This window comes from Convolutriloba macropyga, chromosome 10 (genome assembly GCF_964194025.1).
Source record: "Convolutriloba macropyga chromosome 10, txConMacr16.3, whole genome shotgun sequence".
Taxonomy (NCBI): Eukaryota; Metazoa; Xenacoelomorpha; order Acoela; family Convolutidae; genus Convolutriloba; species Convolutriloba macropyga.
In genome coordinates this window covers 12,679,511-12,823,689 of record NC_134477.1, presented here as the reverse complement: position 1 = coordinate 12,823,689, position 144,179 = coordinate 12,679,511, and the positions used below count along the sequence as shown (strand labels likewise).

Sequence of the window (144,179 nt, the reverse complement as noted above, 5' to 3'; positions counted from 1 at the left end):
GCCGCTATACATGTTAATTTTGGTTGCAATAGAAAGGAGGTGGGTCCTGTCATTACCGAGACTGACTTACAATTCATGAAAGAAAAGTTTATGATCAGTTAATTTTAAAAAATTTCTTGAAAAATCATTTTTAAAGTCTTAACAGCCATTAGCTGTCGCCTCAACGCTCTAGATAGTTTCAGCAAATGCTCTTTATGAAACCTTATGCACTTTTGTTTAACAAGTCTATGCCTCAGAACTCCAAAAATTTAGTAAAACCTCAAGAAGGAGATCAAAATTTCATTTAAAATTACAAAAACTCTGATTCGAAGCCGAAAAAAACACGAGAGATTCCTTGAAAAGAACGTTATGTTCATTGCGCTTCATTAGACTGTAAATCCAATTTGTCATTAACTATCAGAAGCTTGGTTTGAGCCTCTGGTCTTTAGTTGACTTAAAATAACAGAAAAATTATGAAAAATTTTCTAAAAAAAGCTCTCAAATAGAAATTGATTTTTTTAATTGTAAACTTATCCGTGAGACCAGTAAACTTTATCGCCTTTCCTGTATTAGGAACTCAAAATGGGTTCTTTTTGTGGCATTGAATGTAATTTTGAATCAGTATTTTCAAAAAACTATGCTAATTTGAAGAAAAATTACACTAAAAGTGAACAAAATCATGTAAAATATGACAAGTTCACAAAAAACTTCGAACCTCGATAACTCTTCGAAAAAACGAAATTCAAAAAATCTTTTTAGTTTTGAATTCTACGTTGGACAATCTTTTTAATGATACTACTCACATTTCTCTACGATGAATATATCGATCGGCCAAAATTGTCTGAACAAAAAAAAACCCATTTGAGTATATAGTTCCTCCCCCACAAGTGGGGTCGGAACAAAAAAGTTAATCTCATTATTCCAAGGGGTCAACTTTTTTGTTTCATTTTTTGTAAGCCCTAAATTAGCATGTGGCTGATAATAGGCGCAGACAAAAATTGAAATACTAGATTGTTTTTCCGTTTGTAGCGTCCAACAAAATTAACAGATACTTTAGAATATACCAGGAAACGCTACTCAATTAGCCTCATTAACAAAAATAAACAATGAGAAAAGTTCAATTTTCCAGTTTTATTGTTATTCTTATGAATCGGATAATAGTTAATGCAATAGAAAAAAATAACGTAAAGGCGGAAAAAATTATAGAGCTGTGGACAGCGAAACTTGGAAAGTTTTTAAATTCAATGTGATTGCCTATGTGCAAAAAGTAAACAAATATTAAATTATTTTCACAATTAGATATACCGTACGAAAATGAAAAGTATTTTTCAACAAAATGGAAAAATTTCTTCCTAATAACAGAGCAAGTGTTATTAACACAAAATAAGTTTGGTGAAATAAACATTTAGGTAAAAATTTGGTAAAAATTAACAACGAAATCTGATTATTAAGCAAATTGAGACATTTGTTAAAAATGCAAAGAAAAGCTTTAACCGCTACTCTAAGTTTAATTTCAACTAAAAAATTAATAATAGCAATAGCATACCTAGACCAGAAAAATATCACCGAATTTGAAAAAATTTCAAAAGGTTCAAAGAGCTCCAATTTTTCAGTTTTATGGCAATTTTTCTGTTTCACTTTAAAAAAATGAAATTCACAAAATGAAACGCTCTGAGTTTTTTCTAAGTTTTGTTATTACTTTGAGAATGTTAAATTCCATAGCAATAAAACTGAAATGAAATTGACTCCAAGGTTCCAGCAGAAAGAACCATTAAGAATAACTGAACAGACAGATCTTTATAATGGAAATAATTGGGCTTTTCCGCGGATAATGATCACTAGATGGAAAGACATCACTGTATTTGTTCCGACCCCTCTTGAGGGGGGAGCAACTATATACTCAAATGGGTTTTTTTTTGTTCAGACAATTTTGGCCGATCAATATATTCATCGTGGAGAGTTGAGACTGGAATCAATAAAAAGCTTGTCCAGCGTAGAATATGAATGAAAAAGATTTTTATGGTTTTCGTTTTTTTTTACAGGGAGTTATCGAGATTTAAATTTTTTAAGAAAATAGAGTGAATTCGGTTGATTTTATTCACACTTTCCGGAAGTTTTGACTAAAATTTTGCTAATTTTGATAAAAATTGTTAAATTTTTTGACGGAGGTGTTGTTGATTTTAGAGACAAAAAATATTGTCGGCTATTTTTATTTAATTTTTTTTTCAAAAATTCTGGCTAAATATTTCAAAAGTCAGATTTTTTCATCAAAAACAGTACGAAATAAGTTTCTTAAGTCCACTTTGATTAAATTTGCAAAAAGTACACACCCAAACACCTCTAACACAATCTTTGTAGACTCAAAAATAATTCGGATTGTAATCAAAAGGTCTTTTTTAAAAAAAAATCGATCTTTAATATATTAATTAAATAACAGAACATATCAAATCAAAGCTCACTAGTTATAGGTCCAATTCGCTTCCTGATTAACTCCAAATCATTGTATCTAGTTTAATACTTGCTTAATTAAAGCTTATGTTCGTTTCGACTTTTAAAGAATTTTTTAAAATAAATAACGGCTTATTGAAATTTGCGTTCAAAATAAAACTTTATCGATAATATTAAAATCCGTAAGGATATCGATTCTGGTTTTAATGGCTTCGACAATACCCTCTCGAAGAATTCAATTGAATTTTTTAGATTTATCTTTAACTCTCGTTTTTACTTTGTCTTTTTAGTCGTCCATTGGCTCTTTCTAAAAAAATAGATGGGCCGATATTCTGATTTTACTAGATAGCTGATGGCTTTTCATGACTTTGAAAACATTTGTTTTCCAAAATTAAAAAAAACACTTTTTAACTTAGCAATTTTGTTGCTTTTATTGTCTGTTTGCTACCTAGTCTCTTTAATTACAGACCAAAAATAACAAACTTGGTGTCAAGTGAATCTGAAAAAAAATTGGTGTCACAAAATCTAATGGTTTTATAGAATTCGTTATGACTTTACTGGCTTCGACACGGGTTTTTCACAAAAAAAGTAAAATAATTTTTGATATTTGTCATATTTTACTTTTTTGTGAAGACGTAAGATATATTCTGAATAATTGCAGGTCTTGAGGGTTTCTTTTGGAAGAATAGACGAACCTATTCAAATAATTCATTTTGCAATTATTGGCTTTCAATAATGTCTTTGGAAATTTTTTGTTTCGAAAAAAAAAACAATTTTTACTTAATTTTGCCTCTTTTCTTTGCTATCAACTTGTTACTTGGTTTCATTAATGAGAGATCACATAATACATTATGGGTGTTCAAAAAAGGTTCAATCGAACATATTTTGAGGGCCAGAGTATGGCTTTACGGCTTCGAAAGCGTTTTCTGGCAAAATTGAAATGATTTTTTGTTTGTTGTCTATTTGTTGTTCTTTTAGTAACCGCATAAAAAATGAATACGGACAGTTTTTAGCTCCCATCTTTAGAAACACTGGTAATCGTTAACCTACGGAGTATTTTAGTTGATTTCTAACGGTTTTCATTACTTTGAAATTATTTGTTTTTGAAATTAAGAGAATTTTTGAAATTTTAAGCGAACGTTAAGCGAATGTTAAGCGAATTTTTCAAATTTACTGTTTTTGTTCTCTATTGTGTAATTGTTACTCAGCCTTATTATGGACTGGTCCCATATTTTTTCTGATGAATTACAAGTTATTTTGTTAGTTTCAGTTTTATCTGACGCTATTTTGACTTTGTTTTTAAGTTTTGTTTTTCAAAACGGACATAAATTTTTTGATGTAATTATTGTTTGTTGTTATTTGATTTTGCTGTTTGTCTTGACTCGCTTTCTTAATATTCGTATATCTCATGAATCTTTTGCGTCATTTTTTTACTCCACTGAGTTATTTGCTTTGGAGACGATCTTTGTTCTTACAATTTTTTTTTGGTGAAAAATACTTGATTTTTTGGGGTTTTCTATCTGTTCCTCATTTGGTAGACATTATTATTATGCCAAATTTGTTGTTGAGCGGGGTTGGAACCTTATGTGCGATCGCACATTACCGAGCCTCCTTGTTGATTTTTATGCGCAAATCATACACTTAAACCCGGCAAATTTGGAACCCAAGTTATGAAATTACACTCTTTATAAATTATCCTGAACTTCGGCTGAAAATAAAAGCACTATCGTTGTGTTTGAGCTGACAAGAAAGAGTTTTTTTGCATGTTTTAATTTTGATGCCATGATAGACGATACAGCGGACATTGAGACATTGAACGAAACCAAGTTTGTAGCTCTTTTTGTTAATGTACTCAGAGCAGATTTTTTTGTCTGCGCAGTGTGGACAAAAAAGTAAAATAAAATCTAATGTTCAATTGTTTCCTCAGGTTTTAAGGCTTGGTGATTGAAGATGACAAAGATCACTTTAGGAGATCTAAAAATGGAAAAGTAAATGTTACTCCCGCTGGTGTCGAACAATCATCTAGACACTTTCATAGTCACCTCTTGGCAAATGTTTGTGAACAAACATTGTCCCAACTGATTCCCATTTATGAAAAAGTTAGCCTCAACGTATGTCAGTCTGCAAATGAAATGGGCCTGACCAATGAAATGAGCGGAAGTATTTTAGATTCAAATTCAACTAGGGCTTCATATTTTCCCCCATTATAAAAATAAAGTCTCAACAAAGGCATAGAACAAAAGTCCTCTATCAAAAACTGAACTTTTTTGTTTATGCAATTCCGGAAAATTTTAAATGTCGATTGAATTCTAATCTGCATGTTACTAATGATTTTTGAAAGCCCAATTTGAATGCTTTGTAAGAATATACAATGGAATGAATTGTGAAGTAAATTCATTATTTTGAGAGATTTTTTCCGTTTGTGCCCCCCGCCCTCAGCTTAGTGGGTGCAAATTATTTGCTTCCCCCCCCCCCCCCCCCCCGACGCACGTGCGATTTTCTTACATAGTGATATACTATGTAATGGCACGTGCTTCGTAACGGGGGGGGGGGCACATAACGTACTGGGGGATTGGGGGGAGGGGCACAAACGGAAGAGATCCGTTTTGAGTGAAGCATTATTACACTAAGTTAAGATTCATAGCATATTTTGCTGGTATTTCGTGGTTCAATTGGTTGCCCCAATCCAAAAAATAGAGAAACCTAAAATTAGACTCAAAAGTTTCACTTATAGAAGTTTCACTAAGATGCAATTGGTAAAATAAACTTTAACAATGGCCTCTAGCTTGAACACTATCACATGATTCAATTTTTGCCATAGACCCAAAGTACTCTTTTTGCGGAAACCTCATTTATGTCTTAATTTTTTTTCAGCGCATCATTATTGATGATCAGGAACAACTTCACTGGTCCCTTTTTAGGGGAACAATGATACGTGAAATACTGCAATTATTCGTAATTTTAATGCAGGATACCAAACTTGTTCACGCGAGAACTGTAAATTTGTTTATCTCAATTTGAGGGATAAATAAATTTATTTATCTCAATTGTGCAACTTTCTGTACAGTTGCTTCTTGACCTTCAATTTTTAAACGTTTGAAGCACTTTCTTATGCATTGCTAGTTTTAAACGTTAGCTCAATAGTTCTTTTTAAGCAACAGATTCTGCAACAAAGTTTTAATTGTAAATATCAAGAATTGTAAATTATTCCTGTAAATATCCTCCTGTAATATATTCCAATCATGATGATGACTGCAGAAAAGTTTAATAGTTATTCAAAAGCGGATCTTTATAAAATTTATTGCCAACTTTATCAAAAATTAGAAGAGAAGGACAGTCTCATCGCCGAGCATGTGGTAACAGTGAGTGAATTCCGAGTGAGTGAAAAAAAACAGTGAGTGAAAAAAACGGCACAGGTAACAACTACTTCGTCTATAATAACACCAACAATTAAGACGAGTGCGAAAAATAACGTCTTTATTCGAAAGTTTGAAACATTAAAGGCCGAGGAGAAAATAAATTTTTTTTATTGGTAGTAGTATCATCGAACACCTGACAAGAGATCGGATATTTCCTCAGGACTGCAGTATACATGCGTACCCATGCTCGACCACAAACGAAAAACTGCAATTAATACACGGTTACGATCAAAAAAAAGATGAAAACAGTTATTTTACAGGATGGGACCAATGCTATTATAAAACAGAAAAGAAAGTGATCATTTAGATGAAATATTAACAGATTACAAAAATCTTGTTTCTTCAATAAAGGAAAAGCATTGGTATTGATGGAAGTGCCTTTCTTAAAAAAATTGCCAAAAAACGAACAGACAAACAACAAAATTTATGAATTCAATGAAAAACTGCGCGAGTATATTACACAGGAAAACACTGAAAGTATCAAAATACTCCCTGTCTGCAACATGATGAGTCAAATGTCAAATTACAACGCTCTCTTTTACGATGATATACATTTTAATTTTCAGCAAGGAATTCCGTTCATTAAAAATGCAGTTTTAATTCATTTTCTTCTAACCTCTTGTTATCTTGTTTGTTTACAATCATTGCAATATTCTCAAAATACATGTGTGAGTAGGGCTAGTACTTACAAACCGTGGAAGCAAACATATCGTTATAAAAAAAGATTTTAGCTGCAGTTTCTGTTGTTTTAAGCTGTTTTGCAACGTGTAATGCTTTATAATCAGATTTTGCTAAAAATGACAGGTATTCTACTCATAGTTATACTATGCGTACTACTCAAGTCCTCGGATAGTATTACAGAAAATTTTTATTGCAGTTTTCTTTATGAATCTCGAAAATCTTCATTCAAAGGAAGCTCTAAGAGCAAAAAATATGCCTTAACATCCAAATTCAACCTTTCTTTCTTCTTGGTTGTTGTATGGTACCTTTTACTAAAAAGTGACGATATCGAAATAAACCCGGGACCAATTTTGCCATATGCACTTATGATGAAAGACTTAGAATAATTTGATTCCGGAATTGAAATTCTACAACAAAACGCCAGAAGTCTATCAAGACAACATATGCTGTTGAACATATTTGCGTTAAGTGAAAAATAGTTGTCACAAAATCATCCGGAAGAGTTTTGGCATGTAGAAAAGCAAAAATTTGACTGTTTTCAAAAAGATTGCATCCAAACAACAAAAACAAAAAGTGGAGGTATTATAATGTACATTCCAAAAATTTTAAAACCTGGTCTCCGCGATGATCTCAACTGCGTTCCGGATACAAATTTTGAACGTTTATGGGTTGAGATGAGCATACAAAAAATGAAATGCTTACTAAAATTATCATACTGTCCCGAAAAAAACATGTAAAAATGTTTTTCGAAAAGTTGGTCCTGGGAATGGATCTTACTATGGCTGAAGGAAAATCTGTCATAAATGCTGGAGACTACAACATGAATTGTTTTGCAAAACGCGACAGAAGTCTGCTACAATCTGTAATTTCTCCATATGATATTAAACCATCGAACATTGATACAGCTACAAGAATGAATAACTCTTCTTCAACTCTTATCAATTACATCATAACAGAGTATTACGAAAAAAGCATAGTAGCAGATACAGTTTTAAAAAGTAAGCATTTTGCAACAATCACAGTTCTTATATCTGTGATGCTAAAATCATAATCAACAAAGAAGAAAATTTTTGACAAAAAAAAACTATTCAGCCATAGCGTTCCAAAATTTTATTGAAAATTCAGACTGGAGACAATTTTACGGTGCAGTAACGGGAGATATGATGTTATTAGAATTTCAAGGAATTATTGAATGAGCGTTAGCACTATGTGCTCCAATTAAAGCCTGTTATATTAGAAAGGACAATACAAAGCTTTGCTTCAAGAAAATTGGCTATGTGAGGAAACAAAAAAACAGTTTTCAGGATTTAGCGACGACAAAACTAAAAACAATTTAATTCGTCAAAAAGGAAAACAACTTCTCTCAAGTTTTATGGAGTTAAACAGTGAAAAAGCCAGATGGAACTTCATCCAAGATCCTCGTAATAAAGAAACGACTCAAACAAGAATTCAATCTTAATTAAACAGTTTTTGTAATAAGATAACAACGCCTATGGAATTTGCAAACCTTCTAAATTACAGACTTTCTACTGTAGAAGAGTTCATTGGCTCAAAACAAACAAACAACATTCCTCTTAAAACTGCTCCGAGAAAATTTTTCACTTTCCGATATATAACAACCAAGGAAACTATTGTGCTCATAGATTCATTGAAACAAGTAAACCACTCGGTCCTTCAAAACTACCAGCTTGGGCAATAGAAGATACTAAAGCAGCGCTAGCAGAACCACTATGTTATCTCATTAATCAGTTCATTACAGAAGAAAAATTTCCAGAAGATCTTAAAAAAGTTCGTGTAACTCCACTCTTCAAAAAGAGAAATCCCGAAGACCCACTCAATTATAGACCTATTTCTGTCACTTCTGCTTTGTCAAAAATTAGTAAAAAGGCGTTCAGTTCACAGATCACAAGTTTCCTAGAAAGTGAGCAATTATTGTCTATTAGTCAATTTGGTTATAGAAAACAAACTTCAACAATTGACGCTATCTTGAAAGCGACAGAACAAATAAGATTGGAACTCAACAAGAGAAAAAATGTTACAGGTGCGGTTTCAAATTTTTCAAAGGCTTTTGATTCTATAAACCACAAAAAACTGTTACGGAGACTTGAGAATATTGGTTTTGACGAACATGCTACCAATTTAATAGAGAATTATTTGAGTGAAAGATCTCAAAGAGTTGTCCTAAAAGGAATTGAATCAGATTGGATAAATTTGAAAAAATGAGTTCCGCAAGGTCCTATTTTAGGACCTCTATTATTTAACATTTACGTAAACGGTTTAGCAAAGATTGTAGAAAAAGATTACACGGTCGTCCAGCATGCAGAAGACATATTTCTTTTTACATTCGACACTTATGAAATATCGTCAGAAACAAAACTTGAACATTACATCTCCAAAATAATCAATTTTTTGCAAAGTCGCAGTTAGTGGTGAACAAACAAAAAACAGTATATATTGTGTTCAGCATCAGGAAGAAGTTAACAAAAACTTTTCTGAATATCGACAACAAAAGAATAGCAGAATCAAATAGTGTGTGGCGTAATTATTGATAGCAGACTAAAATTTGAAGGAGAAGTGATAAAGATTCTTCAGAGAATGGCTTGTGGAACAAAAGTTTTGAATGCAAAAAGGAAAGTTTACCAGAGAAAACGAAAATCTTATTGCTTAAGGCAATAGTAATAAGTCATCTACAATGTTCCTATTTAATTTTGATAGGTTTGCAAAAGTCATTACTCACAATTTCAGGAAAACTATTGAATTGGGGAATTAAAACCAATTTTAAAGGAGAAAATACGATCGGTCCACAGATATCAAACTTCGCAACAAAATATTACCAGTCTCTTTTCTCTTGAAATATCATTGCTCAAAATATTTTTTTGCTTACTCAGCAAAGATCCTCCAGCATATAAAATTGAACCTCTCTCTACCATGAGAATAAAACAACATGACAGGTCAATAAAAATAACGTTCTATATAAGAAAGAACAATAATTTTTTAACTAATTCTTTTTTTGGACATACCATTCCAATTAATTATAGTCTGCCTTCTAATATTAGACTGAAAACAACATCAAAAGCTTCCTTAAAATAAGAATTGAAAGAATCTTTTTGGAAAGAATTTTTGATTGACTGATATTATGACAATAACAATGACTGACAAAATTAACTGATATGAGAGATGACATTGAGAGCTTTACATTTTAATTTTTTTTAGATCTTCATGATGTACATATAAAATTGTGAGAACATTTTATTATCGTATTTTAGGCCATTTTTTATATGTAATGTCGCATTTTATTTAAGTAATGTAATGATTTTATAATTTTTCATAATGTTATATTCTTATCTTTACATTGCCTCTTTTACCATTTGCTTTTTATTCTTATGTGTACCAGAGCAAATTAACGATGTTCTTTTTTTAATTTGTTGATCTCATATTGATCCCAATTTGTCAAAAAGTCAATTTAATTGGTTTGAAGATAGTTTTAGCTACCAAAAATACTCAAAAAATTTCTCACAACTCAAAGCTTGTAAGATTCTTGCAAGATTTTGAATCCAGGCTAACAATTTTTTTGATAAATTTCAGTTTTTTCAACTTGTTTAATAAACAACAATTTGCTGCAAAGGTGTTTTCTAAAACATGAGTACCCTTATTTAATTTTTTGCCTGGATAGAGATCTTGCAAGATTCTTGCAAGAATATTGCAAGTTTTTAATCATCTTGCAATATTCTCGCAAGATTTGAATCCGCTCATCACTAGGGTAGGCATATCTGTCACATTTTTCAGTGGTTATTACTGTAAATACTTGCAAAAATTGTACATTTCGAAGCATTTTAAATAAAAATATTTCTCTTAAAATACTTTTTCATTCGTGTTCGCAATCAACCACGACATTTGTGCGTATAACTTTTTTTTACGTTAGTGCTTAGATTACTGAAAAATATTTCGAACTAATGAATTGATATATTGATTGTATAGTATATCTTGTGTAATAAGCAATTGGTTTTAAATACATAGCAACACAAACTTGTCGAGACTAGGAAAAGTCCACAAAGCAGCAAATAACTACAAAAATATCCGAAATGATCCAAGAATACTCCTCCAATTAGAATCGAGCCAACCATTCTACCAAACGCAAAAGATCCTGCCAATAAAGCTGATGTGATTAGTCGTATATTGGCTTTGTTTCTGAAGCCTGTTATGTAGGCAACTTTCTCAAAAATTAGATAAATTGTCGAGAAACCGCCGGCATTTGTTACACCTAGAACAGTGAGCCAGAAAATGAGCCAGGCTTTTCTTCTGAAGAAGGCTGAAGGTTCGAGTAACGACAGCATCGCAAAACAAAGCGCAGCTCCAAAACAAGCTGATATGTATATTCGTCCAGCATAACCCTGGTCAACCCAAAAACCAAACAAGGGTAAAGCCGCGATGTAAGATCCTCTGAAGGCTAGAAAATAGTAACTACAGGTATTGCTGTGAACTCCAAATTTTTCCAGAAGGTATGGGCCTAATGAGACATCTAAGAACGAAAAAGCGGAAGCGTGTAAAATTATTGGAATAAATACTGATATAACAATCGGACGAGTTGAAAAATAGACAAAATTGTGGCCATCCGGATCTTTTAAGTTTGAAACTGCTTCCTAACCCCGCACCCTCTCTCGGATAATGTACACCGCCTTATATTTGACATGACACTTAAACACACTTTAAATGGTTTTGTACCCAGATTTTAGTCTGCATCGTTTCAGTAAGCAAGTTTAAATGCAAGTCTTGTTTTTCAATTTTCACCACTTTTGAAGGTTTAAGTACTTTTTTTAAATTTAGTTAGTTTTTTACATAGTTTATAGAAATTCCTAGATACATGTTTGACATTTCGATTGCCCAATAGACGCAAAATACGATACCGTCATCACTCCATGACGGTATCGTGTTTACACTGTACATAAACTGGCCAAGACGAAAACGTGGGGGGGGGGCAAAAGAAACAGTTTCCAAGATCTTCATCTGCTGAATTCCTAATCGTCTGAGATTCCTCAATATGTTCAGAATTTTCAACGTTGTAGTTTTCGTCATCATAAATTTTGTTTGGTACTACAAATACGCATAAAATTACCAACAAAATTTGAACAAATGCGCCGCAAATAAAGGGTAGTTCGTAACCCCCAATATTGAATAAAGAACTTCCAACTAAAGGTCCAATCAACATTCCTGTCCCGAAAGATGTCTCGATTAGACTGGTCACTCTACCAGACCACTCTGGGTAAATTGGCACCAGCAATGTCACTCCGGTCGCATACATCATAGCCGCCCCTATACCCATTGTAGCCCTAATTACAGTGCAAAGTATAATAAAGGGCGCGCCTCCTACGCTATAACCCATCACGCCAAAAAGTCCACTGCAGCATGCGGATAACATTGCCCCAGTGCAATAAAAGAATTTGCTATTTTTTGATGAAACAAAGGATCCGAAAATTAGAGTTGTTATAAAATTTACTAAATCGCTGCTTCCCGTTATGACTCCGATAAAAGTGGTCGAAACTTTTTTGTGAAGTGACGCTTCAGTTGGAAAAAATGGCCCAACTTGGGAACAATTGAAGGCGTCGCTAATGTATAAAGATAGCCCAAAGATCAACCCTCGAAGTTTTCTAACGTCGGATTGCTGCATGACAAAAATTATTCAAATCGCCAGTTGACAAATAATCAAAATAATCAAAAATAATAAAAAATAATCAAATAATCAAAATGCTGCCAAATTTTTTTTTTCACGAACTGATTAGAAATTGAAGAATTGTAATATAGTTATTGTATATCATCCACATCAATTAACGTATTACCGTAAACTAATACTCTTGACTTGCTTAACACGTAGATTGATATGACGATTTGACGTAGATCAATATTCCTAATAGTTTTTTTTATCATAGTACAAATTTTCCAGAAATTTTATGCCTGAACATCAAAAGCTGCTTTAAAATAAGTTCTGATGTAATTTAAGGGTTAGAAATGTCAAAATTCAAAGGTTTTGTTATCACTTGCGCGTGAAATCAAACGTGAAAACTACAAGATTAAAGAAAATAATCAGATGATTAATAGATATTTGGTATCAATTAGCAAACTTGATCACTATGAAGAAACATAGTTCATAGTCGCAACCAACTAGTAGGGTTTATATGTTACAACTTTTATCAGATTTTCCCTTCAAGAACTTTTCTCATTAATTAGTCTTTTGAGAGGTCTGTATCCGTGACATCAAATGCAGTTAAATGATATACCTTATCACTCATCGTCTAATGCCAAAAACGATATAACTGGGACGGATAATTTGTCCACAACTGTTTCAAGAAATCCAAAATTATGTCTGTAAGAAGTTGTAGAAATGGGTAGGCCTTATTATATTGTAGAAAACTTATTATCCTACATAAAATCTTACCAGATCATTATGAATCGCAAAGAATTAATTAATTATTACATAATTTTTCAATTAAGGTTTTCTTACTTTTTTCACATAGAAAAGCATAATTATGATGATGTGTCCACATTGGTTTTTTGACAATTGACCTGGTGTTGAGAAAAAACTATGAGAAGTTAAACGGATCACACCAAAAACTCAGTCTGTGATCAGTAAAAACTTGCAAACGTATTGGTGCTGCCGCAATTCATCGTATACAACCCATTGAAGAGCAAACCTATGCTATTAATTATCATTCCAACTAAGATATCTTGGCCGTTAAAAAATTATTTTTCTCCACTAAAATTTGTGCGGTATTCTTTGAGGACTGCAAGTTTAAGTTTGTATCATATATCCCGTACTGACCCTCCAGAGCAGATCAGAGTTCCTCCAGAGTAGGAGATCGGTCAGCTCTTGGCTTGGTAGAGTTTTTCCAGAAGACGTCTTCTCTGGGGTTAGTCTTCAGAGAGTTGAGCGCCGAGTATGTCTACGCTGGAGTTACTCTTGACAGACTTGATTGAAGAGTAAATGTTCATTACAGCTAATGATTCCTGATATCCCCACTAGGATTCGTGATTATCGCGCTTAAAACCAAATTTCTGTATTTTCCGTTTAGGAAAGGTGATTTCACTCTAACTTCCCAAAAATTCGCACTATGAAATCTTACAATTACTTGTCGTTCCTGATATATCAGAAACTTGAATTTTCCCCACCCCATCACTATATTTCAAGCCTTCAACGCAGTTCTTTTTTTTGAAAATTGTATGCTAATTAACTCTAAATTCAATCTTAATCAAATCATATCCTACGCGAATAAAATTTGTTTGTGATGCTATAACTTTATCTTTACAACGGTTCAATGCAGAGTTTTACTGTGTATGCAGTCTCTTGTCGGCAATTATGAATTTGATCATCGTAAATGTTACGCCCGTGCGCAGTCGAACGCTAATGCGATCTGGTCATGTTGGATCGGAAAGTACGTACCGACGCTTAACCGACGCTCTATAGTAGCCGCCCGTGCGCAATACTCTATGTCTATGGCTAATTGAGCGTGGTACTTGGTTAAAATGCAAAGTTAGAAGTTAAATTGTTAAGTAGATTAAGGTGAACAAAGGTTGGTTTAAATAGATCAAGATCTAATGGAGTGGTTAGCTCTGATGGTAGTTTTGGTGTCCAATGCGTAAATTTAATCCTCGCTTTGGTTGGTACCCAATATCGGTTCTATCATCGTGGTAAAATATCCAAGACAACAAAGATATGTCAGTTTTGTTGATTTCGCTCGAAGCCCGAGCTTTGTCTAATCACAGGTCTATTTTTTGTTCTGACACCTATCAACCTTGTGTCAGCCATAAATCAGGTCATAAATCAAGTTTTAAACTAAATCTACAAACTTGAAACCCAAGGTTTTTAGTACATGTTTTTAATATACCTGTGACACTCACACTGCGCCCCTCTTAACAAGAATTGAGTGCACCACTCAGTCAGAATCAAACAATGTTTTCACTCACAGATCTTTTTATAAGAACGTCTTACTACACAAAATGTTTGTAGATTCATATGGACAATTTAATCATCAATTTTGGTTGCTAATAGCTTTTTCTGCCTCGTCAAGTCCAAATATGTTGTGCTTCCCGTGCCGCATCGTTTGTCTGAATTTGATATGCTCGGTTGATGGTCTTGAAGAATTCTTCACCTCCACCAGCATCAGGGTGCGTCAACAGGCTCATTTTGTGGTAGTGCTTCTTGATCTGATTTTTTGAAGCAGATCTTTTTACCAACAAAATTTTGTATAGCGTTGCAGGCCGGTTCATTATGTTTTTCGTTCCGAATCTCAGATAAACTTTTCTCCGTGGCCTTTCTTTTGGCTTTTTCGTTTCTAAGAGTACTCTTTTGTCGATCAATGAGATGCTCTTTATTTTGGCATTCTTTGGCCAAATACTGGTTGTAGTGTTCCAGCTGCTCAAGCTCTGACTTCAATTGGTCATTCATTTTCTCCATATTTTCGATGGCTTTGCCCTTGTTAGCAGCTTTGACTTCCAAATCGGTCAACTGTTGCTTCAATATCTCAGTGGATTGCTCCTGTTCAGCATTTCTGGCTGCTGCTGTCTTCAAATTATCCTGAAACGCCTCACACTCGGCCCTCCATTTGCCCAAAGCTTCCTTGTTGCCTCTTTGGTCTTGTTGCAATAGTTATCCAGTTCCTGTCGAAACTCGACGAGGTCTTTTTGAAGTGAAGAGTTAGTACTCTTCAGCTTCGCTAGCTGTAAACACTGGTTTTGCAGTTCCACTTCAGTCTGCAGAGCACGCGACCGAATATTGGCTGGTGTCAGATAATCAGGCGTAGATACTTTCCGAGTGCGCGACAGACAAGAATCCACTCAGTACACTTCCGGGGAAATCTTGGAAATAGCTTTCCACAATTCTGGCATGTAGTACACATATTCACCAATCTGTAGAATCTCGTTACCCACTATAGTGGATGAAAAGCCCTTTTTGCTTCTGAAGTTTCTCGATATTTTCAATCTTGAACTCAAGACTTTTCCTTTTTTTACTTTCTTTTTATATGGTCTCGGACTCGAGACGTTCCGGTTTTTTTGGTCTTGAACTCAAGACAATTTGTTTTCTTTCTATTTTTTGTCCTCGAACTCAGGATATTTTTTTTGGTCTCGAACTAAAGACAATCCTTTTTGTTTTCGAAGTCAAGACAATTTTTTGATCTCGAACTCTAGACGTTGTCCTGTTCTCTTTTTTCGGTCTTGAACTCAAAACAACTTTTTTTTGGTCTCGAATTCAGCATGTCTTTTCCGTTTTTGGTCTTGAACACAAGACAACTATTTTTAGTACAACCGACTCTTTTAAGGACTCTTTTTCTTCAGTCATTTTCTTTTCTTCTCGGCGTTCATTTGTTAATCTGAGTAATTGATTATACAAACGTGTTCCCGTTATGGGGACAAGATTCCGCAATAGTTGTAGCCAAGACGCTACATTAATAACTATTCCTAAATAGATGAACAAATTAGGAAAATTTTTCACAAATTGAAAATTGAGGGAGATTGTTAAGACTGACACAGCAATGTCCTTCGCGTTTAACCAACCGTATAAACTTTCGGTTCTTAAATTCCGAAAAATTGTTATTTCATTTGTTAGAAAAAATTCCTGTTGGAACTGGTCGTTCTAGTGAATAAATTTTTCACGACTCTATTTTCCATCCGAATTTCGGAGTGCTTCCCGACTGATAATTCCTTTACTATTACGGCGAATTGTTTGAGCAAATTGACTCTGTTTTACGTCTGATGTAGAGAAAAGGCTGCGATGCAGGTTTTAATCACCTACATTTAAGTTACAATTCATCGACCACTGATATATCCCACGATTGAATTTCTTCAGCGTTTCTCCATATTGTTGAAAACTGCCGTCTTCTAATTTGACATCATTTGGGTACAACGGGTTGCATGCAGCGATTGTATAATTACGAAAGAAAATTTTTATAATAGGGACCATATATCTAAAAGAAGAAAAGTTCTGAACCTCTACTAACACAAGAACTTCTTCTGTGCAGAAAAAGAAGTATAGTTATTGTTGCTACCAGCTTGGCACACTTAGGAACATGTAACACAGATCCTGCTCTTTCAACGTCAATTCCTTTCTCGAAAAGCGTTAATGAGTGACTACCAACGTTTTTTGATATTTCAATCATTGTTTGAATTTTCAGGCGTTGAATCCGGCATTGGAGCGTTCTATTTTTCATTAAAAATTTCCCTTTCTTTGAGAAGTTTGAAATTAAAGGTGTCAACAACATTCGAAAGACACATTTCCATGATTATTTCAAAATTACCAGGTTTCAGTTCTAAACTTTCCTTGGAGTAAAAAACACCTGGAACTCCGGTTGTTTTCACCTTCTGTCCACACAAACAAATTGCTTTTTCTCTAAGATTTCTAATGCAAAATCTTCATATTTGTTTTTATGTAAAATTTTTCCTCTGATAAAAGTGGTCCTAATGTTACCAAAAATTTTTTCAGGTTCCTCTTTATTAAAGTGTTTGATCGTTCGACATGTTTGCCTACCTTGATTTTCATGAAAGGTTTTCTAAGTTGTCTTTAAAAAAATGTGGTTCTGATGAAAACAGTTTTCAACAAACCTAAGGGATCCTCAAAATTTAATACTTTTCTTTGTAGCAGCTTCCCCCAAATTGTTCCGATGTAAATTTTTGCATTGATTACCGCATTTCCAAAAAATTTTTCTACTGTAGGTAAAACCCAATCTACAGGCTCTGCAGGCATAGCGCCTTAGCGCCCATTTTTGGCCATGAAATTTTGACTATTCTCTTTGACATCAGTGGTATTGCTGGCCTGTTGTAAAATTGTTTCAGTTACCAACCTGTTGACTTCAAGGATCCTATCTCCAAAATCTGGTATGGCAAAATTTTTGTTCTGCCAAATGTTCCTACAAACTCCCTCATTTTAAGGGTATATTGATTATAGTAGTCTTGAATTTTCTGTGAGAAAAACGACATCGTTATATAGTTTGCTGTTTTAAGTGCCGACACTTTATATCCCGCTTCATAAAAGCAGAATTTTAGTTTTATCTCAAACTGAGCCTCAGCATAATTCAAACTATCTTCTTCTTTTGTCTTCGATACTCAAATTTTGTTATCACAGCTTGTACTCTGATCTAGGGATAGATTTTTGTTGATACAAAATTGTCAAAAAATGATAAATTACTTTTAACCTTGGTCAGTAAAGTAATTCTTTAATTTCTCAGACGCCGATTTCAATTGGCTGCTAGACCTTGTAGCCATTTTTGGTGCCTTGGGACCATTATTATTCTTTTCTTCTGTACTTTTTGTTTTACTACTAGACTCTTGTGGCTTTTTTCCTGGTTTTGGAAATTTTGTTTCTGCTGCTTTTTTCCCAGTGTACTCTGTAGGTTTGCAAGAATTTGCACCTCCTCCCTCGGCAACTTTTTTTGCCTTCTCTTGCCATTTGGAAGCTTTTTGCTCTAATTCCTTAGCTTCACTCTCAGACATGTCATTTGTAACATTTAGTGAATTGTTAACATCCTCAGCTTTGGATTAATTTTCTGTGTTTAGATTGCTTTCACTGTCTGTTGATGATTCTATTTAAATTATATCATCATCGTCTGAGCTGTTCGAATCGGTATTCTTCTGCTCCTTAACTGTTGTTTTTCGTTTGAGGCTCAGGAGTCAATGGCTTTTCTCGTGCTTTAAGTTTTTTCAGTTGGTCATAAAGAACCTTAATTGCTTTCTTCATCTTTTTATCTTCTACATTGAAATTCAAATCGTATATAATTTCAGCTATTATGTGTGGTCCTCTATAGAAAGAAGTAAGTTTTCTTGTTTCTTCTTTTTTAACCGTTGGGTTGAAAACTAACACTACTTCGCCAACTTTATAGCTTGGTCCATACCAACTGCGATCATAATAGGTCTTCTGGCGTTCTTTTTCGACATCCATATATTCTCGCGTCAACTGATGCGTTTTCTGTAGTTTCTGCTTCATTGTGAAAACATAGTCACTTGGTGTTGCATATATTGCGGTCTGTGGTGTCCTATAGTTGCAGTCTATAGGTGGGAACAGAGGGAAACCCAGTACCACATAGGCTGGGCTGTAATTTGTTACACTATGGATTGATGGTCGATAGGCGATCATCGCTAAAGGCAGAAGTTTGGTCCACTCAAGTTGATATTGGCCTTGGTATTTGGATGCCAGTTGGTATTTGGAGAGGCGTTCTTCTATTGTCCAAATCGCTCTTTCGGTCATCGCGTTCCTTGTGGGTGGTAGGACGTTGTCGGTGTCCTCTGAATTCCTAGTTCACTGCAAAGGTTTCGAAATAATTTTGACGGAAGTTCAAACACCGGTCAGTGTGTTTGTTGACTGGACAGCCGAATCTCACGATCCAGTGTTCAACAGAACGCTCTTGACACTGTTTTTACCTATTGATTGGGTATGGTATAGCTACGGCTTCGTACCACTTACTGAATTGATAACCGATAAGCAAAATTGTAATTGTTTCCCTGAGACTCGGGAAGTGCACCCATGACATCAAAAAATACTTGCCAAAACGGATGGCTAGGTTTCCATTTAGTGACTGAACGCTTGTGATTGAATGTTTCTGCATAGTGCCTTCCCTTTTTGGGCACACGTAACAGCTTTCTATCCAGTTTCTTACGTCCATTCTCATGCACGGCCAATAAAACCTTTCACAAGGCCTTTGGTATGTTTTCTCAATACCAAAGTGACCTGTGATAGGAGAGTCATGCAACAGCTCAAGCACGTTGAACACTCTCTCCCATGGTAAAAGCAATTGGTAAATAGTCTCAAGGTTTGGTTTGGTGTTTACAATACCAAAACCCGTCTATAAGATAAAGATTTCTTTAGTGAACCCAGTGTTTCCATAACTTCTTTGACGCTCCAATTTTCATGGTTCCGGTCTCTTTTCATGGTTCCGGTCTTCTTTGACGCTCCAATTCGTGGTTCCGGTCTCTTTTTGTTTAGTACCCAGGAGTATACTTCTTTCAGTGGTTTGTCATTTTGTTGCGAATCTCGCAGTTTTACTCTCTGCAGTTTGTCTAACTGCCAACCTCGACTACCATAATTGGCATTGTCGTGCTCTACGTCCATCGCAAAAGCGTTAACAAAAGCTGTTTGTTCTTTGTCTTCTGTGTTTATGCCCGACAGAGAGTCAGCGTTTTTGGATTTTTTGCCTGCTCTATGCTTGATGACAAATTAAAAATGCCCAAGTTTCTCTAACCATCTTGCAACCATACCGTCTGGTTCTTTAAAACTATAGATCTGCACAAAAGCTTGGTGGTCCGTTATAATTAGAAAGTACTGACCAAGTAAATAGTTTTTTAAATGTTGAGTAAATTTAATGATTGCAAAAATTTCCCGCTTAGTGGCTGAATAAGTTTTGCCGACTTTAATGAGAGTTTTTCTAGCATATGCAATAACTCAATCCTCAGTTCCCTGCTTCCGGGTAAAAATTGCTACAATTCTTGTCAACGAAGCATCCATAGTTAATGTATACGTATCCCTATTGTTTGGATATCCTAAAACTGGGTCGTCCAAAGCCTTTTTTTTAACTGGGTTACCGCATTTTTGCACTCTGTACTCCATTCAAATTTATTTGGCCTATTCAGGAAACTGTAAAGAGGTTCTGCTGTTTTTCCGAAACCAGGAATAAATTTTTGATAATAGCCCACAAGGCCTAGAAAGGCCCTGACATCTTTCAGGGATGAGGGTTTTTTCATTCTTTCTACCACTCTTACTTTCTCGGGATCAACCTCGACTCCACTCTCGGATATAATGTGCCCCAAGAAATTGACACTTTTTTGATAAAAATGCATTTTGTTCCCTTAATCTTTAATCCATTCTCCAATAAAGTTGAAAAACCAGTTCTAATTGTTTCAGATGTTCGTCGAAAATTCTTCCGAAAAGATAACGTCATCTAGAAACACTAGAGCCATTTCGTAAGAGAGGCTAGCAAAAATTAACTCCAATAGGTTTTGAAAAGCACCCGGAGCAGACGCTAGTCCCATAGGAGCCTTTTCCACCTATACAGGCCTTGAGACGTTATAAAAGCTATAAAATTCTGTCTGTCTTCTTCGATCGCCATCTGAAGGTATCCCGGCAAGAGATCTATGATCGAGAAATACATGTTTCCCTCCAGTCAATCAATAACCTCATTAATTCTTGGTAAACGTCAGCATCTTTTTTCTATTTGTTTGTTCAGACCACGATAGTCTACAATCAAGCGATAGGTTCCATCTTTTTTGATACATGTAATGATGGTGCTGCCCAGTCGGAATTGTTGATTTGACTAAGTCGTATCGTTCCAAGTCTTCAACAATTTTTTATTGCCTACTATCAATTCAGTTTCGTGAAAATATTACCTCAAATTTTGGTGCAAAGTGGCCTCACTTTTGTCATTTCCTCACAAGACAAGCTCATTGAACTTGCGTTAACATGCTTCTCAAAATTAAATTCATCTCTGTGTTTTGTATTATTGTTATGGTTATTTTGTTGTATTCTTGAAGTTTTATCAATAATTTCCTCACAAGCGGTTCTCGCATTTTTGTAAACTTTCCTTGGTTCTAATGTAGGGTTCAGAACTCGAACCTATACGACATCATCAACGATGTCTTTCAGCAATCTCGCTATTAATAAATGTGATTTGATTTCAAACTCTTTCATGGGTTTGACTGTAATTTCTGTTTGCTCTCTTATGTTCCATTCAACCAAAACTTTCTTAGCGACCAGGTAATTCGTGATCCTTAGCAGCAATTAAAAACAGATTCTTATTACTCTGTTGTTATGAGGACAATTGTAATATTTTATCAATTGCCCCGCAAAAGTGTTCGTTTTTTTCTGGTGCTTAAAATTAAGTCAAATTTATATAAGAATTCCATGCCCAATAAACAAGGCGTTATCTCACTTTTGGTCACTAGAAACTCACCTGTTATCTCAGATATAATTTTTTGAAGTTGGACTTGAATAGCTGTTGACCTTTTTACAGGCATTTTTTCATTGTTGGCAGCTATTGTATTTTTTATTGCACACTATGATCTAGCTCGGTTCTCCCAGTTGCTGGTAGTGTGATCTAGCTCGGCCTCCACTGGGCTGTTTCCGCCACGCAAAGTTTTTACGTAGCTAGCTGAAAATGAAGCCCTGCCATCTTCAGCTAGTTTTCTTTTAAATACGGGCAATTTCGTTTGAAATGATTTGGACTCCCACATTCAAAACTTTTCTTGTATTCCTTAGATGCGTGATTTCGCCGACCGCAACGGCTATATTTTTCTCTCTCAAAACTCACCGCAGTCTGTGCTGCTCGGCACGGTTCTCATGCGACCGATCTCGGCTTCTGTTCTGACCTCCTGGTGTTGGCGATCGCGCTCTACTGTCGTAATTGGTTCGTCTATTATCAACGCTGCTTCTTGTATAGCTATCATAGTTTCGATTTCTATATCCGGTTTCTCTTGAACTAGGCTCACTTCCGCGCTGAAACTATTTTGGCCTCGCTCCTGGCGATGAAAAATTTTGATTATCTAGCCTCTTAGATTGGTTAATCTGCAGTGTTTGCACTAAATTAATAATCGAATTAAATAGTTAAGTGTTTTCATTCGACTGGATGGCAGAAACCCGCGGCTCATTATCCTCCTCTTCAATTGTCGTGACTGCTTCAATATGTAATGCTCTTTCTAAAGCTGCGTCTGAAGTCATATCCGCGTCACTCAAGTTCTTTCTCAGGTCGAGTCACAACTGACTATTTTCTGTGCCTTCGAGGAATTCCCTCAAAATGAGATGTTCTCTTATCTCATTAGACTCCTGAGGGTACGCTTTCAAGTCTAAATTTTGCAAATCACCGAGAAATTCTTTTAATTTTTCACCAGCTGCTGGAGTCTCCTAGTTAGCCTCCCCCGGAAAACTACAGTTTTCTCATTATAATGTTGTCTGAAGGCTTTTATGGTCTCATCATTGCTCTTCCTAGTGTCGTCCGAAAGTGTACGATAGAAATCAATAGCCGTCTTTTGTAGCCTTAACGCAAAAAAAAAATGCGGCCGTTCATCAATTTTGGTTTCCGCGCCGTCTAATGTTTCTTTTCCCTGCACTTCTAAAATTCTGAAAAGAGCTCAAAGTGTGACATAACTTTCAAAATCATTTGAACCCGTAAAAGGCTCCTGTAACAGCGTTTTTGAGGAGTGACGCGCCATCAGCGTTTTATTTAAAAGCTGCTGTTTTTCAAATTATTTCAATAATTATGTTCAAAACGCGATTTTCTTTTAAACACTCTAACTCAGCAGCTTTTGAATCGTTTTGACATGGTCTTTTTTTCTTGAAAAAAACAAAAAATCCCGAAGTTCAATGGTGTATTTTAAGTCCAATTATGTCCAATTCTAATACGCTTGATTTTGAACACTATTTTATTATCGAAAAAACATGTACGAACCGATTTACAATAATGGAAATTTTAGGGAGTACTGAGTTGAAAGTTCAGAGGTGGCAGTGTTCCATGTCAAATCCCAAGACCAGTTGAAAATTCCTCTTTCCGATCGTGATGTTAAGACATCAGGCTGGTGTCGAAAGTTGATTTTCAAACCAAAAAGGAGATTTCTTTTAGAAACCAGTACAACGCTCAATATTTTAGGGTGCTGGTTTTCTAATTACTTTCAATCTCTTTCGCCACTATAGTAGCCGCCCGTGCGCAATACTCTATGTCTTTGGCTAATTGAGCGTGGTACTTGGTTGAAATGCAAAGTTAGAAGTTAAATTGTTAAGTAGATTAAGGTGAAGAAAAAATTTTTTAAATAGATTAAGATTTAATGGAGTGGTTAGCAGTGATGGAAAGTTTGGTGTTCAAAGCATGAATTTAATCCTCGCTTTGGTTGGTACACAATATTGATTCTTTCATCGTGGTAATTTAACGAAGTCAACAAAGATATGTCAGTTTTGTTGATTTCGCTCGAAGCCCGAACTTTGTCTAATCACTGGTCCATTTTTTCTCACACCTATCAACCTTTTGTCAGCCATAAATCAGGTAGTAAATCAGGTTTTAAACTAAATCTTTAACCTTGATTCCCAAGGTTTTTAGTGCATTTTCTTTTATATACTTGTAACACTCACAGCTCTAAGTGGCGGACGCCTGCCGAGCAACAAGTTAAGAGCGGTGACTTGGTTCGGATAGTTGAGGAAACCAACCCTAGGGGTTACTCCCCTACCGCTCGTATTGTGGCTCCGTTACAGTTGCGATAGCGTTCCATCGTTTTACATACGTCGACCGGCTCACTCGTCCGCCCGCTTGTAATACTTGTAGCAGTTTTCCCAACGTCTTCTTCCAGACCGGAAGATGTTACGAAGTTAATAAATAAGCGAGGACATATTTTTAAACAATCAGAATCAAGTATTGGAATTTAAATTCGGATACAAGGTTCTAATATACGTAGAAAGTTCCGAAAAAGTTTTTTTAACCTGATTTCAATTAAATATAACCACCATATGTATCGGTTTAGCTGGTTTTCGGCTTAATATTTTTAGCTTTTCTAGACAATTGATATATGAATATGAACCAATTTTGACGTCATTGACATCAGTCAAAACCAGTCAAAAAATATCAAAAAAACCTTGCCGTCTAATTTTCGCTTGTCAGTCTGAACTTTATAATGCTTATACGTTGTCTCTTTTGTTACAGTGCAAATACGTAGTCTTGATCGTACGAATTCCTTATATCGTTAATAATACGTTGCTTTATATACTATAACGAATTGAATTCACACTGATGAAACTAATACCCCATGAATCTGATTATCACAAAAATCTGAAATTTTTTTTTATTTTTCATTTGATTTTGAAAGCTTTTTTGAGTTTGTAAATGGTGCGTAAACCCATAATAATAATAATAACATTCGAACTTCAGTTCTTTACTGAGTTTATAGCAAACTAGGTTGACAAATTTGAAGATATGCAGGGCTGCAGTCTCGATGTTTTGATTAACAAAAAAACTTGACCATATAGAAGAAATTCGATAAGACAGACAGTAAGCTCGAAATTTGTCTATGGCAAACTCAGTCTGTTCTCAAATCTGTCAACTCAGTTTTGTTAACTCGTTCTCTTAACATCCTGAACGTAAGGACAGCTTGTCGCCTAAGTTGAAAAACAAAACAAATTGAGCCAAGAAAGCACTATAGAACACGCTCATTGACAGCTAAGAGAATTGACGATTGAGAATTGAGATCTGCATGAAGACGATTGTCCGTTCTCCAGAAGCCATCTAAATGGTTTCACAAAACTGGCAGAGGAATTGTTCTTCGTAAACACGGAAAACCAACAAGAGACAAAAATCAGAGCCCATATGACGCCGAGATATAGGAACTCTTCAACAGATTTTTCTCTGATGATTTTGGAAGGAGGAGTCAACTCAACGAGGCTCAGTAGAGCCTCCATCAACACTCATTTGTGAGGAAGAGGATATTGGAAATTCAATGAGTGCATTGGGCATTAAAAAAGTGCCGACAAGACGGCATTAGCAGCATAAATTTAAAAATGCCCCAGTTGTTGCCAACTCTATCAAACTTATTGTTCTGAATTGAGTCAGCAAAGACGGATTCCCAATATTATGGAAAATTGGATTTTTTACTCCAATTTACACGAGAAATCTCACAGCGGACATCAGCAGTACAAAGCACATAGACTCGTGACAAATATATCCACAATTCCCGTGAAAGTCTTGCATCAAAAGCTATATACTTTTAACCAGAGGAAGCAAAACTAGCTGTTCTAATCAATGACTAATTGCTCTTGAACGAAGTATATAGCAATTATTGTAAACGTGTGTGTCTTTTTTTATGCAAAATTTTCGCTTGACAATTTTGACTTTTTGAGTGACTTTTACGCCCTTGATTTTTGCATTTCGCGTGATCTAAAATTCTCTCTCAATCACAATTTCAAGCAGCTGAACTCAATTGGCGGCAATTTAATACTAAAAGTTAAATGAAAAGTGCCTCGAAATTGGTGCCATTTTTCACTTTAAATCTTAATAGTGGTATATGTTAACTTCTAATGTGGTTATTTAAAGCCAACTATTGAACTTCTTATTCCCCTTTAGGCTCCCCCTCCCTCCCTCCCCTATCCCGACTAAAGCAGGCTGCAATTCATTGGAGCTCCCACTAGTCGTTCGAGAGCAATTCTTCCGGCGTTAACAATATTTGTACGTTTTTTGTAGTCAAGTTTTCAGCGGTCTGATTTGTTGTGGCTACCTGGTTGTTTGTGACTTTTTGTCTGAACATTTTATTCTTGCGTTGCCTTCAGCATGCTTGAGCGGTTTGTCGCTTGACTTCTTGATTTTTGCGTGAGGTAAACAAAATTGTTTTCCGTTGTTGCGTATGTCGTTGAATAATTGGCTATTATAGAAACAATGTGCCGTTACAAAAAATTTCAAATGAGGCTGTTCTGATTTTATTTTTTAACACGTTGGCTAGTAGCTCAATTGTTTTTGCCCCCTAAAAGTGTTAATGAAACCACCAAACGTCATTCAGTAGTATCAATATGGCACTTTTCTCTTATTTTTTTGGGTTCGTGAAAGAGGGAACTGCTAGGCCTTTATTGAAAACATCAGGTTTTGATCCAAAAGATTTCGTTTAACTTTTAATTGCTCTCGTAGAGAAGAAATCATTGTAAACGTGTGTGTCTGTTTTATATGCAAAATTTTCGCTTGACCGTTTTGAGGTTTCGAGTGACTTCTACGCCCTTAACTTTATGCGTTTTACGTGATCTAAAACTCCCTCTCAACCACAATTTCAAGCAGCTGAACACAATTGGCGGCAGTTTAATACTAAAAGTCAAATGAAAAGTGCGTCGAAATTGGTGCCATTTTTCACTTTAAATCTTAATAGTGGTATATGTTAACCTCTAATGTGGTTATTTGAAGCCCACTATAGAACTTCTTCGTCCCATTTAGATTCTTCCCCCCCCCCCCCCCGACTGAAGCTGGCTGCAATTAATTAGAGCTTGTAGGAGTAGGGAAATCCTAACTTATTATCTAAATACGCCTTTCCCTTTAAAACATTAGGTATATATTTTTTACGGTAATGGAAGCATATCGAGAAATCAACTGTAATATAGACAATCAACAAAGCTTGTGAAGCTAAAACGTGGTTACATACAAATCATGACTTCTACTTTTCCAATTTCATTTTGAACGCTTTAACTTTTCCTTATATGATTATACTTGATATAATGACCTCTAAATACTGCTGTGTCCTACACTTTCCCTTTAAAACATTAGGTATATAATTTGTTACTGTAATGGAAGCATATCGAGAAATCAACTGTAATATAGACAATCAACAAAGCTTATGAAGCTAAAACGTGGTTACATACAAATCATGACTTCTACATTTCCAATTTCATTTTGAACGCTTTGACTTTTCCTTATATGATTATACTTGATATGATGACCTCTAAATACTGCTGTGTCCTACAAGCTCCCATTTGGCGTTCAAGAGCAATTGTTCCGACATTTAGTCGGTTATGTTTTCATAAGAGCTTTCAAATAAGTGTCACACGATTTGCTGATCTCAGAAATCTAAAAAAATGGACTTGAAGGAAACCTTCGACAATTAATCGCCAGCTACGCCAGCAGACGGAACAAAAGGTCATAATCGGGAACTCATTGTACAAAATACATCGGTGACCAGTGGCGCTTCACAAGATCAATTCTGGGACTGCCACATTTCTTAACCTTTGGAAACGACAGTCCTGACCACGAGGCTTTTCATTTGGTTATGCAGAGAATTTCCAGTTTATTGACCATAATGGCAAGCAAGCGAAATAATCGAGCGTTCAGAGCTGGAGATCCGAAGACAATTAGGAACTAAATATGAAAAAAAATTCCTCTGCGTAAAGGTCACAATTGAAGATGAACTCTCAAAACACAGGTGACCCCAAACTATGTAAACTCGCAAAAATTGTCAGTGCTGCTGAAAAATGCATTGTTGCCATCTTGGCATTGTCGCTGAAAAGTGCAACATATGAATCCTCAAAGCCTGAGAGTTCCTCCTGAAAGAACACAACTATCTTTTCCAAACTGAACGCATACGTTGGTTACGTGGTACTTGTCGTAACCCATGCCAGTCAATCGTGGTAAGCCTTCAAACCACACCTGAAACGGATAAAAAAGTGCAGCACAGAGCTACGATTCTCGGGTCGATAAGCGATAACAAGCATCGACTCGAAATGCTAACGATTTTGACTGTAGCTACATTCTTTGAGCAGCGGGAAGCTCTTTTTCATCTTAATTTTTAGATGAATTAACGTTATTTCTGAAATAGACAACACACAAATGAACCTAGCTACGAGACAGCTCAAAGATTTGCTCATGTCAAATTACAATTTCTTTTCAGTTTTTAGCTGGTGTGAAAAAGTAACAACTACGAATACTAATGAAAGTATAAACAAACTGACATGTAGAGAAAAGCAAATCGGCGATATTTTACGTGATCTAAGTCCAGACAACTCCATCGGACCCGATCGAATTAGGAACCTCATTTTAAAGAAATGCCACAAAACTTTGTGTATATCAAAGAAATTACTCTTCCAGGCATGCATAAACAAACAGTGGTTTCCTACATATTGGAGAATAAGCCAGGTAACGCCAACCTTTAAAGAAGGTAGTAAGGTTGATGTGACATGTTATCGGCCAATAAGTCTCCTCTGCTGTTCCTCAAAAATTTTTCAGAAACAAATTTTTGACAAACTTTACTACTTTTTTGAAAGTTGCACCCAAGTCAGTACGGTTTTAGGAAGCGACAATCTGCCACACTTCAGTTGATCACTTTTCTAGATCAAATTTTTGACTACAACAATATTGAAGAAAGTAGAGAATTAAGTGTACTGTATCTTGATTTTGCCAAAGCTTTTGACACTGTTTTGCATGTCGTCTTACTTAAAAAATTGAAATTTCTTGGAATTGGTGGAAGCATATGGGGACTAATAAACTCGTATCTCTCAAATAGAAAGCAATTTGTTCAAAAAACGGTCAAAAGTCTTTTTCCAAAATGTCACAAGCGGTGTAACCCCGGGGTCAGCTCCTGGGCCACTTCTATTTCTCCTGTTCACCAATGACTTAACCGAAATGATGCAAAAAGCTGAAAGCTACTGTTACGCAGATGATTTTAAAGCGAGAGAGCGCAACCAAAATGACATGAATAAGGTAACAGAAACTATTCCGAAATGGCTTAAGACCAACAAAATGAAACCAAATACAAAGAAAACTCATACAATTAACATAAAAGTGAGCATCACGGCAACAATTGGCGAGAAAGATCTCGAATCAGTCAAGTCTCAAAGTGATCTGGGACTTATTGTTCAGCAAAACTCAAGTTGGAATGAAAATTGCCTTAGTAGCTCTAGAAAAGCAATGAGCGCACTCTCTCAAATAAAGCTTAAATTGTCAAGCTCATGTGACTGGAAAGTGAGTCAAAAAGCCTACACTGGATATGTTGTGCCGATTGCCGTCTATGCCTCTCAAACGTGGCTACCAAGTAGAAGTAACCTCAATTAATTTGAAAAAGTGCAACATCATGCAACGAAATGGATACTCAACTCAAATCAGAAATACAGGAACCGATTAGCGACCTTGAAACGGTTACCTCTGAGTCTTTATGTAGAAATGAACGATCTTGTGCTTCTATTAACCATTATTCGAGGGGATTATGACGTTGTTATTAACGATAATGAAAAAGCAGTAGAATCAACACGTCAGGCTGAACGGGATAAATAAAGAATCACAAAAGCGAGAAATAACAAAACTAACCATAACTTTTTTAGGAGATCGAAATTGCTCTTCAACTACGTTTCTAGAGTTGCAAATGATTATGGACAGACCCTTTAACAAAATTACCTTACAGAAAATATACTGGATTTTTTTCACAAATCATTATTTTGAGGAGAAAGAATGCACATGGAAAGTGATTTGCAGATGTGGAAACTGCAACATACTAAAGAAGATAAAACTGATCTGAGCTGTAAATTGGGTGGAAACACAAGATTCGTGCTCTGAATCCTGCACTACTAATACTACAACTAAATGTCATGAAATATTTTTGAGTGCATGCAACCAAACTTGAATCTTTTCCAAACCCACTCGCAGATGGAAAACTGCCCTATCAAAAAATTGTCTAGAAATCAGCATGTGGAATTTTAACAGATGAAATATAACGTTTCGTGTTTGAAGAGTTCTATGAAGCTGCTGATATTGAAACCCAAATTAGAAAATTGATCAATTATTGTTCTCAGTTCTTCGAAAACAGAAAGTTGCGTAACCATTACTACTACTACAACTAAATGTCATGAAATATTTTTGAGTGCGTGCAACCAAACTTGAATCTTTTCCAATCCCACTCGCAGATGGAAAACTGCCCTAGCAAAAAATTTTCTAGAAATCAGCATGTGGAATTTTAACAGAGGAAATATAACGTTTCGTGTTTGAATAGTTCTCTGCAGCTGCTGTTATTGAAACCCATATTAGACAGTTGATCAAATATTGTTCTCAGTTCTTCGAAAACAGAAAGTTGCATAACCATTTGACTGGATATTTGCTGAAAATTTTGCGATACCGCGCCTGATTAATTAGATTTTTTTTGTCAGAATCAGCTCTAAATGAGTACCAGCTTTTTATCATTTGAGATGTGGAATGGCGCGATGGCGCTAAACCCAGAAGCAACGCTTGTTGACCAGAAAAACCGACCTGACCTAATCAGCTCTCTCAAATTCGTTATTCTCCCGTTGAAGTTCGTAATTCTTAAAGAAGATAGTCTAAAGCATCTGATCTTTTCCCTGCTAAAATTTTTTCCACTCCGACATTATAGTGTTGACCATTGTTGAACGAAATTTCCTTGCGCGCACGTTGCAAAAGTTGTTTTGCCTTCCTCTTCTGGTGTTCCGCAACGCTTGAAACAAATATAACTTTCTTTTCATTAGTTGTTGTTTTGGTAATTTAAGCTAGAAACTGGGAAGTGCCATAACAAAAATTAGCAACTATGGGTAATCTCGGAATCATCATTAATGTCATTTACCTAAAACTCATTCAAACATTTCATTGCAACTTTTTCTACGCATATCAAAGAATATAAATAAAGTCAATGCGAGTGATTTTTCAATGCGAAAGACATTTTCGACGGTTTGGTGATCTAGTAAAAACTCGCAAAAGTGCCATTCAGTTTTGGAAGGATCGATACAAACTAAAAAACAATATTTAGAATAACAATGATTTTTTATAAGATATTTGAAAAATTTTATCAATGATTAAATGGAAATTCTGATTGTTTGATTTTTGTAAATGCTTAAAGTGTTCATTGCTGTAAGTTATTTTTACACAGAAAAAGCTAAACGCACAAAATGCAATTTTACTTAAAAAACCGCCTGTTTTAGAAGTGAACTTTTCTGAACATAAATCTGGCCCTTTCCTTCAATTTTTTTTAGCATTTTTATATTAAAGCATATATAAAAATAGGCAACCAGCAGAAGTATATGATAATTTTTTTGTATCAACTTAGAAACAATTTAAATAAAAATCCCAAATGAAAGTTGACCCGTTTCCATGAGCAGCTATATATTGACTCCCACGTGAAATCTACCCGACTTGATCACGTAATTGCTAAATGTCAAGAACAGTTTTTCCATTCACAAATGTCTTGAATAGTAAAATGTTATAATTTACAAAACTTCATAAAATTTTTTTGGGTGCTTGCAACCAAGATTGAATTTTTTCTAAACCCATTCGCAGATAGAAAATTTTCCTAGCAAAAAGCGCCTTAACATCAGCATGTGGAGCTTCACCAGAGCAAATAAAACAAAAAAGTTTCGTGTTTTTAGAGATCTCTGAAGCTGCTGATATTGAAATCCCTAAGAAATTTCATTCTAAATGAATTAACCAGCCTAACTTCTCTCTTCTCTCTTTATATAATTGTTCTCAACTCCTCGAAAACAGAAAGTTGTTTGACTGGATACTTGCTGAAAAATTCGTGATACTTCGCCTGATTAATTAGATTTTTTGGTCCGAACGAGCTCTAAATGAGCATCAGGTTCTTATCAATTGCGATGTCTATTGGCACGGTGGAGCTAGTCCCAGAGGCTACGCTTGTTGACCAGAAAACCTGACCTGACCTAAATCAGCTCTCTAAAATTTGTTATTCTCCCGTTGATGTTCGTAATTCTTAAAAAAGTTAGTCTAAAGAATGTGATCTTTTCCCTCCTAAAATCATTTTCACTCCGACAACATAGTGTTTACCATTGTTGAATGAAAATTTTTTATCGCGTACGTCGCAAAATTCATTTTTCTCTCTTTGTTTGGTGTTCCACAAGGCTAGAAACAAATTTAACTTTCTTTTCATTAGTTGTTGTTTGTGTAATTTTAGCTAGAAACTGGGAACTGCCATAACAAAAACTAGCAACTTTGGGTATTCTCGGAATCAGCATTAATGTCATTTACCTAAAATTTATTAAAACATTTCATTGCAAATTTTTCTACGCCTATCAAATTATATAAATAAACTGAGTGATTTTTCAATGCGAAAGACCTTTTCGACGGTTTGGTGATCTAGTAAAAACTCGCAAAAATGCCATTCTTTTTAATGAAGGATCTATACAAAGTAAAAAGTAATTTTATAATAACACTGATTTTTATAAGATAATTGAAAAATTTTATCAATAATTTCGAACATCTTTCAATGATTCAATGAAGTTTCTGATTGTTTGATTTTGTAATTGCTTAAAGTGTTCATTGATTTAGGTTATTTTTAAACTGAAGAAGCTAAACGCACAGAATGCAATCTTAATTAACAATCTGCCTGTTTTAGAAAAAAAATTTTCTCAAGATAAATCTGGCCCTTTCCTTCACATTTCTTATCATTTTTATTTTAATTCATATATAAAATTAGGCAACCAGCAGAAGCATAGGATAAATTTTTGTTTATCAACTTAGAAACAATTTAAATAAAAATCCCAAATGAAAGTTGACTAGTTTCCATGAGCAGCTATATATTGACTTCCACGTGAAATCTACCCGACTTGATCACGTAATTGCTAAATGTCAAGAACAGTTTTTCCATTCACAAATGTCATGAATAGTAAAATGTTTAAATTTACAAAATTTCATAAAAATTTTTCGGGTGCGTGCAACCAAAATTGAATCTTTTCCAAACCCATTCGCAGATGGAAAGTTTTTCAAGCAAAAAATTGCCTAAACATCAGCATGTGGAGAACAATTATATCAAGGGAGGAGAAAGAAGTTATGTTGGTTGATTCATTAGGAATCAAAACTCTAATGGTTATCAATATCAGCAGCTTCAGAGACCTCTACAAACACAAAAGTGTTTAGTTATATTTGCTCTGGTAAGGCTCCACGTGCTATACATCAGCATGTGGAGCCTTACCAGAGCAAATATAACAAAAAATTTCGTGTTTGCAGAGATCTCTGAAGCTGCTGATATTGAAACCCATTAGAAATTTGATCCCTAATGAATCAACAAACCTAACTTCTCTCTCCTCTCTTACTATAATTGTTTTCAGCTCCTCGAAAACAGAGAGTTGCATAACCATTTGGCTAGATTTTTGGTGAAATTTTGTGATACCTCGCTTGTTAATTAGCTGTTTTGATCAGAACCATTTCAGAATGAGCTCTTCAAATTTTCTATTCTCCCGTTGACAATCGTAATTCTTAAAATTGATATTCTAAACAATCCGATTTTTTCCTAATAAAAAATTTTTGTCCGCGGACAAAATAGTGTTGACAATTGTTGAAAGAAGTTTCCTTTTACGTACATCGCAAAATTTTTTTTCTACTCTTCTGGTGTTTCGCCAGCCTTGAAACATATTTAACTTTCTTTTCAATGGTTGTTGTTTTGGTAATTTAAGCTAGAAACTGAGAACGGCCATAACAAAAATTAGTTACTATGGTTAATGCCGGAATCCACATTAATGTCATTTACTTAAAACTATTTCAAACAATTCATTGCAAATCTTTCTACGAATATCAAAGAAGATAAATAAAGTCTTGTTGATTTTTCAATGCAAAAGAAATTTTCGACATTTTGGTGTTCTAGTAAAAACTCGCAAAAATGCCATTCTTTTTAATGAAGGATCTATACAAACTAAAAAGTAATATTTATAATAACACTGATTTTTATAAGATAATTGAAAAATTTTATCAATAATTTCGAACATCTTTCAATGATTCAATGAAGTTTCTGATTGTTTGATTTTGTAATTGCTTAAAGTGTTCATTGATTTAGGTTATTTTTAAACTGAAGAAGCTAAACGCACAGAATGCAATCTTAATTAACAATCTGCCTGTTTTAGAAAAAATTTTTTCTCAACATAAATCTGGCCCTTTCCTTCAAATTTCTTATCATTTTTATTTTAATTCATATATAAAATTAGGCAACCAGCAGAAGCATAGGATAAATTTTTGTTTATCAACTTAGAAACAATTTAAATAAAAATCCCAAATGAAAGTTGACCAGTTTCCATGAGCAGCTATTTATTGACTTCCACGTGAAATCTACCCGACTTGATCACGTAATTGCTAAATGTCAAGAACAGTTTTTCCATTCACAAATGTCATGAATAGTAAAATGTTTTAATTTACAAAATTTCATAAAAATTTTTCGGGTGCGTGCAACCAAAATTGAATCTTTTCCAAACGCATTCGCAGATGGAAAGTTTTTCAAGCAAAAAATTGCCTAAACATCAGCATGTTGAGAACAATTATAGTAAGGGAGGAGAAAGAAGTTATGTTGGTTGATTCATTAGGGATCAAATTTCTAATGGGTTTCAATATCAGCAGCTTCAGAGATCTCTGCAAACACGAAATTTTTTGTTATATTTGCTCTGGTAAGGCTCCACATGCTGATGTATAGCACGTGGAGCCTTACCAGAGCAAATATAACTAAACACTTTTGTGTTTGTAGAGGTCTCTGAAGCTGCTGATATTGATAACCATTAGAGTTTGGATTCCTAATGAATCAACCAACATAACTTCTTTCTCCTCCCTTACTATAATTGTTTTCAGCTCCTCGAAAACAGAGAGTTGCATAACCATTTGGCTAGATTTTTTGTGAAATTTTGTGATACCTCGCTTGTTAATTAGCTGTTTTGATCAGAACCATTTCTGAATGAGCTCTTCAAATTTTCTATTCTCCCGTTGACAATCGTAATTCTTAAAATTGATATTCTAAACAATCCGATTTTTTCCTATTAAAAAATTTTTGTCCGCGGACAAAATAGTGTTGACAATTGTTGAAAGAAGTTTCCTTTTACGTACATCGCAAAAATTTTTTTCTACTCTTCTGGTGTTCCGCCAGCCTTGAAACATATTTAACTTTCTTTTCAATGGTTGTTGTTTTGGTAATTTAAGCTAGAAACTGAGAACGGCCATAACAAAAATTAGTTACTATGGTTAATGCCGGAATGTCATTTACTTAAAACTTTTTCAAACAATTCATTGCAAAACTTTCTACGAATATCAAAGAAGATAAATAAAGTCTTGTTGATTTTTCAATGCAAAAGAAATTTTCGACATTTTGGTGTTCTAGTAAAAACTGGCAAAAATGCCATTCAATTCTGGAATGATCTATACAAACAAAGAAGTAATATTTAGAATAGCAATGGTTTTTATAAGATAATTGAATTTCTTTTTGTCAAATTTTTTGATAATTTTTCAACGATCAAATGGAATTTCTGATTGTTTCATTTTGTAATTGCTTAAAGTGTTCATTGCTTTAGGTTATTTTTACACTGAAAAAGCTAAACGCACAAAAAGCAATTTTACTTAATAAATTGCCTGTTTTAGAAGCAAACTTTTCTCAACATAAATCTGGCCCTTTCCTTCAATTTTTTAGTTTTTTATATTAAAGCATATATAAAATTAGGCAACCAACAGAAGTATAGGATAAGTTTTTCTGTATCAACTTAGAAACAATTTAAATAATCAATCCAAATAAAAGCTGACCAGTTTTCATAAGCAGCTGTATATTGACTCCCACGTGAAATCTACCCGACTTGCTCACGTAATTGCTAAATGTCAAAACTAATTTTTCTGTTCACAAATGTCATGAAGAGTAAAATGTTATAATTTTCAAAATGTCAAAGAATTTCTCTGAGTGTGTGCGAAATTGAATCTTTTCGAGCCCATTCGCAGATGGAAGATTGTTCTAGCAAAAAATCGCCTCAACATCAGCATGTGGGGCCTTACCAGAGCAAATATAACAAAAAAATTTCCTGATTGTAGAGATCTCTGAAGCTGCTGATATTGAAACCCATTAGAAATTTGGTTCTTAATGAATCAACCTGCCTAACCTCTCTCTCCTCTCTTACTGTAATTGTTCTCAGTTCCTCAAAAACAGACAGCTGCATAACTATTTGGCCAGATTTTTGCTGAACATTCGTGATAACTTGCCTGATTAATTAGCTCTTTTGATTAGAACCAGCTCTTGATGAGCTCTTCAAATTTTTTTTATATTCCTATCGACGTCCGTAATTCTTAAAAATGATAGTTTAAACAATCTGAATTTTTCCCACTAAGAAACATTTTTCCGCTGACAAAATAGTGTTGACAATTGTTGAATGAAATTTCTTTTTGCGTACGTTGCTTAAAAAATTTTCCTCTTTTCTTCTGGTTTTCCGCAAACCTTGAAACAAATTTAACTTTCTTTTCATTAGTTGTTGTTTTGGTAATGTAAGCTAAAAACTGGGAACTGCCCTAACAAAATTCAGCAACAATGGGTAATACCGGAAACAGCATTAATGTCATTTACCTAAAACTTAACCAAACATTTTATTGCAAATTTTTCAACTCATATCAAAGAAAATCAATAAATCCTGAGTGAGTTTACAATGTCAAAGACAATTATGACGGTTTGGCATTTTGTGGAAAACTCGCAAGATTGCCATCAATTTCTGGAAGGGGCTCTACAAACTAAAAAGTAATATTTAGAATAATAAATGTTTTTAAGAGATAATTAAAATGTTTTACCGACTTTTACGAAAATCGTACAGTGATTAAATAAAATTTTCATTGTTTGATTTTGTAATGGCTCAAAATATTCATTTAGGTTATATTTACACTGAAAAAACTAAACGCACAATTTGCTATTTTGTTTGTTAAATTGCCTAGTAGAAGAAATTTTTTCTCAACATAACGCTTGCCTTTTCCTTCAATTTTCAAAGCATTTTTAGAGTAAAGAATATATAGAGTTAGGCATAACCCTCAGAAGTACCAGTGGACAAATAATTTAAATAATAAATCCAAATAGAAGTTGGCCCTTTTTCAATAAGCAGCTGTATTTTGATTCCCGCGTAAAATCTGCTCAAATTGCTCCTGGAATTTTTTTTCATGAAAATAATGAATAGTAGATGGCTGGATCATTTGGCTTGATATTTGCTGCAAAATTTATAACTGGCCTGATTATTATTATTATTATTATTATTATTATTATTATTATTAATACTATTATTATTATTATTATTATTAAAATTTTTATCGTTGTTATGAATCGTATCAGAATATGCCAACTGGCGTGCTATTTGTGGATTTAGTGTATTGTGAATAGGGTTAGACCAATCCAGTCGACTATCTGTTTCTGTGTTATTTTTGTGGGATGATGAAGTACTGGATGTATCTGAATCTTGATGTATATAACTCTCAGTAACTTGCAAAGGAAAACTGGATTGTGCACTAACGTTTATTAAGCCAAGAGGTGTCTATATCATGTCTATCTTTCAACTCGTCTGCACAGTTCTAATGTGCTACTAATGCTTTAACTGAGTAACTGACAGGTTGCTTGAAGTGAGCAGTTCACACCAATTGGTAACTTATGTACAAATACAGTAGTTAAATAACATATGCAATACGTGTTTATAAATGTATAGTTTACTGCTTGGTTGCTGACTCCGGGTCACTGGATACTCCTGTATCACATTTCCCCCTCTCTGAAATGAAAGTGTTACAGTGTTTCATTTAGTTGTTCTAACTCTTCTGTGTTTATGTCCGAGATATCGTTGTCTGGAGATAGTTGGGGCGTGCAGTGTTCTTGGGAAGTTGTGCTGCTTGTGACAGAGTTCTGTGTGTTTGTTTGTAATATGTTTACCAGTTGGAGGTCATTGACTTTCGTGTTCTTTGTGTTCGCTTCTTGTGTGATTGGTTCTTGTGTGTCATTTGCATTGTTTTTGATTGTCGTGTTGTATGTGTCGTCCGTCTTTTGATTGGCTGTTTTTTCGCTTGAGTGAGTTATGGTGAGTTCGTCCTGTGGTGTATGCTGTGTTGCTGGGGTGATTGAGATCAAGTTTGCCTGTTCCCTTTCTAGTCTTTCTTGTTCCCGTTGTATAGCCTTAGTTTGCGCTTGTATGTCCTGCTCGTTATTGTCCGGGTCCAAGAATATGACTTGAGGATTGTTGTATTTTGGCGTATCTTCTTTTAGAGTGTGCATCTTTTTGACGGCTTTGTCTGTTTTACGTGTTGATTTGCTGGATACGAAGTTGATGCTTTCATTTGCTTTTTTGTCGATTTTTTCTTGGTTGTTCGGAACTAATGGGCTGTCTGCAGAGGTCACTTGATGTCAGAATTTTTTGTGATGTATTGTTGTCGCTTTCGATCTCTTAGGTCACAGTGTGGTCGGTTTGTTGGACTGAGTCTATGTCTAGTTGAATGAGGGATCTATTGCTTGCGTATTCCTCGCTGTTTTGGAGGGCCCCTAGCTTTGAGCTTCGTTCGAATATCTCTAATGGGCTTACTTTTGGTGTGCGAGGTTGTTTCTTTGCTCCACCTTGTTTCAAGCAGTTGGTCGTGTTTTTCGGAGTTGTGGGGCTTTTTGTTTTCTGATGTTGTCTCCTTTGATTTTGTGCAGCTACTCTCCTTACTTTAACTGGGCTCCAGTTGGTTGACTCGTTTTTTGCGTCGTGTGTTCCTAGTGCTTCTTTTCGTTCAATTACTTAACATTCGTTCTCGAAATCTACTCTTCTTCTTTAATTTCTCTGCTCTCTGTTTCTTGCTTCGTCCTCCGTTTCTCCTTCAACTTCTTCATCGTAAGTGGGTAGTGTGGGGTAGAATAAGTCTGTGGGTTGTGGTTTGAATCTAAGTAGTTTGTCTACTTCAATGCTATCGCGTGCCATTATCGCCATCTTTAGTTTGAAAAACCATTGTTTCTATCGGGAGTGTCGCTCTTGATTCCCAAAACAGCTTTACTCCTAATGAAATTTTTGCTGACTGCGCCATGTTAAGAAGCGTATCAGAATATGCCAACTGGCGTGCTATTTGTGGATTTAATGTATTGTGAATAGGGTTAGACCAAACCAGTTGATTATCTGTTTCTGTGTTATTTATGTGGGATGATGAGGTACTGGATGTATCTGAATCTTGATGTATATAACTCTCAGTAACTTGCAAAGGAAAATTGGATTGTGCACTAACGTTCATTCAGCCACGAGGTGTCTATATCATGTCTACCTTTTAACTCGTCTGCACAGTTCTAATGTGTTACTAACACTTTAATTGAATAACTGACAGATTGCATGAAGTGAGCAATTCACACCAATTGGTAACGTATGTGCAAATACAGTAGTTAAACAACATATGCAATACGTGTTTATAAATATATTGTTTACTTATTGGTTGCTAACTCCGGGTCACTGGATACTCCTGAATCACAATTATTGTTATTATTATGGCTTCCAAAAATGTGAGGGACTGCACCCGCAAAATTTATATATAAGTAGATGAATCCTCAGTTTAAGTTTGTTAAGTTTATTTGATTTGAGGACCGACATTTTTCGCAGAGACAGATAAATGTTATGGAACACGAATTTTCGATACTGAAATAAATATTGAAGTACTTCCACATCAAGTTTAAAATTCGAGTTTTGAGACCGACGGGTTGAGAGAATTTAACGTTTGAACCAATGATATTTGCTCTTTATGTGGTTCGATAGAAAAAATTTGACCGCTAAAATTCTTTTTTCAAGTCAGGCAACACAAATCGAAAACTTGACCGTCTTTGCACAAGATTAATATGCTCGCTGATGTTAAACGCATAATAATTGATCACAAATTTTGAATTGATAGCAAGAGAAGATCTGTTAGCACAATGTAATAGTTTAGAGGTAATAAGTTCAGGGATCTCAGTCGTTTGCAATAATTAAGGTTCGGTAGGATCCGTTTCGAAACTTTTTCTTGAGATTTTTCTAAGAGTCGCATGTCTGATTTTAAATACATATAACAGTTAGATCCATAGATTAAGATTCGAATAGGCGTACTCTTATAAAGATTTAGTTTTGCTGTAACCGTCAGGAGAAGTGATGTGTTTCTTTTAATTTGGTGGAAGGATTTTTTGGCTGTCCGCAATTCTACATGTTCGTTCCAAGTGAGCCTGTCGTTCATAGTGATTCCATGGTCCTCCACAGTTCTCGATTGTTCCAGCAACCACTGGCCCAATACCGGACTTAATCTTGACCTGATATTGAAATTTATATATTGGCATTTGGATAATTTGAAGTTGATGTTATTTTCGTGACTCCAACAAATATTGAATCTAGATCTTGTTTGATTCCGTGTGCGTTTCCAAGATTTTTGTTATATAATAGTTTCAGATCGTCAGCAAAAAGAAAGACCTGGAGTAGAAAACAGTTTCAGGTAAGTCATTAATGAAAAGAAGAAAAAACAGGGGCCCAAGTATTGAGCCGTGAGGTACACCCCAGGTGACCGGCAAATTTTTCGATTTTAGATTTCCAATTATCACGTACTGCATTCTGCCGCTAAAGTAGATCTTTAAAATCTTGAAAAGATTACCACCTATTCCAAGGCCATTGATTTTACGTAAGAGTATTCCATGATCAATTTGGTCGACAGCTCTGAAAAAGTCAAAGAGAAATGCGCTATTTTCTCGACTGTTCTCAGAACTGAATTTGCATGTTTTATCTAAGTAGGTATTCATTTGAAGAATAACTGATCTTCTTTCACGAAAACCGTACTGCGAATCAGGTTTGAGTCCCTTGAAAAAATTGACAATTGCTAATTAACGATAATGTTACAGGACGATAATTTAACATATCTGATCCTTTCGATCTTTTGATCTTTTGATCCTTTTTTCTTAAAAATTGGGCTAACTGCTCCTATTTTCCATGCATTAGGATAGGTTTAGAGGCGCCTAAAATTTCTTAATAACTCAAGGATGGATTTCGTAAGTTCTTTTGCACAGTTTCTGAGGACAACTGCAGGCAAGTTATCAGGCCCACATGACCTTTATACGCCTAATGACCCAAGAATTTCAACAACTGCTTCTTCCGTCACAGTAAAATTGTTCAAGATTTTATTCTCATTCAAAATGTTTTTGACGACCGATGACACGGTGAAAACCAAACAGAAACATTTTTTAAAAAGAGGGGCTTTTTCAGCATCACAGATCGCTACGTCTTTGTTCCATTTAACCTGAGGTGGAACTGACTGCCCTTTTTGTAAATTTTTAAAATACTTGTACTTGGCTTGAGAATTCCGTGAGCTGAAAAGATTTGATTCGTAATTTTTCTTGTCTAGGTCTATGGCTTCTGCTACACTGTTTCTCGACGTTCCTATCTTGAGTCTTAATCAATCATTGCTGGCTAGTGAACTTTGTATTCTTTGGAGCGTGTTGAGCTTTTTTATTAGATGTGATGTTGCAGGCGTGATCCGGGGCGGCAAGTTAGATCTATGCTTACTCCGTCTTGGTGTGAATTTTGTGATCGCCTCGAGTAATCAATGATACCACTCGCTGAGCGCCCGATCACAGTTGCTATAACAAATAGGATTAAAGGGGTTAGGTCTCAGATTTTCCTTCAAACCAACGTAATCGCATTTACAGAATCTCAAAAATTTGAGCAAAGAGTCGTCGCATTTGACGTCGATAACTATGCTGCCATCATTAACGAAAACTTGATCGAGTGTCTTTTTACAACAAGTGGGAAAGAAAACAACGTGAAAAAAATTTTGGCAATCAAATAGATCAACCAATAGTTTCTCATATAAGTCGGCTGACTCTTGTGTTTTCCAATTGACAGAAGGAAGATTAATATCTCCCACTACTAGGACTTTTATCTCTCTCCACTCATCGTCGTCTAGAAATTAGAAGAAAGAGTTGAATTCGTCAATTGTGACTCGGTATTTGCTGTTACTAGGAGGGTTAAACAAACAAAAAAAAAGTACCTTTTCGTCATTAAGAGTAATGAGCGAACCTGCAAACGCAGACGTTAGTTTGTCGTTCAGGTTCTTAACATCAATTGGGATAGAAGTAATGTTGCTCCGCACGCCAATCATTACACCTCCAGGTTTGCTCTTCAGATTTGCATTTTTTTCGCTTCTGTAAAGCTGATAATTTTGCAGGAAAAGTTTACTATCGCTGACGTCAGCTGTCAACCAAGTTTCAGTTGAAGCGATGATGTCATATGCAGAAGTTTCAGCAGCGACAGCAAACCTTCTTCGACGATCTAAACTAAGAAGGCTTCTTGTATTGAAAATTAAGCAGCTAAGAGAATTTTGTAGTCAATTTTGGATACGCGTCAGTTTCAAAACATTTTCTTCTTCGCTCGTTAGAACCAGGTCTTTCAGATTTTGAACCTTAAAGTATAGCTGTTGGTTTTTAATACGGATGTCTAGTTTCAAAGCTCCACAGGCTATTAGGACACGCCTTTTGAGTAGCATTGATTTCTCGAACCTGGATCTCTTCTTGGTTCAAAGCTCATGACAGAAAGACAGGAAATTCATAATCGACTAACTTCCGTCCTTTTATGAGAAGCTTTCTCACTTCCCAAGGACTGCTTAAAGTTACCAACATGGTTCTTGGCTGCTTCCGATTTGAATTCTGCTTCCCTAACCTCCTGATGTTTTGTACATGTGTTTGTTCACCAAAGAATTGAATTAAGTTGTCAACTTGAATGTGATCTGCGTTGAGCATATCCTCAGTTGAATTGGCGTTGGCTTCAGGAATACCGCTGATGCGAAATTTGTTTAAAATGACCTGATCTGGCGACCTTCTGGTACTCCGTTTCTCGAGCGCACATGAGTTCTCTGTATAAACTTCCTTAACGCTTTCAGTTACAAATTTTTTCAGCAGCATATTCATTTTGGAGCAATTATCTAAGTTTTTCTTGACTACCTCATGTACGGTTTCCTTGATGTCATCAATGTTTGGCAGTTCATTGACTAGCTTACGCGTGGTTTTGTGTTGGGCTAATAAATCGCGGAAGAGGGAAATGACCCAATCTTTTTTTTGCATTTTTTGTAGATGCTTACTGACAGTGCTCACATCTTCTTCAATCAATTCATCAATCATCGGATAATAGTCCTTCGATTGTGATTCAAGTCTTTTGCTCGCAGCGTGATCTACGTTGACATGTTATTAGCTTTTTTGGTCAGAAACAACTGTAAATGGGCTCTCTCAGTTTTTTTTGTTATTCTCCCGTTAACGTTTGTAATTCTTAAAAGTGATAGCCTAAACAATCTGAACTTTTCCCTCCGAAAAACATTTTCCCTCAGACAACATAGTGTTGACCATTGTTGATTGAAATTTCCTTGCGCATACGTCGCAAAAAACATTTTTCTCTCCTCTTCTGGTGTTCCGCGAGGCGTGAAACAAATTTGACTTTCTTTTCCTTAGTTGTTGTTTTAGTAATTTTAGCTAGAAACTGGGAACTGCCATAATAAAAATCAGCAATAGTGTCATTTACCTAATACTTTGTGCAATTTTTGTGCAAATTTTTAATTGTGCAAAGTTAAGCAATTTTATTCTCAACATAACTCTTGCCCTTTCCTTCAATTTTTAAAGCATTTTTTTTGTAAAGCATATATAAAGTTAGGCATAACCATCAGAGGTATAGGATAGATGTTTTGTACCAGCTGACGAACAATTTGAATAATAAATCCATAAAGAAGTTGGCGCATTTTCGATAAGCAGCTGTATTTTGAGTCCCACGTAACATCTGCTTAACTTGCTCATGAAATTCCTGATATCACAATGCATGCCTAGCTAAAAACTATTGAGGCATGACGTGGAGTATAGCAAGTTCAACACATTAGTCATTGCCTGCATGAGCAGTACATGACTTAGATCAACGGAAAGCTCTCAATTAGATTGTCGCTCATACCAGCAGAAATCTCACGTAAATGTACTATGTTATTTTCGCCATTTGGACAAAAATTAGTTTCACTCTCCAAAGCTTTTTACTCTGCCTCAAAGCGTGGCAACCGCTGCGAAAAAAAAACAACCAACTGTCAATGTGTTGTCTACGATGTTTAAACTTTTTTTTTTGCTTTTTTTAGCTTGTGCTACAGTTTGGAACGAGAGCCTCACAATGTTTTCTGACTTTTTAGTTTTTACCTGGACTTTGTACGTAACCCTTACACCAGCGTCTTGTTTCTCTGCGTTAGTCTTATACTGGAGCATAATTTTTTTAAACTTTATTTATACAAATACATTATTACATTATTACATTATTACACAAATACATAATTATACATTATTATGAGTTTTACCCCCATAATATGGATGCCTAGGTTTTGCGCAGAATTCTGAATTTACCTAGAGTACAGAAACAAGGAAAAAATTGAAGCCAGAGTAGGAAAATTTTTAAGAAAGTGAGAGCAGATGTGATTCTGGATGGCTATCGCGCAGTAGAAAAACCCAAAGTTAAAAGTTGGATTTGGTCTTTCCCATTATAGTTCCCACATCATGGTTGTCAGGTATTTTGTATCCCCCCAGTAGTGGTAATTATATTATAATGAGGAACTATAGTTTGATGCTGGCCAAAAGGGCTTCATATTCACATCTGCTATTGCTTTTCTTTAAAAGTTTCCTTTTTCTGGTTTGAATTTTTTCCCTTGTTTTTGCATTCCAGTTTAATTCAGGAATTTTGCGATAACCCTAGGCTTCCATCTCGTGGGGCTCTGCAAGTTTCATTTTGGCATGCAGTTCTGTTTAAGTTATTATTAGAAGTAATTGTTTAGCATGAATTCCCGCCCAAGATTTTCGTTGTGTATCTTTATCCCGGGTTCCAACTTGCTACTCTAAGTAGTCTAGATGGTCATGGTTTTTTCTAATGCGCGATAGCCATCCAGAATTTTCCATTTGACGCTACCCGTGGAGTCACAACATTCAACAAGGTGTTGACCCAACCGTGAATCCTTCTATTGCGTGCGGCCCAGGCAACATCGGAAATATAATCTTAAAAAACGCCCCAGCTTTGGCAAAATCTCTCAAACTTATCTTCCAAACCTGCCTTAATAAAGGAAAATTCCCAGAGAGCTGGAAAACAAGTGAGATCACCCCGATCTACAAAGAAAACGACAAAGCAGACATCACACAGTATCGACCAATAAGTCTATTGAAGAACGTCTCAAAAGTCTTCGAGAAAGTCATCTTCGAACGGCTTTACCCACCAATAGAAAGAACCCTCTCTGACTCCCAACACGGTTTCAGAAAGAAACGATCAGCAGTACTTCAACTCATCCTCTTCACAGACGAACTATACCAGCAACTTGAATCGAAAAAATGCAATGACATTCGAACTCTGTATGTTGACTTCAGAAAAGCCTTTAACAAAGTAGCGCACAAAAGACTCATCCAGAAGCTCGAGAACATTGGCCTCGGAGGAAAGCTACTCCAACTACTCGAAAGCTATCTCACAAACAGAACGCAACGCGTCAAAATTGGAACAAGCAAATCAAAGACCAGAAATGTAACCAGCGGAGTGCCTCAGGGATCAATTTTGGGGCCTCTGATGTTCATCATCTACATTGACGATCTCCCCGAAGAAATCTCAGACATCCCGGCCTTCGGATACGCGGATGATTTCAAAGCAATTACCCACGGTGAACACGAATGCGAGACCACTCTCGGGGAAATACAGAAATGGAGCAAAGCAAACCATATGGACCTAAATGTTAGCAAAAGTAAAACTCTCCTCATCAGAGGGGATCTAGCCCAGCGTGACGAAGCAGGTCTTGAAACCGTTGCCACCCAAAAAGATCTCGGAGTCGTAATGTCTCGAAATCTCTCTTGGAGCGCAAACTGCCAACTTAGAACAACCAAAGCGTGGAAAGCCTTCTACACACTCAAACGAAATGTTTCGAGCAGAACCTCAATGGAAACGAAACTGAACGCTTACATAGGATACGTAGTGCCCGTACTCACTTACGCCTCCCACGTCTGGTACCCTTCGAAGACTGACATGAAATCAATCGAGAAGATCCAGCAAAAGGCAACAAAGTGGATATGCGGTGGAAACGACGAATACCATCAAAGACTCGAAACGCTGAAAATACTCCCACTCTCCATGTACATGGAAATGCACGATGTCCTCTATCTCCTCTCAATCCTAGAAGGCAATTACTACGTCCCCGAAGACAAACTGCCAAAGCGAAAAGAAAACGAAACAAGACAAAAGCAGGAATTTGAACTCCCCAAACACCGACTACATAAATCAGACGAAAATTTTTTCTTCAGAGCCACAAAGCTATTCAACATCATCAGTAGGACAACGGAGAAGCCAATGACGAAGAAACTTCTGACAGAGATGTACCAAAACTATTTCCACAGAAGCTACAACGAACTCGACAGCTGCACCTGGAGACTTCTATGCAACTGTGGAATCTGCAATCCAATGAAAAAACTCGTGCCAAACGAAAACTGAAGGGTTCCACACCCGAGGGCTCCGACCCTAAAGACTCTCCTACTACTACTACTACTACTACTACTACTACTACTACTATTGATATTGTGATATTCTAGTGATGACATGTCGGCTTGTCTGCCCAATTTCATATACCACGTGCAATTTCAGGTTTTTATCGAAAGATGATTTCAGGGTGAGGAGGCCTGATCTTATTTTTCTCGCTTTGAGTAGGTTTTGCAATTCACGCAGTTTTTTTTTTGCAAAACTTTGTTAAGGTTCCTCAGTATTGCAGAGAAGTTGTTGGTTTTGGTTAGTCATGAGATCTAGTCTAACTTTTTTTGATGCTCTCATTCTTTTGTTCTCAATTGATCTTTACTGCCAGTTTTTATCTGGTCTAATGTTGGGTTTATTTTTGTAGACCATTCATCTGGATATTGATGTTTACTCCAGCATGTCTTGTTGTTTTCAAGCGCCTGGTTGAAGGCCGGCCATCTACTTGTTGAGTTAAACACCCTTTGAACCGTTGCGGCAATTACGTTTTTCTTGAGCCGAAGCGATGCACAGCTGCAAAAATTATGTATTTTTCCGTGTCGGTAAGTTTTTGATACCAATGACAGGAAATTTTGTGATAGTTATTTGATATCAAGAAAAGCCGTGTTTCCTTCGTCTTTCACTTTTCCTGTGAAAAATTACAGGTTTTTGTGAATGGAATTTGCAAATCTTAAGTACTCGTCCAGGTTATCACGATTAGTTCAAAAAATGTCATGCACGTAGCTTTTGAACATTTTTTTCTCTCAACTTTTGCCCCTCGTTGTTGATTGCAGCAGTAGTTACAGATCCAAACAACGTCCTTCATATTGGCATATTCTGTTATTTTTTGGCATTTTGCATAAAACCAGTTTTTGCATAACGCACATTCTACTGCTTTTCCTCGGAAAGTCACTCTCCGGTTGCAGTCTTTACCATTCCTGTTTTGATCCCATTTTGAGAGATTTCGCTGGCTCTGTTTTTTGCATTTTGAATATCTTTATGGCTGTACGGAAATTATCTAAAGTATCTAAAAATTAAGGAACGGTTGTCGAGGAGGTGAAACTGCTACGATAGTAAAAATAACGGTTGTGACTTGTTGCTTACGATGTGCTTTTGACCGTTTATTAGCTTTATCTTCCTTCCTTATTCCTGTTGATTTATTTTTGCTTCTGAGGCTGACTATAAATTTTTGTACATATACATAATTGACTGGCCTGCTCCGAGTTGTCCGACTACCCATTTAGAGGAGGGTCTTTCATTTACGTTTTTTAAAACAGAACTATTTAGTTTGTCTGTTCCACTGGCAGATTACGTGTTCAGGTTGTATTCAGGTTTAATATGTCACGTGTTAGACAGAAAGTGTATCCGTTTGCTCATCGAATTGTTGACAAAGTCATAATTGATAATGCATATCCTGGCACTGCGTGTGGAAGGCTCTTGGAAGTTACCAACAGAGTGTTAAATCTCGGAGAAAACGCTCTCGTCGGTAAAAGCTGGCAAGATATTAGGAGTATCTTACTATGGTGTGGTGGTCTCAAAGAAATAGCCAGCACCGGTCATGCATTTATGGACGATAATCACTGTGATTTGACGACAATGCTTGGAAATGTACAAAAGAACTCAAACGAAAGCGGTGAAATTCCCCAAATTTCGAAGCAAAACTTTTTAGGAGATCATATTAAGAGGTCAAGTGTAGCTGATCTCGGTGAAGGCGGATCCTGGTCGACCTGCACAAATGGTTGCAACCAAATACCACCACATGATGTGGCTCACGTTCAATTCAAGTCAAGAATTGCTTTTAAGTTGGTTTGGTGTCCGCCAAAGTTTGAAAAATTTGTTCTCGTTGACGATGAAGGCAAACTCCTAAAAGTTGGAAAACCTCTTCCGGTGGAAATTCAATCGGTCAACAGTTTAACTTCTAATTTACCTGACATGCTTTACCGGAGATCAAATTATGAGCTGACTAGAGGCGGTAAATATGCTACAGCAGCGGAGAGGGAGGGGGCAGCTGGCTAGATATATCACATTAATTCAATTCACCTAGATTTTTGATCATTTATTTAAGTTTCCCTGCAACTAAGATTTAAACGTCTGCGTTTGACTTGACATCGTGAATTTCAAATGCATGTTTTAATAGGTTATCATGGCATTTAACTATTTTAAATAAACATACCTTTTTACGTCAGTGCATTTAATTGTTTCTGGTAACCTTGAAGCACAGAGACTGACATGCAGGGACATTAATCACTGTGTCCAATTATTTCAATTAGTTGAAATAAGTAATTAATTTAGCAACAGCCATCAAATGCATTTAATTGGAAGATAAATTTTTGTTTGAAATGGGAAATGGAGTCTCTTTTTCATAAAGGTTTGATCGTTTTCCATCTATCATACATTAAATAAAGTCTACCGAGAAATAGCTATGGTCAGCTATTTTTTTGCCTTTTCTGTTAAACAATTGAATTTAATTTGTTTAGTTGGGCTATTTTCCATTGCAGCAGTTTTTGATTTTCATAGTTTTTTAAAAATAATTTTAAATCTAGAGCAGCAAGAAATTTGCTACGTTCTTGATGCTGCCGTTTTTATTGTTGATTGCCCACGGATTCAAAATGGACGAAAAAGGTGAAACGTACTTTCTCCTCTTAAAGGGTGACAAAGTTTATGAGGTTGCTCGCCAATAATTGGGTAAGTTGCTCCCTAATAATTGAGATAACAACATATAAATGTCATTCAGTATTAACGGGCAATAACATCCATATTCACTTTCCAAACCCACGGGTAATTCTCATGGCAGCCAAGCCTAACATTGCACAAATTGAAACAATATGAACATGAACAAGAGGATTGGAAACCATCGACAGGCTTGCAGTTTCGGAGCTATCTCCAAGTACAGCTGCATGTTTACAAGTTCTCCAAAAAATCTGAAACTCTAATGGCTGCTGCTAGCCCGAAATCAGACCTCCTCGCCGCACCTGAAAGTAGACTGGGTTGCAGAGGTGCAGTAATAATAATACTGTCCATGGCTGCAGGCTTACCTGCATTAACAGGCTAAAATATCGAGAATTTGGCTGTTGCGCAGGTCAAGAGTTGGTTCTCCAAGAACGTCTAACTCTCTTCGGCTCGTATGTTGACGCCTTTTCAAAATTTCAACGCTGCTCGATATTTATTTGGCAAAAGATGTATACCTAACTTACTACCGAAGGCCAGCTATTAACGGCTTTATTGTTACGTGAAAACAAGTCTCCGTGGTCACAAAGTGTGTTTTAAGAGAATAGTTCATAATTTTTATGGCTTCCATAAAGAGTTTTGGTAAACTTGAATTGAATTCTTCTCTTGATCACGTTTGTCTTTTTGCAGTCTCATGACTGGGTATCAATAATAAAAGATCAAGTTGGCTCCCGTATAGGTATAAGAGCCCTATATAATGCTTCAGTTGATACATACCTATTGTCTATTAAATGCTTTAATACATTTGTTCTAAGAAAATCTTTTTCACTTCTGCACTTATTTTTAAACTGTCTCATTTTCTTGCATTGAAGAAAAGCTGCATTTTTTTCGAGAAGTTTAATTTTTCTAGCATCTTTTTTAACCAATGGTTTTATGGCTTCGATACCGAGTTTTTTTACAAAATGCGAATTTTGGACGTTCATACATTTTTGAAGTTGTTGCCTTTTCAGGTCATCAACCTAAAAACTCCCACTGGTTTTGAAAGAAAACGCAATTGAACATAAGACTAATTTTATCGATTAGCCTAAATTAATTTTTGATTTCTGCCTGTATTTTTTCTTGTTTTTGTGGTCTCATAAGATAGACTGGATGATGACAGATCTCATTGCCTTCCTCTGAAGACGTAAATGATTTAATTCAGAGATTTCAGATATCTAATGACAAAGTGACATCGAAATAAATGGATAATTGGTCTTTGAAAGAATTTGATTGTGTTTTTAAGCTCTGCCACTTTTTATTCTGCTTTTTGACAACTGGTATCTTATTATCATTACTGACTTGTCCGATCCAATTTTCGGCGAATCAAACGATAAACAATTTATTGTTTTTATGTTGCAGCTGATGGTTTTATGGCTTTGACTTTTTTCATAAAAGTTTTTTGATTTGTCTTTACTGGCCATTACTTGTGTGTTTTTTGTTTTTTTTTGCAAACTTTACCTATATAATAAAGGTTTATTGATGTTCAAATGTAACCAAATTGACCTTCCATCACTTTCAGTTGATTGCCTTGTGGATTTTTTTGAGTTCTGCCTGTATTCGGTATTAATTTGTAGTCTTAAGATATGTGTTCACTAATGAGTGGTGCAACTGGATTTCAATGAAGTTTCAAGGTATTCTATATAGTTTAATTTAGTTGCAAATCTTTGTACGTTTTTCCTTAAGAATTATATAAAAAAATATAATGTTTTTTTTATATTTGTAATTATTATCTGTCTTTGGAATTTTCATTTTGTAGCTTGGTCTCAGTAATCTAAGGCGGCCTCATCTTTCTAGAGAAGAAAATCTATTCCGCACAGCAGTTGTTTTTTATGGTTTTTTGACTCTGATAATTCAAATTTTCACAAAAGTTAAAGTTTTGATTTCTGTATATTTGACCATTTTTTGTTTTTTTGTTTTTTGGTTTTCTGTGTATATTACAACATAATGGCGTTGCTCATGGGTTTTAGGATAGAAGCATTTAAAGATAAGTAGTGGTTTCATTGAATAGCGTATGGTGTTAAGGGCTTCGACACCTTTTTCATGCAAAGTTAAACCGAATTTTCGAGTTCTGGATGTTTTTGTCATTTTTTAGACCTAATATATGCCGGATAATGACAGGTCTCAATGGCTTCCTATGGAGTTTTAAAAGAATTTATTGTTAGGTAGTGTTTCTTATTTTGAAGTTAATTGTCTCCATATAAACGTATTGTCAATTTTTGCCCTTTGTTGACTTGTTACTTAGTTATTATGGACCGGTGAAATGTTTTTGAAGTCTTACGCGTTTTTTCTTTTGATGATATGTACAAGTTTATCTTATGCTATTTAGAGTTTTATCTGGTTTCATCTGATGCAAATTTAACTTAATTGAGTTTTAGTAAAAATCAGATATTGATTTTTGATAGTAAATAACGTTGGATTTTGTTAATTGATTTTGTTGATCTTGTCTCCTAGTCTCAACAATGGCGGTTCTGATGGCTCTTCTACGCTATTATTTAATTCATTGTCTCACTGATGTCTGTTCGCAGTAGATCCGATGGAGTTGCATAAGAATCTATCTGATGGTTGTTGTCTTTGCACCTTCTTATTCTTGTTTTACCCAGTCTCTTTAAAGACAGTTTCGATCTGCTTTGAATTGAAGAACAAGTTAATTTGTTAGTTTTTGTCTGATGATATTGTGACTGTTTGATTTTTTTTAAAAATAGACTTTGAAATTGACCGTAAGTAATGATTTTGAAATTGACCGTTACATCAATTGTTTTACTTGTTAACCAATGAATTTCGAACAGTATTTATTTTTCTTTAGTTCTTCTTAAGTTTTTCTTTTTCATCATTTGATAGACCTTTAAGTCAAAAATATAGACGAGCGGGTAGAATCATTGGGCAAGCGCACATTATCGAGCCTCCTTGTTTCGAACTATAATTGGAGTTAGTTGTGTCTTCATTTGCGCGACACAAGTTTTGTCGCACATGAGTACCCTCACTTTTTTACTGACGTTCTCACTCTCAAAATGTTTTTTTTTAGCTAGCTTTGGTTGCAACAGTCAAGGTTAATGGGTTGAAGCAGAGCAAAATTTTTGACGGGCTTTTTGCTGCAATTTGTTCACGCTTGATTTTGCCTCTAAGTTGCTTCGAATAGTTGCTATTGTCTTGCACGCTCCATGTTCTCAAAAACCATTGCCCGCACTCTTATCATGAAACTAAGAAATTCATTCAATGTGTTGAGTTCTAAATGGGAAATATAAAAACATGATAAAATTTTTCGCAAGCTCATTTTCGAAAAAAAATACGATTTTTTATTTTAGTTCTGCTTCGAGGAGAGTCATTTCCAGTCAACAAAGTTTTTCTAATGATAATAAAATTGAAAAAGCATACACTTTGACTTTTGATCAAATACAGGGTTTATGTTCATTTTTGGGATGTGATGAAATGTTTACATTTAATGGAACACTCCGTGCGAACGCACAATACAGACTCTCCTTTTCATCTGTTTTGAAAAAGTATCGATTAAATTCCTCTTTTAATTTTTTCAGATAAATCTTTGTACAAGATGCCAGCTGCTTTGGGTGATGATCAAATGGCTGAGTTCCGTGATTCGTTCCACCTGTTTGACAGAATGGGAGACGGGCGAATTGAGGCCAAGAGTGTTGGGGCCCTCGCGAGATCACTCGGCCTGAACCCAACAGAGTATGACGTAGATCGAGTGTCAGGGTTCAAGCAGGACCCTACAAGGAGGCTGACATTTGAGCAGTTTATCCCTATGTACTTGTCATTGAAGGATAAAGGTTAGAATTGTAATGTAACGCTTACGTATTGTTTGATTTATCACGAGGTTAAGTTATCAAAATTTTCGTGTTACAAATTTGTTTAAAGAACAAGCATCTAGTGTTATCTAGAGTTTTTCAACTAGAGTTCTGACTTAACCATTTACTTAATAACAATTTGAATAAGAATTTGAACTGTATTGGGGCACTGTCTTTTTACGACTCCGAGAGAGTATTGGTAGAGCCTTTTTTTAATAGCCGCACAGCGATAGCTAGGGCTATTATTGGCCTTCTCTTGGTTTTTTATTACAATTCAAAGAATTTGAATTGTATTGGGGCGCTGTCTTTTTTTAAGATCTGTTCACACATTTTCATGATTTTTGAAGTCAAATTGGAGTAGTGATTTCGGTCACGCCGAAACAGGAAGTGGAGCGAAAAAGCGAGTGGTTTTGCGGCGTGAATTTTTTTCGCTCTAAATTTAAAGTAGAGTGAGAAAACGGTGTTTGAACAAAAATTCGCTTTCTCGCTAGTGGTTTTTTGTTCACATGCGGCAATTTCACTTTGATTTTTACGGTTTTTTCGATTTTTTGGATCGGATTTTTTCTAAATGGTTTTTCTAATCCATTCATAGTCCGTTCTAGGTCTAGTTCTCTGTTTAGTCAATGAAAATTCTTTGAATTGTACGTCAGGACTTGTCCTGCTATGTTTTTTATTTCGTCGTCAAGATTTTTGTTACGACCATATGACGTCACAGCCACTATTTGTTCATTCGTTCATGCAATTTCAACTGAATTGCATGCGTGACGTCATTTTTCGCTCTAAGTGGAACGAGTTTTTTTGTTTATTCGCATGATTAATTTTTTGGTCACACTTGACTTACCTCACTCTCAAAAATGACTTCCTCACTTTGAAATTGACTTTTATTTACTTTAATTCAAAGAGATAAGGTCAAATGGGTGTGTGTCACTCTGAATGAAGGTTATTTGAGATCAGCTACTAGAGGCAGCATTAACTTATACAGATTTTTTAAATCAAAGTATAACAGATCAGCCTTCAATGAAAAGACGAATTTTTTTGGTCTGTCTTACTGATTTTTGAGACTGAAAATCTACGATCTATTGCGGCTATTTTCTGGCAATCTGCCAGCTATGTTAATCGATTTTTTAAAAACAGGATGTAGAAGTTAATGCCGCCCGTGAAAACTAAGTGTTCAGGCAAAACGGAAGAAAAGTAGGCGTGAAAAGTAAGAATTTTGCTAAGCGAGAGAAATTTATGACCGTGTGCGGCTTTTTCGAAGCAGTTTTTTAGTTTTAACTGTACTTTACCGGGTAAAGTGGTTTTTCTAAACCATATCAAAGTAAATGTAAACTTTGGAGAGTTTTTAATCGTATCAATTATATATTAAAGTTTTATATGCAATCTTGAGCCATTTTTGTGATTTCGCGTTTTTAGTGAGTGGGGTAGTTTTGTAGAGGGATTATTATGTTTTTATGTTGTTATTCGTTGCCTTTTGATTTGATAAATATCAATTTAAGTTTGTGCCTAATTTTTATGCCTAATTCTTCCGGTTTTCGCCTTTCAGGTTATTTATTCCATGTTTAATCGTTTAATGAAGGTTGATGCTAGTTTTTTTGTTACTAAATGAAATTAATTAAATTTTTGATTGCACATGTTTTCATAGTTTTTTTATATCAATTCTGCAGTTTTTTGAAGTATTTCACTTCTTGCTTATCTTTTATGTAATTTCCAGTGCATCTTGGTGCCGTGTAGTTCTCAATGAATAACCAGGAACTGTTTTTAGGTTGTGTTGGAAACAGTTATTGAGACTTCGCAATTTTAGGAAACTTCAAAAATTTAAAGGTTTTTATAGATTCTCTCCTTTAAATCTCCTTTTGGTCGCTGTTTCTCTTTTTGGAGATGTATTGTTGGTTATGTTTTCCCACCATTGAATATAAATTGACATAATTAAATCGTATTAGACAGTCTATTAGAAACAATAATTTTGGAGTTGAAATTAAAAAATTTTTTAATTTTATTCTTCCTTGATAATTTGAAACCTCCGGTTTTTGTTTCAAATTGAATTTTAATATGAAAGTGTTCGTTTTTTCAGTTACTTATTGGCTTATATGTAAGTTGCTTCTGGTGTAAGTCGAACTTGAAGCGGTTCCGGAGTTTTTTTCCTGGGATCTACTATGTTTTGCCCCCCACCCAGTTTTTTTTACCCACCCAGTTACAATTTATTTGTTATATAGCAGGGGACTATGTACACAAACACGCGGGCGCCTAAGAGGAGAAAAAGATATAAGCGCATTAGGCTGGGAGGGGAAAAATAGAATATATTCTGTTTTTTGCAGAAAGCAATTTTGTTTATGATTTGATTTTTGAACTTTCTATTCGAGCATTAACCTCCGTTCTGGATTATTGACTTCTGTTTTCGAACATTGGACTTTAACGGTGGCTTAGTTTGTAATATATTGCAATTGGGACCTAAATGTAATATTCAAGGTGAAGAGGTTAATTAAGAATTTGTATCCTATTTAACTGCCTCATGCGCCTCCTCCCCATTCACCCCCCTCCATGTACCCTTCCCTCACATTGCACCCCCACCCACTTACCCCCACCTCCATCAATTCCCACCAATCCCCTTTTGACTTTTTTTATTGTGGCAAGGTTAGTTTAAAGATTTTTTTGTACGACGCTTCGAGTTGTTTCTGCTATCCTACGTCTGTTTCATTTTGAGATCTGTTCTCTCTTTTTTTACGATCTTTGAAGTCAAATTGAAGTGATGATTTTGGTCACGTCGAAACAGGAAGTGGAGCGAAAAAGCAAATGGTTTGGCGGTGTCAACTATTTTTGCTCTAAATTTAAGTTAAGAATGAAGACGGTGATTCGCTTTCTCGCTAGTGGTTTTTTTCCATGCGGCAATTTTGCTCTTATTTGTTCTATTGTGTCAGTAATTCTTATCGGATTTTTTTTCTACGTGGTTTTCCCAATAAATTGATAGTCCATTGTTAATTATATTGCCGGAAGTTTATCACGCATTTTTTAAAGCTACGTCGATAAGTTTTGGAACTTATTTCTACATCTGTTTCTATATGTATTCTGCGGCACGCAAGTCTATTTCGCAGCTATTGCGGCAATCTACCGGCCATGTTATTCTGTTATCAGTAAAACAGTGACCGCGAATTTCCTAGAGCGCCGTTAATTTTGTACGGTAATACAAAACTGCTTCTTAGTTACGCTCAAATTCATGCATATTATTGATTAATGTCTTCAAAGTATGACCCGGTTAAAGTTAAGAATGCAATTCACCAAACTGTTTTGGAGATATAAGCGGCTCTTAGAGTTTGAACCACCACACTTCACCTCTCCCCCATATTTGTTCACAGTAGTATAGGGTTGATGTAGAGCTATAAAATCAGTCTATTGGATGAAAAAGCAGTGAAATCGGTCTATTTTGGTTGAAAAGCGCGACTGAGCGAAAAGAACGATGGATTTGAAGGAAAAATAAGACTGATTTAATTGCTTTATAATAAGATCAGTCTTGAACCCACCCACAGTGCGCCCCTCCCGCCGCGCTCACCTGGCCCTTTAATTAAGCTAACGCTAGTCACTAAACCGTAGCAAGCTACTGATGAAGCCAACCACTCGCCAGTCGTTTGAGAGCAATCTACCCGACGCTAGCTGGTTCTGAAAAATTATACTTACGGCACGCTCGCTCTTTCTCTTTTTGGAGATGTATTGTTGGTTATGTTTTCCCATCATTGAATTTTAATTTATTGACGGAATTAAATCTTAGAGTCTTCCTATTGTGTTTTTTTGGAATCTTTTATGTTAGCAAGTATTTTTATGCCCGGCAGTTACAAATTATTTGTTATATGACCTTGCTATGTAAAAAACACGTGCGCCTAAGGGGGCAAAAAGTTATAAGCCCACTGAGCTGCAAAACAGAATATACTCGATTTTTTGCGGAGTTTGTCTAAGACTTGAATTTTGACTTTTCTATTCGAGCTTTAACCTCCATTTTTGATTATTGCCTTTAGTTTTCGAAAATTGGACTTTAACAGTAGCTAGTGTGTAATTTATAGCATTTACGACCTACGGGTTATATTCAAGGTGAAGAGGTCAATTGGAATTTTTTTAATCCCATTTTTTTTACCTCATGCGCCCCCCATTCCCCTACCTCTATGAACCCCACCCCCACATTGACCACCCTGCTTACACTATCCTCCTTCAGGGTCTTTCCCATTATAGCCCCCCCAGCTTAGTGGTCAGATAACCTATAACCCCCCCCCCCCCCCACAATTATGGTAATTATGCCATAATGGGAGTGCTATAATTTCATTGGGGGGGGGGGGGGGGCTATAATGGGAAAGACCCCTCCAACTCCCACCAATTCCCCGCTTGAAATATTTTGATTGTGGCAAGGTTAGTTCACATGCGGCAATTTTACCCTGATTTTTACTGTTGTTTCAATTTTTATGGGTTTTCTAAATATTTTTCTCAATCCATTCATAGTCCGTTCCTAATTATATTGCTGGAAGTTTTTACACCTTTTTTAAAGCGACTTCGATAAGTTTTGCAACTTATTCCTATATCTGTTTCTATCTGTATTCTGCGGCTCGCAATTCTTATTTTTCAGCAATTCCGGCAAACTGCAGGCTATGTTTTTCTGTTATCATCAAAACAGTAAGCCCGAATTGAAGGTAGACACGCTAGGACAAGCCCGCTAGGGAAGGCCGACTTATTTTATGATGAAGCAAAGATTCTAGTATGGTAAAGTTTCAATACTCTAAACTTCTTAATTTCGGCGGTGAACTACGATGTTGAATATGTAGCAAATTGTTGCTACGCTTTTTAAAACTAAAAGCGCATACTTAGTGTAACAATACTACTGATTAATTAAAAGAATTATGCGATTTTTTGCCTGACCGATTTTTAGTCTGACACCTTTGTCCTCAAAAACGGGATAAACAGGTAATGCTCGGAGGGCATTAAGTTCTCTTAGTGCTCTAAGCCTTACTATACTCTAAGAATACAATTCACCGAAACTGTTTTGGAGACATGTTCATGCTGCGAAGGGCTGTTCATAAAGTTTGACCCCCCCCCCCCCCCACATTAGCTCACAGTAGTATAGGGTTGATGTGGGGCTGTGAACACTCACAACCCAATCATCTGCACATCGTTCCACCCTTAACCCAGAGCGCTCGACCCCCCCCCCCCCGTTCGCTCCTCCCGCAGCGCTCACCCCCACCCCTTCAATTAAGCTAAGCTAGCCTCTCTAAACCGTAGCTAGCTTCTGACGAAGGCAACCGCTCGCCAGTTGTTTGAGAGCAATTCGCCCGACGGTAGTGGGTTATGTTTTTATTTCGAAAAATTATACTCATGACACGCTTTTTTTTCAATTAGCGCAACGTAAGAGTTCTTTGTTTCGCAGACACCAAGCTTTTTGCAAACTCTCTATCCAATCCTGCTTGTGTGTGCTTAATAGGGACAGAAAAAGGCCGCGCAGACAAATCAGATTTTTCTGTTAATACGTGAACCGAATAAAAATTCAAGCCTCGGCTCAAAGTAACCCTTAATACCTTAAAATCTAACAAGCATGTAAAAATGTTTAAAATCTATAGCAAACAGATGTTATCTATGAAAAACGAACAGGCGTGCATTAGAGGTACGGGACTCCTAGTGATACAGCAAGTATTGTGACCCACTTTTAACCCCTTTTATAGGCGTCTCCAGCACAGCCAACGACTTCCACGAGGGCTTCAAAGTTTTCGACAAGGATGGAAATGGGCGGATTTCCAGCATAGAGCTCAAACACATCCTGACTAAACTGGGAGAACGTCTCTCAGAAGACGAGGCAGATACTATTCTCAACTCTCTCGAGGATTCAGACGGCATGGTCAAGTTTGACGATATGATCAAAACTATCATGGGTTCTTAATTACTACTTGCGATTATATCTGTGAGGTTTATGCTTTTTCATTTTACCTAGTATTTTTCGGTTTCGGATTATAAGTTAAAAAGTTCAAGTGCAATCATGTCCTTTTTTCTGCTGATTCATAAATAATGCTTAATACAAAACGTACAAAAAACGTTTGAAGGAGTTTGGGATTACATTAATAGTAAAGAGAATTATATGCAGATTTTTTCTTACAAACCCAGCGACTTCTTGATAAGAGTATCATACATAGGAACCTATAATTATTGGAGGAGTCGGGGAAAGAATATCAATTAATGTGTCTCTTCATGTTTTGAGATCAAAATACAATTGGTATGATTATTAAGATCTTCGGTAATTTTTTTTCTTCGGAAAATGCTGTTCTATTAGTTAGTAACATCATTAGCATTCATTTTAGTTTTTGAGCAGAACACAAGTGCTATTTATTAAAATGATCTTCGCCGTGCTTTGATATTTTTACATTAGATGCAATTTGTCTGTGATCACAATTTTGTTCCTAATTATTCAATCAAGTTAAGGACGCAACCTACGTGATATTGCCTAATCTTTTAACTCTAAAATCAAACATTTTCCTGAATCTGAAAGTTGCAGTATTTTGATGTTAAACTAAATTGAGCAGGGAGCTAATACAATGTTTTCGAAGCTTGCAATTAAATATAATATACTTAATTTGAGGAAAGTCGTAAACGTCAAGGTGCAATAATGACTGATATTCTAAGGTCACTAATTAATAATGAATTTGTCTTGAGAGTACTATCACTAACTTTTGTACATTTAATTTAGATTAAAATTGTCGGATCTTTTCCGCTTGTGCCCCCACCCCCAGATTAGTGGGTGCATATTTGAAACCCCCAGACGTGCCTATATATAATGATTTACTGTGTAAAGACACGTGCTCTGTAACTAGGGGGAGCATAACGTACCGTAGGGGGGGGAGGCAAACGGGAAAAGATCCTAATTGTCTCATTCTTCAATTCAACATTTGTTGGAAAAAATTTTAATTCAAAGACAACTGTGTTTACATTTGAGCCATTACAGAAGTGATCGCTAATTTACAAGTGGAAAAAAACTAAAACCTTAAATAGTACAGGGCATGACCTGCCGGAGAAATTTTCACGTGCTTCAATCGAATCTTCTTTTAGAAACTACAGTTTCTCATAATTGGCTATCTTCTCCAGAATGGCATTTGCCTTTGTCCTCGTTTTTGCGTGAACAATTTCGCACGGGAACAAAAACGGTTCAGTCGCTGTTGATTGATAGTTGAATTTGTTTCTTGGAATGGTGGACCTTTGGAACTGTGATGGATAATCGATAGGATGACTGAAATCCATGGGCGGGTAGTAACTGGCCATTATTGTTCCAGACCGCCTTGATCTCTAAAACAAAATGCTCTCAACAGGTCGATAAAAACCTCTATTAGCTTCGTAGTTTGTGCTAAGCAATGATATTTTGTGCTAACCACCGTTTCAATGAACTAATTGTTCCAGTTCGACAGATGTTTATTAATTGCTCTTACTTTAAGTTTTCGCAATTATATTAGTGTTGGTGGTCTTTTTTAATAGCCGCACAGCGGTAGCTGGGGCTATTATTGGCCTTCTCTTGGTTTTTTTATTACAATTCAAAGAATTTGAATTGTATTGGGGCGCTGTCTTTTTTTTAAGATCTGTTCACACATTTTCATGATTTTTGAAGTCAAATTGGAGTAGTGATTTCGGTCACGCCGAAACAGGAAGTGGAGCGAAAAAGCGAGTGGTTTTGCGGCGTGAAATTTTTTCGCTCTAAATTTAAATTAGAGTGAGAAAACGGTGTTTGAACAAAAATTCGCTTTCTCGCTAGTGGTTTTTTGTTCACATGCGGCAATTTCACTTTGATTTTTACTGTTTTTTTCGATTTTTTGGATCGGATTTTTTTCTAAATGGTTTTCCCAATCCATTCTTAGTCCGTTCAAGGTCTAGTTATCTGTTTAGTCAATGAAAGTTCTTTGAATTGTACGTCAAGACTTGTCCTGCTATGTTTTTACAATTCAAAGAATTTGAATTGTATTGGGGCGCTGTTTTTTTTAAGATGTGTTCACATTTTTCAATGACTTTGATCTTTGAAAACGGGATAAACAGGTAAAGCCCAGCGGGCATTAAGTTTCATTAAAGGCCCAAAGTGGACGTTAGTAGTCCTTCAAGTGCTTAGAGTGTTGCAGCTGCTGGGATGGCCTCAATTCAAGGTTAAAAGGTCATTTTTAGGAGTTTTTGGGCTCAAAATGGTGCAATTTTTCATGTTTTTTGTGATTTTTTAAAGTTTTTTGCTTGATTATTCTTAGGTTGAAGTTTTAAATAGTTGATGAAGGCCTTTTGCCAGACAAAAGTACTTGTTATGACCATTTTATGAGCCATATGTTTTGGTACTACAAACACAAAAACACACAAAATGGTACCAGTTTTTGCCATTTTTTTTTCTAGTTTTTTGAAAATTTTTGTCATTTTTTGCGTTTTTCCAGCTTCAGGGGCCAGGGAATCTACTTTAACATTTGATAATTAGGCGTTGTATGGTTTCTAGGAATAATGGAGTGGTTTTCAACATTTTAATGTCTCGATTTTTAGCATTTTTTTGGATAAAATCTGCAATTTGAAGTTTCCTAAAGTTTTTTTTTTAATTTTTGGAATTTGTCCATTCTTAAGTGCCAGGAAACCTACTCCACGTTCTGCAAAAAATTACTGCATAATTGTTACTTTCAATGGAATTGTTTTCCACAATTTAACCTTTAGAATTTTGAAAATTTTCTTAAATTTGCAAGTTTTTTGTTTTTTTTTTCAAAACATTTGTCTTTTATTCAGTTTTTCTTGCCTGAGTAGCAAGATAACCTCACACAGGGTTTGATAGAATGTAATTAAATAGTTGCTAGGGGCAATTGGATGGTTTTCATTATTTTAATGGAACGAATTTCTGTTTTTTGAAATTTTTAATAAAAATTATTGCCTATCGATCTTTGAACCAATTAATTTTTAAGGCTTAGAATTGGTTTGCTGGATAGCCTCTAGAGACACTAGAATCATTTCTTAGGAAATGATTCTTAAGAAATTAATATCACGATTTTCAGCAGCATTGCATTAAAATTTCAATTGATATCATTTTTTCAATTTTTGAAAATCTTCGAGTTAACCGATCTTCAAGGGCCAATGAATTTTTTCAGGCCTTGCAGATATAAAACTGCACCAATCTCAGAAACAAAATTTGGTTTTGATCAAATTTTCGATTTAGGTATATTTAAAGGTATCAAATTTTGCCTTAGGGGTAAAAGCTTCAAAGTTTTATCAATGATTATACATTTGTTTAGTTTTTTTTATTGTTTGTTTCTCAATTTTTTGATATGTTTTCGATTGTGTTTTGGCTAGCATCATTGAATTCATCTGCTGGTCAGGTAGAGTAATTCTAAGTTTTCATTCAATTCTTTGAATTGTTTATCAGGACTTGTCCTGCCATGTTTTTTAATTTCGTCGTCACGATTTTTGTTACGACCATATGACGTCACAACCACTTCAAATCTGCTTTTTGTTCATTCGTTCCTGCAATTCCAACTAGAGGGCGTGATTTTTTTGGCGTCATTTTTCGCTCTTAGTGGAGCGAGTTTTTTGTTCATGCGCGTGATTAAATTTTTGGTCACACTTGACTTACCTCACTCTCAAAAATGACTTCCTCACTTTGAAATTGACTTTTATTTACTTTAATTCAAAGAGATATGGTCAAATGGGTGTGGGTCTCTCTAAAGGAAGGTTATTTGAGAACAGCTAATAGAGGCAGCAAAAACTTATACAGATTTTTAATCAAAATTTAACATATCACCCTTCAATGAAAAGACGAATTTTTTTGGTCTGTCTTTTGTACTGTTTTTTTGAGACTGCAGATCTACGAAGCTATTGCGGCTGTTTTCTGGCAATCTGCCAGCTATGTTAATGAAGTTTTTCATACTACTGACTTTTCGTCTGTTTTTTTATATGACCATTTGACTGTTCGTCTAGGTAAAGCGCGCGATAATCAGTAATGCCCGGAGGGCATTAGGTTGCTGCGGAGTTCCATCAGAGCCTTATGCCTCACGGGTGTCTAAATATGGGATTCATCTACACCGTCGAGGAACACATAATTTCGTGGCTGAGAGTTTGAGTCCCCTCTCCATGTTATTTTTTTGCCTCGTATTCCTCACTTCCTTCATCTTTCGATCTTTCGAAATCATAAAAATTTGGGCATAGAAACCAAAATTAACCGATTTGATGGAAAAGGCGTTTTATTTAATACTGTTTGCATCGATTAGGACTGTAATCGGAAATAAGCAATATTGAACTGAGAGAAATTTTTATAGCCTAGAATTAATTCAAACACAGTGCGCTGTTTTTAGTAAGGGCTTCCGGTCTGGAATAAGATAGAAAGAGAACAGGATTCAGCATATAAAGACAACCTGAACCGCACGAACAATCAGATTTGTACATCTGCAGACCATGCAAATCTAACAGAAACGCGACGGATTTCATTAATTCGAGCATTTGAACGACGCTTTCTAGGTTCCACTTCTTCTACCGAAGTTGGATAATTCAATCGGAGGCATTGCTTGACAGGACTCTGCTACAATGATCTGTCCCGAGCATGTCCGTACTCTATGCGCCACCGTGCCAAATTGCATAGGTGCGCGGGAATGGTCTGTAATGATTGAATTTGAAAGTAAACAGTCGATGAAAAAGTCCTATGAAAGCAGAAACTGCTTTGATGCCACTCGGCCTAAATGAGAGGTATTGCTGGATAAGATCGATGGAGGTCACGCAATTAGCGTGAGTCCAATTAAACGAATTGTTTAGAATTTTTTTCTGCCTGGAGATTCTTATCGAAAAGTACAGAGTCGAAACGATAGGAGTTCTACCGGATTGATTTTAGATAGTATTCAGGAGAGTGCAAGTTTCTTCTGAAAGTTAGTCATTTCCCTAATAAAAACAGTCTATGAAAGAAGTAATGTAAGGTTGAGATCACTTAAGTCAGCATAGGGGGAGATTAAATTTGGAAAGGTAAATTTTCATTGATCAACTTGGGCTAACTCTTGGCTCGGATTAAGTTTGTTTCATTTTTCGACCCTATCTTGGGACGGTTACATGACAGCGAACCCAAAGCAAAATACCGGTGACGTACAACGATAACGACGTATAGGAGTGCCGGAAATTATTCAATTTTCTTACCGTTAAATTTCTCAACCAATCAGTTCAACTAAAATGAGCGCAATAATGCTGAAGCAATCACAATGAAGTGGTGAGATTTTATGTTTTATTATTTAGCAGGACAAGATAAATTCAAAGTGAACATTAATAATTGCGTACCATGGCCATGCCTAAGAGGCACGTGGGACTCGATATGAATCTATCATAACCGAACTACTGATCAGCGTGCCGTGCCCTGTTAGCTTTGAAAATAAATTCCGCTAGCAGTTAATTGATAATTGGTATTGACAGTTTCGGCAATTTTAAAATCAGTTCCAATTTCGGCACTCAAAGGTTGGCATAGTATTACGTCGACATAGTTGTACGTACTCCAAAAACCCAATGTGTCATAGTACCCAATGCCAAGATACCCAATTTTTTCCAATTGATCTTTTCGTTCAAAAAATCGATTACAAATTAGAACTCGGCATTACAATATGTTTTCTGACAATTAAGCTGATAATTTAATCCCATGTCTGGTTGTGATAGTTTCATAGTAAGTCCTATGGGCCGCTGGGGTATGGCCATGGTCCGCGAGGCTTGACCAAATGCACTAACTAGATATTATGCTAAATAATCGTTCTGGTAGCTTCAACGTTAGGATAAAATATTGGGTATATTTCGGTTACTTTGACACATTGGTTATTTTGGCATTGGGTATTCTGTCCTGACACCCTAGAGACACGTGTGGCCTCGAACGCAAACCTTTTGGCCTCATTATACAAGAATTGGCTTAATTGTAGGGCATGATTTCAAGACAGGCCACATGAGCAACAAACATGGGCCAATATTAACCGTACGTTCGGCATTCGATACAGTTTACCGTGACCAAACTTCACTTCCATATTTTTTAGGGGTTAAATTGTCTGGGACTTTTTTGCCCACTTTTGTCGGTGACTATTTTGTCTGGGAAAGTTTCGCAATTGGTGACAGTTTTATCTGGGATTGTTTTGTCCAGGAATATTTTGCAATTGGGGTCTGTTTTGTCCGGACACGGGTTCAAGAATGTTTGGTTTCAAACAAAATAACCAGTGTCCTGATGATTAAGTTTCAATTGAGCAAACCGCCCAAGAGTAATTTATCAAACGTGCCTCATACTTTTAACACAATACTGTTTCAACTTTAATTAGTCGCACCTGTTACGACCTTAGGTGCGATTGGAACCCTCGAGCTCAAGGGTTGAGGAAAACTTATTTACTTTTAGCATGGCTAATTTTACAGTTCCACGTGTTTACTGTTGAGCGGATTCTATGGCTGTTTTTGACGTTGATTGATCAGACAGAAACCATTTCTCGTTTTGTTATACCAAAATAGCGCGTATCTATATTAAAAATTTGAGTATTGCCTTAGCTAGAAAATGTCGTACCTTTTATGCTAATCAGTTATGCGTTTAGTTTCGACAAACTATACCTGTTCAGCGCTTGCAAATATTTCCTGTAGATCGATGTCATCATCTTTTAATCTCTTCGCTGCCTCTTCAAAGTGTCTAGAAGTCAAATCTTCCGTCGGAAAATCTCCATATTTCTGCATCCGGTCGTTTTCCCATGAGTTCCTGCCTAGAAACTGGTTTTGGAGCAAGTCGGATTTTCTTAAGCTCTGGGAACGTAAGGGCGTTCTTTCAAAAGACGACACAGACCCGCTGGTTGGTTTTAATTTATCAACTTCAAAGCTACTTCTTGGAACTTTAGTGTCATTTTGTGCTCCATTCCTTGAAGTGAAATCTATTCCTAATGGATTTTTCAACTTTTGCTTGTATTTGAGGTCATGAATTTCGTCCTGAAGTTGTCCTTTCTTCCGTCTGTGGATTTCGGCTGCTTTTCGCAAACTGGATTGTAGCTTCGCAATTCTCTCTTCTGATGAGAGTAGTTTGTCTTCCAGTTGTTGTTTGGAGAGTTCTGAGAAGTCCAGCTGAAACCATACCACAGGTCACAGAGCTGTCAAACTTTAATGCAGGGTTTTCAATAAAAGGTAATGAAAATAAGAGTTTCATCAGTTTTTATCATAACACCCGTCGTCAAACTAGACGTCATTTAAACTTCGGTTTTCTGTTTTTCTTAGAAGTTGTTAGTATTTCTAGTTTTTTACGCCTGTGTAAAAACCTTCTTTTGTTATATAGCTTTTTAGCTTTCTTCCAAACAGTAATATCTTTGGTTTCTTGAAATTGAAATTAGACGCTTGACTTGATTGCTAAATTGATAGATCATAAATGTTTCTGACTTTCCAAGGAAGCTACAAAAATAATGTAATTCAAAGGCTTGCAAGATGCCTTGCTGAACAACAAAAGGCAGAAAAACACTACTTGTTACTAAAAACGCACATTAGTCTTCAAAAACTAGGGAAATAGTTCAAAAACGAGAAAATAAGCTTTACCAAGGAATTGAAATTAGAATATTGAGCCAAAAAACAAAACTAAAAAAGTAACAGAATAGGGCAAAAACTTTTCAAATAATCAATTTGAACCAAAATTTAATCAAATATCCAAGATCTATTAGAAACCAAATAGTCACAAAAAGTTAACTCAATCGGTTCATCTTCGATTGCTTTAGAATAATTTGAAAAAAGAAATGCTCGAACGTATTTAGAAGTTCCATGAAACCACAGAGAAATTCAAAAAATTGAAAAAAAAATTGAAAACGTTTTCAAACTTAATAATACATGCTAGAAGAACCAATTGACCAAAAAAAATTTGCCTGAAACTAAAAAATAATTTTTTCATACCTACATTTTTCGCTAAATTTTTAAAAGCAAACATAAACAGAAAACAACTCTTTCACCAAAAATTTTCAAACCTTATTCACGCTTTCATGTTCTGTCTTATCATGCGGTCACTTATCAAAAACGTACCCGACAAAGTACAAAAATAAATACAAAATTTGTTTAAACTGACAAATTGCAAATACGAAAATTGCTAGAACCTAGTTAGCGAAGCTCTGAAATAGAAAACTAACAAGCACCTATGATTTGTTATTTTTATCAAGTAGTCAAATTTTCCTGTTCAACTACAACTAAGATGCAAAAAGCGCTAGTTCTGCAAAAGTTCATCAAAAAAATTGGCACATGCCTGTGTCGCCTATGCATTTTAATCAATGTCTAGCTCCATGGATGACAAATAGCAAAGACATTCTTTCAACAAAAAAGCTTTTAAAAAATTAGTAAAAAAAACGCCCAATAAATTTTAACATATGTAAAGATATGTTCAATTGAATTATTTCTTCCTTTTTCATCAAGACTAGATTGCTTCTCTTAATTCAAATTTCTGAAGAATGCTGCAGAAAAAATTGGTAAACACTGAAAAAAATGGGCCAAATTTTTCAAGAACAACATTTCCGAATACACCATAATCATCACTATTGTGCGCTACAAAAATCACTTTTAATCACTTTTTTATTAGCAACAAGCAATTGAACTCACTTAAAAATTTAAAAATGAAGCGTGAAACGGTCACTTGAGAAGTCAATACGGGCCGGCAGATGGGCCAGTGTGTTCATTATGGTTTTAGGTCTCGGCCAGCATTGATCTCCTTGGAATCAGCTTTATTACTGGTCAAAAGAGCTCTATAAGCAGTTTATTAATAAATTGGTTTTCAGAATCTGAAAACGAGTTTATTAATCATGTTATTCACTCAACACAAACGCATCACTCAGATATGGCAGTCCATCAATAGGGTTCAAAGAAGCCTGGTCGGGTAATGCCTTGAGGCATTTTAAAGATAATTGACGAGAAACCCTTCTTCAAACTTAATTCTCCAAGATCAGTCAAAAAATGTTCCTTGGGTTTTGTTACTAACATTGTTATGATGGGGTTGTCCTGGTCTGTACTTGTGTGAAATGAGTTGGCTTCTGAGTTGTTCCCTTTCAATGTACACTTGTTCCTCACTCCTCTTCAGCTGTCTTTCTCTCTCCTCAGCTGAGATTAGTCTCTCTTTCAACTCATCTATGTCGCTATCTCGTTTCTTCAACTCTTGTCTAAATCGAACACAAACTGTCCCAAATTTATGCGCCATGTTGTCACTTTTCAAGAGAGAGAAAAAAAATAAACTAAAGTTGTAAAAATCAACTCCAAAAAATGATAAACCTGAGAATTTAAGAAACCTCAAAAAATCATTGAAAGATACAGGGCTAATATTTTGCAACCAAACAGAGTTTGGTCACTAATAAAAATTGAGCAGATTCTTTGAAACAATTGATTGAGTCATCAATGTGAAAATTTGAACATGGAACGAAAATAGACCTATTCTGCGTCCCCATCTAGGTACGTTGGTATATAATTTTTACACCCCACCCCAAGGTCAAGTGCTATCTTTTATATAGTAAAATTCTATATAACGACCCATAATTTATGCGATGGGGTCATAAAAACAGAGGCGAGACATAATAGTTGCAAAAAAATACGCCCAATTAATTAACATTGTAAAAAAATAGCGTAGAAGTGTGTTGGAAAAACAATTTATTGAAATTGTGCGCCTTAAAAAAGCACTGATTTAATGAACGAGAGCGTGTTCTATGATTTCGTGCTATATCTCGTTCTTGGGTGCTATTGAATTTGTAATACTTGGTACGTCTTGCCAAGTCATGGTTCATCTGTCTTGAAAATCTTGCCAAGATCTTGTTTCTTGACACCCATGCAAAGATGTCTTGCAAATTCTTGCAAATTTCTACATATCTTGATATTATCTTGCCATGTAACATGGCAAGATCTTGGCAAGATTTTCCATGTTTTAATATGTTTATTATCAAGACTATCAAGTTTCATTTCAGTGGGTATGTACATCAAGCATACTTAAAGGTTACCAATTGTTATTCTTTTCGTTTTCGCTTGGAGAAGTCATGCAATTTTCCAATTTAGGTTTTTATGGGTTCTATTTCAAATTAACATACTCAAGTTTAGTCATTTTGTTGGTATCCAGGTCGACTTTCAACAGCTGTTGTTCCAGGTGCATCTTCTGTTTCTCTGCCTTTTGTAACTTCTGCAAACTTTTCAGTTTTTCAGTATTGAGCTCATTTTGAACAGACTCAACTTGTGTTTGTTTGTTTTTGAGTTTGCTTTCTAGTTTGTTGATTTCATTGCGTAACTCCGACTCCTTCCAACGAAACTCTTGATAATGTTCTTTTAATCTGAAACAGAAGAAATCTTTGCTTCATAACAATGGCGATAAATAAACACAACCAGAAAATTTATTTTGAAACCTTTCATCAAAATTCACATTCCATCTTTGTTGTAACTTTTTTACATTTTCCCAGGCAGTTATTGCTTTGGTGAACCGGGAAAGTTTAAATTATAACATTTAATTGACAATTAACTTGGTTAACATAACGGTGGTTATCATTACAACAGATCAACAGTTTATGAATCTCATTTCATCGGCGTTTTTTTATTTTTCCACATGTAAATTGTTTGTTTTTATTCTCCCCACTTTGGTCAGATAAGAATAAAAATAGTATAATTGCACATTAATAAGGCTCCCGTTTGCTGCAATCGTTTTGGCGGCTCATCATAAAAGGACCAATCTGGACTCTTCTCATTCTGAATTGGTTACCGGGAAAGTAGCGTGCAATAATCAATGAGCTCTCTACGAAAGCAATGTCCGAAAGTTGATTCATTTTTAAACTTACTGAGTAATTTTTAGATAACCAAAGACGTCATATGATACAAAATAATCAAAGTTTGTTAGCTTATATCAGATGGTTCAGAGATGGTCGAGAAACTTAATGTTTTTTTACGGATCTTTCCGTTTGTGCCCCCCCCCCCCAGCGTAGTGGATGCGTATAATTTGCACCCCACCCCCACAGGCACGTGCCATATTTCTGCATAATGCTTTACTAAGTAATGCTACGTGCTCTGTAATTAGGAAGTATAGCGTACTGGGAGGTAACAAACGAAAACGATCCCAATTATCAACGACAACCTACCTGGTCATGGAGAAACACTGATCAATCAGAGCTGCTTTTTGAAGTCTAATTCAAGCATCAGCGTTTTAGCACTAATTCTAACTAAGTCGAGAGAAAGTGGAGCTGTTGTTGATGTCTTGACTAAAAGAAAGACTCTGCTCGATAAATGTTTTGCAGCAAAAGACTGTACTCTACCTCTATTCGGCCCCATAGAAAATTTCCGAACTCATTCTCGTCACTGATTTATACTAAAATTGTTGTCATTGTAATTCAGTTCAGCAATAAACTCAGCTCTCAACATTATCTTGCTGAAGTTTTGACGTGATGCAATTGCAATCCATGTAACATTCGTACAAAATTATCTGCAATTGGGCTGATACGAATTTGGGTTAAAATTTTTGGCGTCTCAACTATTCTCATGACCAAACTCCTTCAATAGGTTTAATTCGATTCGTGATTTAATAATAGTAACCCAAATCGACGCAAGCTCCGGGCTTTGATTTTGTTTAGCTGATTCAAACGTGGTGTAACTTCAATAATTTCTCGCGAAAAATTAAGTTTTTAGTTGTTTTCAAAATTCCGTATAACAAGAGCACTCCGTAACAAATGAAGTTAATGCATGCATGTCTACGTATTAATCCAAATTGTTCAGCAGAATTCACTCAATCTTGTTTTTTGGTTTTAAAACAATCCTTTTAAAAAATTAATATTCAATGACTCTATTTTTTGTGAACTGAACGGCAAAATTAAGCACCCACTCTTTTCATGAAGTAAAAATTCAATTTTTAAAGCAATTTTACCCCAACTTGAAAGAACATTTTAAAAACTTTTTTATGCCATTGATCCCCTACAGTAATCCCCTCGCGTACTTATGAAACTCAAATACACAATTCACTTACCAGATATCCCAATGTAAAGTTGATAAACTCCATCCAAGTTTCACAGTAAAAAAAACTTGTCACAAGATGTGATATGTTTTTAGTTTAGTTCAACTATGACTAAGTTTGCACTTGTGTTGAACATTAAAGAGAGAAAAAGTGTGAATAAATTGAAATGTTTTCTTGCTAACTTGTTTTTAAGGTAAAATTTTGACGTAATTCATCAAATTTACACTATCGTTTCTGGTAGGTGAAAGTTGCATTCTATCTGATTTTTGTAATTAGTTCAGAAGGCTAGCGTCGGGGATCAATGGTTGAAAAATTGATTTCAAAATGTGATTTGAAGTTGGAATAATAATGCCTCAAAAAATGATTTTTTTTCACTCTGTAAAAATAGGGGTGCTATCTTACTTTCGCCGTTCAGTATATATCTGCATTAAAAAAGATATTATTTTAATCGATAGGTTTATCATCAATTTTAATTACAGAATTTCCATTTTTTTCTTTAGAAATCATTTAAAGAATAAGTCATTTTTTTCGACGATATTCTAGTTTTAATCTTCTTATATGTTTGTCTTTTTACTTGAGTCAAAACTCATGCGCATATACGCTAATTCTATTCATCGCAGAACAAGCGCTTTGAGTTTATTCTGAAAAGGGAGTTTAAAAATTAAAAGCAAACATCTTTTTTTGACATAATCGTTTTGGCGGCTCATCATAAAAGGACCAGTCTGGACTCTTCTTATTCTGAATTGGTTACCAGGAAAGTAGCGTGCAATAATCAAGGAGCTCTCTACCGAAAGCAATGTCCGAAAGTTTTTTTCATATTGAAATTTCCTGAGTGACTTATGGCTGATCATCAAAGACATCATATCATACAAAATCGTCAAAATTTGTTAGCTTATATCAGATGGTTCAGAGATGGTCGAGAAATAACGTTTTTCTACCGATCTTTCCGTTTGTCCCCCCCTCCCCAAGATTAGTGGATGCGTATTATTTGCACCCCATCCCCACGGGCACGTGCCATATTTCTACATAATGCTTTATTAAGTAATGCTAAGTGCTCTGTAATTCGGAAGTATAACGTACTGGGAGGGCACAAACGAAAACGATCCCAATTATCAACGACAACCTACCTGGTCATGGCGAAACACTGATCAATAAGAGCTGCTGTTTGAAGTCTATTTCAAGCGTCAGCGTTTTAGCACTAATTCTAACTAAGTCGAGAGAAAGTGGAGCTGTTGTTGATGTCTTGACTAAAAGAAAGACTCCGCTAGATAAATGTTTTGCAGCAAAAGACTGTACTCTACCTCTATTCGGCCCCATAGAAAATTTCCGAACTCATTCTCGTCACTGATTTATACTAAAATTGTTGTCATTGTAATTCAGTTCAGCAATAAACTCAGATCTCAACATTATCTTGCTGAAGTTTTGACGTGATGCAATTGCAATCCATGTAACATTCGTACAAAATTATCTGCAATTGGGCTGATACGAATTTGGGTTAAAATTTTTGGCGTCTCAACTATTCTCATGACCAAACTCCTTCAATAGGTTTAATTCGATTCGTGATTTAATAATAGTAACCCAAATCGACGCAAGCTCCGGGCTTTGATTTTGTTTAGCTGATTCAAACGTGGCGTAACTTCAATAATTTCTCGCGAAAAATTAAGTTTTTAGTTGTTTTCAAAATTCCGTATAACAAGAGCACTCCGTAACAAATGAAGTTAATGCATGCATGTCTACGTATTAATCCAAATTGTTCAGCAGAATTCACTCAATCTTGTTTTTTGGTTTTAAAACAATCCTTTTAAAAAATTAATATTCAATGACTCTATTTTTTGTGAACTGAACGGCAAAATTAAGCACCCACTCTTTTCATGAAGTAAAAATTCAATTTTTAAAGCAATTTTACCCCAACTTGAAGGAACATTTTAAAAACTTTTTTATGCCATTGATCCCCTACAGTAATCCTCTCGAGTACTTATGAAACTCAAATAAACACAAAATTCACTTACCAAATATCCCAATGTAAAGTTGATAAACTCCATCCAAGTTTCACAGTAAAGAAAAACTTGTCACAAGATGTGATATATTTTTAGCTTAGTTCAACAACTATGACTAAGTTTGCACTTGTGTTGAACATTAGAGAGAGAAAAAGTGTGAATAAATTGTAATCTTTTCTTGCTAACTTGTTTTTAAGGTAAAATTTTGATGTAATTCATCAAATTTACACTATCGTTTCTGGTAGGTGAATGTTGCATTCTATCTGATTTTTGTAATTAGTTCAGAAGGCTAGCGTAGGGGATCAATGGTGGAAAAATTGACTTCAAAATGTGATTTGAATTTGGAATAATAATGCCTCAAAAAATGATTTTTTTTTCACTCTGTGAAAATAGGGGTGCTAACTTACTTTCGCCGTTCAGTATATATCTGCATTAAAAAAAGATACTTTTTTACTCGATAAGTTTATCATCAATTTTAATTACAGAGTTTCCATTTTTTTCTTTAGAAATCATTTAAAGAATAAGTCATTTTTTTTCGACGATATTCTAGTTTTAATCTTCTTATATGTTTGTATTTTTACTTGAGTCAAAACTCATGCGCATATACGCTAATTCTATTCATCGCAGAACAAGCGCTTTGAGTTTATTCTGAAAAGGGAGTTTAAAAATTAAAAGGAAACATCTTTTTTTGACAATGTGTACATATTCAATTTTTTTGTTGTCTAAAGGAGGCAACTTAACATCTCATTTGGTGCCTTTATTAGTTGATGCTGTCTGTCATATTGATCTCTCCATTATTGAGTTAAAATGTCAAAATTTTAGTGTTCTCAGTACCAAGAATATCGTATAGGCGATTACTAATTCCGTTGAACTCTTCTTAAATTCCAGTGCAGCAGTCTGAACTCATAAAAAATAGTTTGCTCTTTCTCAGTAAATTTGTTTGTGTTTCATATAATTTGCTAAATTTGGAGGTGATTTATGAAAACATTGAAATAGTTTGAATTATGGGAAATGTTTCTCTGCCTTTTATCTACTAGTAAATATAGATCTGGTTGATTTAAAAATTTTAATTCCGAGATTATTATATGGGTTTCATAAATTTCATAGTAAAGAAAAACTGAAAAAAAATGCAACTTTCCCGTATATATTGTCAGGAATCTAAACTTGCTTTTTGATCATAGATATTGTTTTTTGTCTGCGAAAACTTTTCGTGTTCTAGATTCCCGAGAACAGGAGATTTGGAGCAAGAAAAGTAGAACAGGATACAATTTCTGTCCTAGCAGAGACAAATTTTGCAGCTGAAAAACATTTTCTTTGATCAAAAAGACTAGTTTAGATTCCTTGCAACTCTTTCGGGAAGTTTGCGAAATTTATAGTTTTTCATGTGCAATTTGGGGTAGGCGTAGCATTTCCAAAATACTCTTCGTCAAAATCTCTTCATTGATATGAAGTCTTATCTCTAAACACGATGTCAAGTCTAATCCGAGTTCTCCATGGTCCTCAGTCAAAAACATACAATTGGTTTTTTCGTATTATCTCACAAGATTTTGGAAGATATTTCAAGATGGCCGTTGTTTAACTTAAATAATTTTTGCAAGATACCCGTTTTGGAAAAAAATACATCGATACAAATTATGTTCGCAGCACTGGTATTCTATCTTTTTCAATACTCTGAACTCTTTATAAATCCATGTGAACAGTTGCCATCTTAAGGTACTTGAGGTATCATCATCTCATGGTTTTTCGCTCTAAAAACTTGCTTTTTTCTTTAAAAAAGACAGTTATCTTTTAAATCTCTAGCTAGCTTCGTATAGAGATTACTGATGCTTTCCTAAAGACTATCTTGAAAGATCTAGAAAGTCAAAACTTTTCAATTAATTCGACTAGAATCTGGACGGGTCTGATCTTACTCAAATTTTGCCACTAAAATGCATGTATCATCATGTAAGATTTTGAACATGCTCACTCTTTCGGGGCATAGTTAGTCTCATTAAGTTGCAGCGCTATCAAGCGAACTTTTAACGGGTCAAAATTCAAATTTAATTAAATCCAACGTCTGCAATTATGATGCTCATTTGCGTGTCTGAATTATTTTTTGAACATTCGCTTGTGTTGATTTTTTGTGGGACTAACTATACCTCGATCAGTGTTTATACTAACTTTTCACTCTGAATTTTGCTGTTCATGCATCTAGTGAGTTTGTTGATCTGTTCACGTGTGCTCTCTCTTTCTTCCTTTTCGTCTTGCAATCTGCCTCTGAGCAAGCTGACCTGTTCTTGGCTCATTTGGGCGTACCTGTTCATAGTAAAAATAAACTAAATTGTATATTAATAACTAACGAAGTTTCCATTCAAATAAATTTGGATACATTTTTATACCGTACATGAGAATCCTCAACCCTAAATTTTAAAAGGGTAAAAAGGATATATTCACCACATTCAATGACAAAATATGATTTTTTCACTGCTTAGTATTAATGATGAAGTTGGCATAGTTTCGCCGCTAAAATTTGCAGAAGATTTGTAATTTCGCCGCTAAAATTTGTAATTTCGCCGCTAAAATTTGTAATTTCGCCGCTAAAATTTGTAATTTCGCCGCTATAATAGCTATATTACGATGTTTGGCTGACGACTCGGCCCGGAGTCTGCAATAAGTCGAGATCTCGACATCAAAAACTCAACGACTTTTTTCGATGGTTTTAAGCAATAGCTTCTTCAAACGCTCACTATTCAGTCATTATTGAGCGCTTATTAGTACTGACCTTTCCATTTGGCCTATTTTCTCATCCACGTGGGTTTTCTGGGTGAGATCGGCAATTGTTTTCTCCAACAGTGTTGAGAACTGGAGTTGACTTTGGCTGATAGCCGCAGCAGTAGTTGCAGCTGTGTTTGAAGAATGCTCATTGTGTTCGTCTCTTTGAGCTCGCGAGTTCAAGTTCTCTTCTAGACCTTAAAAATGTTCTGAATCGATTCTGGACCTTAAAAAATTACAAAATCGAAATTATGAAATTACGAATCGATTCCTAATTATTTCCTTTGGCGTTATCGAACTGCATTATATTATCAAAATACTTTTTCTTCAATTTAATGGAGCTTTTCAGAGCGCAGAGCGACTAATTTGTGCTTATTTACACCGACATCACAAGCTATTGAGAAAACAGTACGGCTTATGGTTTAAAACTGCCATTATTTTTTTTGCTCAAAACAAAAATACTTTACCGTGACTCACTGCTGTTAGTAATGATATATCTCAATTTATCTCTATAATAGAAATCAGACCTCAAATACAAAGTAGATTAGATTAATATTTTAAGGAAAAATGAGCAAAAAAATGGACATTGTAACGTTTTAATGTCTAAGTGACTTCATATGAAGTGTAATTTATCATGTCTATGTTGCTACTCAATTCAATTCAATAAATCGAGAAAAAAAAGGAAAATTAAGAAACCTTGATTAGTTCTCTTCAACCGTGCTTATTGAAATATATTCCGAAAATTATGTTTTTATACATTTATAGTACCAAAGTTTTAATCCAAATCTGTCCCAACTAACTTTGAACTTTATCTCTCAATCGCTTCAACTCTTCATCAGTCTGCTCTTTTGACCTCTGATTAGCATTTTCACTCATTTGTTGATGTTGTTGTTGAAGCGATGAATTGATCATGTCACAGGTTGTGAGTAATTGACGTAACTCGGAATCGAAGATGACAGGTCGTTGATGGGGTTGGGAGTGGGTTGTTTCTTCAGGATGTTGCCCTGTGGGTAATGTGGGTTCTGAAGGTTGAGGTTGACTTTGAAGCTCTAAATTTATGATGGTTCACTCCAGGTGATCATTCACATGTCAATCAAGTATAATATTTTGAGGTAATCTAAATTTTCTCTGTATCTTTTTGCATAGATATGTACTATAAATACGTGCTAATTTTAGTATAATTTCAGATCCAATTTTAATTTAAAATTCAATTTATTGAATTCTTTTGACCCGTGTTATCGACCACGACAAAAATCATAAACTTCAATTGAACTTTTAGCATTTTCTATCGTGAAGACGTATGAGCAACTAACTAGGATAAAGTGTACCTTTATTTACTATTCGTAAATACGAGACACAACTGATTAACCATACTTTCAAGTTTTTCATTTGAAGTGCTTATTTTTGTAAATTTTCATATTGGCATAAACTAAGCGCGCAAGCACTACCCTCTCGGACAAAACTCTATATATCCAGGCTGACCAAGACCAAAAGTGAGTATGTCCAGTTCAAAAGAACGCGTTCATTGTTGTTTGTTGAGCGTTCAATGTTACGCGGTCACTGTCTGGATGTATAAATGAGCACAAGAAAATGTGGATATGCGCACTTTTCATAGCATGAAGAACGCACAAATTTTTTTCAACGCACGGAAGTTTGGACATAGACGTTTTTTGTTGATATGGTCTAGATGTAAACTTTTGTTGAATTGGATTTCACGTTATTCACTCAGCACAAACACGTCACTCAAAAAAAAAACTTGAGCATGATGACTACGCTTTCCTTATCTTACGCCAATAGACTTTGGAACCTCCATCTGGGCAGTCTAACATAAGTCTCTGAAGAGCTAAGTGTTGCTATCAGATTACTTGAGGATAGCAATGATGGCATAGATAATTAAATCACTGAACTAACGAAAAGCCTGCTCTTCGTTTTTGAGCAAAAACTCTTACTACTGCCTAAATAAGAAGCAAACAACTGGAATTTCTTGGTTTTTCGTAGCAATTTTGCCCAAGATCAGCGACAATGCGAATATCGCCGACCAAATTGTCTTTCTTCGTCGCTAATCTCGGCAGCCAATTCTGGCGGCAAAATCGTTGCGAAAATCGGCGATTAATTCCCCAAATCGCTTCGCTAACATTCGCACTAATTTGTATACCAATCATTTACATTACGCGCATGCAAAATTAAATAACTTGTAGCCCGCCCTAAGTTAAGCTTATTGTACTACTTAAGTTGGTGACGTTCAACTATGCCGACGTAATACTATGCCGATTATAAGAGTGCCGAAAATATATTCATTTTTTCTCCCGATAAATTTCTAAACCAATCAAATCACTTTAACTGAAATGAGCGCAAAATTTCTGACCCAATCACAATGAAGTTGTGAGATTTTGGATTTTATTATTTATCAGGACAAGATAATTGGAGGGAGAAATATTTAAAACAAACAATGATAATTGCGGGCCACGGCCATGCCTCAGCGGCCCGTGGGACTTGATATGAATCTATCACAACCGAATACTGACCAGCGTGCCCTAGTTGCTTTGAAAACGTTATTCGGTTAGCATTTAATTCATAATGAATTGGTAATAGCAGTTTCGAAATTTATCGGGTGAAAAATTGAATAAATTTTCGGCACTCTTATAATCGGCATAGTATTACGTCGGCATAGTTGTACGTAATCATATATAACTGAATGGAGATAGATAGAATGAAAGTAATTAGCTATAACATTTAGTTGAATTTTGTTCATGTTAATGTGTGCATAATCTGCATTTATATAGAAATGCCGTAAGTTGTCAAAGATCATGATTCAAGTAGAGAAGATCAGGACACAAAGAGTTGAAGATGTGGTGCAGTTTCTTCAAATTATTTTCGAAATAATTTAATTATAGAAAAATGCAATTGATTTTAAAATACAGCGTGTCTTTAATGCACAATAACCAACTTACAAAAAATTTGCGCAATTTTTCTAATTACAGGCGTCAATTTTGCGTATAGCAATTTTAACAACCTGTTTGAAATAATCTCAAAATGATATTTTGTGCAAATCTGAATATATTGTTCATGCCCTTTTATTTGGGTTTTAAATTTGGTGAGGAGAAACAGATTTGTTGACGGTTTTGTCTATTTTTTGTCATTTTCAAGTTTAAGAACAAAACATTTCATCGCTTTAAGAGTTTTTTATTGCAAAAAGAACTTGGAGCTCAGAGAGGCACACTAATAATATGTCATTTTTTAAGACAATTTTTGTCGTTTTTTTTGTTTTAGAAGATTTATTCTAAATGAAGGTTTCTCAATTATGTGTTAGTTCTAGAAATCTTGAATTATTGTCTAATTTTTTCCAATTAGAATAATTTTTCAGATCGCTCTTGTAATCTTCTGGATGGTTTTTTTTCTTAATTTCCGATCAGACCAATTCTCATTTACTCATGTTGTTTTTGACCCGACACTTTTCTAGTTCCTCAATTTAAAAGAAACGAGGCTGCTGTTAAAATTATCCTGACATGCTGTCAAAATTTCGTTATAAGCCCTCAAGCAAAACCGTTATTTTGTTTTTTTTTTCAAGCATTTTATTGCTCTCCAGTTACGATTGAGTCAATAATTGTGGTAGTGGGTGTGCAAAACTTTAGCTTGACCGTGTTTGGTTTTTCAATTGACATTTACGTCTTTATTTTTTGGCTTTTTGCGTGATCTAAATTGCTAGCTGATTCCAAGTTTCAAGAATGTGACCTCAATTGGCGGCCGTTTACTACTTAAAATAAGGCTTTTTTACTTTACATCCCAGTCAGACGTTGCAGGGCAATTCGTTCTAACTGGGTCAGTTAGTTCTCTTTATAAACTGTTTTATTTTAATCCTAAATTGCAGCTTTGGGAAAGAAATCTGATGAGAAGGCAAAATCGACCATTGTTTTTGCATCGAACTTTTCTCCTATTTTTTTTCAAAATCTTTTGTTTGTGAGATTCTTTCAACAGCATTTTTTTTCCAAGTCTCCTCTTTTGTACAGCTGATTTTTAGAAATATGATTAAAATTGAAAATTAAAGTTGATTTTTTCTGCATTTCTTATCATATACTTTGATGATGTGGACACTTTTGGATTTGCTATGCAATCAAAAACAATTCCAAAGGAACTACATGACAACTTAGTTTTAACTACAAGTTCCACTCTTCACTTTTGTTTATTTTTAGTCCGATAATTTGATAAAGTTATTTGCAATAGCTGAAATAGCCGACGGTCAAACAGCTGTACATACAGTAATTTTTTTCATGAGTCCAAAACTTTCCAAAATTATTTCTACGAGCAAACTGACTTGGAATACTTGATAGTAGCTCAGTTTGTAATGTGAAGTTGGATATCTTTATTAACCATTTTCCAGTCTGGCAATCTCATCTCTCAAATCCAAACTTTCTTCCAGTTCAGATCTCCTTTGTTCGTGTAGTCTCTCCAGTCCTTCCACATTTTCTTTCCTCAACGCGTTCAGATCCTAGAGAACAAAGAGCCATATAGTTTGATGTTTTTAATAAATTTGCAGCGCAGTGATGCCTAGGCTGAGTTGAAAACCAATAAATTCTAAATGAGCACTTTTTGAAACTTTATGACCTATAGTGAGAATTTAAAATCAGAGTTCTGAGTCGAGTAAAAGTCTAGCATACACAATTTTTGGTTAATAACTTGAAACTTGAAGTGAAACTTGAAAAAACAATGACTTTTGTCCTTATCGCAGCCAAAACGAGTTGGTTGTTCCCGCAACTTAAAACAGATACAAAAAACTTGGCAAACTTGAATGTCTAGAACTATGTAATTGAATCCTTATCTACACTCTCTTACAACTACAAAATTTCAATCCTAGGATCACATACACAAAGAAAAACGAAAATTTGCCATGTGATTGATATGTTTGCAAATTTGCCAATTATTAAACTCAGAAGTGGTTTTGTTTAGGTCATGGTACCTTTTCGTAACTGAGTTGTGTCTCGGCTATCTCTCGAGCGTGATCTATTTCAGACGAGGCTGCCTCCTGTTGCAACGTTACCAAATCACTCTTGGTCTCGTTCAATTTCTTCCTACAAAAATTATTTTCCAATAACAAAAATATTAATAATAATAATATGTATCAATAATAAAATGTACAACCTGCCTAGTACCAAGAAAGCTAGAAGCAATAAAAAATTAATGCGCCATTGAAACTATGAAACTGATCAACTTAGTCAGCTTAGTATGTTTTAAATGATAACAATTAAAACAAAAGGCAGAACTGCGAGTAGCGAATAATGATAAAATTGCATTCGCAAAAATAATTGTTTCGACCCCCACTTTAGTGGGGAGGGAGGAACTATATACTCAACTGGGATTTTTTTTTTCAGACAATTTTGGCCGATCAATATATTCATCGTCGAGAGTTGTGATTGGTATCATTGAAAAGCCCTTCCAGCGTAGAATACGGAATTAAAAAGATTTTTTTATTTTCGTTTTTTACAGGGAGTTATCGAGGTTTAAAAATTTGTGAACATTCGACTGTTTTTGTTCACATTTTCAGTAGTTTTTGCTAAAATTTGGCACAATTTCGCTAATATAAGTCAAAATAAGTTGAAATTTTTAACGGCAGAGTGTTATTGTTACCCTTAGAGATACAAAATTGTTGCTTAATTGTCTGATTGAAGCTTTTTGGCTATAAATTTGATAACATTTTCAAAATTCGAACTTTTCTCGTGAGAAATTGCAAAATGTATGCTTTTTTGTCCACTTTGTTAAAGTTTGCCAGACATAGTGACCTAGAAACCTTGACAAAGACTACTTAACATCGAAATGAGCCTTTGTTTAAACTAGGCTCACCGTTGAAAGTTTTCTGGAATTAAAATTTTGTCGTTTTTTGCAGATTTAACTTGCAGATTATACAAAAATACATCGTTGTTTTTTTAATATTTGACAAATTTCACTCAACAATTGGTCTTATTCTCAAACCCTTGGAACACTTGCGTGGTTTGTTGGGCGCGCGGCAAGATCGGTTTTAGGTTAGATATTGTTATGGATTATTACAATCAGAAGTTTTTTAATTTATATTTTGGTGCTTTCTTTTTTCAAAATAATTTGCTTTTGTCTTTTGAATGCTAGTTACTGACAAAGTTTTTTGTTCATGACCTCAATAATGACAACTCCGAAAATGCCGAATATAGATTTAGCTTGTATTCAGAGAACTTAAGAATTTTTTTATGGCTTTGAGGAAGAATTTTTGTAAACTTCAACTGAAATCTTGTGTTTTGCCTTCAATTTTTATTCTTTTTGCAGTCTGATTACTAATTTCAACCACTCAAGATCCAAATGGCTTCCTCAAGAGGTGTAAGTTAGCCTGTACCATGCATTCGGTTGTTACCTAATGTCTCTTTTGTCATTGAAAGTATTTCTTTTAGGAAAAATTCAGTGATTTTTGAAACTGTAATTTATTATAATTATTTCAGTCAACTTTTTGATTATTCTCAGCAAAATACAAATAAAACTTCCTTACTTATAGAGTACAATCTATTTTTTGGCGAAGTGTTTTGACAGAAAGTTTTCTTGTATTTAGAATTACGACTTTTCAGACACAATTTTTTTGATTTTTTCGAATAGTGTCCTATTTTTGCTGTTATTTTTGTTTCTTTGGTAAATTGTCACATTACCTAACAATTCAACTGAAAAAAGCTTCGAAAAATTGGTAACTGAACATACATTTTGTTTTCATAACATAAGGTTTAAAGGGCTGCGACACCGTTTTCTTGCCGATTTTCGTTGGGTTTTCTATTTTTAACCTCTATTTGTTGTTATTTTTGTTGTCGTATGCCAAATATTGGATAATTAATTGTCTCAGTGGCCACCTATAGATACATATGTGAGCTTAACACATTTTATGTTTTATATTATAAACTTTTACAAATTGTAATATATTTTTTAATTTAATGGCTTCAAAACTGTGATTTCGTAAAGTTGTTTGTGAATTTTTTTAGTGCAGCTTGTATTTAATTTTGTGTTTTAATGTTAAGTCTATAATGTAATATAGGCTTAAGATTTAGTCTCACTAATGACAGTGGCAATTAGTTTTCTAGAAAGTTGTAAGATAAACTGTCTACTCTTTTAATCGAAAGCTTACGCTGGCAGTGAACTTTAAAAGTATTTGTTTTTTTTAAAAGAGAATGGATGTTTGAGATATGCCAATCTTGTGTCTGTTAATTTGTAGCTTAGCGTTTCTATAGACAGGTCACAACTGTTATCTATTGAACTATTTTTTGCTTTTTATAACGATTTAATTTCTGTCTTTGGTCTAAAATGGTCTTTGTCTTTTGGTACAATCAGTTTTCACACAATATTAGAGATTTTTGCATATTCGCCCGTTTTTGTAGGTTTTTGTTATCTTTTCTTTGTATCACAATAATGGGCGGCCCTCGCGTCATTGGAAAAAAATCAATGATTTTCAATGTTTTTAATGAACAGCTTCGAGTTCAATTGGGTGGGACATCGTTTTCGTGCAATTTTTTTCGTTCAAATTTTGTTGTGCAAATTTTTCCTTTTTGCCTGTATTTGTCGTTTCTTGCAATCTTATGACATACCCTGGATAATGAGAGGTCTCAATCGCTCTCTAGGTAGTTTTTAAAGAACTTCTCAATGATTTTATTTGATGCATAATCTTTCTAATCAGTTTGAAATGAATTCTTTTCAAAGAAAGCGGTTTTTTTTCTAAACTTTGCCGATTTGCTCATTTCTCGTAGGCTTGTTACCAAGTTCCATCGAGGAAAAGTCTCATTTTTTTATATAAATTACTGGTTAATCCTCTTAGTATAATTTTGATCTGATGCCATTTTGATTTGGTTAATAAGTTTTTTCACAAAATGGACAACGAGTTTTGGTCGTAATTAATATTTGTAAATGTTTGGATTTTATCGCCGTCTTTTTTGGTAGTCATATTATGATAGTCACAGGTCTCATAGGCCCTCTAGGGTAGACTGTTTTATTCATATTGTAATTTGTTGAATGATATGTTGATATGTTAATTTTTTTAAACTCTTCCTCATTTGGTAGACAATTAAGTGAAATATGTAGATGATCAGCTTAGGAAATTTATGTGCGAACGCAAATTACCAAGCCAAGGATTTTTTGGATAATATAGATTCTTTTGTTTTCAAAAGACAGAGCAAGCGATAAGAGTCCCATATTGGTGATGGAAAACCTAAAAAAATCATCAAGAGGAAGAAGGCTATTGAAAAACAATTCATAACTTATACGAGAAGCTACACCTGAACTTTTCCCATTCGTTTGGAGAGAAAAACGAACAACACACATGTCAGATTGCTGAATGTTAATAATAGTGTCAGGACAATTTACCCTATTTCATTTTACCCAATGCCATTATACCCAATGCCCGTGGGACTTCATATGAAACAATCTTAACCGAACATGGGATTATATTGTCCATATAAACAATTTAAAACATCCTTATAATAACGACTGCTAAATTATAATCAGATAATTGAACGAAAAGACCAAAGAGCATTGGGTTAGTTGGTATTGGGTAAAATGGCATTAGGTAAAATCGCAGCCTGTGTATAATGGAATTTTAATTTGGAACGCACTAAAGTCTGGTCATATAACATTTTGAACGCACGAAAGTCTGGACATAGGGAGTTTTGAACGCACGATGAACGCACGAAAAATTTTGAACGCACGAAAGTCTGGACATAGGCACTTTCCGTCTGGGAGGGTCTGGACATAGACACTTTCCGTCTGGGACGGTCTGGACATATCGACTTTCGGTCTGGCACCTCAACCTGGGGGTTTTATCCACTTTGCAATCCATGATGTTTAATGGTTTTTGGTGCCACCAGAGCTATTTTTTAATCTTTTTTATAGATTTTTTGAATACTGATCAATCAAAACTAAAAATTAATAATGCCTTGGTTAGCTTTAACTTAGCTCAGTAATTACTCCCATTCTTTTCTGTGAGTGTAATCAAACTGGAAAATAACGTAACAAATGAGCAATGTTTATTTCAAAAACAATTTCAACAAAACTTTCCTGTAATATTCGCTTTCATTCTCCTGTTCCATAGCTTTCTGTTTCCACGTTTGAGCACTCTGATTAGCTCTGCTGCTGGTGCCTCTAGTGGCCGAAAAACTGGGAGTCTCATTAGATCGAAATGGGGAGTGCTGCTGACGCCATTGTTCGAAATCAGACGGTTGTGTCTGTTTATCGCTAGGTTTCGAATCATCGGCCATGATAACAGGTGATTTAAATTAATTTGAAGAGAGACGTTTTGGTCCGTATAGAACTTCGAGTAAATTAAATAGCAAGCCGATCGAGCAATATTTAAGTAAACTATTAGACGTGCAGTTTAAGTTGTATTTAGCATTGTTCACCGATTTTTTTTAACTCTTTTCGAAAGTTTTCAATTTTCCACGCTTCCAATTAACCTTGATTTTTTCTTCTTAAATCTATACAACCGAACATAGGTATGCAGATTTATATGTGCAGATATTTTGCGGTGTAAATTTCGTATTTTTTTAAGCAGAGTGTAGCTATATGTACAAGTTGTAATGTTTGGAAAAAAAGAATATTCTTGTTACTAAAATTTGAATTACTCTTTCAAGACAATCAAAAACAAAGTTGTAATGAAAAGTTCACACGTTAAGTACTCAATATCTGAATGAACACACGTTTCAGTAAAAGTTGTCAGTTAAGTCACGACCACAAAAAGTATTTATAAACTAAGTTAACTTAGTTATAAATGATCACACACACACACAATGCAATGATTTTAATAATATCAAGCTGGTTACAGCTCAGTTAATAACAAAATAACACAGGTGTATTTTGTAGTTAAAACAGCTCACACTAGTTTAGTTGATTGCACGAAGAAAGGTATTTACAGAGAATTATCGGAGAACAATCATTGGAACATTATACTTTAAAATGTATCACCAAAATTTTTCAACAGTTTTTCAAATATCGGTTAAGTGAAATTGAAAACTTTCAAATTTGTGCATCAAGTTATGAAAAATCATAAACAGCAAGTTATAAATCAGCAAGTTAATGACTAGATAAAGACAAAAGGTGTACATACGTTTACATTTTTACTAAACACGAAAACTTAAACTAAATATGTTATAACTAACATTCTAAATGTCGAAATAACATATCGAGCTTTTCTAAGTTTTGGCACTTGCCGGGGATCGAACCCATTGTCTATGTAAATTTGTTACTGATGAATAAAGGCACAGTTGTCGCCAAACTTGCAATGACCCATCGGAAAGTTGACACACCTCTCGGTTTTGTACTTTGGGTGCGCTTTGTCGACCTTGAAATCGGGTGACGATGGGGAACTTGACCCAACGACCTTCATGTGACCTTGCGCTTTCACGGGTTTGTTGACGTTTCTTCCTGGTTTTTGGTTGTCGCCGTTTCGGTACTGTCGTCGGCCAGGTCGGCTTCGTCTTTCGGAGTTTCCAACGTTCTCTTGGCTACCATTTTGCGACCCGCTTTGAGTATTTTCCAAACTGCTCGAAGATTCGAAAGATTTGCCGCTTCCAGTAGGAGAGAATGTTCGGTTCGCCTTTCTGACTGGACAGAAAGCGCTTGGTCGTCCTGGAGCTAAAAAGCTTTGCGTCTTAAACGGGTCCGGGTTTGATCCGGGTGCTAGATGAGACAAAGCCGAAACGTCCTCTGCTTTTCTGTTGACTTTTGTCGAATTTTTGCGAGGTGCTGAATTTTCTTTATCTTCTTCGTCGCTTTCGTGATTCATGTTGTTATAAATCCACATAGGTCGTCCACGGGAAAATTCCTTACTCTTATCTGCTTTTCTAGCTTCTGTGAAGTCAATCACAAGCGTGTTTTCCTCCCCAAACGGGAAAATCAGCGGTCCATTTCTGGCGAGAAGTCTGGCGTGGTTGCTTTCGGTGAACCCCGATGTGGCTGAAATTCTTGAATGGGGGATAGTGTTGGTGGAATGCGTTGTAAACGTGCCAAACATTGTATCCGACTTTTGGAAATCTCTCTGAAAAGGTTTTCTTCTGATAAATGTACCAGACTTTTGAGACGGAATTTTAGACGAGAAAGCGACTGTGTCTTCGGGTGTTTGTCGGCTGGTTTGATGGTACAGTGATTGAGAATTTGCTCGGCCGGAGTTGTTAGAGATGAGTTTTGATGTTTGGTAATCATAGGCAGGTGTCAGGACGCTTTGCAAACTACTAGCTAAGACGTCCGTGTTGAATTCGCAATTCTTGTTTTCGACCTGAAACGAAATGAGTCTTGTGTGAATTAATTGATGGGCGTGAAAAGATTAATAGATACCGGAAATGAGGTATCATTTTAGCATTAATGATAAAATTTTGACGCAAATATTTTCACGTGTTTTGAATATCAATTAAAGTATGGTTTGGTATGCTATTTCCAGGAAATGAAAGTTTCCAGGTGGTGACAGAATTAAATTGAGATGGTTAAATGGAAATAAAGCCTTTTCCTCAAATTGCCGTTAAACCAGGAAAACAACCAATTTAAGAATTCTTTAAAAAGAATAACTTAGTGATCGAAGATCGAAAATTTTAGAAACTCTATTCTTCACAAAAATGCAAATGAAAAATGTTTTCTGTGCTATGGTTTAGTTCCTATATTTTTCTCATAAATTGAACAAAAAAAACTAATTACCAGAAAGCTTTAAAATTAGTTCGAGTACAGTTGTTTATGCTGAATATGATTGAACGAAGAACAAATTTAAGTGGTAAAAAGCTGGGACAAAACGGGCTTAATTACCTGTTCATTTCTTGTCAAACTGCACATAATGCCATCCGTGGCTATCTGAGCTGTTGTTCTTGTGGCCAAATTCAGTGTAACTGTACATCCCGAAATGTCGGCTAATTGACCTTGATTGCATAAACCCGATTGGCTGCCCAAATAATCACTTCGGCTGAGAAAACAACTCATCGTTTTAAAATATAGGAGAAATTGAAAAAAATGTGTAAAATCTTAAAAGTTTATTAAAAATAAGCGCGATTGACACTGATTTGATTTCCTTAATTTTGGTTAAAAAATTAATAAATGATCAAATTTTTGCGGCCGGAGCGAATGGTTAACTGAAAATCTGTGAGCAACCTGAATGAAAAAAAGTTTTAACAATTAGATATTCAATAGCGTGTTTCCAAAAAATGGGAGGATTTAAATTTTTGCAAAATCAAAGCAACAGAATCACGATTATGGCTGAAAATCTGAAACCTAATTTTTATTCATTCTCCCTAATTACTGTTAATTTACACACCATTTAGCAGTACTTGCCATGTTTATGGATTAACGTCTGCCTCAAAATTAACCAAAATAGTTATGAAATACTAGTAATAACTTAGCATTATTAGGAAACAATGATTTGAGAAGCACTAATCCGCTTGAATTGCTGGTTCCTAATTAGAGGATGAATTAACGAATGACAAATTGTCACTAATAATGCCATTTTTAAATTACTCTTTTAAATAGTATTGGTAAGAGTTTAAGCTGGATATTATGAGCTTTTAAAATAAAAGAAAAATTAAATCCCCTCTTTTTTCTCAGACAAGGTGTCATAAACTATTCAAAACACTGATAACTTTTATCATGTGATATCGTGTCTCAGAGTACTTCCATGCGGAATTAACAGATATCAGTACTGAATATTAAATTCAGTTCTGATAAATTGTATAACAAGTGTGTATATCAAGTTTCCTGATTCGCAATTTGACTTTTTTCACCGCCAAAACGTTTGTTGTTTTATTTTTTTAAGAAATAAACATTGGAATTTTTAAACGGTTTTAAAATTTTGTTTGGTCTTTAAGAGCTGAAGCTTTTCACTGTACTATTTCGGCCAAAAATTCTTGGGAGTAAAAAGCAGATTTTGTGATTTCGAGTCATCTGTTGTTGGAAGCATTTTTTAATGATAAGTTCCTCAGATAATGATATATTCAACTAATGTTCGGGCTTTTGCAGACGTTATATTTCTACTTCAGTTTTCTTGCGCTTATCTCAGCTTCAATAACGTTAATAGCAAGATGTTTCTCCGAATTATTTCTCCGTTAATACAAAGTTACTAGATGTCTTCCTAAAAGTAGTCCTGGTTAGATTAAGAAAATATTTTTAAAATTTTTATGTACTTTTGAATTTAACATGAATTAAACGAGAAGTTACCAATTGTTTGTCGTAAGTTTAGTTATAAGATATTTGCTATAAGATCATTTGTTGTAATTGTTTTTTATTCAGCGCTTTCTAGTTTCTGAAAAACTATTCCTTTTGAAAGGGCTGCATTCTATGTCTTTTCAGGATATGAAATGATAGTAGCAGCTAGCCTCAAACCAGGTTTTTATAATGCTATGGGAATAAGATCGCATTTGACAGTTAGTTGAAGTCAGACGAACGCGAAAACGGAAACAGTACCAGAAAACTAATGATACTGCTAAACTTTTTTTTTCTGTAAACCTCTTGAAATATGACAAACTGCACAAATCAACATCAGTAATGCTACTTATTGAACATACATTTTCGGCGAACAATAACTCTTGAATGCGGAAACTAATATTTTCAAATAAATTCAATGGAAGGACAGAAGTAGCTGTGCAGAAGCACAGATGCGGGAGCTTATATACTAGTCTTTTGTGTTACGAGATTTTATATATAATCATACTTCAATTGTGATTATTTGTGTTTTTAGAACTTTTGATGAAAATACAGATATTGAGACTGATTGAAGTTAGCCTTTCCCGAAATGGAGTAAATAGTTTTAAATCGGTCAAACTTTTTCTTTTTCAGCCATTATTGGCCACAAAAACTTGGCCACAAATAAAAAAAAGTTGTATAAAAAGCCTTTAATACCTTCACTGGTCTATGAGCCATGAAAAATAATTATCAACATTATAAACTTTTTTGAAGAACTTCACAGATGGAGATAATTTATAACCGATTTCAAACGCACGTGTGTTTAAGCTGTTCTCTTGATTTCAACAAGCAAAACCAAAATAAGGATGAATTTTGTTATACACTGAGCCTTTAGCACCATAAATTGATCCCCAACACCTTTTGTTTAAATTTTTGCCGTTATCATAGAAATGGTGGAATCTGATAGTCTCGTGGAAACAGCTTTCGTGGACCTCAAACCGTTGGATTGTAACCAAAACAACCATTGTTGTTTTTATCTTGTGGGATAAAAAAAATCAATCACAGTGCTGTCGGTAGCCTTTACTAAATGCGGGAAAAAACGTTCTAAAAATACGAATTCAATTTTAATCAGATAAAACAGTTATGAAAACTAGAAGAATAATGAAGATGATATTATTACAGAGCCTAGTCGGGGGTAGAGCAATGCAGTTTTTTCCGGATGGACTCAGCAACTGAGCAGTTTTATAATTGATGACACCGTATCCTGCTTTCAAGTGCCTCGAAAACCAAAACAACCCATTTCTACCACGACAAAGAGGATAAACTGTTCCAGATAATTGTTATTGAACATTTTTGTGAAAAAAAGCTAAAATTACATATGACCATTGTGGACCCAAGTTCAATTAGATGTCATGCACCAAATCAATATGGGCCTACTCTCAATTTACGCCTCTACTTTCTAATGCGAAAAAGATCAAAACGGCAACAAACACCAAAATGTGCAAACCGCGAGTTCAACAAAAACTCACCGAGAAAGATGTCAATTTAAGTGAACTCCCAGATCTCAAAATCAACAGTGGTAAGCGTATTTCAATTCTAAGATTCATTCCTGTAATATTTCGGGTGAGAGGCTTGGAAAATTTATCATCCGCTTTCGATGTTTTTGCAGTTAGTAAATATGTCTAATGAGCTTCTAATTGTGTGGTAGGAAGCACAAGCAGCAGCAAGAGAAACATTTGTTGAGCAGAATTGAGCAATAGAAATGAAATTATTATGTTGCACTATAGTACGAGGCGGCCTCATTGAAACAGAGAAGGAAAACTAACAAAAAGTGGATAGACGCTTTATGAAGCCGCACGAAATCTCATTGTTTGCAAAGGGCAGATTTGCATGGCAGCGAAAGTTTTCTTGGGACGTCGTTGCACCTGACAAGGCTGATACGTTGAATGAATTTAAGGAAAGAAAACCTGACCGCTAATTTGATTCAGATTCTATTACTTATTTGTATCCATTTGACGAGACATCACTATTTTCCCAGTTTGAGTCGTTCTCCAAATTTATTGCGCTGGGCCATCGAAAAGGCGTCCTGAGCTGCTGCTGCAAGCGGTAAACTGCGCTGCCACCGATCAGTTAAAAAACGAGCGTCACTAGTTTAACGAAACCTTTAGCTTAGCCAGCAGGGGTCAACTTCCCGAATTCATTGCTCCTTTGCTCTGTATTGCAACGTTAACTGCCTTGAAAAAATGAAAGATGACGTCCGTCCCAACGGTGATGAGGAGGCCATTCGACGTCTTATTGCTAAATGCATAGCTCCTGGAGTAAACTCAGAAGCTGCCGAACTATTTAACACAAAACATTTGGGAGTAACAGTTGGGCTGGTGCTGAGGCCATACTACATGCAACAAAAGTTTCCTTTGATAATTTCAAAAACTTGGAGAATTCCTGAATATTGCAGATTGATTTAAAGATTTTCCATTCGATAATAAGATACCAGTTTATGGAATCAGCTGCTTATTTCAATGTTTGCTGCTTAAGGCATCGGGAGTACAACAAGGGGATCCTTTGAAGTCGCTTTTGTTTTGACTAGCATTGTGGCTGATCATTATAGTAACCGAAACAATAATACAAAGTCTCGTGCAGCGTAATTTGTACTTTGATGGCGGCATCTTTGCTGGTACCGATCAACAAATTTGCACTGCATTTAATTTATTGACTAGTTTGGGTGAAGGCTGGCGTTTACAACTCAGAACAAAAAAAGGTGAGCTCTGGTCATCTGTTGAATTGAATGATATAGATTGCAGGGTAATGAGAAATATCAAAGCATGACTTGAAATCTGTGGCGCTGTCGTCGACATCCTCAGTTGCATTTGTCTTCTTGATACATAATCTCATTATTCAGAATTCAAATATCACGTGGTTTGCGTCGAAAGAGGACGCAATTGGCTATATGTCATTTTTACTGAATCGATTTTGGTTTCAAATTTTGTATTTCGTCTTTAGTTTTAGTTTGTTTTTTGTAGACGAACGTCATATTCTGACACATTCTGGATAAATATAGATCTCACAGTTATCATATAAAGTTATGAACGGCCATAAACCTATTTAAAGGTTTCAATTGATATATAATGCCTTTCATTATTTGAAATAGTTTGTTTTAAAAAAATCGTATTTTTTTTTAAACTTTGTTCTTTTTTGTCTACTTATTGCCGAGTTTCAAGAAGGACTGATCCAATCTTCTTTTCCTGTGCAATATATAATAATATGTTTTCTTTAGTTTTTTAACGCTATTTGGACTCTGTTATTAAGTTTTTTTTAGTTGAAAGCCAAGTTTTTATTTATACATCAATTACCTTTTGAGCATTAATTGAATTTTTAAAAGTTCTCTGTCTCTTCCTCATCTGGTACACATTTAGGCCAGAAATATGAATGAGCGGTGTCGGAACAGTATGTGCTAATGCACATTAGCGAGCCTCCTTGTGAAACTTTCCGTTTAATTTTTTTTTCAAAAAAGTTAGACTTCCCTGCATCCTGTTGAATCAATTGTTTTTAACTCAGATTTCACGCATAATAGGTCTTAGACAACTATGTGGATCTAGTTGGATAAAAAGATTTTTTTTAATCTTAAATTTATCTTACATTCCTACAGCGATCTCTCCTATTATTGCAAGTTTAACAATAATTTTGGAGGATATGTTTTCTGCCTTAATATTGCAAGTGGGCGTCTGGACTTTGGAATTCGACTGTTGAGAGTTCGTAATTTTTGGTCATACTTAAATTGACCCAAGAGACCGAAGAGAGCTACACGACAAAATTAGGCAGAAATTTTTCCGATTGCAAGACTATATTTATCAGAAACTATAAAATTTTTATATCATTTTAGCATTTTATTACATAGCACCATAATCCAAAACCTTTCAGTCAAATCAATTGAAGTTTTCACTAAAATTTCCACAGGATTGAATTCCAGGATAAAAGTGACCCCCAACATCTCAAAATAAAGTAATCTAAGGCCTAATAAAAATTGTAATCTTCAGTGAATCTGCAAATTTTATCTTTTTAATAATTGTAATGTCACTTTTGTCTCTGATATACGAGGATAGAGAGGGGTATGAAGAAGGGGGGGTATAAAAACGATCACTTGATTAATCGACTACTGATTACAAATCTATCTCTATACACAGTAAATCTATACAACAAATCAAGCTATACAATGAAAAGGTCTGTTTATAATTGTCGTCCTGTAAACTGTTGAATTTGCTGTTTTACTTGCAATTTTTTTCAAGCCTGTCAAATTTTCATATCTTTTTTTATGATATCTTTTTTTTCATGATAACTTTTTTCCAGAAAATATCGTTTGTTTGCAAGAGTGCAGCTCATTGCTGGTATGGTACGATTAACGTATCTATATGCAATTCTTAAGATAAATTAATTCAGAGGCTTCAAAAACTTCCTCACTTAATTGATCGTCAAAATTGGAATACTAGACTGAAAAAAAATTGGCACCTATATTGTGAAGGCATCTAGCTGCTTACTGAATATCAAGATTTTTCATCTTACTTTAACCGCTTTGATTTTGGTATAACTGATAAAACTACCAGAGTCGAAATTGGATCAAGATTAGCATCAGTCTTGTAATAGTATTACAAGATTACATCCGGCCTCGGCCTGGGTATTTTATTAAACGGCCAGGGTTCTGTCAGCAAAAAAAGGAGTGAGAAAAATTGGCGTTGATGATAACTGGCAGTTTACAGGCTACTAAAACGATCACAGATCACGATGGATGATTTTGTTTTATTATCCCTTCTGTTTCTAGTAAGAGTAAGACAGATTTTTTGAGCTCTCCGGAGAAGAACGGGTAGATAAAGGCAGCGCAGGTGATGATGATGATGATGATGACGATGATGACAGGTGAAGTGCAAGAGGGCGGGGGCACGAAACGGTTTGGGTTATTTGTTGCTGTTGTTCTTGCTGCTGTTGTTGTTGCTGCTGTTGTTGTTGTTGTTGTTTTCTCTTTCTGGAATGGATCACTTCTTTCCTCATAGTTGCGGGTCTATTCACGCCGTGGAGTTTGAAATACAGTCCGCAAGCGTTGCAAACTTGTTTGCCCTACAAAAAAAAATAAAATTATTGATACTATATTTCAATTTTTTAAAGGCCGTTAAATATATTACTTGGTTAATCAAATGGTTCTGGTTCACCTTCATATAATCAATCAACGGCGTTTTGGAAATCTTTTTCACTAAAATCTTTTCAGTTATTTTCACTTTCTGCATCACTACTGTCCAAGTTTTAAGCAATTTCTTCTACTCCTTTTCTTATTGGGTGAGTAAAACTAAAATAATTAATGAGTAAACGCTCCATTTCATTGGGTTACACTAAAAAATCAATCATTGGGGCTGCAAGAAGGTTTTTGTAATATGTTCAATTTTTTGAAAAAAACTTCCTAACAATTAGGGAGGATAATTTTTGAAATCTCTTGATCAAGTAGCCCACTCTAGTTGAGACGCAAAAATGGAAGCATCTCCGTTGAATTGGTTGTAAAATACTATATATCAATAGTTTTTTTCACTGACCATTAGCTGGTATGGTGTCAGGACAAATTACACAATGCCAAAATACCCAATATTTTATTCTAACGTTGAAACTATCAAAACAATTATTTAGCATAATATTTTTGTTAGTGCATTCGGCCATGCCTTGCGGAACATGGCCATGCCTCAGCGGCCCGTGGCACTTGATAAAAAATAATCACAACCGAACATGGGATTAAGCTATCAACTTAATTGCGAGAAAACATTCCTGTAATTTCAAGTGCTAATTTGTATCCGGATTATCGAAAAAAAAAGATCAAAGGAAACAAATTGGGTATAATGGTATTGGGTATTTTGGAACATTGGGTAATTTGGCATTGAGTACTTTGTCATGTAACCAGCTGGTATAGCTAGTGCAATTGAGCCTTATTGCCTTTACTTTACCCGAGGCAAAATTTGCTACAAAATCGGAAACCAAACAAAGAAACCGAAACCGGAAAAAAACAATGCCAAAATTAAAAGTCAGAATTAGACGTCGTGAAAGAGCAGAAAAACTAACAATAAGTTTATTAAGAATTTAATTTTGAAACCTTTTCTGGCTAACACACTTTATTTGGGACAAAGTCTCTTAATTAATGCTCAAGGAGTGTACCATATGGGTGTCATTGAGGATTTCATCAACAAATATTATGTCAATTTGGCCAGCTTCAGAATTATAGTGGTCCTGATCTGAAACTTAGATCTAGTGCACTCGAGAAAAATCTAGTCCACTCTTGTTTGTATTGTAATGCAACGTACAAATTTGTATGGAAACAAATGTCAGCCTCATCAAACATCATTTTTTCCTTAAAAGGTGCTTTATTGGTTGGGTTCTTGTAAAAGTTGCATACCAGCAAAACCTTTTTTTGAACCTAACAGTAAAGTGGAATGAGTAGCATTGTCTTCTCACCCAAAATGTTCAGCGATAGATTGAGCTGGTTGTTTATTTTCCGTAGCTAATTTAATTCAAGCTTTTTTCAAGGATATATCTAATGTTGCTGTTTTGTTGGTGATATAATTAACAGAACTAACTAAGTTAGACGACAATTGAATAATCGAAATGACAAGGTAGAAACCGCTGACGTGATATCTTGAAACTGGGTTCAAAAAAATACTAGAACCATAGAGTTAATTAACTCTCTCCGTTTGAAATCCAAGCATTTAAAAATTTCCGCGCTAAAATTCCTTTGTCAACTATTTTGTCTTTGGAAAATGTCCAATGATGAGATTACTTTTGTTTGTTTTTGACCTTTTCAACACTGTAGAAAGTCAACTACTTTGTACTCTTTTTTTTGGAGAATGGCGGTAGAGCCAATCGGGCGCTGAGAAAAATGCCATAAAATCATATTTTAAGCCGAACTTTTCCCGTGCACTGATTGGTTGGTATTGAACTCAGCGCTTTAAAATAACTTTTTTCTAGTGAAATTATTCTTACAAAATATCGTAACGAAAGTCTGTACGTGGTCGATACCTCCCCCTCCCCGTCAGGGGGTAGGTTGCGGCCACGGAGACGCCGAGTGGAGCGCAACCCAACCGCACATCGTAGATAATAAAGCGCCGACAACTAATTAATGGGCCATTTCTTATGTTTGCTGTACTTTAGTTTAAACCGATCATATTAATTTGCCAATCAAATTAGAGCATTCGGCTCTGATTGTTTTTTTTTATTTGGTACTGAGCCCGTTTGGCTGTAATTCCTAGCACCCCTTTTTATTTAAGCAACCTTGGTTAATGAGATAAACTTCATCCGTTCAAAATATGAAATCAAATTAAATCACTTCCATTATGATTTGAAAGTGCGAGACACGTAACCTGGTTTTCTATGTCAACAATTATGTTGCGCTTGAGTACTAATGGCACTCATAATTTGGTACTCTGAAAAGGTTATCAAGTCTTTCTAATCATTGGGTGACACGGCATGGAAAGATTTTCTGCTTATTTGTTCAGCTCTGTTTACATTTTAACACTTTGGTTATCACAATCTTAGCTATAAGATAATTAATAACAATTTTTAAAATACTTTTACCTCGAAATATCTACTATTACATCGACATGTCTAGGATATCAAATATTTGGGTTATAATGTAATCAGAGGTTCTTGTTCTCGCAAAACGTCAATGAACATAATTTTTATGGGGCTTCAAGTAAAGGCCGTTTTATTGACTGTAGTTGCTAAAAAATTAACGGCTCTTTCATGTTTAACAACACTGTCAACAATTTTCCGAAAGCTTTCGTTAATTAACATGTTTCATCTTGTAAGTGTTATAAAGTCTTATAGGATTGAAATTGAGCAATTGGATATAAAATATTGAATGTATCAATAAAAATATCAAAGTTTGCAAATATTTTGAGCCATCTGGCTCGTTTGTGATTTTATCAGAAGAATATTTAAATATTCTCTTACTATTTAAGAGGTCATAAGAGCATTTTGACAAGAGTAAGATTGACAAGCGCTTTATAAGATTTGTTCAGTGAAATAGTACATGACTTTTTGAGATCTCACAAAATAATTAAGTGATTCTGTCAAATTTTGACCAATAAAAGTTCTAGAATTACTGAGGATAAAACTTTTTCTTCAATTAATTTTGTTTTAAAAAATCTAACCGAGATGTCTCGTCTCCACAGTGTAGTTTTCTCAGTATTGCAGTTCACACACACGTAATTGGGTGAGCTCGAGAGGAAGTGAGTGACGTCCCCGGCAGTGGTTCGAGTCACAGCTTCACCCGCTAGGCTCACACCGGGAAGCGAGTACCTTCTTGGTGCCACATCATAAAACTTCTCACCGAGATCTAAAAAAAATTTCTTAAAAAACATGACATCAAAATTTTAACGGAGACCTAAACTTCTACGATCCCAACAAATTTATATATAAAGTTAAAAGTCATTTTGGCATTTTGGCTTAACAGGGATTGAAATAAAAAAGTAATCTAGCACAAACAAAATCAAATTTCTTTAGAATTTTTTCTGCTCAAAATTTGCACAACTTTTTGGTAAATAATTATGGGCTAACGATAACACTCTACTAAATTTCTCAAAGTGCTATACCTCTCGTATGAGTCGCGACAAGTGGACTCGAAACAACGGGTGAACGGCCCAAATTTGGTTCCAATTTGGGCTCTTTGCGGGGAATCGGAATCGCAGGTGCGAACCCCATCGAGAACTCCCCAGAACGACTGTAGCCCAAATCTTCGTAATCTTCCGGTTCCGAAAATGATTGCCGATGTTGTTTGTCCTCAGTTTTCGGCAGATAAGTTTCAGTTTTCAGAGATTTTGGGTTTGGCTGGGTTTCGGGCACCTCCAGCATTTTACCAGGTGTTTGCTGGCTCGTGTTTGAAAGAGCTTTTGCCAGATTATACAATTGCAGACCGTTGTTTAGATGTGCGTTTGAAAGCCATGAAAAAAGAAGTCCTTTTTGAAACTCCTGCAAAACGATTGCTGGGAGGTCGTTCACAGACGCGTTAATCTGGCTCAAATCGGGAACCGATCCAGCGCTTGAGGAAGCCAGAATTTCGGACATCGCTGAAGTTAAATTTGAGAAATCGATCGAGTTTGAAGTCGAACTTATTTCGTTATTTTGCTGTTCCAGTAAATGTTCGTTGTTCGGTTTTGACAAAAAACTAGTTTTAAAGGTTTGGTTGTTTGAGTTAGACATTTTTGCAGTTTGTTAAGAAATATGATAACGACTTATTATTACTCTTTACGATAAGTTAATAAATTTTGAAGAATTTATTGAAACTGATAGAAGTGCAATTACTTCGTTCGAGTTATTCTCTATCAAAGTTCAGATTAAATGAAATCTTAAAACTTCACTTTACAGCCTGAAAGATTTACAAAATGATTGCACAATGAACAACAATAAGTTATAACAAAATAACTTATAATAAGTTATCTGACGATAAGTTATATCTTTGTTTATTATTATTGCAACCAGGTGGCGTTGTTTGTTTATTTGGATGTCGTAATAACTAGCGGATATCTTTGTTTACCTGTTTAAAACAAACAAGGGTTAACTTGTTATGGTATACTAAACAGAACCCGCAACTAAACTTTATGTTTATACCGTGTTTAACTAAATTTGCCCTGCTTGCTATAAAAGGTGTTGTTTATATCAGTTTGAACTAACTAGCCAAGTTATTACCAACATTTGATTAAATAAATTACCTTTATAACCAGTGATTACTGATACACCTTTGTTGTGGTGCAATTTGATGTATTATTAAATTACCTTACAACATTGTTGATCAGAGTGTGATCATAATAATTATAACTACCACTAACCAATAATAATTAATCTTGTGATATCTTGTTTATTATTTAGTTAGTTTTAACTCTCGGGTTCATAAACCGATAAACAAGGGTATTAAAATGTCAAAGGTCACCAATATTTTACATTGTTCACAACAAAATGTTTACAATCGAAGTTTAGATGTTCATTTTGTTTCCTGCATTTGAAGATTAAAGATTAGAGGAAAATGTTAATAAACAGTTTTTGAAGTCATTTCGAGGTCCTAAAATGCAAAAATGAACAATCAAAGCTCATTTTGCACTTAATAGCAACCTATATGGTTCTCCAGGCAACTTCAAAGTATTGATATCTATTTCAAACTTCATCTTTTAAGTTCGATCTGTAGTTGAAAATTGGAACGCAAGCAAAATTTTTTATGAAAATTTGACATGTATCTTATAGGACGTGAGAAAACTATTCAAAAAAAGTGTGGTCAGTGTTGTCTGAGGCAATGGAAAACTCCTTAATTGTTTCATACAGATGAAGTTCCTGGGGGTTTAAAATTTTAGATAAGAAATTAAGATATGATTTTCCGACCAGTTAATTTGTTTAAGTTCAGTTAAATTCGCAGTGCCCTACACCAAGACTCCATATTGCAGAACTGTTGAACATGTATTTTGTACCAAAGTACAAAAATTGCTCGACAGAAACTTTTTTAAACTGTAGAAACAATTTTGTACTCGTTTTAATTTCTTTGTTATTTCCTCTATATCTTCTTCCAAAAAAAATTCTGATTCTGAAAAACACCCTAATCTTCCATTGTTTCTGCATCTATAATGAAAAAGTTTGGAACTCCAAACAACCTACGCATAAGGTTGTTTAGACTTGTTGTACATTTGTCCTGGTTAATGTTGAGTTGCTTTTCCTCCATCCAAACATAAACTTTTGGAGATACTGTTCTATGTTCTGGTGTCCTTCCTTTAGGAACATTAAATTAAGGTATCATCGGCAAAAAGGTTTGTGTTTTCTTCCCTCACACAAGCGGAATATCATTAATATAAATCAGAAAAAATAATTGGTCCCAGTACTAACCGTTGAGGAATAACGCGTTTATTGGCTCTAGTTTGCGAAAAAAGAAATTATGTAAACAAACTGTTTTATTTCACTTAAGTACGATATCAAGAGGCAAAGAATTGGATTCCTAATTCAAAACATTTCCAGTGTTCTTAGTAAAATCCCAAATTCGGTAATATCAAAACTTCTGTGAGGTCAAGAGTTACGTAAAATTATGATTCTTTATCGTTTCTTTTATATCGCACAATTTCTACCATTTGAGCAATTGCCCCGATAGTACTTCGTTTGTTTCTGAATCCGTACTTATTAGTGCTTCGAACCACTACAGTTAGAACATAGTTTTTAAAGAAAAAAGGACATAACGGGATAGGTATCGACAAAAGAGATATCGGTCTGTAGTTGTTTGAGTACAGTTCACAACTTTCCTAATTTCCAACATATCAATTGGTTGTTTTTTATTCTGACATTTAATTCTGGCCTACTTTTCCATCAACATCATTCGGGGTGGTGTCTGACAGTAAAATAGAATGCAGATTTTTTTCACATTTTGAAAGAGTTGTGTCTGTGTTGCTGCTCTGCCCTCTTGCGATCAAGCCGAAGAGAGCTGTCATTTAACACCAACAAACGTTTCTAAATCAGATAATTGAGATGATCCATAAGTTTTTAGATATTGATTTACCTGTACCACGAACTGGTTTAGACCGACTGAAGTCTTTTTTCTAAGCACTGCATTTTCTTATACTTCACAAATTATCTAGATAATCATCAAACTATTTAGAGCAAATTGACACCAGTTTTTTTTGCCTAAACATCAATTGGCAGAATCATTGTCAGGACTGTATTTACTGTTGAAAAAGCCACAATATTATATCAAAACAAAAATGTTTAAAGGTTTGAAATAAAAGAAAGATCGTTGATAACAGAGTACGATTAATTACTATGTAACTTTGTTACATCGAGAAAATTTGAAAAAAAATATTTTGTAGAAATATCGTTATAGCGTTTATTGTTGAGTTTAGAAAAAGCCTCTAAACTCTAAGGCATGAGAATCAGATTCTTTTAACAAAATTGAAAGATGATGCTGTGATTGTTGATGTCTTAGATTTTTAGCAATTCAAACCATCTAGGATTATTGGACTTCTATAAGTGTCTAAATAGTGTACCTCAAGGATCTTCTCTAGGTCATCTTTTGTTCCTATAATACAATAATGGTCTCCCTTCTAGCTGGAGCAACTCGAAAAGTTGTTTCTTTGCAGATGATACAACAAAGTATTTCAAATGGCGAGTTTCTTCTGATCTCTGCAATTTTCTAAGAGATTTGGAGATTTTCAAACATTGTTTTGATGAAAATGGGGGGCAAGTAGGAATTTGTTAATTTTGGAAAGTAACATGACAAAAAAGGTTCGGTATTTGGACTTCCTCTACAATGGCAGAATAGTGTAAAGCATCTTGACGTAATAAGTGAAAAACTAATTTTGAATAATTGCAATAATGATTTGATTTCGTTAAATGATTGAACCATTTTGGCAGATAGTTCATCATAGTCGTTCATTTTCAACAAATAAACAAATTTAAATTTTTAACCGACTAAGGTTGAACCAACAACACAATATTGTTGCGCTCAGTTAGATTTAACACGTCTTCTCTGACAAAAGAGATACTCGTACGTTACATTGGACAAAAGCTGAGAACAAAACAGATGTATTTCATTTACAACTGGAAACAAAACACGTCATTCAATCACCAAAACCCTAGTAGTTTTGCTGATTGAATGGTAACCCTAGTGGTAACCCTAGTTATAACCGGAATCAATTTTTGCAAGATTCTTGCAAGATGATTAAAAAAATGCAAGATTCTTGCCCAAAACATAAAAATGGCCGTTCATAGCTCTGGTTAGTAATTTAAACAACCGACTGTGACGTTAAGACAGATTTCATACCTCATAGATGTCCTAGTGGAATTCGAAATCTTGCAAAAGTCTTAAAAATCTTGAAAGAAAAAATCTCTAGAATAAAAACTAGTGAAAATGATGTTAAAACGTTTTATAGGACGTCAGCCAAACAAGACAAATCATGCTGGAAATAGCTCCAAAGTCAGGTTATAACATGGCTGTGGGTAATTTATCCAGCACCATATTAAAATATTGATGCTTAACATTGACAATGTTAGCTCGTCTGCCATCATCATCCAGCCAGGTAACTAAAAAAAGATTTCAAAATCTGGCAAGATTCGTGCAACAAGAATCCAAAATCTTACCAGATTCTTGCCAGAAGAATTCACGTCTTGCAAGAATAATGCAAGATAAATGGAAGAACAATGTATTATCTTGCAAGATTTCTTGCAAGATTTCTTGCCAGATTCTTGCGAGATTTTGAATTCTTCGATAACAAGGGAACTAAATTATTAATTTAACCTCCTATTGATCAGACTTGACATTACGTTAATCATCTCAGAACTCCCATTTATCACAAAATGACTACATCAAAAGAGAGAGCTGCGTAAATGATTTTATTGTGGAAAAAAGTAGAACGTTCATAGAAAAAACAGTGCAAAAAAGGTGAAAAATGTTATATTAAAGTTTTTGGTTTTTTACCGGTTCGCATAACAAAGCACAATCAAAATGTTTTTTTTTGTTCCGACCCATTTTATTGGGTTGGAACTAAATACTCAAACGAGTTTTCTTAACATTCAATTTTGGCCGACAGTAGAGGGCTGTAAGTGACATCTTAGAGCGTTGTGAGTGACACCATTAGAAAGCCCGTCCAGCATAGAATATAGAAATAAAAAGAATTATTAATTTTGTTTTTTCCATTTAAGAACGTTGGAAGTTTAAACTTTTGTGATCATTAGATTGATTTTGGTTGTTTTTGTTCACATTTTCCGTATTTTTGCGCATTTTTCCGCCAATTTGTTAAAAATAATTTTAAATTGGTGTTATTGGTTATATCTCTAAAAACAAAATAGTGTTGTTGATTGTTTGATCCAATTTTTGGAAAAAAATTATTGCTAAATTTTCCAAAATCCTGCCTTTTTTTATAAAAACGGCAAGTTAGTTTTGTTTCATCGAAGTTCCTTAAAATCCAAAAAAATCGCATTGTAATGACTCAATTTTTTTGAAAAATAATTGCAAAGTTAGCTTTTTTGCGTTAATTGAAGAACAAAACAATTTCTATCAAAATGTACTTATGAGAAGTCCAGTTGGCTTCCTCTGGAGTTCAACGAAACCTATCTTTTGGTTAGTCAAAAACTTATGAACGTTTTGACTTTTTAAAATAAACAGTGGATTTTTAAGCCTTAAAAACTTTTGTCTATTTATGTTTAAATTTTAGCTTGAGGTCAACAAAGACAGGTTGTATAGTTTTTCTTATGGGTTGATATTTAAAATTTAGTACTGCTTTACGTTTTCGGTAATGGTTTTTCTGCTTTGATGCCATCAGTTTTTATTAAACGAGATTTCTTATCTTGTCATATTATTGACAGGTCACATATCCCATCAATGGCATTTAGACAAAAGGGAGAATTGAACCCATCAGTCTTTTAGTGAACAGATTATAGTTTTAACTGCTTCAAAATCATCAAGAAGAATTCAATGAAATTTTCTGTTTTTGTCTACATTTGTCGGTGGTTTTTGTAGTCGTAAGAGAAACTCAGGATAAAAGCAGATCTTTGGATCTTTGCGGCTTTGTATGAATGAACAAAAGACCCTGTATACTAATTTGAGTTGACAAGTAATGTTTTTCTTGATTCCGAAGTCAAATGATCTGGAAAATTATGTACAGATTTTTTTCTAATTTGCATTTTACTGTTTTTTTCGTCTACTGGTTACCTAGTCTCAGTACTTACAGGTCGCATACCAATTATTGGGACTGAGGAAAAGCTCAATTTATCCTTGCCGCCGTTTTTTGTGCATTGCTCATTGTTTGAAAGAATTCAAAAACGTTTTTTTCAGAAAAATTTTATTCTTTTTTTGAAATTTGTCAATTTTTTGTTTTTTTTTTGTCCACGTGTGACATATTCTGAATAGTGACAGATCTCAATGGTTTTAGAAACAAAAGAAACTATCAAAATAATTCATTTGAAAACTAATGTTTTTATGTCTCTGAATTTTATTTCTTTTGAAAAATGAAAATGTACCCTTTTTAATGCTTGTGATTTTGTATTGTTTTTCAGAGGTCGCATATCTCATTATTGTTGTTCAAAAATCGCGCACTTAGTTACAACCTAATTTTTACGGAATATAATATGGTTTAAACGGCTCTGACGCCGTTTCCAGGCGAAATTTAGTGAAATTTTTGGTTTCTCGTCTGAATTTGTCGTTTGTTTTTGACGCACATGTAGTCTGGATAATAACAGGTCTCAATTTCGCACATAGACCTATGGAAGTTTTTTCTAATCTCCTATGTAAAGAAAATGAAAAAAGACAGCCGCTACAATCATCTTGTGAGGCTAGTAAGCTCATGATTTTGCGTCAGGCAAAACCATCTTTTGTTTCAGAAAATCTTAATGTCTCTCAAACGTTAATTGAAGCAATCAGTCTAGTAGTGGGAGGCGCTTTTGCAAAACTACTGCTTGACTGTTTTTGATTTTTTCAGTTACGTGATCTCAATTGCTCTTGCTTTCACGAATTTAAGCAGCCAAGCTCTATTGACAGCAGTTTACTACATAAAGGAATTTGGTTTCAGTTTTAATTAGGTATATGTTAAAATATAAATCTTAGTCACTTCAGTGACTTAGTCGCCTGAAATGAAAGCGCCTTCACCGGAGTGCCAGGATTGAGTCACGAGGAGACCAAGATTTATGCTCTAAATTTTCCCAAACTGTTGGTGTTGAAGACAGGGAAAATTGATTATATTTAGTGTTTTTAGAGTTTCGCCTTTTTTAACGGCTTCGATACAGGTTTTTTGGATAAGATTAATTTGATTTTTGACTTTTGTCTTCATTTGTCTTACTTTTTGTAGTCGTATGATAAATTTTGGATAATTGCAGGTCTTAGCAACTTCCTGTAGAACAACATAGAAACCTATTTTACTGACTTCAGTTGACAGTTGAATGCTTTCTTTACTTGGATGTATTTTAAAGTTGGATTTTGCTGATGCATTTCAATATGAATTTGAAAATTGGACTTTGCTGTTGTTTTTGTCTACCGAATTTGTTCAATATGTATTTGAAAATTGGACTTTGCTGTTGTTTTTGTCTACTTTGCTGTTGTGTTTGTCTAAAGAATTGAACATGTATGGGGTTTTTAGTAACTAATTGTTTTAATTGCTTTGATTGCACTTTTCAGAAAAAAATAATTTAATTTTATATTTTTGCTCTATTTATTGATCTTTTTGTCGACATATGAAACATTCTGACTAAAAGCAGATCTCAATGGCTTCCTTTGCATAAACTAAGGAAACAATTGACTGATATCCATTGCTAGATGAAGCCTTTTTGTGTTTGAAAAGATTGCTTTTGAAAAAAAAAACAAAACTTTATTTAACTAATCCCTTTTTTCGTTTTTCCTTCATTTTGTAATACTTTCTACCTAGTCGCCTTTCTCAGAGGTCACAAATATCTTTATTGGTGTTCAAAGAAGATGCAGTTGATTATATCTTACTTTACGGAATAGGTTATGGTTTTAATGGCTTCGACGCCGTTTTCGTAGAAACTTAATAAAATTTTTGTTTTTCTTGTCGTTCGTTTTTGTCGACGTAAGACATTTGCTGGACAATGACAGGTCACAGTGTCTTCACTTTGAGCTATTCCTGAAAATAAACATCATTTAAGTTTCAAATTGATATCTGTATGTTTTCAATTTTTGAAACTATTTGTTTTCAATAAAATAATCGTAAATTTTAATTTTGCCGTTTTTGCTCCTTTTGTCTACTTGTTACTGAGTCTCATCAAGTACTGGGCACATGTTCTCTCTTGTGAAGTACAAACTAATTTGTTTAATTTAGGTTTTATTTGAGGCTCTTTTGACTTTGTTATTATGTAACTTTTTCAAAAAAAAGTGTACATTCAGTTTTGTTTGTAAATGTTTGTTGTTGTTGATATTTGACCTTTTTCGTTTGTCTTACTTTTAATCTTAATGATGGCAGTTCTCATTGGCCCACTAATTTGGCATTTTTCACTTTACGAAGTGAATTTATTTGGAAGGAAAATTTCATTCATACACTAATTTTTTTATCAAAAGGTGAGATTTTTGAAAGTTTTCTGCCTCTTCCTCATTTGGTGTACAATTAGGCTAAACTTGTGGATAAGCGGTGTCAGAACATTGTGTAAATTACCGAGTAGCCTTTCCCCCTTCTATGGGATTGTTTGTTTAATGCTGTCAGGCTGACCGTCAAATTTTCTCTTTTTTCAGAAACGCCTCAAAACATTTTGATCTGAAGGTGTGAAATCAGCTCAAGAATCATGCGCTGCTTTCTCAATTGCCACTTAAATATTAGCACAAGCAAAATAAAGCTGAACTAATTTTTTTGTTTTTTTCCATTCATTCTCACGACTGAAAGCAGAGTGGCTGACAATGACGTATATTCAGATAATCGATAATGAAGTAAGGCTATGCAGAAGGGTTCTTTTAACTGTGCTGCGGTTAAAAAACGGGTTAGTTAAGACTGTATTTAAGCGAACAATGATAATTTTAGCCATTTTTCATAATAATAGAACCAAATGCTTGTTATACGCTGCCAATGGCTTTAAGATTTGAATACGACATATACATCTACCAACATAACGATATAAAAGGAAAAATTCGGGTTGGTCATGTCTTATCTCGGGAAAAGGAAACAGCTACGCACTAAGAACTCAATTGGAAATTATTTTCAAAGTTAAAGATACAATAACCGTACCTTTAGCAGCGTGTAAATTAGAGTTTTGACATTTTGGATATTTTTTATTGTCATAAAGTGGCATTAACAAGTCTGATATTTTCTCTCATACTATGTTCTGTTGGTCAACATATATTGTAGATCTTTCCAACGTGTTGTTTCCATAATATTAATGGGCCTTTGTGATATTAGTTTTCGTACACGTACATGTCCAACAAGTTGACTAAATCGGAGTAGACAGAGTAACGAGCATTGAGACCCCAGGCGAAGTCGAGATGGTTGAACTGGTCGTATTGTTTGCTGAACACCATGTTTGGAAGTTGTGATTCCAGCCAACTAACATCTTGAGGGTCAGCCAGCGAATCCTGAAAAATATGAAATGTTTGTTTGGTTAAACGGTGTTTGGTTGGCCCCCTATTCATTGATCCGTAGGCTTCTAAAATAACTCATTTAAAGTACTTTCGAAAATTAATAAACCTTATAAAGCAAAAAAATAAATGGAGGACATTCTACGACAACCATTTTTCTCGATCTCAAATTTTTAAAATTCGAATCTTAAAAATTTGAGATCGAGAAAAATGGTCTCAACCATGAATTAAAAATGATCATATAGCCACTATTTGAAATCGAGATTCTTATCGCCACATGATACTTTGAGATCCAGAAAAATGTTTGTTGTTGCTGTAGAACGTAGAGTATTCCATTGATTTTTTGATAACAATGCACTCAACAGTCCTGCATTCCACTAAATCAATGTCTTCTGATCGAAAAATTGAAATCTATCAAATTTCTAGGGCCTTTTCCATTATAGCACCCACCACATTTTAGCCACCCTTTGTGATGAATTTCCCGTAATTGGGGAGGGGTAGGGTAGGGCTGTACGTTATTTGACCACTTAATCTGTGCTATATTGGGAATGACCTAAATTCTCAGCACAAAATTTGTTGTTGGGGTGTTCACTTTGAACAACTCGTGTTCCAATTATTTTGTCTTCCCTCAATTTTTGTCATGATGTCTTTCACTTCCGCTTAAAATGTATGAGATGGGAACGTTTTGTGAGTATTTTGAGTTTCTGGAGACACAGAACGAATAAGTATTGTAAACGTTTTACTGAACTTTCATTATCAGAAATAAAATATGAAAAACGAAACTGCAGTAGATTTTTTTTACAGCTTTTCCGGAATTTAATAACCAAAAAAATACACTTTTGTACTGGGAAAGTTAACTGGTCGCTTTACTAAGTGATACTGATAAATCTTTTTTTGTTTTTTTTCAAACCTCACATTAGTGGGGGAAGGAACTATATACTCAAACGGGATTCTTTTGTTAAGTCAATTTTAGCCGATCGATATACTTATAGTACAAATTTGTGAGTAGTCTCATTTGAAAACCTGTCTAACGTAGACTATATAGTCAAAATGATTTTTTGAAATTCGTTTTCTCCAAGGATTTATCGAGGTTTAAACTTTTGTGAATGGTAGACCGATCTTGTTTTCCTTCTTATTCTCCATAAGTTTCTTACAAAATTTTTCCCCAATTAAGCTTAATTTTGTTCTTATTATCAACAACAGTTATATTGGATTCAAATTTAACAATAGAAGAGATATTCTTAATGGTTTCTTCCGTATTATCCAGGTAAAGTTTTTGCTGATTTATTTGAATTTCAAGTCTTTGTCTAAGAAAAGTATAATTTTACTTTTCTTTCCTCCACTTTCTTTGAGTTTGGCCAAAATGCAAACCTTTAAAAAATATTCTTAAAGTGCAAAAGAGGGTTTTTTAACTTCTGTTTCCTATAAGAGAACTCTTGAATTAAAAATTTGCCCGTTTTTCTCTAGTTTAACTGCTCTGTCCAAAATGCTTCATTTATTTTTATTATTTTGTAAAATTTCGTTCGCCAGTTGATCTATTACTCAAATATTTGTGACCACTAGGTGTTTTAGTTGGACGTGCAGCTACATGAGGTCTGGCGTTGTTCACTTCATGGACTTTTATCTTAAAATTTTTTCTCATCTTAAAATGTAATGGGGCGTGATCTTTTTTCAAATGATTTTTGTATTTTTTGTTCCTTTATATTAATTACCGGCAACAATGACAACAAGAAAGACAACATATTATATATCAGGTCTTTATGGCTTTGCAATTTGTTTTTGCAAAATTATATAGACTTCCTGTATTTTGCCTGATTTTGTTCTTTACAGTCTACTGACCTGGTCTCAACCATTAATTAAAAATCTGTTTGTTGTCATTGATACAAAATTACTGGTTTGATTTGATATCTGAGTGCTCTAAAGACTTTGTATATATTAGTTTTAAGAAATTATCAGAGAATTTTTGAAATATGCATCCTTATATCTCATTTCTGTTAATTTTCAAAAATGGTGAAGTAAAGACAAGTCTGTCTTCTCTTTTTTGTGAAAAAAATTAGATTTATTTGTTAGTTCAACTCATAACTAACGGTTTCTTGGCTTTGGTAAGATTGTGATTATTAAATGTTTGCGCATTTTTATGCTCTTCTCTGTTTACATGAAAATTAAATGCATCAATTAAAAAGCCGTTTTTCATTTAGAGAAATTGGACATTATGTAAAGGCTTTTGATGATGATTTTAAAGCCTGGGATATCGTTCTCTTGCAGAATTTATTAGAAAATTTAGATTTTACCAGTATTTGTCGTCTTTTTTTAGATATTCACAACTTTCCGTTAATAATCACAAAGCTGTCCTCTAGAGTTTTAATTGAATCAATTTAATGGTTTCAATTATTAATTAAAGTTTTATTGACTTTTAAATTAATGATTTCAAAGATTGAAAAAAAACTTAAACAAACATTTTTTGTTATTGATAATGTCATCATGTTAATTAATCTCATTTTTTACACTTCTTATCATCTTTTTATTGAACCACGCCAAAATTTTTCTGATGTTTATACCTTTTGGTTATATGCTTATACAGTTTAATTGATTTCAAAACTGTAGTATCGTCAAGTTGTTTGTGAAATTTTGAGATGTGTCCGTATTTGTTTTTTTTTGTATTTTGTAGCCCTACGACTTAGTCTCACTAAGAGCAAGCCCTCTTGGTTTTTTGTAAAAAGTCGCAAGATGATCCGATTTAGTTTTAGTTGAAATCTTATTTTTTTTTTCGAAAAAATTTGCTTTAAAAACTCAAGGAAATTTTTGACTTCGTCACTTTTGTCTTACTTTCGTCAATGTATACCTAGTATCGAAAAACTTAGGTTGCAACTTCCTTCTGGCGAGCTGAAGTTTTGTTGGCTTTGATATGAAAATTTCATTTAAAAAAGGGGATTTCTAGACATCTACTAATTTTGTGGCTGCTTTTTTGTTTCCTTGCGATACTATTGCTCTAATAGGGTGTTTTTTACGTTCAAAGAAACAGAAAAAACAGTCAAACCAACTTAATGTTTTCAATGCATTGCCTCTGGTTTTAACGGCTGCGATACCGTTTTCTTGTTAAATTATTTTATATTTGAAAAAATGTGCCTGAACTTTTAGTTCTTTCGTAGTCGGGCGACATTTACTGGATACTGGCATGTTTCATGAGGTATAAACGAAGTGGTCTCAATTGCTCCCACAATTGTAACTCAAGAAGAAATGAAACTTTTCAGTAATTTCAGTTGATATCCAACGGTTTTAATCACTTAGAAATTATTGGTTTTCAAAAATCGAAGCTTATTTTCAACTTTGTCCTTTCTTCTGTTTTTGTCGATTTGTTACAGAGTCTCATTGAGGCCAGGTCGTATGGTTTTTTGTGTTGCGCAGCTTAAGTGGTATTGTTTAGGTTTTATCTAATGCCGTTTTGAGTTTATTACTGTGTCTTCTTTTTTATATAGAAATCGACTTTCGGATGTACTTAAGGTTTGTTTTTTATTTGAATTTCACGTTTGTTTTGTCTGGTATTCTCGTTAAAGGCAGGTCTCATTGGCCATCTAATGCGGCATTAATTTATCCAATTAGTGGTTTGCTGAACAATACGTGAATTTTTGAAAGTTTTCTACTTCTTCCTAATTGGGTAGAAAGTTCAGTCAAAAATGCGGAAGAGCGGGGTCGGAACTTTATGTGCGAAAGCACATCACTGAGCCTCCTTGTCTAATACAGTTTCATTGCTTGTCTTTCTTAATTTACTTCTGTATGTCTAGTTTAATATATTTTTATTGATTTTTTTCATTTTTTATTCCCTGTATGTTTTCTTACACTTTTTTCAACTAGATATTTTAAATTTCATTTTTTCCAAAATTCTCAAATCCCGGAAAAAGCGTCTAATTTTAATAAAAGATTTTTTTTGTTTTATTGGTAAAATCTGTCAAATTTCCACAAGTTGTCTCGAATGAACGTCGTCTTAAAACTACTGTGTGAGCACAAAGGTACCTGTTTTCCGGAGAATAATGCAGTTGGTATTGTGACATTCCAGACACTGTAGACAGGGGGAGTGGGCTGGTTGTAATGCTTCTTGTTCTTAGTCCTGCTTCCCCAGTCATACGCCTGGAACACCCCACTGTCCACCTGTTGAGCGTAGTGGTCCACCTACAAATAACCAATTATTTGTTGAACGAGCTGAATTTTTTGAATCCCTTGTTTCGGGTTTTGAATGGAAAACTACAGACCCTCCTCAGTTGAATTGGCGTTAAGTTTTATTGACAAAAAATATAGACTCATTTTAAACTGTAATAAGGTTGAGAGAGAACAAACTTGTTTAAATTGAGCATAACATAAGTTTGAAATAGTCTATAAGAAAACCTCCATTTGTTGAAATTTAAACTTAGCTATAGAGAGCTAAGAGCTAAAGCCTTAGAGGAACAACAAAGAAGAAACATACCCGGCAGATTGCTGGAAAATAGCCGCCGTTGATTCCAATAAGCATGATTGGGATTGAACGAATAGAATATATTGAAAAAAAAAAGATTTTTGTACAAAAATATTTTTTAAGTCCGATTTATTTTGATGGCATTTCGTAGTTGAACATACTTCTGTTTCTTAGAGAGAGGATTCAGGGGCTACTATTAACACCAATAAGCATGAGAGGTGGTAACTAAGACTTATAGGAACGACGTTCAAATAGCGGGCATCTAAAATTGGGCTTTATGGGTTTATCCCATTTCTATTTCTGACTTCAATTTTTTATACCGACTCTGTTCATTTTGAATTGCTTTGCTTAGCAACTGATGTTAAAGTTCACTTTTAGCAGAATGAGAGAAGAGAGAAACTAGCCTAGAGAAGTCAAAAAGATTTCACGCAAAATGTCGAAAAAGCGGCAAAATGGTAAAGCGAAAAGAAGTTTGACGAAGTAAAATAACATAACAGGACAAGTCCTGACGTAAAATTCAAAGAATTTTCATTGACTAAACAGATTACTAGACCAAGAACGGACTATGAGAAGATGAGGGCGGCTATTAAAAAAATGGGCTAGATGGGATACCCGCAAGCTCGACACATTTAGACTAGTTGGTGTAATTCATAGTATTATCATCTGCTTAGACCCTTTGAAACTTGACTCACGAATTGCACTGCTCAAACTAGAACGTACTTATCTCACAACAAATATTGGTAATTTTCATTGCAGTGTCAAGATTTATAAGAGAAAAATTAAATACATGAATCTACACAGGTGCTTTTAACTTCGTTGAACAAATCAGGTTAGCATTATAATGTCTGACACAGTCTTTGAGATTTCTTGCAAAATTATTCTCTTTTCCGATTTTTTCATCCTAGACGAGGTCTCCAATTTGCGAAAAGACTTAATAAGAACAGAAGGGAAGGGAGGGAAAGCAAAATGTTTTCAAATTATGTAAATGAATTTAAAGAAGTGTATTGGTATTTGTTAGTTGATTTCAAAATTTTTCGGGTATTCAATAAGATCACAAAGTCAGTTCGGAAATTTTCAATTTTGTTCCATTTTTCTGGATATCCTCTTAAAACAACCTCAACTAAACATATTTCGTCAAATTAGATATTAAATTTTTTTTACAAAATCTTTGACAGTAATGAACGATGGATCAAACTTGTTTCATTGAATAGCGCTATCTATTCATAGAACAGGCCCAATTCTTATTTCCATAGGTGAAAACAAATGATGTTCCTAGATCACAAGTAACCATGACTAAAATTTTCAGAAGAAAAAATATGCCAAACAGAATTCTTTTCATAAATCAGCAAAACGGCGTAACTTTTTTCGACTGAAAAAGTTTGCGCAACTTAAAAGGAGTGGGTAAAAATTGAGTAGTTCCAAAATAAAGGCTTTTAAACCAATCTGATTGGTTAATTGAACAATAGTCAGTGTTATAACATTGAGCACTCCTTTATATGATAGTCAACATAGCTTAATTTGTTAAAAGAATACTTGATTAATTGGACCATGCTTAGCGGGCCGCGGCCGTACATCAGCGGTACCTGGGAACTTGATGTCAACCCTAGTCGATTTAGGATGATAAGAATCATGCAACACCTTGCAAGATTAACATCCTCTTGCAAGTTCTTGCAAGATTAACAACAGTACGGCCATTTTTTGCTTCTTAACCTACCCTAAACAAAGAAAAGCCGCGAAAGCCATTTCTACTCCTAGTTTTGTAACAAAAAATCCGTTCCTATCCTAGTCCTAAATCTTATGAGAAAAAACTCAGGATTGCAGATAAAATTTTAATTTAAAAGAAACAACACAATTAAATTTAATTAGTACATCACACCGAAAACGCAATCTATCAGAAGAGAACTACAGGAAACAGATAACTCCCGTCGCTGTTACCTATGAATCACTTTAGATACCTAAATTTATGTTGCTTTTGGTCAGGTATGATTTCTAGGCATATTTGAGGTTGTAGCGTTTCAACAGATAAACATGCCAATATAAAGAATTATCAAAAATTCTGACTGGTCGAGATTTTTAAAATCTTGCAATTAATTTAGGCGTTCAATTAGCCTACATTCAACGAAAAATGAATGCTTGATCATGAAATCCACCGCGTTCGGCCATGCCTTGCGGCCAATGCCCTGCCCCATCGGCAAGTGTGACTTGATATGAAGCTATCACAATCAAATGTAGGACCCTGTTACTCCCAAAAAAAATGTTTTTGTTTTGATTAATGCCATACCTGATCTTTTTTATTTTACATCAAATCTTAAGACATTGGATTTTGTGCGCAATCAGGAAAGGGTTTTAGAATTTCTCAAGTTTGATTGGTCAGTCATAAATTTGTTATATTTTGGATCGTCTTCAATTTTTTTAGCTCCATCTGAAACACTGTATCTTTTAACGCGGAAATTATGGCAAGCGAATTGTTCAGCGCTTAGCCAATCAGAAACAAGAAGAATATATTCCCCATCTCTAATTTGCTGAAACTGAAAAGCCTGTATTTTGGCACGTCTGCCATTTTCGCTATCGCCGAAGTTGGGACTCTAGTAAGGGAGGCGTGGCCAGATGCGGTAAATACGGTCCGACCACGAATAGACCTTCGTTACTATTTGATGAAAAAAACTGCGGTATATTTGTCCGCTTACGAAATAGTGTTTTAAATAGGCCAATCACAGCTTCAGAATAAGTTTTAATGCTCATTTTACTTAAATTGTCGGTTAAATTTCTCATTTTTTGGTTGTCGGCTAAACGCCTTGTCGGCCAATACGGAGGCCACCCTACCGTGGGGTGACAAGAGTTCCCGATAGGGCTTACTTGTTCCACTTACATTCAGATAGCTTGTCCCACTGGGCGTGTGACTGAAATAGACATCAAGTCTAGATGTGTTCAACTGTCTCGTGTCCTCATTCCCAGCCACTAAGTAGTACACCTCCACACAGGCAGGTTTGAACAAGATGTCCACATTACTACATATCTCAGCCTCGGCAAAGTTCATCAAGTACGTGGGAGGAAAGAACAATCCATAGCCCAGGAAATGGTATACTAAAAATTATTTTCAATCGTTTCCCTTAAGGCTTTGTGTATGAATCATCTTGCAAGATTCTTGCAAGATTTGAATCCGGTCATCACTAGGGTTGATAATGCTTTTGTAAATTTTCTTGCGGTTGGGCTTAATGTGCGTTTATTAATGCAGTGAGAAAGATACAACGTCTGCTAAATTATGATCGCAATATTTTGCAATATTTTGAACAGCTGTTTAATTAGCCAAATTCTGATCATCAGCAACTTGATCAAACCAAAATCTGATCCTAAATTAACTAGAACGAGAAAAATTTTGATTATATATGAATTGTAGCGAACCAAGTTCTGATCATAACTAAACTGCGCCGATTCAAATTCTGGCGATCTTCAGTTAATTTCTCAGTTCTGTCAAACATTATAAAAAGAGGCTTAAAAAAGCAAAAAATTAAGCGATCATGACTCGATAATTTGATTCATATCATGCGTGAGCCAATTATATGATAGAGCGTGAAATTTATTTGCATTTGGTACTCAGTGACTTGACAAGAGGGCGCTTGCCCTAGCGCTGGGTTAAAGGCGCGAGGGAAGTGACCCAGGTCAGGTGTCAACGCTAGAAAATCACTAAAAAAATTTAAGAATTGCGGTAAATGCGGTGAAAAAATTTAAGAATAGCATTTTTTTAGCGTTGAGTGCGGTGAATGCGGTGAGAAATATAATCCACCGCTAAGAATTGCAAATCTTACAAAAATTTACCGCTAAATTTACCAAATATCTTCACCGCAGAAAACAATGCAAAAAAGAAGTAACAATAACGGTGAATGCGTTGGCAGTGGTGAAAAAAAAATAATTCACCGCTAAAAACCGCTAAAAAATATTCGCTGCGCAAATCTTACAAAAGTTTACTGCCTTGATCGCTAAAAGATGCGGGCGCTTTGTGGTGAAATTGTTTTTTCACCGCTCTTCACAGCAATTCTTACATTATCTATTCGATGAAACCTCGACCCGGGTAATAGTGGTTATAATCTAATTTATTGAGCGAATCAAAAGGATAAAGTTAGGCATATTTTGTTGACACTTGAGAAAAAGTCAACCGTGAGATTTTGCTAGTGCGAGCTGGAGAGTACGAAGGGCAAGACACTTATACTAAGGAAGACAAATGAGTATTGCAAAGCACTTATATAAGAGCGGCCTAAAAGCACATATTTATCGAGTATAATAAAAAATAAGAATAGTTTTGGTTCCTGCGTAATCGTAGCGGAAGAGCATTAGGCGAATTCGGCCTCTTCTCAGCTGCCCTTTTTCTTATTACTCTCAACATTTCAGACTATTCTTTTTATGAGCTGCATTGCTCTTTAAAAAGAGCAATGGTACCACCATCACGTGGTACCACAATCATTGCAGCCAACATTGGTCAGGCTATGGTCAACCTGAAGCTATGGTTAAGTAAGAGCTCATCCTCACACAGATAGCTTCACGAGGCAGGATTTTGAAGTCTCAATCATTGGCGTGTTAATCACACACCTCGTCTCTCGTCTATCACGCCACTAGTATCTGCTTTTCCATGTGATAGTCGATGACTCAAAATAAGTATTCAACTAAATTGAGCTGCCTTCTTGTTTTTTAGCGCTTGTCTAAATTAAACCAGGCCAAACTTTAACAAACCAATCTCGTATATTTTTTTCTTATAATGGATGGGTCTAATCATACAAAAATTTGGTCTGTAATGGCCCGATCGTAAGCAGTTTTAAACAAAGACCTGGAACAGAAACAACGAGAGAAATATTGAGCGTGTAGGAATTTGTAAAACACAGTTTTACCCATGACAACAAGAAACAGTATAAGACCAGACTACTGTTAATAAGAAACGTCGAAAAGACATCAAATCTACTGAATAACTATCAAAATGGCACGTGCGAGTCTGTGCCTAGCAGAGTATGTTTCAACGTACCTCTCAGAGTCGCGAAAAAAATCTGAATTTATGTCAGAGAAACCGTTGTGAGTATCCGGCTACAACTAATATTTCACAACTATTCTTCAAACGTATGCATTGAAGAAAATTACTTCTACTCTTTGAACTAAAAATATGCCAGAGTTTTTTGGCCACCAAACAAAAACTACTGAGAACACTTTAAAAAGATAAGTAAAGGTCATTTTTGAAAGACTTAGACACTGACAAACCATATAAACATACACTCAACAAACATTATACACACAATGAAAATCATAAAAACAAAAACCCCAACAAAAAAATTTAACAATATTGATATTTTTGACAACTGATATTCCTTAAGTTTTGTCACCGTTCGATTATGTCTCCTTTTTTTCAAAAAACTTTGCGTGAACTTCTTGAGGCCATCATATCGGTAAGCATAATTTTAGCACTAAATTTTCAAATAAATTTTTTTCGGAAAATTTTGTCATTTTTTATGCTTCATGAGCCTAATGAAACAAACAGATTTTTAAAGCGCACAGATGCGTAACAGAAAGATTTAAAACTTAGCTAGCAAGAGATTGCAGGACAATAGCCGCCGTTGACGCACATCGAGATTGAAACGAGAAAAATAATAATAAATAATTTCAGTCTCAAGAAGAGATCGAAACGGAAAGAATTTTGCTAAGCTGCAAAAAGTGTTCAAATTTGGTGCACATTTTGTGCTAGGATATAAAACAATACTTAATTCAGTTTCTAAACTGAAAGCTACCAAGCCAAATAATAATGACAGCTGACAATCGCTCTAATGATCTCTGATGACCAAATGCTCCATTATTTGTTGACTGGTATTTTTTTCGGTGTTTTCCTCGCTGCTACCCACACGTTCTACACACTCACACAAACGTATGCATTGAAGAAAATTACTTCTACTGTTTGAACTAAAAATATGCCAGAAGTTTTTGGCCACCAAACAAAAACTACTGAAAACACTATAAAAAGATAAGTGTAGGTCATTTTGAAAGACTTAGACACTGAGAAACCATATAAACATACACTCAACAAACATTACACACACAATGAAAATCATAAAAACAAAAACCCCAACAAAAAAAATTTAACAATGTTGATATTTTGACAACTTATCTTCCTTAAGTTTTAAATTTAATCTTTGGAAATGATCATGACACATGCTGCGTCATCGCTCATTTAGGTCTTGTCTGTTTTATTTGATAGTTTTTAAAAATTTTGAGACAACTGTATTGATATTTGTAAAATTTATTCTATAATTTGAAGAAAACACCTTGAATTTCTTTTCAAAAACTTGTCATTACTGATGTTTGATGAGCATAAGGGCCAATTCATTTTTTAGGAAAATCTCTCAAAAGTGTTACCAAATAGACGTTAAACCAATTTTGTTTTTAAGCGTTGAAAACCGCAATTTTTAGCACATATAAAACTTCTTTTCTAATTTTTAAAGATTTCTGACTGCTTTTTCCTGCTCTACCTCTACTTGTGTCTAACGTGTACAAGAACGCTAAAGGCTGTTTATAATGTTTATAATGGCTCCTATTTAGTAGCTCTGAGGCATATTGGTTGTCAGTAAAATTTATGATTGTTTTTCTTTCACACTTCGGGAAATTTTAAGGAAGTAGAAATTGTTCAATTTTTATGTGAACCGAAAAGAAAATGAAAATGTCCTTTTTCATCTTTCATAAAAACTTTTGTTTTTCAAACAAGGAACCCCTACAATTATTTAACCACTTAGTTTTATCAATTTACACAAACGCCCACAGAATCAAGATATTTAAGAGCAATTTAAAAAAAAACAGAGTAGAAAATTATTCTTCTTCTAACTTTCAATAAAAAAGTTGTGAACATTTATTTGTTTTTTGTCAAGTTTTTGGCGGTCCTCTCTCATTTTCTTCCGTGATTTATTATGATTAGGAAGATTAGTTCGAACGCTATGCTTTAATAATATAAGGAAATAAACTAAGATAAAAAACTTTCCGCCTTTATTTTTCAAAGATGTTGTTGACTGATTTAATGTTCTTTCAAAAAAAACCAATTTTTTTACGTCTCCGCGGATTTCAGAATACTGAAATGTTGAAAATTGATATAATAAGGAAGTTTTGTGGCAAAAACAACTTTAGAACTCAGGAAAGAATAAATTTTTCAAATTTTATTTTTTTTTGGTGTTTTGAGAACTCTAAATTGCCTGAAGTCTTCTTTTTTCTATAGAATTTGTTACAAAAGGTTTATAAAATAGGTTCTAATCTTCAAAGATTAACCAAGCGGACCAAAAGCTTTTTAGCAATATGTTGCGGGAAAAGCCAACTAATTTTTTTCGAAATTTGGGTCAAATATTTAAATCGTTAACTTTTGGGATAGAAACTGTAGAGAGTTACCCATGAAATTCTAAACTCCATTTAAACTAAATTTTCTGCAAATTGCGTCATTTCTTATTTTCTTAAAATTTAAGGCAATCTGTCAAAAGGCCAGCCTCGCAGATATATTCCCACATTTAGATGCCCACAACTACCCAGATTGTTTCAAAAACTGCAAATATCTCACTATGTTCAACTCAAAGATATCAACTTGTTCAAAATTGTAAGCAACATGATTCTTTACAGCCTGAGCGTTACTTTTAGACAGTTATCAATAATTGGTCAGTTTTTGAGAGGGAATTAGAGCAGCAACGTTGCGTACTTCATAAATATATAGCCAGGATAATGTGTGTTGCTAAAACGTTACTAATTGTTCTATAATTATATGAAGCAAAACCGGTCTCGGAAAAAAAACCACATAAAAACCCCCACTTAATTTTGTATTAGTTTAAAAACACATTTGTAACGTAGTCAGGTCTTGTAAACCGAAGTTTTCAGTTTTTCTTTTCATAAAACATTTTATTGTTGCAGTTTTTGAGCAATTCTAGGTACTGACCGAATTGAAAAAAGAAGTTCAATATAGAAAAATTTGTACACAAAACTTTTTTAAATAAATGTTAGGAAATGTGACTGTCTTTGTCTCTTAACATGCTTCCAAAGGCATTGCTGCAAGTGATAGAGGCGAAGCTAGCTAAATATCGATAATTATACTCGAAAATTCTAACAAAAGTTATCAATTTTTTAAACGTAGCAGACGCCGAGGTATTTAATTCAACTTTAGTTTTGAAGGACTCTGGGGGAGCTTAATTCCTGTTCAACAACCAAAAGGAAAATTGAGGAGAAAAAGCACCGGAGATCGCTTGCAAAAAATGTTTAAAGACGATATTTCTAACATACGTATGGCTAGCTATTGCTTACAATTGTTCTTTCTAGCTTGACCAACTAACCCGTTGTTTGTGATAAACAGGTGACTAATATTATTGGGGGTTCAATATATTGCAGGATTCTTGCAGGTTTTTTAAAATGATTTTGCAAGTTAGAGAAACCAATGACGTATACCTAATTTGGCCTTTTCCACGAGGCTCGTGAAATCTTTGAGAATGCTTGTTGTGCTTCCGATCTGAGCTACGGGGGCAAGAGCACCGAAGAACTTGATTTTGGACACCAGTTGGTAGTTGTAAGAGAATGCAGCAAATCCAACTGAAATAGAAAATAAATTCCAAATGAGGAGTTGAAATATTGCATCATCTCAATATAATTGCTAACTGCACCGGTGTTTTTGGGTGCTATTGAATTTTTAATACTTGATATATCTTGCCATGTCATGGTCAATCTTTCCTGAAAGTCTTGCCAAGATCTTGTTTCTTGACAGCCCTGCAAAAACTTGCAAGTTCGTACATATCTTGATGTTTTCTTGGTAAGTACCATGGCAAGATCTTGGCAAGATTTACCAAGATTTAGTATGTTTCTTATCAAGATGTACCAAGTTTTAGTTCACTGGACCGTTTTTACCTCCACTAGTAACTTCTGCCTATAATTGTACAGTCGCATTAACCGATCTAGAATTCATGTACATCATTACACAAATGAACACTGAAGCTAAAAGATTCTGAATTAGTTATTTTTCTTTCATTTTTCTTAGAGTGCTCTTATTCTGTTACTAACTCATAGTTCCTTGTGAGTATCCGACATAGCTGATCTTTGTCTCGTTTACGTAATTGGTTACGTAATCAACCACTGCTGGCAAGTCATAGTAAGCTATTTCGTCCCACGTCCACTCCCAAAACTCCCACTAAACACAAAAAATCAAAAAAATTAATGAAATTTTTTATAAAAATTTTGCAGAGAAGTTACAAACATTTGCAAAACTGATTTTCTACAAAAAATTATTATCGCTTTCGTGCACAGTGCATGCAGATTCGTATACAATGAGACTTTCCTTTTTCTAAAATTTCAGCGCACGCAATGTTTAAGTGCACGCAATAAAATTGACATTGAATTGACAAAATCTCCAAAAAAATACTTTTTGAGATTTTCTTTAAAAAAAACACCAAGATTCCAAGATGTTTCGAAAACTTCATCGTGTCCGTTGAAAAACAAACAATTGTCGGTTATGTCCATTTTGAAGGAAAGACTTTTTGTCTTTTCACAGCGGCCACTCACCAAAATAACCCGGAATGAATTTCAATTGAAGACAGGTCAAGGCTTGCTCAAGACTTGTCTCAAGTCTAAGTCAAGTCTTGGTCAAGACCTGACAAATCTTCATTTTTGCGCAGTTAGAGTTTTGAGAAGAAACTATTTATAATTAATGCACTTCAAGATTTAAGAAATTGCAAATTTGATCAAGCTATTTCTTATATGAGCATATGTCAACTGAAAATGTCCCATATATTCAATCCGAAACCAAGCTTTAATAGTGAGCAAAAGGTCTAGTCCGGGAATGATTGATCATAAACATTTTTGGTATAATGCAAACAAACACAAGGTCAGAAATAAATCACAATCCAACGTGCCACATCCGTGAAAATATTGCTAATTCATTAAACATTTTAATATCTATAAAAAAATCGACGAAAACGAAAAAATCAAAAATAATTCAATATTGTCTTTTTTAATTTCATTATGAGTTGGCGATGAGGAAATTTAAGCAATAACTTTAAATAACTTTCGGCATTTTTCATAGCCACTATTTGACACATTTTGCGAAAAATTGATGCTTGGTACTCCTTTATCACGAGGGTGATTCGCATCTTATTGCTCGAGAAATATATTTTATTTTCAAATTACCTTAATTACATTCAAATTACCTTTTTTGTTCTCTCGACTACTTTAGCTTGACAAAAAATTAAGCAATTAATCAACTTAGCTTTAAGATTTGTTTTTTTTGGAAATGAAAACTAAAGAAAAACAGAGAAAGGTACATTTTGTAGGACAACAGTTAATCCGATTGACACAAGAATAAGGTGGCTTCCTTTTAAAAAATATATTTCACAATATCTTGGGGAACTAAATTAGCAAGAGTGTTTTTGCACATGGATAAAATATTTTTTTCCAATAAATTATATATAATATTTTACTTGATAAAATTTTAAACTATGCGTCATTTGAAATACCTGACGCCAATATGTCATTTGAATCGAATATTTAAATTAAAAATTAGAAAAACAAATTAAATCTATATAATATCAAAAATTATGACATGACGTAGTACCTGTCGTTCTTTTAGGGTTTTGTGTGTTCTGCTGTACTTGGTTCCCCTCACATTTGGAAGCCAAACATCATAGCCAGCGTCCGCCAGTATAAATCCTGAAACATTTTTTCATATCTTTCGCGACTTCAAGTGTTTATTTTTTGAGATATTTTCCAGAAAATGAGAAAATTTTGAAATTCTGGTGAACGCATGAAAGTCTGGGCATAAGAGCCTTATTTTTGGGTCGTTCTGGACATAGACAGTTTCCATCTGGGTCGGTGTGAGCATACTTGATTTTGGTCTGAGATCTCAGCCTGGGACATGTGAAAAACAGGAACAATCATTGTGGAGTTTGAGCGACCACTGCCATCCCTGCCAAACTGTAATATCTATAGAGGGAAATGAGGAAATCGTGTCGGGAGAGATTACCGCGAAAAAGTCAACTATCTCGGGAAAGGTTTATAATTAGTCAATCATAAAATAAATCAAGTTTCAGGGAACATCTCAAAGTTTCACAAAATACATTTACAGAAATATCTTTGATCAACCATCAAAACGTTTCAGAATTGTACCAAAACGAGTGCGTGGACAGGAATCTGTTTTATCTTGTCAAGACACACAAAGTTTTCCAGTTATAAAAATTGTGTGATTGAATAACCCTTTTTTAGACCTCGGCTCGTGAAAAAAAAACATTATAGCTCGACATGATATTAGCCGAGTGCTCATAGTCAATATTGACTCCTAGATTTTTAAAAACTTATCGTAAGACGAGAAGCTCTAGATTAATGAAACGAATTTTTGCGTGCTTTTTAACATCTCGCCTGAGATAACTTTACTGTAGACAAATTGTCTTTTTACCTAAACTCTGATTGGCGAAGTTTGTGATGAAGATTGTAGCATCACACTCGAGACAGTGCATCACTACCACCGCGCCCTTCGTACCTGAACAAAAGAAATTTCAACATTTTACAGTTTCTTTCGGGGAATTGAACAGAAATTTCAGGTTCACAAACTGTTTCAAGAATCACCATACAACGCGGGGATGGAACTACTATATCCCGCCTTAATGGGGAAGTCAAAACCGAACAGTACATATTATAGTTAATCAATGTTGTTGTCGGTTCGCCTGACAAAAATGATCGAAATTGGGTGGGGGGCAACCAAAGTTTTAATGGTGGACGCCTGTATATCTGAACGGGCGCAGACCAGAGTTCCTTAAAATGGAAATTGTACCCGAACATCTGACTGCTATAATTGTCCAATTTTCAACGCAATGGATTGAAAGAAAATTACTTTGAGAAGTTTTACCACAGGTCGCACCGCCTCCCGGGGTCTTCAAATGTAGAATAATGGCAGCATTTTTCTGGGCGTTGCTGACGTCAACGAAAGACAATTCACGCATTGCAATGGCATTAGATACCTCGCTTATCGCATGTATACTTAACAGTCACCTTGTCAACAGAAAAGATTCGGTTTTTCCAATGTTTATAGGGAGTGTAACAACCGAACTGTGGTATTAGCTGCCTCCATATACTGCTAAAGAATTAAAGCTTAGAGGACTCGAACTTGCCATCTCCATAACTGCGGCCAGGCATGCTACCGTTGCACCAAAGCTTTGCTGAAGTAGCAACTTTGTTAGCTTGATATACCACAAGCTGGGTTATTACAGTAGTTTGGGTAGAGTTAGCATAAAAAGTAACATGATAAAAAAAGAACTGAAAAGATTCCGAAAGGTTTGAAATAAACTATTTGCCAAAGACTTCATAGAGGTATACAGGCGAATAACGCAATGATGATTTTTAATGAAATGAAAACTCGATTGGATATCATTGATGAAAAGGACTTATTCTGGAGAAAAAAGTAAGTTCAACTTAACCGAAAATTCTAGATAGGCAAATTTCAGCAAGACTACTGCAATATTACCCAAACAAAATTTTGCATAAAATACCTGGGCATATTAATTTTTTTTAGTAATTGGCTTCAAATTGTCAAGTGAAAACATTCCTAAAACAGTTATTCAGACCATAAAGTGGAGCACATGAGCTAAATATTTTGCTCAAAAAGTATTGAGTTCTTTGAAAAGTCAAAGTGAAGGCTTCGATGGTAAAAAAAACTAAGAAAAAATTCTACAGACATCAAACGGCAAAATCGTCCAGATCAATAAACTAACTGCGAGCATTCTCGGATAATCAAAGAAAATATATATTTTTAAAAATATACAATAGAAGCATACACTTGATTATATATTAAACTTTGTCAATACGTTTTTCACAGAACTTTGTTTCCCCTAAGCAGCCTACAAATGCACGAAGATGACACAGCGACAGCACCACTCGGTGCTTTATAGAGTATTCCCCGTTAATTTTCTTCGATAAATCTTGTCCAATAAAGACTCATTTTGCATAACAACCCATGTAGATGCTTTCCTACAAAACCTCTGATTTGCGTTTCAGTGTAGGACTCGTAATGTTGCGGTATCAGATCAATGGAAACTAAAAAGTTAACCATTCGGTTTGCTCTACTTCGTAGTGAAAATTGCGCTCTCTTCGTTTTGCATATACTGATGCTATATCAGTTTTTCATTGGTCGTCTTGTTTCATTATTTGTTCCTGATTCCGATTATATAAGATGGTTTTGGATACTGTTCCAGTGGATATTGTTTGCAGCGTTCAATGCAAACAGGAGAAGTTTTCTTAAATATAGATCATAAATTGTCTTTAAATTCGAGTTAACAAAGATATCAGGAAGGGAGTCCTGGAAATCTTTGGAAAAAATAAGTCTGATATTTTTGCTTAGTTTTTATCAGAGGTTCCAAATTATTTCACTGACTGATCCATAATTAGGAACAACATAATCGGATTTTGTTCTGAAGATCTTGATGTAAAAGTTTAGCAAATAATTTCAAGGACATAGAAGTCGCATTCTTGCTGTAAGTCGAGATAGTTTGATTAGGTTTTTTTGTCAATTTATCTGTACGTGCTTTGAAACAAAAGTTATTGTTCATTTTTATGCAGAAATATTTTTATTCAATCGTTAATCTACTTCAGCGTGGTTTTGAGATACAGTTTCAATTTAACGAGGGAAACACACAGCTTTAGATTTTTTGATATTAATCGCGAGATTTGTTGCCCTGAAGTATTGTTTCAGATAGCTATGAGACGCACAAACTGTTAGCCCTTTAAATTTTGTTGAAAAGTTGTAATTAATAGCGAGCCGATTAGTGCAATGAGTTAATAACAAGAAATTCAATGTCACTCAGGTATAATAAAAATTTAAGCGGTCCTAAGACCGAACAACGAGGAATTCCTAAGCTCATCTCAATGTATCTTCATGTATCACTTCCCACTTTTACATTGCGCAGACACTCTTTAAGACAATTTTACAGATAAGATAAAAAACTTTCATTTAATACCGTCTTTTGATAAATTTTCCAACAGTACACTATGATCTGCTGTGTCAAATGCTATTTTAAGATCCAATAAGGCTGTAAATGGTTCTGTTAATTAGCAAAGACCTAATTTTTCAGTTACTTCAAACACAGTATTTGTGGTGCTTATGTTCGATCTAAAGCCGAAAAAATTTTGAAAATTGAGATTAAATTATAATTCATCACAAAACTGTAAACTTTGTTATAAAAAATTTTTTTTCATTATTTTTACTACTGGCAAGCAGAAGTGAGATTGCTTGAAAAATACTCACAATTGTTTCTGTTTAAATATATGCACGATTACAGTTTTTTCAGAATGGCGAAAAAAATTTCTTCTGTCGAAGTTCTGATTTAAAAAATATCTCAATGTATTAACGAGCTGTGTTTCTGATTCTTCAATAATCAGAAACACAACATAAATTATTCTGGATAATCAACAAACTCCTTCTATTGCCTTTGACTTAAGTTCTTTAACAAATAGTTCAAGCTCTTATTCGTTTGTGCAACCGAATAAATAATTTTGTCAAATTTTGTAATAATTCTTTTACCGTTTTCAATAGGGTTTTTGTTTTTAACAACCTTTGCAAGCAACTCCTTGAAACTTTACGCTATTGCACTGTTATTATTGACAAAGCAATTACTATGAAGAAACTTAGCGCTTCCTTGTTTACGATCTTTGCGTGAAAGTTGTCTCATTGGTTTAAATATTGATCTCGAATCACAATATTTTTTTTCAAATTAATGCTGATAAAAACTTTTGCAATCTCTGATTTACTTCCTGACTCTTTTCTGAGGTCTCTGATTGTTACACTTGGTAGTGTTATACAGATTAATTTCTCTGTCCCCCTTTGTTATGAGGTTTTTAATTTTGTTTGTGATCCATAAAGTTTTTTTGATATGGGAAAATAATTTTTTTCAAGGAAATCAACGTTCAGTTTTTGGTGAACTGTTGACATGAAGGCTTTGTAAGCACTAATTATGTCAGAAAACGATTCTTAGTCAACTGTTGACTACGCAATGCTTGAGTGAACGAAGATACCTAGTAACCAATTCTGCGTTTTTGAAAAAAGGGGAGGTCTGTAACCCAGAACTTTTCCTCGTTTTTAATTTTACCACAAAAATCAGTTCAAAGCAAAATTGAGTGATGATGAGTAATATGCATTTTGAATGTTTGCACTGAACAATTACTACCATAATTTTTCAAAAGAATTCATACATACATACATACTACATTGACTGCATACAGCGAAGTTATATCTTAACGTACAGAAAATTTAACCTAACTCTAATTCGCGAGGGCGAAATCTCTCTACCTTAATTTAGGTACAAAGCTGCGGTGTTATTCTTACTAGTTTTGAATGAAAAATTAGAAGATTAATTTCCTAAATTAGCGTTCGCTAGATCTCCTTCAATATAGTCTCGGGCTTTTCACCTGCTTGACGAGACATAAGGCCCGTTGGTATGTATAATCTTATACCTAATCTTGCACTACATATCATAGACGACATACCTCTAGTCATTAATATCTTATACTGTGTTAATTGTTATCAATGCTCACTTCTCTAACTGCATTCACCGCTAATCTTGCTTCCTTTTTGCAATAGCGGACATTTGCGTGCGTTGAAATCAAACATAAAAACTGTCAAAAACGTGCCAAAACGGTAGTTTCCTAAAAAAACTATCAAGAATGACAGTATCTCCTAAAAAAGCGTTCAAAATGGGCAGTGTCTTCAAAGAACGGTTAAAAACCACCATTTCCTAAGTTGACCGATCAAAAGCGATCGAAAACGACCAGAAATTTCCCACAACATTCTGACTGTTTTTGGGCAGTCTGGTCAACAGGGGTGATGAAATTCGATACAATTGGTCTCTCGTCATGAGTTCAAAGTCTGAATCGCCCAAATTCAACTCACTGGGTGCTCCTGATTGCCCATGTGGTATTCTGTGCACTTTGAGAATGTACCCGTCTTCAGTGGGGACTGTATGTTCTTCACAAGGGTACCCCTTAGTGGTCACGAGGTCAGCCGCATCACGCCACACGTCAGGGTCGTGGCAGGTTACACTCTGAAACGAAGTGTTTACATCTGTAGTTTTCTAGGGCAGGATTATCAGTTTTTGCACTTAGACACTTAAACACCAGCTAGCTTATTTCTGTATTTTACTACAAACTCTTAACAAACTCTTATCTTAACAAACTCGTTGCTAAATACTGCAGAAATTTTAATTGTGTCGTGTTTTGTTCGTATAGATGCTTCAATTTGAGTACTGAAAACTGTTAAAACGGTTTGCTCATTTTTAATTAATACTAAAAATATCGGTAATATAAAACGCGTACCCGGGTTCTATGTTTTAACTACTATGCAGGATTTTCTATTGTTCTTATTTCTATTATATTGCGCGAGTGAAATGCAGTTGAAGGAAGCCTTCACTAATTTTTGTTAAAATGTTTCTCAAAAGAATGTTTCAGATACACTGATATTTATCCCTGTTAAACTTTTATTTATGAAAACTTAAATATAAGGAACACCAAATTAAGTACTTGTATTTAGCTATCGATTCTCCCAAAATGAATAATTGAAGAGTTCTCAAATCTTTAGTACAACAATGCCTATGATATTCTTGAGTTCAAATGAGTAACCGAGCATTTCTTAAAATTTCTGCAAGGGATTGATAGATGGCATCGCAATCAATAATTAATTAGCATGAACTGATTTGTTAGTTCTTGCATAATTCATTAATTGTTGGATGAAGTTTTTGTAGACATTTACTATTATTTTATATCAAAATTTTTGGTTCATTTTTCGGCATATTTTTCTGTAAAAGAGATGTGTTCACATTGGATTCTATCAATGGAACAACTTCAGTCCAAAAAAATTCATATAGTCATTGAGTTACTAGAAAGTTTTTATAGTAACTAAAATCCTAGACATGTCTAGTTACTTTTTAAAACGATTACCATCAATGATTCACGAAAATTACTAGAGACACGAAAATTCACCAAGATGTTAATTAGAATTGTTTTCTAACATCAAAAACTTTACCTTAAATGACTGCTACGCACGTTTTCTTCCAGTATGCTCAAACAAAGAAAAACAAACAATAATATATCTGACGCCGGTGGTACAGAATTACATAGCCCGACTGTTCATTACAAGAATCCGCTTTTGAGTAAACGCTTGTCATAAAAAACAAATGACAATCGTGGAATGCCAATGCAGGGATTAAGAATGCGGCAAAACCAACCTAATTTTGGTTGGGAATTTATAGAAACCTCATTATAGGATCCAATGCATGTTAAATGATAACTGCATTTCCGGAGAAAATTCTCTCCACATGAAAAAAATGTGTACTGTAACATAAAACCCTCATAGTTTTATGTAGTATTGCTTTGATCAAAAGGAGCCAAACAGGTTCGTCTTATAATTATTGTTTAAAAATTTACCAGCTCTTAGAAGTAGGTTTTTTTTGCGTGAGCTAGAGTAGGAGACATATGAAGCACTATTTAAAGTTGGCAATACACTAATCGCTAAGTTTTCCTGGCCTTGTTGGGCTTTGCCCGAAGGCTTTTTGTACATTGTTGGTTAATATCCGCACAAAAGAGTTGACCGCCATTTTACGTCTACCATCAATTAGATTTTAACGAGGAAAAGTGGTTTAGCTATAAAATATTGCAACGAACAGTTATTCATTTACGCTAAACAATAAAACAAAAACAATGGAATAGTTTTCTTCAACGTGACAACACCTCTTTGCTGTTTAAATTGCGTGGAGTTCATCGTTTTTGTATCGGATATTTGTGTAAGCACCCTTGCGTTTTGTCTATTTTAATTGCACACAAAAGTGCTTGAAAAGTTCAAAAATTTCATGACATTTTCACAAGTTTTTCAGAAGATTTCAGAAGATTACGCAATACCATGAATTTCTTTGAACGTTTTATTACCTGCAAATTTTAATTGAACATATCCAAGATAGTGTCCAGATATTGGAGGTCCCTGAATGAAGTCGTGAATTCTGGTGGAGAATTACTCTTACCCTCTCGCGTTATTACCTAATAAACGGACGAAATTGCTTTTACGGATTTCAAAGCTGGCAATGACATGTTCATCGTCTGATTTTTTTCTCAATCAAACCGTAACAAGTGGCACGATTAAAATGTCATGGGTGCAAATAGCAACTTAATGTATCATGATTTGGTATGCATCATTCAGTAGAAAAATCTCCAACAATTGAAAATTTTTATTTGATTCTTATGCATAATTTTAAAACCAGTATTGAACCCATTTTGAGAAACTCTTGGTACAGTTCTTATAAACCAATTTTTTGCTGCAAAGATCATTATGAGATCTGATCTACCAGAAAAAAGAAATTAAAGTGCTTCACTGCATAGAATTGATGGCGTCATTTTAACAAGCATTCTTGTAAATACAAAACTTTTAGAAAAATTTCTGCGCTCAGATTTTCTATTTATTTAAACATTTACCGATAGACAACTCCACTTGCCATATTCAGACCTTTTGAGATATTATATGAACATCGATATAATTAATGAGGTGATCCGAGGGGAAAAATGAGTTTTCAGTAAAATTTATGGCTTCCGTTGTGACGGTTTCATTTTAAGCTATAATCGATAATGCGCTAAGTTGTGCCCAATGGCCCACAAGACATAATCAAAAGCTTTAGATTGCTAGAATAAGGTCAGGTTATTTATTATGTAGGCGGCTCAGATAATGTTTTCTTTCGAAACGTTTTCAGTAGAGTTTTTACATCTTTTTTAACATTAAATGAGCTGATTTGCACGTCTCACGCTGACCTTGATTAGAACAATTTGAGTTGCACGCCGGGGTATCAGCTACCTTTGGTCGCGCGCGAGGGTTACCATACCTGCTGAGTTTGAGCATATGGATATGAGGTGCCCGATCTGTTTGTTTTGCACACTGGGGCGTCAACAAACGAAAAGATAATCAATTTTTTTGGCTTTTTTGCTTGAAATGACTTTTTATTTTTTTCGATATGGCATCACTTATGTGATTCCCCGGTATCACTTTGTGATCCGCCAAAACAGCCTGCAGTGCAACAAGCCTGCAGTGCAACCATTATCGCAGAATTTGCTGCTAATTGAAAAAACAATTAACTCTATCTATTTGACTGATATTTTTATGTTTTTTGGAGCCAGTTTATACAATTAGATGCTCGTTCATTATGAAAATGCTGATTTTATTGTTTTAGTGCACCCAAATACTCAATTGTGGACTGCATATACACTATAGTAAATTTAAACGCCCTCTAACCATATTATGCGGGAAATTTTGGCATCAGTCAATGTTTAATGTACCATATATGACCTTGTGTGAATTCCAAGGCATTTTTAAATTAAAATTATATAGTTTTCGGCTTTCAAATTTTAGTATGATTCTTATATGATCTTTGAATGACCATTAAAAAATCATACAAATCATATGTATCCTATTGTGATTACTAGGAATCTACGGCTGCATCTCTTGGTTCTTATCGAGATGCAGCCGTGAAATTACCTTGCAAGATTTGCTTATGTGCCTGAAAGGACTCTGTTCAGACTATCAGACTCTAGAGTACCAGACTCTCAGACTCTGTACTATCAGACTCTGTATCAGTCTCTAGAGTGCTCCATCAACAGCGGCCATCAAGACGCCGTGTGTGTGTGTGTGTGTGTGTGTGTGGGGGGGGGGGGGGAGCTTTGATTAGACTAGAAATACCGTACGAAACGCTTTTAGCAGACCCTTCATTGTCTGCACTGGGCCCTAATAAGGCTACATCTAGATCATTTAGTAGCCCCTGTGCGCGACCTAAGTTGATCTGATCAGGGCTGCCTTGGGTCGCGCACCTCAGCCTCAGCTAGGCAGTCGGTCACCAGAATTAACTAACCTGAGTGAGTAAGTAGAGGATGACAAGACTTCTGATCGCAAAACCCTTCATTAAGTCCACTTTAGAAAACTTTTCTTTTATTCTAATTTAATAATCAAAACTGTGAAAATTAGACAAGTTATGACCTGAAGTTGCATTCAAGTACCTTTTGGCTATAACACATATTGCAAAATGAAAACATGATGTCCAATTATGGTACAATATGTTATTGTCGAGGGTGTATTTGTATATATTAACCATCATATGGCTATTAATCAATAAGATATGTATGATGATAGCCCGATTGGTATGCAATCATTTTCTCCAAATATTGAGAGTTTTCTGACAATTGCTACGACAGCCAAAGCAATAAACTTCAGTTATGAATATTACAACTAGTTAGCAATGAGTTATTCAGATGAGTTATTCAAAGTCATTCCTTTTAAGAATTAACTGTCCAAAGAAGTTATGTAGAATTTGTTTAAAAAAATAATTTTTGATAATTTTGACAAAGCGTAAATGCCAGAGCTTGGTTAACTTAATGTACTGCGATCAGCGGAATAAGTGTTTGCGTGGAAAGTCTAGTTTCTTTTTTCGTCAAAAAACACTCATTTATTATTCCTTTTTGCTGTGGGGGATGAGATGTAAGAGCGGGTGATAATCTACAAATAATCATTACAAAACTAAGACCACATCGTACTGAGTATGCATACTCTTCATGGTCGCTGTTCTCCACACACATGTATAAACGTCAGAAAAATAAGCGAGTGCGAAAAACGGTGAGACTCTTCGTCCTTCTTTTAAACACTTTTGATATAGGCGGCCACCAATCTGTACCAGTAATCAGTTTCCGCAGATTAAAAGTCACTGATTTTCGCAATTTTATGTCGGCAGTTTCCACTTGTTTACAGTATCTAATTTACGCAGCTTTCAAGGCACCAATTTCTGCGTTTTGTTATCAAGGTTTTCACATCCTGCTGATTAAAGATAATACGGTTTATATATTTGGATCTTGTTTCAGCAGACACTCTCACCAGACCACATTTAGAGGCGAACCAACACATTTCCAGGAGACCCTTTCAGTTGTAGTGCACAGTTGTCTAACTAACACCTGAATGCTCACAGATTGAAGACTTTGTTTCAACGGAGGTTCTATGTATTGCTTATAAATGCAAATTTTTTTGATCTTACTGGGGGATTATTATGAAACTAGTGTAATGAAGAAAAGTAAATCGTTTTTTTTTAGTTTGACGTTAAATGAAAAAAATTACGCAGTATAAATTTCTGTAAGCAAAAAATGTTATATATGGAGTGGAGGTGAAAAAAGAGGCGAGGGATATTTCTGAAAAAAATACCATTCTGTTTCTTACGTTTTATAAAAATTATTGATAATTGACTTTAGAAAGCCTTACTTGTTAATTCCAATGACTGATGTTTTATGAAATTGACTAAAGCTGCCTCGAAAATCTTTTATTGTTCTTATAATTCGATATAAAATCAAAAAAACGGAGGTTAGTGATTTCTCTGGGAAAAAGTTTTCCGTATTAAAAGTTTGATCAAAACTAAAGATAGTTGACTTTAGGAAGCCACACTTGATATTTCACCTGATTGATGTTTAATTTTATTGACGGAAGCCGCTGAGAAAGTTTTTTAAATTTCATACAAATTTTCTAAAATGCGGAAAACTGAGGTATTTTTTTTCTAAAAAAATTCTTTCTGTTATTGATTGTTCTATTTTCCAGCTGACTGGTCAAAGTGAAAATGAATTTTAAACATAGAAAGGTGCGTTTTCCGCACTTGACTTTTCACTCGAAGATATTTACGATTTTGCAATTTTGACGATTATTTCACTTATGAATGGCGAAACAGAGACCACCGAAGTTGCTTTTGAACGTTTTGACAGAGTCAAAGCCGAGGCAAGGAGACCACCGACAGTGAAGCTTGAGAGCCTTGTGACGAAACTCAAAACTGCTGAAGCGTGCATTAAAAAAATCTGCACGCAAATGGTGTAAAATGAAGTGATTAAGAGACTTACTGTGATTAATTCTGTTGCTTTATTTACGTTTTACTTTAAGTTTACGTTTATTCTTAATTTTTTATTAGAATGATTAGCAGCTACAGCACAAAATTTTTTGAAATTTTGACAGGTTATTCTTAATGTTTCGCTCTATCTAATAATATAAACACTGTAAAGGCTTTTTATCAGAGCAATGGATATTGCAGGAAGTTAAAATTGTTGGCCGTGCCAATAGCTTTCAGTAAAATTTTTTCCTTGGCTCTGAGACTTGTCATTTAGTCTAAATGCATTTTTACTTGTTTCAGTTGAGAGTAGAATAAGGAAAGGGATAAAAATTACCAAGAGAACAACATAGCTTTACAAAAGACATTTTTTACTGGAAGGTGTTTGGGGGAGGGGATGTAGTACATCCTTCTCAATATTTTATTCAACCGACTCAGTATGTTCCTTTCCCCCAGTGCGTTCGTTAATCTTTCTTGCCCCCCCCCCCCATTACGTTTGCAGTCTAGGTAGTCGAAAAAATGTAAGTTACCAATCCATCATTCAATGTTGTCGGTAATCACTATTGTATTGAGCTATTGATGTGTGGATAAATTACAATTAGCACAGACGCTAGCTACTAAAAACTCATTTGTAAGAGCTCAAGCTCCAAATTAAACTCACTAACTCACTTTTGCATGCGCGCGTAATGCAAATGAGTGGTGCAAATCCGTGCAAAAATTAGGGACGCCATTTGCGCGATTTGGAGAGATTAGTAGCGGATTTACGCATGCCTGTTGTCACAAAAATTCACATTAAGAATATAGTGAATTTGGGTTTGGTTGAGTTACATTCACTGTAGACTTTGTGGCTGCTTTCAGCAAATGTTGTCTTCAAAAAGTATTGAATACGCTCCCAACTCTTTTTCAGCTTCTGAGAATGAGAAAAGTGTCGGAAATTATGTATACAATGCCGCAAATTTATAAAAAGTCGAGCATAAATAACATTTAAGTTTTAAGTCAGAAAACAAATTTGACAGAACACAATTGACGTGGAATGATTTTGCCTGCAAAATGCGACAAAATGATCACGAATAGTTTAAAAAATCAAAATTTATGAATAGTGAACATAAACTGAAATGGACAAAATGAAAAACAAGAAAAAGATCTGATTGAACGAAAGATATATAAAAGAAGACCTTGAAAGCATAGCAGAGTAAGTCATGATTTTCTACTCAGAGATATTTCATTTTCAAAACTGCTGCCAATAAATTGAAATTGAAAGCTGTTTGCAAACACATTTGATCCAAAAAGAACAGTCAAAAATGAGGTGATGTCGCAGAATTTGACAAATTTCTTTCTTGCAAAACAAAAGCTTGCAAAATATCCGTTTCCAGCTTAACACCAGATAACAGTACAAATTTCTTTTCCGGCTCAAAAATACCCTTGTCAAAAAGAAATTATTATCTTGCAACAGTCTGCCAAATAAATTGATATCTCATAAGATCAAACAAAAAATGAGTACCTTTCAAGATAGCAAGAAAAGTTGAACTTAACAGAAAAAAAAGTCAAAAATTAGGCAAGAGTTAGACGTCAATGACAACACATAATCAATTGCGCTATTTATTCTTATTTTTTCATAAAAATTAGAAATCTGATCATTTGTCTTGAAGTTCAGAGAAAAGACTTTTTCATCCAAATAGTAACATCTCAAAAAATTATTCAAAGATAAAATAATAACTGCCCAATCCGCATGATTCAATTTGCATAGTATCAAATGAATTAAATAATTATAATGAAAATATTTTTTTAGCTGTAATTTTTCTGTTTTCGAAAGTAATCAATCAGTTTTTGACAATTTTGACAGCAAACTTTTATGTCGATATTTTTAAATTCGTGGTAAAAAAGTGCTTAAAATAGTTTATTGAAAAAAAATGCGATAACACAATCAGTTTTCTCTGATTTTCAAAGGTCAAATATGAAATCAAGATGAATTGCAAGAAATCTGCATCTTTGAGCTGGTGTTATAAAGTTATTTTGGAACAAATTGTTTAGCTCATGTTTTTCTCAGAAATGAAATAATGCCAGTCTGCCTTTTGGCATTTTTTGTTACATTTTTTTCAAGCACGAAGCTATTTCTATTGTTAAAAGCATTTTCAATATTATGCGACAAGTTATCTCACAACAATGTTTTGAGGAAAATACTAATTTTTTCCACAGACTGGGTGACATCTTAGCTATTTTTTTTTACTCTTCATGAGAAGTCATTAAATGATATAGGCAAAGCTGGTGGCCATAAACTCTTCCATGAGGAAAAAAATAGTTAGGATTCTGTTAACATTGTTCCGAGAAAGGGGCACTATTCTGCATGTCAAATAAGGACGCAACAGAGAAAATGTTTTCCGTGGAAAATCAATAAAAAAATTTTCATGCATAATATTTTGTAAGATCTCAAAGCAAGACCTCAACAAATTTTGCAAGATCTCAAAGCATGGATACAGTATTTTCGTTGGTTTTCGAGCTTTATTTTTTTTTCGCAGAGACGTAGTACAAATTCCGTAAACTATTTTGGCAAAACAAATTGATTACGGTTTAACCCTACGTTTTAGCTGCGATAGTTCATTATTTGTATCAGCAAAAGTCTCTCAAACTTTTTTGAGAGACTTTTGCTGATACAAATCTTTTTGACACTTTTTGAAACCTTTGCCGCAAAAGGTCTCTTGTCTAACTTATGCAAAATTAAAAATTTTTATATGCACCTAAATTTGTGTGATAAGATTTTACAGGTTTAAGTTAGTTTTATAGTACTGAGTCTGTCTGATAATTTTTTATAAAACTTTATGAGTTGTGAAAGGGAAGACTGACGACTTTTCGCATTCAAATTCCAGACTCTGTGATGTTATAAGAACATACCAATATCCTATCAGACATTATAGTTATACTACTTTCAACGCGAGTCAACAATATAGCAGAATCAGGAAGAGGTTTGGCACCAAACACTATTAAAAAAATTGAAATTAGTTTCGGTAAACAATGGAAAAACCTGTTGGGCGATTTGACTCCGTTTTTCCTCCATTGTTCCGATAAGACTGCCGGGGAATGACAAGAGGAAAAAAGTAGTCTAAAAAGCTACAGAAGAGCTATGATCTGAGAATAATGTATTCGCAAGGAAAGTTGATTGAAAGCATTACCACACTGTTGTTCTCGCTCATGAGAGAAAATAACCAGAGTCTACAGATATCAAAATTGATCAAGTGGTAGCAATCTTGTTCGAAAAAAAACAAAAGGATGCAATTACCTACAGCCGTTGAAATGAAATGATCAAATTAGAAAATATTGAACAGCCATTGTTCAATAGCTAGCGTGAAAAGATTTATCATGTTTTAAGATCTTTCATATATTCTTCGCCTTAGGACATTGTTTTATATCATCTTGAGCATATATAAGTTGTGAGTTTTTGGCAAAGTTTGTTCTCAATTTGAGCGGTGACAAGAAATGTGTCCGCTGTGTGATATATTGATGTTTATCTTTCGTAAACATGTAATAGTGATACAATAATAAATAGCTTTCCTTTAACAGTGATCTAATTAATAGCTTTCCTTCCGCAGTTCATCAACCTAATGGAAAGTGTTGTAAGACAACTCAATTATATACAAAATGGCGCATCTTCTACTGATGTTCCATAGAAAAAAATTTTCAAAAATCAAACAGACAGAAAGTTGTTTCCTCAGTGAAACAGTTTTTCATCAGTAAAAATCGTCGCTACACCGCAAAGATGGACTTGCGATGATTCTGAATGCTTTTACCAGCATGGAATTCCGCAAAAAAATATTTTCCTATTTTTGCGGAATCGTGTTATGTTCTGAAACGGAATAGCTTTTACGAAATCTGATATTTGAAATCAAAATATGTGGAACTGAATTACAATATTAAAAACCACCATAATTATAACTAAATATTACAATTTCTAGCTAAATATAAATCGGCGCCTAATTGTAGCCGAAATCAATATTAAATTGTCGCTAGCACTCGAATAAGAATTTGAGTAAAAAATTTATAGAAATATTATTTAATTTATTTTCCTAGCTGATGGAATTTTTGGCAAACGTTAAAAATTTTTACGCTATAGAAAGGAATTACGGTACTTTAAAAACGGAGTTCAGACTACGAACCAGCTTCGCACACTGAATCCCTCGATGCTTAAGTTTTCTAATCTTGGGAATTCTTTTTTGTTATTTTATCATCAGATAAGCCTAGCTTTTAATGGGGTTCAAATAAATCGCATGTATTAATGTATTAAAACGAAATTGCGTCATATTTTTTGTTAATACTGACCAACTCAATTCAATTCTGCTTCTATGTAGTTTTTTTCAGATTCCTATCTATTAGCTGGTTTCTTAAAAAGATTTTAAAAAATAATCAATTTTTTTTTGATAAATCATTATCTTCAGATCAGTTTTTATATATAAACTGCCAAACTGGCGTTCGACCGTCAACCGAACGATTTGTTTAGATATATCTTGAAATCTTTTTGATTTCACTGTCAGCTCCACTCTTTCTGAACTCAGCTACTGCTTCATGTTTGTATATCTTTTCTTAAAATGATTTGCGAACTCGGTTCTTTCTTGTTGGTTAGGCACCTCACAGACAAGGATGCATAAAAAAAACTTTTTAAAATAAAAATGATAGTTCAATCTTTGATTGCTTTTTATTTGCTGTACTATTTGTATTTTGCATATAAATGGTTGGTTTTGTTTTTCTTCGAAGCCAAAATGTAAACGCTTCAGTCTTGGTTTTTTTTGTTTTTGCTTCTATATACCCTAAATTGCCAAACAGAAAATTGATCAATAGACGAGGTTTTGAAAAGATTATGACTTTGTGTAGTACGCTTCCAGAAAAGGGTTGTAAACTCTAGAACGTAGCGTTTATATTTTTAACCACTTTTTAAAATTAAAGTTGAATAATGCTGCTTCTGTTTTGAAATTGATTATGACAACTAATTGATTGAATGTTTCAATTTTCAAATTTTTGAATGCTGTACTCTACCAAAAAAGTTTTCGTTTTTTCGTTTTTCGTTCAATCGACACTGGTCTTACGTGGCGTGGCTACCTTCTAATTTATAAATTCCGCAATATGGTGCTACAGTTTGAAAGTGCTGTTGTAGTGGAAACTTGTCATCTGGAGATATTTTGATGTGATAAAACATAAAACTTTTGAGCACAATCCACCCAAAACAACGTACAATTAAAAAATGACAGATATTTGTCTGCAATAACTAAGTTTATCTGCTTTTTCAATTTACAGCACAGGCGATAATCGGGTGAATTTCATCTTTTGTTCAACAACAGTCAACTTAGGAGAATTGTTAATGATTTTGCAGATATGTGTTCCACAGGACAGTGTGCATTTTCGTTTCAAACCTATGCCCGTAATCCGGCAGGACCTATGCTCATATTTTTAATTTTTCTTATTGCTTCTTAGACTCGGTGAATAAAAAAATCCGGTGGCTCGTGTTTTTTTTGTTGGATGTAGTACAGGTTTTTTGTAATATCAAAAACATGAGTTGCATTTATGTTGACAAAAAAGTCATTAAAACATTGAGGATCCGTTGTCACAACTTTTTTTTTTGCTCTAGCAGTCAAAATATATACTTCATTGCACCAGTCCTGGATTAATTTCAGTTCTTTCTGAGATGTGTCCTGATTCCATCTGCAATCCTAAATTTAAAAGAATCTGTACTATTTTTTTCGTCGTTTCGTGCCTTTGTTTTGGCAGGATATGTTTTTCGCTGGCCATCTACGTCGGATCAGCACATGTCATCCAGGCTCGAGGCATGTTGGTTCTTAAATATTGTTCATAAATTAAAGAGAAGCATAGTTTGAAACGCATGTCTCAAAGGTTTTGTTAACTCCCAGGTCAGTGTTGTCGAGTAAGAGTCCAAACGAATCTGTCGGCTTTGGTTTCTGCCATTTTCTGTCTTCCATTTCAATGTTTTTTTCAGATTCACATAAAACTGCAAATGAATAACTCAGAATGAACAAGTATTTACTTTTGTTTGTTTGTACAAGCACAATCATTTACTGATTTTCTGGGTAAGGGTCCGTTTTTGCGTCGCTGAGTGTTATCTCATTCTTGAGAAAATCAATGTAATACTGATTGAAGTCAAAACCTATTATGGCCAACTATTCGGATCACTCGTAAAAATTTTATAGTTTTTTCCAACAAGATGGTTTGTCAACTTAACATCTTTCATCACATCCGGTGGATCGTAAACGCAACCAACAAAGCAGTTTTGTGGGCCAATATTATAGTTGTAATAAAGCATATTTCACTGAAATCTTCAACTTTGATTTTGGTTTTACATTGATACGTTATTGTCCTGTTTTCTCGTCGAAGAGTGTAAAACATGAAACATTAATTGTGTGGTTTTTTGTTTGTGTTGTCCTGTTTCCTCTTTCCGCATCTGTTATCTTTCTTTGAGGATGTCCATCTTTTCTTTCTAATCTATTCTACCTTCGTAAATATGTTTGTGCCTTTCTTCTGTTTTGATGTTTCACAAAATACCTTACAATGTTATGTGGTTCTTACGCTCTGCAATGTGTGAATGAATTACTTATCACGGCCATCATAGCCTTCATACTTTCAGGGATTTAACTCCCTGCGTTCGTTGCATATATTGACGTAAGAACTCATGCATTAATTTCTGTCAGCATCTTAACTAATACTAAGTTTTTTGATGCCCATGTTTCTTCTGAGCAAACGTTTTTTTTTTGAAATTTGCAATATTCTGGTTGCAAGTAATTTTTCTTTCTCAAGATAGATCTGGTATCTTGGTGATATTTTACTGCGATCCGCATTTTACTGCGATCATATTCAGTAAATTAAAAAAAATTCAGACGGGAAAAATGTTCCTCATTTCTTCCCTCCCTGGATCTAAAACATTTAGTTTTTGATATTCAGATTCAAAAGATGTTTTCTTGATGGCTCATATAGCAGAAAAGTTGAAATCAACGTTTCTTTCTCGATCTCAAGATCCTAATTTTCAGTTTTAGCTCTCAGAATTTTAATTGCAATCTCGACATGTACTTGTCAATTGTTTGTAGCATTGGTTTTAGCTGTTTCGTGTTGTTAATTAGACCTTCTTTCAAAAAGATCTTTAAATTTCAACGGTTTTTCTTATTGGCTGTTTTCTGTATTTCTATTCGGTGCTGGATTTATCTCAAAATTTGTCAAGAAGCCCCCATGATTGATTCAACCTGTGGAACCTAATTGGGCAGCAAAGAAGAAAGAGTGGAAATTCAGAAAATAGTTATTACTCCAGTTTGGCTTTGTTTTGGGGTCGTTTTGAGGCAGATAATTTTCAAAAAATGCTTGATCACTCTGCTAATTTTGCGATCCATAATCTGACAATTCGCTTGATTTTTAAGATGACGATTAAAGTTATATCAATCCAAGTTGATTGCAAATGTTGTTTTATTTCTTCAAATTTAAATTTCGCCAAAATGTCCTCAAATGAAAAAAGCCTTTGATAAGGATGCATACAAAGCTTTTTAAGTCCAGATTTTCCGTCTGGTTGATTTTGATGATCATCAAATCAGTGTAATGAATGCGCAATCTTCTTTTGGGAGAGTTATTTTAGGAATTACCTGTAGTTTTTTTATACATTTGCTCAAATCTGCTTGAATTCGTTCTTTTGTTTTTGTTTCCTTTGCCCTATCTTTTTGTGCATTTTGTCGTTTTTTTAAAATAAGATATTTTTTCTTATTACTAAGCAGCGTATCATGACTAAAAATTTGACTTGATCACTCAATTGATTAGTTCCTATATATTAACAAAGAACTTTTTGTTCAAAATTGTTCAAAAAAATCATTGTAACTGTTTTGTTGTGCCTCAAATTGGATTGTTGTGCCCAAATTGGATTGAATTGAAAATTGAGTCCGGTTTACTAATAATAACTTGCTTCTTGTAGCCAAACGTCATACCACCAACTTAACAAAGTGTTTTTCAGTTCTAATGGATGTAGAGAAGAGGTAGTGTTGCAACCATAATAAAAATGCGTGGAACCGTAAATACTCAGCTATCTTTATTGTCTGGCTTCTCCAATTAGTTATTTCTTTCAACAAACTATTTAAGGAATTTTTGAAATAAAATATGCAACAGCTCCTGTGAAATCGCATCAAGGGATATTTATACATATTTTTTTCTTGAAACCAACCTTGGTGCTCGTGGCACCGAGATGCTTTCACCTAATTTTGTGCTCTAACAATTTCCTTAGTGCATCGTTTGCAAAAACTTTTACAATTAATGTCTCGTTTTGCCTGGTTTCAGGAATAAATAGTCTTGGTTTGACCAAACAAACAAATTAATTTGAAACCTATAAATGTTCCAACTTTTATAAGCACTTTATGAGCAAAAAAACTTACGTCATCCTGATAATTTTACTTCAATTTGAGAGATGAACTCTTTAACTTAATTTTTTAAATAGTTTCTTATCTCATACTTTTCAAAATAAAAAAAAATTAAATATGACGAATAACATTACACTACAAGATCAATTATTGCACTTTTACAAAAATCATTTTGTCTAATTAAAGTTTAGCGCTCCTAGAGCTTCGTTGTATCAAGGTAAATTTTAAAAATTTGTGTAACATGGTTTTGTTTTTATTTTGATGCTTTTTCTTGAGCGTTAAACGCTAACAACTTCTAGGGATTTGATATTTATTTATATTTTTTAATCGTTTATGTGGGTGTGTTTGACAAAAAAGTGATTAAAAATTGATAAAAAATTATTCCGAAAATTTAATAAGTACCAAAATAATATAATATATATACTATATATATATATATATATATATATATATATATATATATATGTGTGTGTGTGTGTGTGTATTGTATATATATATATATATATATATATATATATATATATATATATATATAAACCTGAAATATGCAACTTAAGAGATAGCCACGTGATTACTGACTTAGAATTTTAAACTAGGATTGAAAAAAAACTACAATGTTTCTATACATCTTGACGTCACGTTTATTTTTGTTCAAAGCCGTAGAGTACAATAAGTCAAGGCTTTCTATTTAAAGACTGAGCGGGGGCATTTTAGCTTGAACTTAAAAGTCGCTGTTTATAGTTCTGTTCTTCAGACAAATTCCATGTTTTAAACCTTTCTTGTAGCTTTTCATTATCTTTTCTTTCCTATTTTCTGCGAACCATGCCTGAGAGGAGAAAGTAATTTTCGGGACAACCTAATTTAAAAAACCGTTTAGCTGTGACTTCTTTTGATACTTTCTATAGTTGTTTCTTGATTTTAAAAAGTACACATAATTAATTTGAGCACAAAATTTTCACAATTAATGTCTTGTTTTGCCTGGTTTCAGGAATAAATAGTCTTCGTTTGACTCAAATTTAAGCACAAAATGAGCAGTCTTCATTCCAAGAAAGATTTATTGGAGTCTCGAGTTCAACGTTGCAATGGTTTTGGCTCCTGACTCTTGATCTAGCAGATGGTTATCAGCAGGCGCTATTATGTTTCCCTTGACATCTAAGAGGTGTGTTCTGTTACATTTAAACATCAATTGATTTTCTTTCCATTGAGGTGGCGATTTTGCTATTCCATTGTTTCCCACTCATTGGTTTTTTATTGTAGCGCCAAAACATATGCACGAGCTAGCATGAGTTAGCAGATCAGGCAAATAATTGAAGAATATGATGAAGAAAAGGGTTCGGAGCTTTGAACTCTGTGCGATGCGACTGGTAAATTGTTAATGCTGTTGTGGTTATGGATTTCCAGGACATAGCTAAAGAGATTTTTTCCCATCGGTTTCACTATAACGGTGTCTTGTCTTTTCGTCATATGTTACAATCATAAGCAAACCGGATAATTCAAGCTTTGCTTTTTCATGTTTTCGGATCCTTGGATGAGATGAAAATAGATCAACTATACTAAAGTTTGCAAAAGCATTGCATGACGTTAGCGCTGACGTCAAAGTTGAGCCACCACTCCAGTTAAAAAAAAGCAAAAGCTTTCACCCCAATTCTGCAATCGCTTAAAACAATGCTCTACTTGACTTCAGAAAGAAATCGGTTTTTTTATTTGACAGTTTGACTTTTTGTAATAAAAAATGTAAGGAAATAGTACAGCTCAAAAATAACAATTGGGATGTCTGGTCATGTCATGTTAGGTAAGGTCAGAGATAATGGCCGTAGGCGATAGCGTTTTTGACGAGCTCTTTAGTCACCAGACTTTCCGTTTACGAAATTTTGGTCTTGTAAGGTCCCAGCTTCCAGTGTTTGTCCAAATTTGCTTTGAAAACTTTCAATGGCTTGCTGGTCGCCACATCATTTGGCAGATTGATCATTTTTTACAACTTTTTGGTTTCTAATCCGCTTCCTGGTGCATTAATTCTGTGACGACACTCAAATTTTTTCTCTGATCTCTCGTTTATTTGAAATATGTCAGGTGTCGCACTTTTGAAGTAGATGCTGTGGACGATCTTATAAGTACTTATCACGACTCTCCTTACTGTCCTGTATAGCATTGGAGTTAATTTCAGTTGCCGCAGTCAGTCGTGTTTCCTATGGATTAGTGCGGATTTGAGTACAAAAAGGATACCCTTTTTTCGATCAGCTGCTTATGTTTCTTTAGTTTCGTGTATTAAATCTGGTTGCAGTTTTCCAGATAGTGGGCGCTCTAATGCTCTAGAGAGGTGGCGTAATATTTCTTCCGTGAGAACTAGAAAACTTTGTCTTATGATCGGCACCACAATATTCTTTATCTTCACTATGGTGCATGTTTGATGGTCAAACTGAAGTGTTATGTTGATCATGATGGCAAGATCTTTTCCAATATCAAATATTTGCATGTAAGTTTCGCCGTCATGAAATACTCTCTATTCAGTGGCTTTTTCTTTGCTACTGAACGTCATTGTCACCTAATTTCTTTCATTTTTTATAGGGAGGTATTCATCAGGCCATTTTGATCAGTCTTCTAAAGCTTATCGCATCGTCATCGAATAGAATTGTTGGCGATTTAAGGGTTTCCAGAGTCCAGTTTATGTAAATAAAAAAAGAGCTGGTTCTAGCACCAATTGTTAAGAAATACCATTTACAACTGGTTGCCATTACAATATCAAGTCATTGATTACTACCCTTTGGAGGCAGCCAGAGAAGAAATCGCGTACCCATGAGATGCATTTACAGTATATCCCTCAGAATCTCAATACCGACTGCAACCTTTCTTTGGGGACGCTCTCGAATGCCTTCAAAA

General features: G+C 34.7%; 6 protein-coding genes across 6 annotated transcripts; 2 read left to right on the top strand and 4 right to left on the bottom strand.

Annotated features, from left to right (window-relative positions):
• The first annotated feature begins 47,544 nt into the window (after positions 1 to 47,544).
• Positions 47,545 to 48,222, top strand: LOC142347924 (uncharacterized). The gene has a single exon (XM_075399089.1). The coding sequence runs from the start codon at positions 47,545 to 47,547 to the stop codon at positions 48,220 to 48,222; it is 678 nt and encodes a 225-aa protein (XP_075255204.1).
• A 4,224-nt stretch (positions 48,223 to 52,446) lies between these two features.
• LOC142348605 (myosin-2 essential light chain-like) lies at positions 52,447 to 59,502 on the top strand. Its single transcript, XM_075400005.1, has 2 exons — positions 52,447 to 52,694; positions 58,403 to 59,502. The coding sequence occupies exons 1-2, from the start codon at positions 52,460 to 52,462 to the stop codon at positions 58,615 to 58,617; spliced, it is 450 nt and encodes a 149-aa protein (XP_075256120.1). The 5' UTR covers positions 52,447 to 52,459; the 3' UTR covers positions 58,618 to 59,502.
• Positions 59,503 to 59,616: 114 nt separating this feature from the next.
• LOC142348603 (uncharacterized) lies at positions 59,617 to 84,631 on the bottom strand. Its single transcript, XM_075400003.1, has 10 exons — positions 84,428 to 84,631; positions 80,341 to 80,448; positions 79,755 to 79,872; positions 76,187 to 76,435; positions 75,397 to 75,583; positions 74,796 to 74,930; positions 68,741 to 68,977; positions 67,651 to 67,828; positions 65,274 to 65,771; positions 59,617 to 60,011 (listed from the first exon to the last, which is right to left on the bottom strand). The coding sequence occupies exons 1-10, from the start codon at positions 84,629 to 84,631 to the stop codon at positions 59,781 to 59,783; spliced, it is 2,145 nt and encodes a 714-aa protein (XP_075256118.1). The 3' UTR covers positions 59,617 to 59,780.
• A 980-nt stretch (positions 84,632 to 85,611) lies between these two features.
• LOC142348604 (uncharacterized) lies at positions 85,612 to 87,581 on the bottom strand. The gene is made up of 2 exons (XM_075400004.1): positions 87,162 to 87,581; positions 85,612 to 86,643 (listed from the first exon to the last, which is right to left on the bottom strand). Exons 1-2 carry the CDS (start codon positions 87,330 to 87,332, stop codon positions 85,612 to 85,614), a joined length of 1,203 nt encoding a protein of 400 aa, XP_075256119.1. The 5' UTR covers positions 87,333 to 87,581.
• A 5,017-nt stretch (positions 87,582 to 92,598) lies between these two features.
• On the bottom strand, positions 92,599 to 98,301 carry LOC142348294 (uncharacterized). Its single transcript, XM_075399591.1, has 3 exons — positions 97,139 to 98,301; positions 96,698 to 96,882; positions 92,599 to 93,629 (listed from the first exon to the last, which is right to left on the bottom strand). Exons 1-3 carry the CDS (start codon positions 97,743 to 97,745, stop codon positions 93,333 to 93,335), a joined length of 1,089 nt encoding a protein of 362 aa, XP_075255706.1. The 5' UTR covers positions 97,746 to 98,301; the 3' UTR covers positions 92,599 to 93,332.
• A 7,681-nt stretch (positions 98,302 to 105,982) lies between these two features.
• On the bottom strand, positions 105,983 to 131,091 carry LOC142348293 (gastric triacylglycerol lipase-like). The gene is made up of 9 exons (XM_075399590.1): positions 130,921 to 131,091; positions 126,933 to 127,083; positions 122,451 to 122,534; positions 121,614 to 121,708; positions 120,068 to 120,194; positions 119,462 to 119,602; positions 113,892 to 114,106; positions 110,587 to 110,742; positions 105,983 to 106,572 (listed from the first exon to the last, which is right to left on the bottom strand). Exons 1-9 carry the CDS (start codon positions 130,969 to 130,971, stop codon positions 106,396 to 106,398), a joined length of 1,197 nt encoding a protein of 398 aa, XP_075255705.1. The 5' UTR covers positions 130,972 to 131,091; the 3' UTR covers positions 105,983 to 106,395.
• Between the last annotated feature and the right edge of the window lie 13,088 nt (positions 131,092 to 144,179).

Bases quoted from the DNA above. Each gene is read 5' to 3' on its own strand.
- LOC142347924 (XM_075399089.1), top strand. From the start codon at position 47,545: ATGTCACGTGTTAGACAGAAAGTGTATCCGTTTGCTCATCGAATTGTT.
- LOC142348605 (XM_075400005.1), top strand. From the start codon at position 52,460: ATGCCAGCTGCTTTGGGTGATGATCAAATGGCTGAGTTCCGTGATTCG. The intron at 52,695-58,402 runs GTTAGAATTGTA...CCCCTTTTATAG, and splicing joins CTTGTCATTGAAGGATAAAG to GCGTCTCCAGCACAGCCAAC.
- LOC142348603 (XM_075400003.1), bottom strand. From the start codon at position 84,631: ATGGCCGATGATTCGAAACCTAGCGATAAACAGACACAACCGTCTGAT. The intron at 67,829-68,740 runs GTATGTTAATTT...TGTTCGATTTAG, and splicing joins AACAAAATGACTAAACTTGA to ACAAGAGTTGAAGAAACGAG. The intron at 60,012-65,273 runs GTATAGTTTGTC...ATTTTGTTTTAG, and splicing joins TATTTGCAAGCGCTGAACAG to AGATCAAGGCGGTCTGGAAC.
- LOC142348604 (XM_075400004.1), bottom strand. From the start codon at position 87,332: ATGAGTTGTTTTCTCAGCCGAAGTGATTATTTGGGCAGCCAATCGGGT. The intron at 86,644-87,161 runs GTAATTAAGCCC...ATTTCGTTTCAG, and splicing joins GTTTGACAAGAAATGAACAG to GTCGAAAACAAGAATTGCGA.
- LOC142348294 (XM_075399591.1), bottom strand. From the start codon at position 97,745: ATGTCTAACTCAAACAACCAAACCTTTAAAACTAGTTTTTTGTCAAAA. The intron at 96,883-97,138 runs GTATAGCACTTT...AATTTTTTTTAG, and splicing joins TGTCGCGACTCATACGAGAG to ATCTCGGTGAGAAGTTTTAT. The intron at 93,630-96,697 runs GTTAGATTTTTT...TTTTTTTTGTAG, and splicing joins TGTGGAGACGAGACATCTCG to GGCAAACAAGTTTGCAACGC.
- LOC142348293 (XM_075399590.1), bottom strand. From the start codon at position 130,971: ATGAAGGGTTTTGCGATCAGAAGTCTTGTCATCCTCTACTTACTCACT. The intron at 127,084-130,920 runs GTTAGTTAATTC...ACTTCGTTTCAG, and splicing joins TCCTCTACTTACTCACTCAG to AGTGTAACCTGCCACGACCC. The intron at 106,573-110,586 runs GTACCTTTGTGC...CATATTTTTCAG, and splicing joins CATTATTCTCCGGAAAACAG to GATTCGCTGGCTGACCCTCA.